This window comes from Gouania willdenowi, chromosome 6 (genome assembly GCF_900634775.1).
Source record: "Gouania willdenowi chromosome 6, fGouWil2.1, whole genome shotgun sequence".
In the NCBI taxonomy this organism is placed as follows: domain Eukaryota; kingdom Metazoa; phylum Chordata; class Actinopteri; order Blenniiformes; family Gobiesocidae; genus Gouania; species Gouania willdenowi.
Window position 1 is genome coordinate 54540801 of NC_041049.1, and position 144179 is coordinate 54684979.

Sequence of the window (144179 nt, forward strand, 5' to 3'; positions counted from 1 at the left end):
CCTTGGCTCTTGGCTCAATATATCACTCTAGCAACTGTGCTTCTGTGGTGGCTGGGTTTAATTGTGAAAATATGTGTTCAAGCATGCAAAAGGTCAACACTCAAACTTAGGTAAAAATGTATATTACATTAAATTAATATCATATGAAGCAGTCAATACACCTCAGTACAATCCATATCACTTTAACTACATGAGAATTTGCTTGTCAGATTTTCTTTGACCTGTAAAAACATGATTTTTTTTCTTTGTTGCGGCTCAGTGGGTTGGACAGGGAGCGACAGTGAGCGGATGCCAAGGTGGATCCACCAATTCCCTGAAGACGCCGCCATCACCATAACACACACACACACACACAGCCTCAGGGTCGTGACAGCATGATAAAATGAAGTATGACGGTACAACGGCGAGTCCTCTGTTGGTGTTATAACAGAAGAGAAAAGATAAATAGGTCTTTGTTTGCATCAGCTTTGGGCTCGCACTGAAATCAACATGTTTCATTAAATCTGTAGATTTTTAAAGTGCTAGGATTGCTGATAAGGCAAACTCTTTCCTTTTTGTTCCTAATGTGTCTTCACTTATAAACACACTTAACAACATTCCAAGTTAACTTCTGCAAACAGTGTGATGGTTTACTGACAGTATTAACAGAAATTAGTTTCTCTAACCGGCCAGGCTTTGTCTTTTTGAACAGATGTGTGAAATAAATTGCTTACATTTTTGTCAAACATAATGCTGTAGCTGTGGATTTGTCTTGAATGACGGCCTTCTATGTCATTAATAGTGAGTTAGTGACTGTGACATTTTGTGTTGAAGTTTTTATTCCATCAGATTTCCAGGTTTTACCAGAAGTATTTAAAGTCACAAACTCCTTGTATGATGAGTATTTTTTTTTTCTGAGTCTTGGTATAAAAACCCCTCAAAGAGTCAATGTTTACTTATATACATTTTTTCAGCAATTTTACCTGTCCTGAAAATGATGTGTTTTGATATATTGAAGGTAAACAGAATAAACGCATTTCTTAAAGAGAGATTATTGGTGTAGTAAGTTTACAGTGTTTTTTGTTTTGTTTGTATCACAGCAGATGTGAACAAAAAAAGTTTTGTCTAAATGTTAGTTTTAATTACCACTTGTCATGATGAAGTAAACTTAAGGTTCCCTTCAAGAATGTGTGAAAAAAGCTCATACACAGAAATAAAGTGTTGTTAATGCATGTTTCGCAGTCGTTCTTTGGTAATAGGGTAATGACACACACACACACACACACACGCATGCATGCATGCATACATGTACAGTATATGTGTAAGCCATGCTTGTCTGGTACTATCTTAGGTTTAAAGCCACAAGGCATGCTGCATGATTCCACCCAATGTGCAGCAATATCATTTAAAGGTAATTTAATGTTCCACATCTCCTGACTTGATATTCTTTCACTTTTAAATCAAAATATATGAAACATCAAAACTGTCACATTTTGGAATTTATTGCTGGACAAATAAAAACTGTTCACAGCCTTAAAGGTAGGGTTGGTAATTGTAAAGTTTTTGGTTGAAATGTTCTTGATGTCCTGACAGAAATTTGGATCTTATGTGCTTTTTTTTTAACCAATCACGTCTACCTGTCTCCCTGCTCGTTTTCGATCCCTCGCGTTGCACGAGCCCACACTCAAAGCTTTCTGAATAAAATGATACATTTTAAATCATTTTGCAATGTCATACATGTTTGAAAAGGTGCTATAGGCTATTTGCTCACCCAAAAAGTCAAAAATGTGAGATTTGTCCACAAACATAATATTGTACAGAGTAAAACCAAAATATTGCATGAAGTAGAACCTTGTGAATCCAAGTAAACCAAGGGTTGGGGTTTGGGTTAGTTCACATTTTAGTGGCGGGCAGTTGTCCTTTTTTCAAAGTTTGGGGTGAGCAAGTCTCTTATGAGCAAATGAAAGACCAAATCTACAAAAGGAATCTTTGAAGGCTACAGATTGTGTCTTCTCTCTAAGCACCTGGCCGTTCAACCAAACCGCTTCCCATTTACTCATAAGTTGAACAAAGCACAGAGGTGAACACTCTAATCACATTTGGAGAATCTCTTTTACCAATATAATGACTTTGAATGCTGTTTTCATTCATTAGGAAGTTACCCTGTGGCTGTTTTGACAAACCTTTGTTAATTTGTACATTTTTAAATATTAATATAAGTATTGTTCATGTCATTGTATAAACAGGTTTCTGAGTTCATTGCCATTTTCATTTTCAGTCATCATGAGCCTTTTTCTATTGTTTGTGAGAATGAATGATCATTTAAACACAACATGTATCATGAATCCAATGCAGGCTGTGCAAGTTGTCTATAATGTTAATAATGGGTGGATTAATGAGGAAAGAAGGGCTCACATATACTCTGTAGCCTTTTAAAACAAGGCAGTGGCTATCCGTATGGTTGCCGTATCAATATATCGACATTCTATCCATTCGCAGCGCCCCTCATTGGCCAGTTTAGGTCACGTGATAGGTCAGTTATTGGCCAGTTTAGGTCGCGACTAAGACTAAACCTAACTGTAACCCTTTACCTAACCCTAAAAATTGTAGGGTTATAACCTAACCATAAACCTAAGACGCTACACGTACCAATAGCACTGGGGGTTGTCCGTACGGCAACCATACAAATAGACACTTTCTTAAATCAATGCTCACATCAGTGCAGTGAGCTGATTATCGTGCTTAAAAAGCTTGTGAACAATATGTTATATGCTTGCTCAATATGCTGTTGCTCAAACAGAATAATGCGAGTTGAAACGGATGGATTTGTTCACTCTCAGCTAGCTGCGAGCAATGAAGATGTGTTGAGTAGAAGCTGTAAAGCTGCAGCTCATAAAATGAAAGCAATTAGAAGCGAGAGCTAGAAGGCAGTGAAATGCTCTGTGGAGCCACAGTAAACTACAGTGTCTGGTGAGTTTGTCAATACGAGACCCTCTTTACACATTTGAAAGTTTTTATGCTTTCCAAGTTTCAACATGGACCAACTTTGTAGCGCCTGCATGTGTTGCTAAGCATATTCAGGTCGTTTTTAGTCTTGCAAATCCATTCCTTCCAGCAGCTGCGCTTCAAACGGGTAACCACAAAAATATCATCACGATTACACCATGAGAAACCACCTTCCATAGCAGCGTAGGGTGCGTATTTCTTTATTCATTTTAATTCTTCTTCAGTATTTTGTTTTTTAGTTATTTAAAAAGAAGGGTAACACTTTACTTGAAGTGTTATACATAAGGCTGATATTACGCCAAGGTTATATTTTTTAGTTACAATTTCGTTTTCAGTTACCCATGTTCAATTACAATTCCGTTAGAAGTACAGTGACCAGAATTTTTCTCAATTGCAATTAAATGATGATTATTTTGTATCCCTCGAAAGTCAATGACAATTATGTTTTAAATGACTAAAGTTACAATAATCACAGTTACTGAGTCTGAAATAAATTAACCCATAAATTGTAACCTTCCTCTTGTGTTAGCTTTCTGTTAGCATCTCTTATGATAACGGGTCAGTTTTGAAACATGTCTGAAATCAAAAATACACTAAGAAATATTATCTTTCATCTAATTTGTTTCTCATCCCAAGTTTTGTGTTAAATTGAATTGCATTTGACAGATGTGATCAAATTTTCATGCCAGATTTTTTAAATTACAATTACAATTGCACCATAATGGTAATTAATGATCAATTACACAATTATAATTCTAATTGACCCCAACCCTGCATTATGCTGTCATTATTATGACATGACACCTGTCATTCGCGTGAAAAAGGTGTCTTGAAGGCTGTCATTATGTTGTTACGCTAACCTTAACCCTACCTAATCCCACTAGATCCTTCCGTCTAACCCCAAAAAATGCCAACACAGCTCCAAAGGTGTCATAATTTAGTGAACGACGCTTAATGACAGGCTTCATGACACCTTATTCATGCTAATGACAGCGTAATGTCAGCCTTATGTATACAACTTCAAGTAAACACCAAATCTTGACCTTAATTTCCTGCGTACCACATGTGCAGATGTTTTTTTCTGTCCATTTATTGGTAACAACCACTTTCCATTTATTTTCAGGCTGCACACATCCTTACAGAACACCAGTGATTGCTGTGCTTGTGCCCTAATAGCAGTCACCCCACCACCACCACCACCACCACCACCACCATCATCAACATCATAATCATCATTACAATCTTTTCCAACAGAAGACAATAAATCAAAGCAATTAAAGCTTTATTCTGATTTTACTTACTCCTAATATTAGCTTCAAGTGTTTTTCTGCACGTTTACAATAAAGGTTGTAAGGGTTACAAATATGGCTGCTGACTGTGGAATAAATGCAACCTTGTTTGGAGAAAATCACGTATGTGATTGAGTAACATGTTTTTTGCAGTCCATAAAATTGCCATTTTACAGCTTCTTCTATACACTCTTCTGTACAATCAAGATTCTGTAATATTTGTGAGTTACATTGTTGGTATCTTTGCCACGGATGACTCAGAAAATGTGTTTGTGCATTATAACAATGACCTTAAGCCTGCACATGATCAGATGCTTCATTTATAATTTATTGAGTTCAGTAACACAGGCTGCATAGACAAAGAAAAGGTCAAGCTGCACATTCAAAACAAAAAAAGAAGAAAAAAAACACATCTATAACACAATCTATTACAATACAGAAAATAATGTAATATGCACTGTAACATGCAGGGTTTTAGTTAAATATAGGGTCATTTTTACACAATTTTCTTTCACTTTTAGAAATTCAATTTCTTATTGTAAGATTTAACAAAACAAATACCACAAATAAACCCACAGTCATAAGAGTAAAAAAGGAAGTAAACAAAGACAGCCAAATTAAACCAGAAGGTTGTTTAAAAAAAATGAAGGAATGACACCTTTTCCACTTCTTTCATCCTTTACTTCATTTTACATCCTTAATGCACACATTATCATCTCACATGAACAAAGCACATCTTTACAAAATCCCACACCTTATTAGCTTGGTTGATGAGCAGGTGTTGTTGTTTGACATCATTTACACACAATAAACTTGTGCATGCAGTTTCGAGACCTTAGCCCTGCACCTTAGAGCTCCATTATGGAGGATTTATAATTACAGGTGTGATGCTAATGAAGTATGACGAGAAAAACGAGGAAAGGTTGAGCAGCTTTGGTCCTGATGTTGCAGTGTTTTGAATAATTAGTTCAACCATTTTTGGTTATGTTAAAAAAAAAAAAAAAACCTTTAGAAAAATGCCAAGAATTTGTTGCATTTAAAAACCATTCCCATCTCCTTTTTGTTTTATTTTATTTTTGCTTGTCTCACTAAGACGTTTTTTTTTCTTTTCTTTCCTCTGTTGCAGAACAGACTGAGTGTAACAACGATATCATATATTTTTGTGAGCTAAGAGTGTTTTTTGATGCCAGGTGTTTACAGAATCCTGTCATTTCTGCTCTATAACCACGTTACAAGGCTCCACTTGCATCTTGCTCTTTCATTTATCTCTCATTTTACATTTGAACAACTCGCTCACTTCAACCAGTGAGGGGCCTATTAAAAGCATTGAAATGTTGTTAGTGGGTGCATGAGATTCTCATAAAGAAAGGGGGTTTGGTAGCTTCAGCATTTGATTTCCTAAGAACCTCATCTGAACCTTCATTACATATAAAACATCAACTTGTGTTTTCAGCCTTTGAAATTGTTTCGCAAAATCACTAAAGTATGTTTAATATTGAAGAACGAGCAAAAGTGAAAGGTAATTCTCCTTTTGATGTGAAACTGTGAGGATGCCAGGGGCATTTGAACGAATGCTGTTTCCTGACAGGGAGCTCATTAGAGGACAGGGTAAATGATAGCTCATTTCTATCATCTCATCTAAGTGGAGAATGTACTCCCTTTGCGTCTCTGTGTTTGATCCATGCAGGGGAAAAAAAAACACAAAAACAAGGAGGAAAGAAATAGGAAGGGGGGTTGGTGAGATCATTCCACCAGTGAGAAGCACTTAGATAAAGGAGCAGCAAACAAGGTCACTTAGTCTGCAAACACATCACCACCAATAGGCACCACTGAGGCTTTCACAGTGATCGCTCAGCCATGTTAATGGAGCTTTTCTCATGCTTCTCTCTGTGAAGTGTCAGTTACTGATTTGTTTGATGATGTCAAATAATTAAAGAAATAGGCTCAAACATAACTTATCAAAACTGCTACTGTTAATGGATTAAAAAAAAGGGCTTTTAAGGAGTCATTAAACATTGAACTCTTCATTATCTGGAAAATAACTTAGACCTTATTAGTGTTGTACTGTATCTACATTCAAGACCAAGACGTTTGGTAGTCGAGGCCAAGACCATAAAAAAACTATTTTATAAACCATGACAAAGTTGAAGAGTTAGAGAGAATTATCTCTTTAATCTAAGTTTTTTTTTTTTAATACATCTGAAAAACAAAAACAAGGTGCAACTCTTTCAAAGCTCAATATGCAAAAATCTCAAAATTTGGCAACTAAATTCTTGCAAATATAAATCTTTGTATGTGTGGAGGCCACACTATGTGGCTCCATTTAAGTTAACTAGCCCCTGCACGGGCTAGTTGCTAGTAGGGGGCCCCGACAGACGGCAGATATCAGTGACACAACTTGAAACCCCCCCGGACACATTACAATGATACGTCAGGAACCTCCCTAATGGGGCCCCACTTCCCTGCATCAACGTGTTGTTGTTATCAAACACACACTGATAAAATGAAGCAGACATATCACACAGGGCTCATGAAAAGAAGAAAAAAACAAGAAGAGGATGAAAAGAAAAAAATGTGATAGTGGTAAGTGAGAATGTGTAAGATATGTGTGCTAAATTATAAAAAGTTTGTCCCATTAGTCCCAGGCACTTTTGTCCCAAACTCCCAGTCATCCACCAACACCAGAAAAGTTAACTGCACATTTAAGTCTGTGTAAAGTGAATTCAGCCATTTACTTCTAAGCACATTCATTAAGTGTGTTTATATGTATATATTAATTATTCAAATTTGACAGTGTGCTTAACAACAAACTTCTGTGGTATGACAAACTTAGAGCACATATTTATTCTTACTTTACATCAGTTTTAACCATTTTATGTTAAGAAGTAGTCCAGCTTTACTTACACATCATAAGTCTTGTTGCCAATGGCTGTGTACATACTGTACAGTCATAGCCACACAATAAGTTAGTCCTTTGCTGCCAATGATATTGTGACACTCTGCACAGTGAAAGGAAGCAGGCAGGTCGGCACTCAAAATGTCGGTTTATTTAACCAAACAACAATTGTCAATGTGGGCCGTCACAGCGCCAACAAAAAGAAGTCAAACTAGCGCGGCTCGTAAAATCCACACGCTGTCTCCTCTCACACTTTTTTACTTCCTCATCCCAGCATCCCACTCGTTCATAATCTCTCCCCTCAGGCCCGCTGCTATCCCGTTGCCCTGACAATAACATAAAAGATAGGAACCATGACAAAATAACAGTTTACTGCATGAACATTAAACACTTAAGTCATTACAATATTTTCTCACAGTTTGTTGTCAAAAAGTAAAACTGATACATCCATAAATGTTCTGCTATAGCCTAAATGTTACATTAAATAAAATGTCAACATGAAGCATTAAAGTTGTTACTGCAAATTAATGTTCAGTATTTATTCCATTCATATCTCAAATATTTAGTATTTGTGTAGCATGCACATTACTTTACTTTACTGTATGCAAGCCAGCCAAATACATTATGATTTTTTCTTTTTACTTCCTCAAGGTGCTTTATTGAAGTTTTTTGGACCACCACAACAACACCAACATCAGCAGCAGCATCAGCAACAGACCTCTCTACATGAAAGTAGGAACTTATTTAGTTTAACTTTTTAAAATGAATTTTAAAGTTTCAAATATATCATGGGATCTATCTGATTTAATATGACCACACAAATATTTGTCTTAAACAATTGCTTCTTATACTGTTTACTTTCTAGCAATATCAACCTCAGATCATGAGGGGGGTCTTGAAGAAGAAGAGCAGGACATAATGGCACCTTCACGCAGCAGCAGCAGCATGGCAGCACCACCTCCCCACCACCCCCATGACACCACATCACCAGAAGGTACTCAAATAATAGCAAAGCAAATAATATCAGATGATCCTGCGCTGTGGCCAAAAGCTATCGATGATAATGCTCGGTGTCAAATTGTGAGAAAAGAACCACTCCAAGTAACAGACACGGACTTCCCCAAAGTTCAGAAAACCCACCACAGGAGATTCAACAAAGAAAATTACAAAATGACAGTGAGAAATGGTTAGAAAATCAAATGTTTATGGTTAGTGTACTGTTACTTTTCACTTCAATTCCTTGTTTTTTGGTTGTTTTTTTGCTTGGTTGCATTTTTATCATACTTCAGATTTTGCGCATTTCAGTTGTGTTGGTTTTTCTGGCATTTACTGTATACGTACATATATTGTGTGTAAAATGTGCATTTAGTATAGATAGCTATGTTGTGTATTTTATATGTTAATTATTTAATAAAGTATTTCTTTACTGATCCGTCGTCCTGGACTTAATTCATCATCATTCTGGGGCCGGGAGGCCACATAGTCCTTCTTGCCTAGGGCCCCCAGGGGGTCTAGAAATGCCCCTGCTTATAGTTTTATTTAGATAAATTGCTCCCATTAGTTTAATTATAGGTTTTCCTAGTTGGTATGTATGTAATAAGAGGAGTTTGGCACCAGTGGTGGGGCAACGGATGAAATGGTATGCAGAGAAATATCAATTGAACATCTAGCTGAAATGCTTCAAGCCTTCATTGGATAGCAAAGAGTACAAGATGCCCAATGGAGCAAGGAGAGGGCTCTGCGAGATAATATAGATTCGGGTCGGCATCAATTTACTCTTATCCAGCAGGAAATACACACCCGAGGTGATATGGGGTGCCAAGTGTAAAAATTTAGTGTAAAAGTTGTAGCTAACACTTTCATTATTTATGTCACTTTTCTCATATTTAGCAAATTTTCCTACATTTAACACAACATTTAACCACATATGTAGAGGTAAAAAAAAAGCATTCAAAAAAGCTGAAACAGATTCTATTGATATTGAACATTTTCTCATATTTTTTCAACGTGTTGCAGTTGCTTGCATGTGGCCTAACCCCCAATTTCCACTGAATGCCGCTCCGCTGCATTACGTCACCGCAGAGCCTTTGGAGCTGATAGGTTTCCACTTTAGTCTATGTGTTAATTTCCACCAGTTCCGCTGCGGGGCGTGTCTGCCGTACCACGACGCATCAATCATCACAGAGCAAATGAAGCTAAACAGGAAATTAAGCACGTACTATGCAATAAATTATCTGGTTACTTTTCAAAATAAAACACCTCAAATTATATTTCAAGTAACTACATCACCAAAACATCATAATGTGTAAAAACAAAATCCCATTCACTTTATTGTTTCCTCTCATTCTGTAACTGCACTGTAAACTGCAGCATCTTTGATTTAGTTCATGTTTTACAGATTCAGTTTTATCTCTTCTCTGTTGGCTGTTGCTAAAAAATGACAAATCCAGAGAGTCCAACCTTCTTGTTCTCTTTCATTAGGAACGTAACTTTTACGTGAGCAAGCAATAAATGTAAAAAAAATATCCGTAAATTAGCGTTCTGTCAGTAATGTTTCTTTTAGTTGAAACTTACCATGTTTTGTCTGGTTTGCAGCTCTCCCCAGAAATATAAGGAAAGTGGCATCATCGAAGATGGCTGCTAAAGGAGGGTGGAGAGTTTACAGTTATATTTGAATGTTTGATTATGCTTATAGTTTTATTTAGATAAATTGCTCCCGTTAGTTTATAGGTTTCACCAGTTGGTATGTATGTAATGTAATTTTAAATATTTGAGAATGGGATTGTGAATACAACAGGCCGAAATGAGCTTCCTTCATAGGGTGGCTGGGCTATCTCTTAGAGACAGGGTGAATCATCAGTCATTTGGGAGGGGCTCAGACTTGAGCCGCTGCACCTCTACATTGAGAACAACCAAGTGAGGTGGCTCAAGCTCCTGATTAGGATGCCCCCCAGACACCTCCCTGGTGAGGTGTTCAGGGCACTTCCCATCAGGACAAGACCAAGTAATGCACTCGAGACTAACACCAGACCAAAATCTTTCTCAAGTACTACAACACTAGACTTTGTACCAGTTGAGTCTACCTCGGCTCTGGGATTGGCCCACAGTGGAATAGTGGTCAGAACAACCGCCTCACAGCAAGAATTTTCTGGGTTCCGATTGCATGTTCTCCCTGTGCTGCTTGGGTTTCTTTCGGTATACTCTGGCTTCCTCCCACAATCCAAACATGATTGTTTCAAGTCTCGAAATTGTCCGTGGGAGTGAATGTGATTGTAAGTGGTTGTCTGTTTGTTTGTTGTTGCCTTGCAATGAACTGGCACTTGTGTTTCTAAACCTGTGATGTGAGGACTTCTTATAAGACTGAAAAATCGTACTGGTAAAGGAATCAACATTAGTGTCAGTGGAGTTTTCCAAGTGGATACATCAGTTAATACAACAGACTGAGGCTTGATCTACTTACATTGTATATACATTTTAAATGTAGGGTCTTTGTAGTCACTGTCTGGGTTTGCAGTAAATCTGGATTTTCTGATTTACAAATAATCTTATTTCCCTCTAATACGAAAACAAAAGCCAACAGTAAATGTGTTGAAAGCCTTTGTTTATTAAGAGTTGGTGATGCATCTGTCTCTGGCTCTCTGCTGTTGTTTGAACTGAAACAGTAAAAACATCTCAAACTGAGGTATTTTTTTGTTGTTTTTTTTGGCTCATTGTGCCTCAGTGCCTGAGTAATAGTTTTTTCTTTTTTGTCTGCCTCCCTCAGATCACATTGAATGCCACTTGGGCATTTTTTTTTCCAGGCCAGTGTTTATCAGACTACATACACTGGGCTCATTCAATGACTATAAAAACTATTATGGAAGTCAGCTGATTATGGTTATCCTAACCATATACATCAAGATCAACTGTAATTGGCTTTTTTTAACTATTCGTTTATAGATGTTGGGGCCTGGCAGCCTCAGCGCCAGGCCCCAACGGTATACCTTACAAACTGTACAAGTACTGCCCAGGGGTCCAGAGGCATCTGTGGAACCTTTTGTGAGTGGCCTGGAAAAACCAAGTCATCCCTTCAGAGTGGCAAAGGGCTGTCACAGTTCTCATCCTGAAGGAGGCAAGCTCCACCACCATTGGCCAGTTCAGGAGTATCGCACTCCTGAATGTAGAAGGGAAGATCTTCTTCTCCATCCTGGCCCAGAGGTTGACCACCTATCTCATAACTAATGGGTATATTGACACCAGCTGCCAGAAGGCAAGCATTCCAGGTTTCCCAGGGTGCGTGGAACACTCTGCAGTCATATGGGAGCAGATCCAGAGAGCAAAAGGAGAGAGACGTGACCTACACGTGGTGTGGCTGGACCTTGCCAACGCATACGGGTCCGTCCCCCACCAACTCATCGAGTATATCGTGGACTTCTTCCACATTCCTGCCTGCATACGTGCCCTGGTAGCCAAGTACTTTGGAGACCTTAAGATGTGCTGCACCCATCAAGACTTCACTACAGGCTGGCAACAGCTGGAAGTAGGCATTGCCATGGGATGTTCGATCTCACGACTGTACCATCTTTGTCGCAGGCGGTGAAGAGATCTCAGTGCTGGCAAGTCAACCCGTCCATAGCCTGGGTCGCACCTACACAGCAGACCTCTCTGACAGACATATGGGGAAACAGTGAGGAAGCAGCTCGCAGATGGCCTGGCCAGGATCAATGAGAACCAGCTCCCCGGCAAGTACAAAGTATGGAGTTACCAATTCATACTGCACCCAAGGGTGATGTGGCCTCTGAAGATGAGTGAAGTCCCCTCCTCGGTGGTAGACAAGATGGATAGGCTGGCTAACTCATACATCAGGAAGTGGCTGGGACTGCCAAGATGCCAGTCAGACATAGTCCTTTTTGGCAGGAATACATTACAACTACCACTGCGATCCATTGGCCTGAGTTACAGGCAAGAGAAGGCTCGGATGGTGCTGGAGCTGAGGGAATCCAATGACCAACTGGTGAGAGCAGCTGGCTCCCAGATACAAACAGGGAGGAAGTGGAAAGCCCAGGAAGAGGTCAACATTGCAATCAGCAGGCTGAAACATTGCGAGGTAGTTGGCAGAGTCCAGGAAGGACGAGCAGGCCTTGGGAGGAGTGAGAACCCCCGCTTCTGGTCAAAGGCCTCCAAGGAAGAGCGGAGAGCCATGGTGGTGGCAGAAGTGACAAGGACCGAGCAGGAGCACCTTAATATCAAAGCGGTGTTGCAAAGCCGGCAGGGAGGCTGGATGTCATGGGAAGGCGTCACAGACAGGTCTTTGTCATGATCTGACCTGTGGAAGATCCCCCAAGCCAGGCTCAGCTTCCTAATCAGATGCACCTATGACACCCTATCTTGTCCCAGAAACCTCCACCAGTGGTTTGGTGCTGAAGAGACCTGTTCCCTTTGTAGTACCAGCAATGCAAGCCTCCAGCAAATCCTGTCAGGCTGCAAGATAGCGTTGTCCCAAGGTCGCTACAGGTGGCGACAGGATCTGGTGTTGAGGAAGTTGTCAGAGGTGGCAGAGTTATGCAGACAGGAGGCTATCGGCAGTCCTTGGGTTCCAGCGAGACAACCCATCCTGTTTGCAAGGGCTGGAGAGAATGTTGATCCCCCTCACCAGAGATGTACAGTATGTCAAAAGTCATCACACCTGGCAGCGAATGGACCATGAGGGTCGACCTGGGGAGGCAGCTCCAGTTCCCCAGGGAGGTAGTAGAAACATCGCTCCAGCCAGACTTGGTCATGTGGTCAGAGCCATGTAAGACCATTATGTTGGTGGAGTTAACTGTTCCTTGGGAGGACGGTATGGAGGCTGTCAACGAGCTGAAGCGGTCTAAGTACGCAGACCTGGTTGAAGACTGCAGGGAGGCTGGCTGGAAAGCCATCATGTGCCCTGTCGAAGTGGGATGCAGGGGCTTTGTCGGGTCCTAAATGGTTCGCCTGTTGCGCATTATGGGATGCACAGGAGCAGGGTGTCGGAAAGCCATTAAAGAACTGCCGGAGGAGGCGGAAAGGGGCAGCTTTTGGCTATGACTGTGGAGGAAACATAAGAGTTGGGGGGCAGATAACACCTAGGGCATCAGCAGGGGGTGGCAGGGAGAGATTCCTGCCATTGCTCTGCCACCAGGAGATGTACTGGTGTTAAAGTAGCGAAACATCTATGACTGGTGGTCCCCAGCTGATGACCCATTTACGCCCAGCAAGGTGTTCAGATTAACACACATGCACGGGAAGCACCGGTGGAGGTGCGTTAGGCAGCAATGTCCAGCAGGTAGGCCATCATCCTGTATCTTCTTAAACTTTAGCCTATTGTGTGGAACAGATAAACTTGTGCATAAACAGCATTTAGAGCATGGTATGAAATTACTTGGAATCGACTGACTTTATGCAGATGAGTTCATGCATATTTCACATCTGCTGGCAAATCAAAGCGTACTTTAGAGTTTGAGCTTCCAGTTGCTCTCAGCTGTCCACCACCAAAGCTGGCCACAGTAACAGGAAAAATCCAAGTGTCCATGGGGATAGACTGAGTGGTGAGGGAAGATTCCCTTGAATAAAACAAGGCCTATAAAAAGCCCTTGGACAGAGGCTGCAAGTTCAAGCTGCAATTTGATTGGATGTGATCAGGGTCTAAATTTTACTGTTTGTACTTTACTCCCACATGGGATTATAGTTTGGCTGGAATTATGCCAATAAACTTTAGCTATCTGAATAGTAGGCTGTTAATCATAGGCAGAGTTTGAGATTCTTGCCTGGGTGGGGGGACAAAAGAAAAAAATAGAATTAAATATATAGACTGTCTCGAGATTCACGCCAACCACAATGTGTGTAACATACACAATAATATAAAAATGATTAATAACATAAATGATAATGTTGACGATGCATCATTTAATGTTGTAAATTCATGACAAAATCAGGCCAGGGGCAGATTTGTACTTCAATTTTGTATAGAAGAATTGGGCAACAAAAGAAGAGCCCTATAAAATAACTTGTATTTTAACAAGAACAACAAATTAATTGATATAAATTTTGAACCGTCACTGTGTTTTATGGCACTCAAAATATTTGTATACTATGTACATTATATTGAGAATTGTATTTTTTTGAGTTGTGGTCTTTACTCTCTCTGCTATTTGAATGTAAGGATGAGCTATAAATAATAGTGTAGTGTCAGTATAATTTCATCCTGTGCATGGGTTGTCTTACCAATGTTTTTTTAGATTTCATATCAGAAAACTTCATCTATTCCATATGAGCAATTCAGTTAACAGCTCCAAGTTTGATAAATAAAAAAACGAGTACAACACTGTGACTGTATAATGAAACAGTCTGAAGCATTGTACTGTCTGTAAATATGTGTATATATCTTCTTGCTCCGGCCTGTAAATATGTATATAACTGTATCCTTTATTTTCACCTTTTAATATGTATATAACTGTATCTTTTAGTCTTGCCTGTTAATATGTATATATCTGCATCCTTTATTTTACCCTGTTAATATGTATATAACTGTATCCTTTATTTTACCCTGTTAATATGTATATAACTGCATCCTTTATTCCTTATAGATTTTTTTTCTATTTACATTTATATTCATGTATAGCTTATTGAGCTGACATGTCAGTAAATTTCCCCCACTGCGGGATGAATAAAGAATCTATCTATCTATCTATCTATCTATCTATCTATCTATCTATCTATCTATCTATCTATCTATCTATCAAACATAACTCTAATGCTCACCTCTCACCTCTCAGTGAATCAGTTGAACTGATGGTTTCCCAGCAGAGATATCTACATTGTACCAGTACATGTACAGAATGCAAATTAAGTATTTAATCAAGAAAAAACATTGAATAAATGGGACACTAATGACAGAATAAATAAATAGATAAAGTGAATAACTGTCATTCAACAGGCTGAGGGCATTAAAGTAAATACATCATGCATTTTGGTTTATGGACCAGACATTTTCTCCAGTGCTCACCCAGAGTCTGTTCACTGGACTCTAATCTTCTTGGAGCAAACTCTGACTATTCTTATTCTGACAATATTCACCCCAAAGTAAAGTTTTGCACTGCTCCTGGACAAATGTCCTCAGTGAACTTTTTAGACTTAGGTTTAAAGGAAAAGAACTGCACTCGTTATCATAGGAACTGACAAAAAGGGCTTTTTTTTTGACCCACTTTGAAGTTAAAAGCATGTGATATCGTTGTTCACACAGTATCAGCCAAAGCACCAACATCATTTAATATTGATCAATGGTGGATATAAAAGCTATTCTACTTCATCCAGTATCAGGCATTCATTATAGAGCACCATTTGTTCATAAAAGGTGTAATGTAATACTAAAGCAACTTAAAAAAAAAAGGCTGCTGTAGAGTTACTGTTTGAAAATGTCAGACTTTAAAAAGATCTGTATAATTGATCAAAAACGCAAAAACATTTTAACATTTCAGCTGCAATAATAGTGTCCTGTGATAATTATGTGCCTAATCAGAAGATTTTTTAAATTTAAAACCATAAACCAGGCAAACAAACATGGTTCTGGTGCTTTAACATATTTAATAATAATAATATATATTTTTAATATATATATATATATAAAATAAAATATAATTAAAATGTCAATTTTTCAATCTCTTGTTCCTTTACCTCCCTCTAGTGGAAATAAACTGTAAGTACAGTTGCAAAAAAGATGCATTTGTGTAATGAAAATGTTTTACAAAAAGACAGTATGAATATTATATCAAATTATATAATTTTAACAGATTACGGTGTCACGGAAATAGGTATGAGATGGATGAATTAGTTAAAATTTGTAACTATTATTATCATATAATAAACTTTAATACAGTGTGTCAAATGAAAACAAAGTTGATTTGAATAAAACACGCTCAGAAAACAACACAATTCACAGGTCAACTTTTTTTTATTGGAAAGGTGGATTTTTTTTTAATATTTTTTTATTACAAAATAGTCACAATAATACAGTGTTAAAGAAAAAAAACATTCAAGCTTGTCAAAAACAAAGAGTGTATACTGTCAACGCAAATTGGTGACAATTCAAACACACACAACAAAACAAAACAACTCTAAAGAAAAGAAAGGCCACACGTTTGACTATGTTAAAGAATCACAGGTTTATATAATCAAAGCACAGTAATTAAAACAATGATACAGTGTGTTGTGACCGAGGCTTCAGAAACAGGTCTTTGAATGCTTTTGTGCAGATTCACTGTGAAAACCCTCCGTCCCCTGATCCTGTGGGAGTCACGTGACATCTAAGGCTTCACCTGTTTCTGTTTTTCAGGACCTTTCCACATCACATACAGTCATTTAGCCATCTGCTTTGAAGATGCTCACTACAGCTGATAAGGCAGACAAGTCAGAGAAATGATTTTGGTCACGTGCTAAAGAAAAGTGTTGTGATAGGTTTAGAAACGAGTGTTGCTTTTTTAACGCCACATTAGCTGCGACGACAGGAAAACAGCGAGACGGAGTATAAAGAGAAACCTTTAACAGTATAAAAACATCTCCATTTAAATGTGTCGAATGATTGAGTAAATACTGTCTAGAGTTTAAATAGCATATCAACTTTTAACTTGGAGTAGAATCTCAAATCTAACACAACTGATCTGAATTTAAACCAAAAACTCTATCCAAAATATTATGATTTCTTTAGGTATTTATATTTATGGATGATGAGTTTGAATCATTTGAGTGTTTGGGAACATTTTGTTTTTTAGGTACAGAATTAAACATTTTGAATCTTGTTCTACTTTTATAATAAAATGCAACATTTACTCAGCACTTGAGCATTGGTGTGATTTATCTAATTAAAGACAGGCTATCTGCTATTCTTAAGTTTTAGGAAAGTTACTATTCCATCAAAAACTGTACCCAGCGAAACTACAGGACTTGTATAATTAGTGAAATGTTTTTCACAGGACACAAACACTAAGGGTGTGTTGGAAATGGCATATTAACCAACTACTCATACTAAGACTGACGTCAAAATGAGTATGTAGCGTGTTCCAGTTAGAAAGTATGGAAAGATTGAGAATGCGAGAAATATCCAGATGTATACTATATTGGGACATTTTTCAGGTAGAAAGTGTTATATCTGTACGGTTGCAGTAAGGACAACCCCGGGTGCTATTGGTTACCAGAGAACAAGTATGGAGCGTCTTAGGGTTAGGTTATAACTCAATATCGCAACAATTTTTAGGTTTAGTCTTAGTCATGGGACCTAAACTGGCCAATGACTGACCTATCACATTACCTAAACTGGCCAAATTGGGGCGCTGCGTATGGATAGAATGTTGGTATATTGATACGGCAACCGTACAGATAGCCACTGCCTTTCAAGTATGCACAGTGGGCACACTAATCATACTCAACTGCACTATGATGCAATGCGAGCAGAACTTAAAATCGTCCTGGGACCGGTTTGAAGCTAAAAGTAGCATTTCGTCTTGTCTTGTATTGTTTTTTAACATAGGGCACTTGTTTGGAAGTTAACCGCACAATGGCGGGTCTCCAAAAAGTCAGAATTAAATGTGTTTTTCGCAAGTTTTATGGATCAAATGACCATGTGTTGATCTAGCTTTCAAAGGTGGCGGATCAACGGAGATAATTATCCTCTGTGTGGTTCTGGTTTTTGTCGTTGTAGGTCCAAAATGCATCTTGGTAAACTCAGAAGTATACTTCAGTGGGAACGGTCATCGTCCTAATCCTCCTAACCATACTTATAGTAGACAGTATGTACTCATTGAGTGTGTAGAGTATAATATGATAATATGCAATTTCGAACACAGCCTAATTCTTTAAAAAAGAAACCAGCCCTGTTTTCTAAATGACCTACAATGGCTTTTCTAAGCACCTGTCATTCATATTTCTCATTTTCCAAATTCAGGTTTACAAAGTATGTATTCATCCGAGTGAAGCGTGACTACTCTTTAACCATCTCAAAAGAATGGATCTATTGTGGTGATCTTTAGCAGAGATGAACGTTGCAGGCACGTATTTCCTTGCGGTCCTTACAGCTGCCCGTGCTGCTGCTGCCCTTCGCTCTTTTCTTCACCATCATGAAGCGCTCCTGGATGCCCCCCCCACAGGGTTTAGTGCAGTCTGTCCAGCTGCTCCACGGCTGCATCCTGCACCCTGTAGGAACACATGTTGGACAGCAGAGGGAGCTCTAGTATCATTCAAACAACTCCATAAACAAACAATAGAGTAGAGTGTTATTTTATGGAAGTATGAAAGTGCAAGAAAAACCCCCGAAAACAATAGAAGGTAACACCCAAAAACACCAAAAGGTGATAAATTACGATAAATAATTGAGACTATATATACAAATATAAATATGAATATAAAATAAAATAAAAAGTATTATATATATATATCTATCTATCACTTCCTTCTCAAGAAGACTCTGAGTTTATAAAAGAAACACTTAAGGAAACTAGGTGGAAGGAAAATGTTGCTTTGTGGGTAAAACTTACAAGTGTAAGGCATTCAAGTATGCATGAAAATCCAATAAATCCATTCAAATGAATGTTCTGATGTTCCCAGTGTGGTGGATTTGTTTTAGTTTTCAGCCTTTCCAGACTTTAATTTATTTTTATTCTTATCAATGTAGCCAGATATAGTGGTTTCAAATTGATTCTGTGGTCGACGGTCGAGACCACTTTTGCACAAGATATGGTGTCTTATCTGAGTGAACACACTGTTGAATGTGGACATCACGTGATAACATAACTATGGACTTTTATTTATTGTTTTCTGTCATGATTTTATTGTAAATATAATGATTGTGTTTTAAAAGATTGTATTAAATGAGAAACAGTGTCTTAAATAATATAACAGACAAGTGTAAACTGTCCTGGAGGGTTGCAGTCCTGCAGGTTTGAGATATCTGACTGTGCAGATAAACCTATATAGTAATAGTTGATACATTTCTCCATTTTCGGTGTTGGAGCAGATAGAAAAGTATGGCTGCAGGGATGCCGACTGCATGTTAAGATTACAGATCAATCTTTAAAGTGTAAAGTAAGTGACAGGCAACTATTCCAAAGTGCACCACCAACCTGACGTTTCCTCTGTGGCTGCATCCTTTCCCTGTTTGCCTCTTCGCCTCCTCTTTCCTCCTCCTCCTCCTCCTCTGTCAGCCTTTGTTTTTGTCCTGCACTTCCTGATCTTGCATTTCTTTCTCTGGATCATCTCAGGACAAGCGCTGCCCCCAAACTGGGGCTCCAGTTTAACCATCCGAGTCCTGATGGTGTGTCCTTTGCCACAGGACTTGTTGCATTCTGACCACTCGGACCAATCTGACACCATGCAGTCAACAGCTGCGTAGGAAGGAGAACACAGACAGGAACATTATGGGGAAAAAGTAGAATTAGGTTAAGTTTATGTTTTATGTTTAAGAACATTTTTAGTGGAACTGTTTCAGATGAATTATAAAAATGGAACACTGAGTTGTTTGATGGCTTCCAGCTGTGAAATGCAGAGGTTCAATGTTTCTTTTTTAGCTTTGCAATGAGCTGTTTATCTTGCCTTTTAACTCTGGTTCACCCCTCAGTCTTTGTCTGGATTCAATGGGTTAAAAGAAGCTCCTTTTGGGATTTAAGGTTCAAACTCTAATGTTTAAGAATAGAGATGGGCGATATCATTGGCCAGCGATATTATAGACTGATATTAGGCATAAAATGTAATATTGGTCAACATCGGTATTGTTTTTTTTTTTCTTCCCACCAATAGTGAAAAAACAACAAATTAAAAACCAAAATGGCACTTCTTCAATTACTAAAGTTGAATAAGTATTCATATTTTGCACAGACAACGTTTAGTTGTGGAATACATCCAATGGAACAGTGGTTCCTAAACCTTTTCAGTTGAAGAATGAAACATTTTAAGGGTCCCATTTATGGCAATACAATTTCAAACAAAGTAAAATTGAACTTTTACTGAAAAAGGTAAAAAATGTGACTTTCATTCTATCAATCAAATGTGCAATCACCTGTTTTAGATTAGTAATAATAAAATTCATGTGTAATGAAAAAATGTTAAGTAGACAATGTTTTTCTTTTCTTCTATGAATATATATATCTATATATATATTGTGAGCTACAAATAGGCTGGGAGATCTATGTACAGTATATCGGTATTGGTTAATCCAGTGGTGTGATATTGGCGAAAAAAATCTCCCTAGTTCGTGTAAGCGTGTCCACAATATTAAAACATGTCTATTACAATAAGTCTGTCAGTCATTTGAGGTCAATAATGTCCTTCTTATCACAGTTTTAATAACATTGTAAATTCAGACAAATTTCCAAGATAAAAAAGGATAAAAATCCCTTTTTATCTTCCGCTCATTCATTTAACATTTAAGAACAAATAGCCAAGGCTTAAACAGACACAGGTGAATCCACAGTATTGATTTGAATGCGTAAGAAGAAAAACCAACAGGCTTTTTGAAACTCTCTACTTTAATTGTTAATGTTGCCCATCCGCACCTGTTCAGTCATGGACTGATTTATTACTCCTATTTTTAGGTGCACTCCAAGACAAGTGTTTACAATCTTCCACTCAGTGCCATTTCTTCGCTTTGCAAGAATGACAAACGACTCCACATTTTATAATGTCAGTGGGAACCATATCAGCTTGAATACTAAAGCTGTTAACGGTGCATCTTAACACTAAAAAAATCACAGAAAACTCAAGAAATCATCTCGAACCAAAAACCCCAGGTAACTTGTGACTTTTCTTTAAGTTGTATAAGAGCTGTATCAGATGCACTTGTAACTAAAGACGCATTCCTTGCTGTGTTGTTGTTGCTGTTGTGGGCTTTATGATAGAAAATGTATAGCAGTGTCTTACGGCATTCAGGCAGCATGCATTTCTCTGACTGCTCCAGCTCCTCTGTGCACTCTGCAGGATCCGACTTTAGCATCCTCTGACGGGTTCTTAAGCCCCGCCCACATGTCACGCTGCATTCACTCCAGTCAGACCATGGAGAGAGCATGCAGGGGATTGTATCTGTGGACACAGGATAGAACGTAGGGGTGTACATTGCCATTAATCTGACGATACGACCTGCATGTCACAATACGACATATCACAATACTCTACGATATAATCACGATATAAAAAATTACAAATTTCATATTTACAAGTACAAAATTGTATGAAATAGAATTTATTAAAAAAAATTAAACTTGCAAGAACAAGTAAATGGTAACTAACTGTAATTCAAGTACCAATATAAAAAACAAGTGGTATGTTTGTCAAACTGTCAAATTATTATTTTTTTTAGTTTAACTTTTGCTTCTACAACAGATTCGGATTCTAAGTTCTTAAATTCTTAAAATAATCATAACAATTTACATTTAATCATGGAGTGATGAAATATTACGATATATTGCTGAATCGATTCTTTCTTACACCCTTAACTCACTCAGTGCCATTGACGAGATAACTCGTCATTTGCGTTTTTTCACGGGGATTACTAGAAAACACCCTGGCAGAGGTCCCTCATAAATATCTAAGCTGTGGGCGGTTTTCTCAGCTTTTTGCTCTGAAACTGAAGATTTGTGTAAAACTTGCTCTATTCAACGGCTGATTACAAAAGAACAAAATAAGCCAGAAACAAATTCTTTTTTGTAATGAAAGTAGAGGCTTCAGTCTTTCAGAATCCGGTGTCAGATTTCAGATAGTCATAGTAGAAAATATTCTGTGGGTCTTTAAAATCAGCCAAAATGCTCAAAAACGGCTGGCACTGAGGGGGGTAGAAAATCTGAAAATGGCTGGCACTGAATGAGTTAATAGAATGTGTTACAGTTTTGGTAATATTAGTATTTTAAGTATTTGACACTAAATACATAGAACTTAAATTCAGCAAAGTGTGTAAATAATTGTTTTCCTTGTTTGCTCCACATCATTAAAAACAGACTCACGGCACTCGGGCATCATGCATTTCTCCACTTCAGCGACTTCAGTTTTACACATGGACCCATCGATCGGAGGCATCTTCACCATGCGCTCGCGTCTCCTTATGCCAACGCCACAGGTAACGCTGCAGGGATCCCACTCTGTCCATTCAGTCACTACACAGCTGCTGGGAGCTGGGGGACACAAAATACAAATTACACACTACATTCAAATGTACAAGTCAAAAACCTGTTGACTGATACGTAGATTCATTCAGTCGTCAGTTGGTTTTATTTGTTCTGGTTTTGGATTTGCAGCTCAGGGAACTTGGTGAACTCTCACTCACTCGACAAAACGTCAAAAAAGTAAAAAAAAAAGAAAAGTAAAAACTCACAGCATTCTTCATTGACAACACATTTCTCAGTCTCCTCAGTGTGGAGTTGACAGAGCGAGCCGTCCTCAGGATACTGTTTGACATATCTCTCTCTGGACCTCATCCCCATCCCACAGGACACGCTGCAGGCCGACCAGCTGATCCACTCCGACATCATGCATGTCGATGGCTCTGTTCAGCAGCACAAAGACAAAAACACACTGCTTTTTCATCAGGTATTTTATGTTATACTAACTGTAAAAATACCAACATCTGCATTCCAGACAGTTGTCACACAAATGCATTATTCCTTAAAACAGGGGTGTCAAACTCATTATAGTTCAGGGGCCAAATACAAACCAGTTTGAACTTAAGTGGGCCACAGATTTTAGATGGAAAAACTGCAAATTCAACATTATTATGCCCTAGTTTGCATTTCCATGTACAAATGATATATAAATGATAAAGTATGTGAGTATATCAGTCCCAGCAGGATCTTCACTTAAATCTCCCTGATTTAGGGGAATTTGGAGAAATTTTGTTAAATAATTTGAGGACAAACGCAAGATTTTTGAAAAAAGAGAGTTATAAATGAATGCCGTCATGTGATATAGGAACTGGAAAACTGAGCTCTGTAAACATTGTGGATTTTAATAGAATTTTTGTTTTTGGAGGTGCTGAGTTATCTACAATTCAATTAGTTTGTCATTTTTGTAATGTTTCATGTCTTTTTTAATCATTTTTACTTTCTGGAGCAGGCCACATTTGATGTTCTCGAGGGCCAAATTTGACCCCCCGGGCCTTGAGTTTGACACATGAGTCTTATAGGTGCAATATGTGAGATTTGCAAGCAATTTCTGCCACCACTAGGTGGCATATTACTGCGTAAAAACCAACACTTCTGCCATATCCAGTCCTGACCACTGAATGTACAGGTTCTCTGCTACACCTCGCAAATGTTTTCGGCGGTCCCATGGGGGCCGATGTATATCATCAGCTTTACATGTGTGATGCGTTCATGAGTGAAGATGTTTAAGCAATTGTTTGTTAGTTGTAAACCTCACAGGTAGCGCACCGTTTATCTTGATGGATGTTTGTTACCAGAGACGGCCTAGTTCAGGGACTGCTCTGTTGAAAATACGCTTATACTCACCCAACTGGTGGAAAACAGGTACTACAGGTTGGCCAGGCCGGCAATATTTACTAATGTATATATAACTATGTAGTCTAAAAAAAAAATCACATATGGCATGACATCTTAACACTCAAAATTTTATTTAAGGCATTTAAGACATATTTAAAAGTTGAAGATTCCACATATTGCACCTTTAAAGAGAAATAATATTAATGCAGACAACAAGGAACGCACTTTAAAAGCACTTCACAGTTGCAAAAAGTGTTCAGTTGAAGCTAAAAACCTTTACTTATAGATTAATAATAGATAAAACATTATCTTGTCACATCTGCCCCCTATGGGAGTGTAAAGGTATTGCAAAGAGGACACATACATGTCCAGTTACATCTGGATCGGTAATTTATCCTTTGATCTGGTACTTTCTTTTTTAAAGTATAAGGTTGCAGTTTATTGCATCATGAAGTCAGTGCTTACTCCTAGTATGTGGTAAGAATTGTGTTTAGTTTCCGTTGACAAAACTCATTAGCTTATAGTTGCCACATAGAATACAACTGATGATTTAGCAGAATTTTCAGGGATTATGTCTGACTTACCCATAATTCAGAAAATTTGTTTTCATTTGAGGTTTTTTTCGTTTTGTATTTGGGAACATTTTTATCTAATCTTAATTCAAAGAATTCTCATAATTAAAAAAACAACATCCTGACCAACCATTGAGTGTCGAAAGTCTTAAAAAAATATGCAGTGGTGACCCACAAGTAAGACTAAAGAGACATTCACCAAGGGACTGTACCTTTAAGGGAGATATGTTATGATTTGGAGCTTCTGGGTTTACGTGTGTGGTGCTTTTGACCTCTCTCGCTGCTCAGTTTGTATTTACATGATAAAGTGCAGAGCAAAGTGAATCGACGCATCTCCGTCTCTCGTCTCCAATGCATTACATGCTTTCAGATATTAGTCTCATAGACATTTTAAAGGTGACACTTTGATTATTTATTCCTAATAACAGTATGTATCAAGAGTCTGGAGTTTTAAAGTTCAAATTGAGTATTTTGGTGTCGTTGAACTAACAGATACAATAAATGTGGGAACCCTGCAATAGAGGCAGAAGAAAGAGACTGAAAGAAAAGTACATAAAAGTATGTGGGAGAACTAAACATGAATACAGAGAAGAGAGTGCATTACATTATTACATACATTACATGTATGTCATTTTACACTTCATGGCAAAAAAAAAAAAAAGAAAAAACATTGAAAGGGCATTTATTTGATTGGAAAAGTGTTCCTGTAGGAGCTTTTAGATCAGAGGTTTGATTAAGATTGAAAAATGATGGACCCCACGTTGGAAAATGGAGCCTTGTCCACTCAAACCACACGAGCTACCATTAGTACATGACACCCTGATAGCACACATACATCCTGCCGACGTCGGCACAACGTATTATGGAGAGTGTTTGCTCATTGGGCAGACGTCGCGGAGACATCGACGTTTGGCCGATGTTTGGACAATGGATTAAAGATGCTCAGTGCGACCTCTCTACAGCTTATATTAACCTTTGTGTAGCTCGGATCATTCAATTAGTATAAATATCTCCATATCCATAGTCGAGTATTTCCTTAAATCTGATAGAAATATGGCAATATCACAACAACAACAACAACAAAACCAATATACAGTACTACCACTATATAGCGTATTATGTGTGGACAAAATAAAGAGAGACACAGTTCATGATCATAAATGTATTTTCAGCAGCATAGCCAAAAGAGCCCCAGCACAAAAACAGCTTCATGGAAGTGACATTTTACAGTTCTACAATTTTATAAGTGCTATCACCAATTTGGGGGAAAAAACACACAAAATGATGCATTAGGAGTAGAATGCCGACGCACGATCTGAGGCCGACATCGGCGAGACGTATGCGTGCTATCTGGGTAGATATACAGTACAACAGTAAAGTATGTTAAGTTGCCCTTAGTTAGACCGTTGTCTTAATACAGTATCAATAAACTACGTTACATCTGCCTAGTAATGATGGCTGCAAACAAGAAGAAACATGCAAGGGACGCCTTAATGATATCGGTTTATCATAGAGCTAACACTTGTTATCATTGATTTCTCATCAGAATATCTAAAACATATTTTTTTATTAACTGTCAGTGTTGTCAAGTAAATAATCTTGTGAAATGTTCTTAAACTCCCTGGCAGTCGCTATGAAAACAATGCACTTCTTCCTTCTTATACAGTAGGTACATGTAGGACAAAGCAAATCTTCATACTTGGGAAGTTTACTTTTACCTATCTTATCTAGCATGTACGCATAAACGATGCCAACTGGATACATTTAAACTAGTAAATCAATTGTGTGTGGAAAAAAAATGGTGCTTTAGATCCAAAATCGTTCTCCCGACTGAATTATTTATGCTTACATTTATGCTGTGAATGTAAATTAGAAGAAGAAGTAAAACAACACATAAAAGGCCGTTCCATTCGTGCAGGATACTCTCACTTTCTGCAAACACTCGCAGAGACTTCAGAAAGTTTTCGTCATCTAAAACTTGAACCAGCTTTTTTCAAAAAGATCCTTTTTAAAAACTGTCCAAACTTTCTTTTTTTTTTTAATAAGGCAAACAGCCTGAGGAAGCGTCCTTTTTCATAGAACGCCAGTATCGACTGAACAGGAAACCACAGTCTGTCACGGTTAACAAGCCACAATCTGATGTGCGTTATCACGACGTGCAGATCTGCCTATTCTGCATTAACAGTGAGACATGACTGCTCGTACCTAAGTCAGACTTTGTCATTGTTATAAAGACGAGGCCCTGCTGGTGTGGAAATGATTCACTGCAAGTCGAAACTGGCTTTCTCATCACTTATGGCGTGATAGAGGTGGACGCATTGCATCATTAATTAAAGTCACAGGTACTTCAGGCACTAATGAGGCCTCCACAGGGCCCAAGTGTTTTCCAGTGACTAATTATCAACATTAGTGTTGGCCCCTGGACCGCCTCAGCACGATTCCTGCAATTATAAATCTTTGGCCACACACTGACAAGATGGTCAATGAAAACAGAAGATGTGAACTCACTAACATATATGAGAGAAGTAGTGAAGGGTGAAGGTCAGACAGACAGGGCTTGGATTTCATTTTATTGCTTTTTTTTTTACATTTTAGATGCTGGGGACGATAATTAATATATATGAAAAACAAAATATATTTTTCAAACTCATCAAAATACTGATTCTGATGTTTGAAAAAATCAAAAATTTCCCATCTCTTCATATTGCGGTTCGTAATTGACCAAACTTTATGAAATTTGACTTTGTCATGTTGGGTTGGTTGGTTAATTACACCACTGAATGTCATTTGGCTGCACTATTCATTGCGGTTTTTCAAAAAAAATGGGGGTGTCCATACAGTTGTACCTACTGTGTCGTTATTAATGGTGATGATATTTCTTTCAAGCCTTTAAATTGTGAATGATTAAGGCACCATGATCAGAATCATTGATCCAGATAACTGCCAATATCTGGCAAAGAGGAGATTTGGTGCTCTCTGAGGGCTCTTGTTTATTGTGTTTCTTTGCCAAACAAGGAAGACAGTGACTCACTTGATGCCATTTTTGTTCTGGTTTGTTAGGGCTGTTCTCTGTGATTTCACACCACTCTACTAAACATTACATTCCGTCCGTATTCAGGTGTTTCCGTGGAATGCCACAATAAAAACATCTGCCATTGTTTTGGCACAACTTTCCATTTGTGACAACACCAGAAATGTCACTTCAGCAGAGTTTTTGGACTCACACTAGCATCAGTAGTGGATGAAATACAAGTATGATTTTTTAAAATGTTAGCTAAAGTGTCAAACCCACCATCTTTAAATTACCATTAATAATGCTTGGATAAAAAAAACAAACTGTACACCTAATTCTAAATAAACATTATTCCCAGAATGCAAACATTTGCCACATTTTAAATTGTTGTCTTCACAATAAAAACACAGATGAACGGTGATTATACAGCCAGCTGCAGTTTGCTCAGCATTAGGAGCTAATCCACACCATATTTTGCTCCCCTGAAGTAATTAAAGTACCCAGTCACCAACACTAAATAAGGATTTACTTGAATGTGTAGCTTCAGACGTTTGACAACTTCCGAGCCAGTGTTTACTTTCACAGTGAATTGCTGTTTCTCTCTGATCACTAAAAAGGTGGAACCTGTTACAGTTTCACCAGTTTAATTCTTACACGCGCCAAGAAAATCCATCACAACACACTCCTCAACCATTGCCAATCGACTCCGCAAATCAAATTTCAGGGAAAATTAATCCAGCTTGGTTTGTGAAATAAAAAAAACTGTAACCTCACCACAAAATTGTTTTGCACAAAGAGACACCTGGATTTTAATCCACAAAGGTTCACTGATTGCTCCTTTTGTTGCTTAGATATGAACGCTCGATACCCGCTGACAGATATTTGACAGCATAACAGATGTTTTTTTTCACTTTTTCTGGGTGCTTTGTTGTTCGTGAAGCATTGCATTTGTATGCGAGATGAAAAGTGCATGGACAAAACTTGCATATATTAGTCATTTGCCCACTGCATGACTGAGCAGAAAGAAACTGTTTGATATTTTTGTCGCTGCTTGCATCTGTTTAGAAAATGTCTTAAAGCACGACCTGTTTTCTAAAGGTGAAGTCTTTCTATCAGTATTTCTACATCCAAATGGATATGTTTGTGGATTCTGCTGAAACAATGGCAATAAAATGTTTGTAAGACAAAGACCAAAAAACCTAAGATGTAGGAGACCATGTCTGTGACTGGTCACAGATACTACGGCACGCCTTTTTAACCACAGGAACAGTGAATTAAACATCCATTTGTCCTCCTCCTTTCTCTCTCTCACAAGCTGAGAACAAAAAGGCCGACAGGAATTTACGACTTAACTGCGTGTCTTCTCCCTACTTGCCAAGAACCAAGGCATAGACACTGTGCTTTTGCTCCAAGAATTAACAACAAAAACTTTTTTTTTTAAATTGGACACAGAATTGTGAAACAAATTTAAATGTATTTTTTTCCTTATGCTGTGTCATTAACTCTTTCATTCACGGGAAACCAGGAAATTACACACATTAAAGTTACAGTTTATGTGTTCCTAATGATTATTCCCTTGTAACCTTGCAGCAACAAATAACGTTTAGTGTCAAACTGACCAGAAAAATATGATCTCTGCTCTCATCTTGCTTTGAAGGTTATAATAGTACTGTGTTTTGGGTTATATTCATATTTATTTTTCCATCCACTCATAGAACACACCCACGAACAAACCACAACCCCACAAATCACCCAAAGCAATCTGATTGGCTGCCGTAAAAACGTGAACCAATGGTAATCGCTTAAACCCAGATACAGTATGTCATCACCATTACAAGACCAGGCGCAAAATTTAAATCTTTGGATTTGATAGGCGCTGGTCGCTGAGTCACCCCATCGCGATGCACTTTGATATTTTCTTGTAACGTCACAGTATTTTGTTTTATTAGACTTTAACTAAGCTCCAGTTCCCACTGCTGCTGAGCCGAGCTGTGAACCAATACAAAAAAAAACACATCGGCAGTGGTGGCCTAGTGGTTAAGGATGCAGTATATGCAATATAATTATATCAAACGCAGCAGAGTAAGAGTCCGCCCCCGTCTGTGGGTCACTCTGTGTGGTGAGATTAAAACATGACGCTTTCAACCTAGTTTTCCAGTAAATATCCAAATATCACACAAAGAGAATATTTAATTTCAATCTTTTTGGTTAAGTCAATAAAACAAAATAACCACACTGTTTATTTTCTATTATGATTTGGTTTTAAAACGGAATAACCATAGAACGAAGGGTACACGGATTCCCAGTCCTCAGTGAAATAACCTCTGTCGGTCAGTCAGCGCTTACCTTCCATGCTGCACCCAGGGCCCATGCAGGGCTGGAAGTCCTGAGTGTGTGGACACGGCACACTGAGATCCAGCTGAGCCTTTAGCATCCTTTGTCTCATTCTGCGACCTTTTTCACATGTGGCGCTACTGCACGCTGACCAGGGAGACCAGCCTGAGTAGATGCACGTCTCTGGTGTGTCGTCTAAAAGACAATCAAATTTGAAACATGTTAAGCTTTTTCAAAACCTTTTTGTTGTTGGCTAAACACAACAGCAGAGGGACTAAAAGAAATGGTATAAGACTATTTAAAGGTGATTATTCCAGGGAGAACACTTCGAGAGGCCATAAAGTGACACCGAGACACAACAGGAGAGAAGTTTGCTATTTGTGAATGTTTGGTCCAATTATCAACAGTGGTAGCACTACACTTGTACGGCTTGATTTAACAGCACTCTGTGGGGTTCAGAGAGGAGCAGTAAATTGGTAAGGGGTGAGAGAGAATAAACTGCATGACATCAAACCTCTTTTTCTTTACTTCTTTACTTGGATATTATGGCATGAGATTTAAAGGAGACATATCATGCTTTTAAATCCTTCCTTTTTAGATATAAATCATACAGCTGTGGTTTAAATAAAGCGGAACTGCAATGCTTGGGTCTGAATTCCTCATTATTATAGCTCCACAGGACACTTTTCTACCCCTTTTCTGATGTGCTTCTAAGAGCAACTCGTTTTGGTGTGGTCTCTTTAAATGCAAATGAGACACTTCAGACCCCGCCCCCTCTCCAGGTTGCAGAGGTGACACCTGGTTCAACTCCACCCCGTTCGGCCATTTTTGTAGTTTGATAGAAGAGATATGATTATGTAGCGGTGCAGAAAATGTTTATTCACACGTTATTTACAAAATGTCAACAACAGAAGACTTGTCCATCCAGCCTTACATGTTCCAGCCAGAGTCTGACCCGGCGGAGCGAGATGAAAATGAAGATGATGAACCTGCAGAACCCTAACAAGTGAGCTAACACAAGCACCGAGCTAACGCTAGCGCCAAGCTAACGTCACAAAATGCATTTTAATACAGTCTTTTTGGAGACAAAAACGGCAAAATGAAATGACTAATGACAACTTTAGACTTCCCCTTTAAGAAGAAACACAGATGCTAACACAAAAACGAGGGTTTAGTTCATGTGTAGCATAAAAAGCTAAGGCTCCAGGCGGACTTGGTGGGGATATACAGTATGTGATTGAATATTTGTATCTGGAGAATCATCCGACACAATAACAAGGGAGAAATAAGTACAGGCATATAACGGAAAACACAGTAAATACTGTTTCACAGCGTAACAAGAGTAAATGTTTACTTAGCATGAGAACATTAAAGGCACATCGCACTCATCGTGTTCTGCAGTTTGATAAAAAGGAAAAATTACATTTTCAATTTCAGATCACATTTTTTTACTTTCTAAACTCTAATGTAGGAGAAACCACTATAATTCAGTAACATGGAGGATTTTTCAACCGATCCATTAATTATTAAAAAAATAATAATAATTATAATTTTTCATTTCTAACAATGCATTAGCAGAAAAAAAGGAACATTTTCTCATTAACACATTACAAAGATAATGATAAGGAAAACAAGAACCTTTCAAAGGAGTGCCTCCCTTAAAACATTGTTATTTAAATAAAATTTAAGTTTCCTCCGTAGGCGTATCCTCCATTTTTACTTCCTGCCCTCCATCTGAAATCACGCCCCCTTCGTGCGTCATAACCACGTGACTGAAACCCAGCTAATGCAATTATCCTTCATACGTTATCAGACTGATAATTATCATACTTCTCTAGAGAGAGAAAAAAATCATCATTGTTCACAAAACAAAATCAAAAAACAAACCCAGACTTATTTTCTGTCCTGATGTAAAAATCTTCACAATTTCTTCTAATGAAACAGAAACACAGTCCTTCAGGTCTCACTGTGGTGATACAGTATGTCTATAGTACTAGGAGAAAAACTCTTCTCACAGCAGAAAGCATATAATAAAACCTCAAATGTGTCCCTTCACTTTTTGACCCGCCATAGGAATCTTATTAAAAACGGCTTTATCTGTAAAAAGCGATGTGAGTGTCCTTGAACTCCCCATGAAACCCTTTAAGACTCTGGGACTCACTGAGTCTGGGTTTTTTAAGTGCAGCGTTCTCAAGGTAAGACAAAGTTAGAAAAACACAAGGAAATGCAATAACAGTTAATGAAACTTTGCATTAGTAGTTTGTTGCATCTGTTTCCAAGTTGTGTGCGTGTGTGCATATTTGCATGTGTGTGTGTTACTTTACCTTCCTCTTTTTCCTCCTGTCCAATATCAGCAACTATATCATCTACGGTGTCTGGTACCACATTGCATTGTTCGCCCTGTCACAAAAAACATGTAGATGCCAGATACTATGAAACATCATATGGTCATGATGCTAAAGCCGATGAATATCAAATGAAAACATGTTTGGATAAACCTAATGCATCAAAAGTATCAGCAGAAAATAACTTTACATTGATTAAGGCAATAACAGCAAATGGAATTAAAAAAATAATAATTCCCCTACTGCGTAATGCTTACAATTATGCTTTGGATACTGGTAATGGGCCCAGACATGGTGGTCAGTAGTTATCACAGTTATTCATAAATAAGGAAAAGATCCCACACAGAGCTCCTCATACAGGCCTATATCACTTCTTAACACAGATTACAAACAAACTAATATCATCAATATTGGCCAAAAGATTAAAATATATTACTAAATATGTAGTTAACTTAAATCAGTGTGGTTTTATTCCATGTTGGTTGTTGGCAGATAACATAAGGTGAACTATAGATCTTATCGACTATGTTCAAAAACAAGATGCTGATCTGCTGCTATTAACTCTAGATGTGGAGAAAGCTTTTGATTTAGTGAGTAGCTTTTTATGTTTAAACTACTTGACTACTTCGAATGGTTGCCATGGTTGCAGGCAATCTATAGTGATCCATATGCAAAGGTTAGAAAAAATGATACACTGTCAATAAGATTTAATATACAAAGAGGGACTAGACAGGGAGACCCTCTTTCCCCTCTATTGTTCGCTATATATACTGAAGTGTTAGCAGAAGCAAAAAGACAGAAGGAAAATATCAAAGGATTACAGGTAGGAAATGAAATGCATAATCTTGCACTTTATGCAGATGACATAATTGTTTATCTTACTGCACCAGAAGAATATTTAAATGAATTAATGAAAACAAGTGATGAATATAGTACAGTCTCAGGGTATAAATTGAATAAACATAAGTGTGAATGATTAGTAATAGGAAAACAAATTAGTCAATATCTTAAAGATAAAGCTTAGGTGGGACAGAAAATAAAATATTTGGGCATTAACATTAGTAAGACCTTAGAAGAGCTGTATAATAATAATTACAAAAAATACAACAGGATTTAAATAGATGCAAGCTGATACCAGATGGAATACTGAGCAGAGTGGAAACACTAAAAATAATGGTACTACCAATGTTATCATTCCTTTTTCAGGCATTACCAACACCAACAGCAAAATCCAATATTGATAAATAGAATATTATGTCAAACTTTATATTGAATAATAGAAGGCAGAGAATAACATTTAAAACTTTACTATAGCAGAAAGAAGAAGGTTGATTAGGTATGCCTAATTTGCAAAACTACTTCTATGCTACACAGATTTTAATCAAGCAGTGAATGAAAGGGGAAACAGAGGTAAAATGGATTCAATTAAAACAAGAAGTGGCCAAATTATCAATAGGGACATTACCGTTTATAAGAAAAAAAGATTCGGAAAGACTCGGTGGACAGAAAGTATGTATTTTAAACACTACTACAACTGGAAGCAGGCGTGTAAAATACTTCAGATAAATAGTGAATGTGTACTCTTCAGGGAAATGGCACACAATCCTGACTTTATACCAAATTCTGACAAAATATTAGATTTGTGGGCCAGCAAAGGGCTAAAAACATACTCACAATTAATTACAAACAATACAATAGATTCATTTGAAACAATAGCTGCAGCTTAAGAACTAGACCAAAATCAAATTTTTAAGTTTTTACAGTTAAGAAGTTTCCTTACGCAACATGCAGAGGTGAATGTAACGATAAATGAAATATTAGAGTATTTGGTTCAAAATAGAAAGAACGTTAAAGGAAATCTCTTATCTAAAATATTACAAAAGCAATGTTTATTTGAAAATAAAATAAGAAAAAAATGGGGAAAAAAATTAAACATTAACATTGAGGTAGAGGAATGGAAAGAAAACTCCTGCATGGAAACATAAAGACTTTAACGACTGCTCATGGCACTAAATGTTGGAGAGGAAAAAAGCAAATGCTATACATACTGTATGCTTCTTACATGTCCTAGTCTGAGCAAATTCTGGAAAGAGGTTGAGAAGGCACTGCCAGATATCTTTTAACTAAATCAAAACCTGAAATTAAATTTTAAAAATACATGTATTATTAATAATAAACAAGGCGGATATTCCACTTTTTCATGTTTTGTGTAATGCAGCTATGAAGCAGGTGATAAGGACATAAAAACAACAAATCTCACCCAAAATAAATCTTTGGTTGTGAACAGTAGAGCAAACTAAAGCAAGACTTCACGATTACATAATTTCATGAAAAGATGTTTGACAAAAAGGCACTTACACTTTTTATTTATCCCCAGTTAAATTGTTTTTTTTAATTTTTTTTTTTTTTTTTATAATTTTTTATTTTTATTTTGTTTTGTTCTGTTTTTGTCTGTTTTGTGTTATATATACTAAAAAAAAAAAAATGCAGTGAACGTTTGGTGACAGCTGTCTGTGAAAATGACATTTTGTTTGTTAATTAATGCAATAAAGTATTAAAAAACATGGAAAACCTGCAAACAATTTTTGAAACCAAAAAAAAAATGATATACTGTATATATAAATATATTTTTGGTGGTTTGAGCAGGATTTGATAGAAGTATTGTAGTGAAGCTTATTAGCCAATAATCAGAATTAGTTTAATATAAAGGTAAATATCAAATGTAATCATGAAATCTAGGATGAAAACTTTTAGTTCATGGTGTATTATCTACCACTATCAATACCTCTAGTTCATCCTTGAAAATGACAATGTCAAAACCACAAATAACAGACAACGTTACCTTTCTGGCGATGCGTTCCACTAGCACCCGGGCCACGGGGGTGATAGCTCCACCCTCTGGGTCATAGAAGGGGCTCTGTGGGTGATCCAAACTGGTCAGGGGTCGGATCTTTTCCTGGGGCAAGGTAGGCTTGTTCGGTGACTAAAAGGACAGAAGATAATAGGATGTGTCAGCCAGAAATACTATCTTTATTTTATCTAAATCAATACATAATGTTTATATTTAAGTTACCATACAAACACTGTGCTGTTTTTTTTTTTTTTTTAAATGAACTTTTATGCAATTATGCTACATTCGTCTCCTTCTGCTATTTTTAATGTTGATTTGTTTTGTGTCATTTTCTATTACTATCATTGGCCAGCAGATGGATTAGAGATGGAAATTAGCTCTATATAAACTTTCATGTTTTGTTTATTAATGAGCTACTCTTCATTAATTATTATTTACATATTGACTTTACACAAAGCCCCAAATGAAAAACATTTCCACTCAGAATGGATCCAAAACAGTGAACTGAGGATAATCCCAGATCATTTTCTTGAAACTCATTCTTTTTAGGTTTGTGCTTTTCCATGTTCATAGTAGTTTTCATAGCTTTGAGTGGTCGAAAACACAAAAACCAGTCACCTGCGATCACTCGGGGTTCCCTTTAAAAACAAAAAATTGAGGACTACAAAGCCAAGTCACTATTGTTACTGTATCTCTTTATGAGACTCCAATGATCACTTAGCTCTGATGATTTTTCAATAGAAAAATGCAGGTGTCCAACAAACGAGACGCTGCAGGGGAAAATCAGAGGATAATCTGATGACAATTACTCCCACCAACCACACTGAATTAGCAGTGGAAATGGCCCACCCGGTCTAAAAAGGCCTGATGTCCTCGAGGAAAACATCTGCTCTCATATATTGTGCCTCAAACGCGCCTGAGGTAAAGCAAGTCTTGGACTTCCACTAAAAAATGGTTTGAGTAATCAAAGGTAAACAGCTAGAACTGAGGGCCAGGGAGTTACCTGTGCTGCAGGAAAAATAATCAATCATGTAGCAGAATGTATGACAGAATGTCAGGCTGAAAAAAAAATCAACACATTCTTAAAATCATTAAGCACAGCTAAGTTTTTTCTTTTCTTTTAAAAATATTCATTCATTGTTAAAAAGATATCAACCAAACATGCTTGTTTTTAGATAGTTACTAGGGCTGCTCAATTAATCGAAATTCGATTAATTAGACATCTCACAAAATATTATGAAATAAAACTTTAGGTTATGTATATAACCCCGGTTCCATGAGTAATATCACTCATATTACTCATAAAACCAAGGTTATATACATAACATAAAGCTTTCTTCCTGCTAAAAGAGTTATTATTTTCCCACTGTCGCTTAAAGGGGACATATCATGCTAAATCTACTTTTTTGGCCCTTAAATGCATTTTGTTGTAATTTTAGAGTGTTTAGAAGTACAGAAAAGGTCAAATTAATCTCTTCAGGTGCTCCGTAGATATCTTCATATTCTGTTTTGGTCATATTTTTCAATCTGTTTCAATTTTTCTATTCTCTATTACGTTTTTTTGAACAATAACGTCACAGTATTTGCAGCGGAACTGCCAAATTAGGACAACGACTCCAGGCCCAACACTTTGAGCAATCTGCCATTTTTATTTCTCGCTGCGATTTTGTAGTCCAAGTTACGAGAGGATGAGTCAAAATGTTTGGTTGTTGGATGTAGTAACCCACACGCTTCATTACAACGTCTCCCAGCATCAGAACCTTTTAAAAGTGCCTGGTTGAGTTTTATTTTTCACGGAAATGTGCCCACATGTGTGGGTAAGGTCATTTTTGTGTGCGCGAAGCACTTCAAGCATGACTGCTTCTGCAACCTCCACCAGTATAAAGAAGGATTTACAGAAAGACTTTGTCTGATTGAGGGTTCAATTCCTTCTATCTTTGGAGACGATGAACAGAGCACTTCGGTAAGCTGTAAATAATGCTAAAAAGTGTGATGATAAGACGTCCCTGTCATTGTTTTGTTAGCATTAGCAGTTTCACCATCTTCATATGTTAGCACTATGTGCTCGTTTCATTTTCATCTCGCTCCGCCGGGTCAGACTCTGGCTTGAACATGTAAGGCTGGATGGACAAGTCTTCTGTTGTTGACATTTTGTAAATAACGTGTGAATAAACAGTTTCTGTGCCGCTAGACAATCGTATCTCTTCTATCAAACTACAAAAATGGCCCAACAGGGTGGAGTTGAACCGAGTGTCACCTCTGCAACCTGGAGAGGGGGCGGGGTATGAAGTGTCTCATTTACATTTAAAGAGACCGCACCAAAACGAGTTGCTCTTAGAAGCACATCAGAGGTAGAAAAGGGGCCTGTGGAGCTATAATAATGAGGAATTCAGACACAAGTATTGCAGTTCCGTTTTATATAGACCACAACTGTATGATTTATATGTAAAAAGGAAGGATTTAAAGGCATGATATGTCTCCTTTAAAACTTGTTCATGTGGATCTTGTTGGGTTTTTTCCTTCTTATTATGAATTTTATATTTTGATAGCGCTTTGAGATGACTTTGTTGTAATTTGCGCTAAATAAATAAAGTTGAATTTCATTGAATTGAATAGACTAATGCTAGATTAGTGTTAATGTTAGGTTTGTGATAATGCTAGGTTAATGCTAATACTAGGTTTCTACTAATGCTAGGTTATTGTTAACACTAAACTATTGCTAACATGAGGTTAATTCTATGTTAATGATTATGCTAAGCTAATGCTAATGCTAGCTAATGTTAATATTAAGCTAATACAGTGCAACGTGGGCCAGCACCTGCATCCTCACTTGCATTTTCTTCAGGAAATGCAAATATTCTAGTTAGAGGAATGTTTCTCTGTGAAAGACTGTTATCCAGGTGTGCCCTGCTTTGTGCCTGATTTAAGAATTTAAGTTGGGATTTTATATTTAGTTTTTTGCAAATAGATTTTTTTTTTTATTTTTGGATTGAATAATTGTTGCCTTGTGAACATCTTTGGTTCTTCGGCTACAATAAACCCAGACAATCACAGCAGAACCAAATGACTATACAAGATAAAGGCATCATGTTTAGAGTAGCTAAGAATTTCTTTAGAAAGCAATCTGAATGTAAGATGAAATAGTTGGATTTTCCCTTGATTTTGCATATATTTACCATATCCATGCAGAGGGAAGAATTCTTTGTGTATTCATGAGCTTGTAAACTATAAATAAATCCCTCTTTTCTACAAACAGTGGTTGAATATCAATGAAAACATTTCATTCCAGGGCTTTAGAAAACTAAAAACCAAGTCTTTTCAAAGTAAAAGGAATGTTAAAGTCAGGATGTTTTTTTCATTTAAAACTGTCTGCCACTAAAACTAGCAAATGTTCTTACAGGTTTGAATGTCTTGCAGTGCAGAAGTCAAATGATCTGAGTAAACATTAAAATGCGTCAATCACCAAACACCAATATATTAGGAAGTCGTTTCTATTGAATGGGTTTGTTGCTATGTGCTTCTGTGCATGTATGAGGAGAAAGAAAAGCTACAATTTTTGAAAAACTGTATGAGATTAAAATTCAATTGCGGCTAATTTACAACTAATCCAAAAAAAAACAAACTGCACAAGCTTATTTGATTTTTTTTTTGCATTAGATTTATTTAGGTAAAGGCTGAAGAGGCTGTCAGCTCTATTTCAACTAATAAGAACCGTCTAAACCTGAACTTTCCCAGACAACACAACTCCTAAAGTAGAAAAAACATTTGTCAAAAGAACTTTACTTCATAAGTGACTCCACTATCCGTGCCAGCATCCCAGGGAATGAGTTCTGTCTCTAGCCTCTGGACCCAGCCACACTCCTTGGTACACAGGTCCTCTCCTGATAGGCCAACGTTCCAATCTGGACTCGGCCCAAGCATTGTTAGGAAGGACATCAGGTGGCGAGTCCGGTCCACTGAAAACTCAGCTGAGGGAGCTGCTCGCCTGTTGGGAAAAGGAATGAAAACACATCAGCAAATAAGCTACGGAATAAATGAGAGTACCATACTTCACATTCCAATTGTTGGACAGATCTGCTTTAATGCTGTTAATCCTTGACCCCAATGACGATGCTATGGACTGCAATATTCAAGCTCTGCAGTTTCCAAATGGAGTCAGAAAATAATTTATGTCCCAAACTTTTTGTATGCTTGAAATCTTGTGAGATATCCAAAAAAAAAAAGTCATTATGTTGTTTATAGCACAACAATGACATTTTCTTGCTTCTGGTTCTGCTGGAGGGTTTAATCTGTTTAAAGGAACTTTCTTATCTCTATCTGAGTAACTGAACCCCTGCTTTCTCCTGACCTGCCGCTAGGAGGGAAATTTAAAAAAAAATGTCTTGATTATAGGCGGGGCTCCTGGAGCAGTTAAAACACGCCCAGTCTATACTATAAAATCTCCGATGAACAATCTATGCTGTGTTAACTAGCAACTCATTACTCAATAAACCTGTCTATTCACTCTTCTCTCAATCCAACCTACTCACCACAGATTGCAGAGCCCATAATTGCTCATTTTTATAAAAGGGGCGGGGCTAACAGTGCTTGTTTGTGATGCAAGATGGTCCTAAAACGTCACATGATTTTATTCTCAACCAATAGCAAAAATCAATTCTAATAGCTGGGTTTCATCACATCTTTGCACTTGCAGTGTGAGCGGGTGTGTGTATGTGTGCGCCTATATGCGCGTGTGTACTAATTTCTATGCAAGTGCTACAATTAATGAAAACAATAGTAGCTCAATGCATAGCAAATGGTAAACGTTGTTAGAAGTGGTGATTTAACAGATGTTTGGAGAAAATAAAATGCATTTGTTTGTGGGAGCACATGTGTCTGTGTGTGTGTGTGTGTGTGTGTGTGTGTGTGTGTGTGTGTGTGTGTGTGTGTGTGTGTGTGTGTGTGTGTGTGTGTGTGTGTGTGTGTGTGTGTGTGAGTGTGTGTTGCTGCAAGCTAGAAATAGGATGACTTTCTAATTGTTCTTGAGATGATACTTGCAGAGTGCAGACAAGTCAATCTGGCTTTTAAGAGGCACAACAAGGAAGCCATCATTAAAACAATTATAGCATGTTCATCAATACGCTACAGAGCAATGCTATCTAATTCTCATTAGATTTCAGAATGTCAGGCATGTGTGTGATTTGTGAAAGCCAGCATCAAAGATTTCACGTGAACGTTTGTGCAAACCAAAAAGTCTGATATTGAAAATCAGATAAAAGTCATTACCACAAACACATTATTCATGAAACATCGTTTAAAACATGTTATAGTGGTACTAATGATCACAGAAAAAAATGTGTCTGTCTCTTCCACACTTTAAGCCTTGTAATCTCTTTAATAGCTCAGAAAAACACTCGGTAGATTTTGAAAAGCTTTAAAATGAAGGAAAAAAAAGATGATCGTTTAGCGTCAGCTTTAATATTCCAAATGTTTCAGGAGTTTATTATTGCATCTTAATTTCCTCACCTTGAACTAAAGATTGATACTATTTTTTATCAAGGAAAATACATAAAAGGTGCAACACTTCTATAAATGATGATGATGATGATGATGAATGACTGGTGTGTGGTTGTAAAGTATAATGCTACCATTGATCATAGAAACCCACATCATTATAGATTAATGCAGCAATAAGTTTTAAGGCTGCATTTTGACTCTTCCATGTCCTTCAGTTAGAAGTTAATGGTCTGTGGCTTCCACTGTTTTCAATGACTTACTTTCAAAGATATTGCCAAGTACCACAATTAATATTTCTAAAACACTGGATTGCCTTCAAGTGTCCGGCAGTGAACCAGCTTTCTTTTTTATTTTTGTGCATAAACCTGCAGAAAGATCATACAAACTCACATTTGAAAAGTTCAAGCATCAAATCAAACCAATGACCTTCAGAGTAAGACACAGCATCACTACCTCAGTGGCATTAGAGCAAGGCATTAGAGGCGTTGACATTATTAAACTTCATTATGCAACTGTACAGTTAATTATGGTGGCCAAGAAGGGCCACACAACACAACACACCAACAAAAGTCACAACACACCAACAAAAGCCACAACACACCAACAAAAGCCACAACACACCAACAAAAGCCACAACACACCAACAAAAGTCACAACACACCAACAAAAGTCACAACACACACCAACAAAAGTCACAACACACCAACAAAAGTCACAACACACCAACAAAAGCCACAACACACCAACAAAAGTCACAACACACCAACAAAAGTCACAACACACACCAACAAAAGTCACAACACACCAACAAAAGTCACAACACACCAACAAAAGTCACAACACACCAACAAAAGTCACAACACAACAACAAAAGCCACAACACACCAACAAAAGCCAGAACACACCAACAAAAGCCACAACACAACAACAAAAGCCACAACAGAAATGAGGGGAGATTATTTTCAAAATAAAATACTCTGTATCGACCTTCCGGGGCCTCCAGCGGGCCCATTTCATACTCTATCCAAAAACCAAGCCCATATTCAGACTCGAGGGAATAAAACCTTTCCGCTGATACCACATTTTACACAAAATGAACAATTTTTTTTGGATCTAGAGGTCGCAATTCGGACTCTACCCAAAAACCAAGCACATATTCGGACTCGGGAGAACCAGACGGTCTAACTTTTCTGTTGAAACCATGCATGGCCCGATCCGAGTACTTTTAAAATCAAGTTTAAAAGATTTTTTAAAAGGATAACCATTGAAATGTCCTTATTAGAAGATATATGCTGAACAAAATGCATTGATTTGCACCATATTTGTTTTATTAACTTTTAAAAATGGGACTACTTTGTGAAATGACGCCACTGATGATGTGATTAGCCCCTTTTAGTCCATTGAGTTCTATTGGAGTGAAGCATACAGGATCATTTAGCAGCTGGTCAACATGACCAGTTGTGCTGCTTCGGGTTGCTCTAAAAATCAGTAAAAGTTTAAAAAAATGATATAAACCTCTTGTTTACTGAGAGATGATAAATTAAATCAGTGACTTAAAAAAATATGTGGCCACAGGGGGCGACGGTTCCCACTCTGCTGTTTCGTAGACGCCATTAAGAAGAGAAAAAGAGCTCTGTGTGCATGTAAATAAAGGCAACCAGGATTCACTGATGCTCATTAGAGTAGCAGTGAATCCACAATACATCTCTAAAACTTATGGACAATAACTTATTTATCTACTATATTGTATTTTGCCATTACAAGGTAGATTCAAGAAAACGTTGAGTACTTTGAGTATGCCGAGCTTGGCCCAAGTGTCCTCTTTTTTGGAAATCAAATAATGGTCACTCTTCTTCAATAGTAAGTAAATACATAAAATGTAGCTAATTATTGTGAGATAAAATGGCCTCTACAGCATTAAATAATCCTGTTTCAATAAATTACAAGAAAATATAGTATTTTATTGAGTAGTAACAACAGCACTGTTAGTTTGTGGTTAATTTGTCCAAAAAATAGCCTAAAAAAGAACTAGGAACATTTTCCAGATTAATTTTTAAATGAATTTTTAAATTTTCTCGAGTACCTCCTGTAATGTGTTCCTGTACCCCCAGGGGTACACGCACTGGTATAAACGATACCTGCATCAATATTTAAACATTACTTTCACATTCATTAAATACAATCATAGTGAAGGCCTCATAGACCAATAAACCAAACATCATTTACTCAAAAATAAAGGAAAAATGTCGAAATTGCTATTAAAAAATGTGTTTCTATTGCCACCGTAAACCCTCTGTTTGTTGACATTTTTGCACATTGCACCATTTCTCTTCTTGTTTGTTAACAATATTCCTGGTGATATCAGAAGTAAAAACACTTCCATGCACTCGTCTCTGCGAGTCCACATCCCATGATGCAATGCGCAAACATTTCAACAAACTGAGTGTTTGCGGTGGAGAATAAATCAAAATTTCGAGTGGCAATTTCAACCTTTTTCTTTTCTTTTTGGAATACATGACGTTCAAATCATTAAAAGATTCACTATGATTTTTTCTAACAATAAATTATCGGGGTTAGCAGCTTTAAAACAATCGCGTTCTGACAATTTATTCACCACTGTATGTGATACATACTCCTCAAAAGGTTTTTAGGTTGCTATATAATATAAAATCTGTGTATATCAAAAAAAAAAATACAGAATAAAAACATTACTTTGGTGTAGAAAACATTGATCAACCTCAAAGTTACACAAGAAGTTTGCCTACTGAATAAAAAATGATCCTAAAATACATATCTGACATTACTTACAAGTTGAGCGGCTGCCATGCTGGCCACTGAGCCTTCGTTTTAATCACCGTCAGCACCTCATCACCCTGCAGAAAGGCAGACAGAAAACAGGTCACAACAAGTACCAGGACTAAATTGAAAGATGACTAGTAAGAAAAAAAAATCAAAAAGAGGTTTTGGCTGACGTGCGTCTAGGCTGTAAATACAAAAAAATGTGGGGCTTCTTCTATACTACAAAATCCTCAACTCTATGCTATGCTAACTATCTACTCAATACTCACTATACCTCTCTATTCACTATTCTCTCAATCCAACATCACCAGAGACTGCTGAATCGAGAGGTGCTAGTTATTATAGGAGGGGCGGAGCCAACAGTGGTGGTTTGTGACATGAGAAGCCTCCAAAACATCATTGTCCTCCATCTCAGCCAATAGCAAAAGTCAATTGTAATAGCCGGGTTTCAATCCATAAAGGGCAGTCACTCTTACATTTTTACAACAAAATACATCAAATAAAAATACTTTCACTAAAACTTCAACAGTTGGACAAGAATCAGTCAATAACACTACAACACAAGTCTAGTTACTCTTTAGGTGACTTTGATAAAACCAAAGTGAATTTTACAAAGCTCAAGCAAAAAAGACCCAAAAACTCTTGAATGTCTTCCAACTGACAACTCCACTACACTGACTACCACATCTATTATTACCATATTACCTATATACGGATGTAATCAGGGCTTTAAAATAACACCCGCCAACCCTCAAATGCAGGTAAAAATTAACTTTGGCAGGTAACATTGTAGCGTTACGAGCCGTTTTGACTGGTGAAGAATGAAACAAATACCACTGCGTCTATTTGAATCGGCAGGCTGCATTGTTGCCAGATTGGGCTGTTTTTTTTAGGGGTTTTGTGTGTGTGTCGACTATAAAATGTAATGTGTATCTGGCAACACTGCCGGTTGTACTAATCCTACATTTCCCATGAACACTATGCCGTGACGTGTCATTCAACAATTGGCTACGTGCTTACGTTCGCATGACTGTTATGTTCGTTATCGGAGGAATCAAACGGAATGATGATGTAAAATTAGTTAGGAACAAATAAACAAACGTGGAGATATTTATCGGGTGTTGAAAAACCTAAACTGCAAAAAAAGGAAGGCTGCTGCCGACACAGAGGAAATTAAATATAAAAGTGGATCTGAAAAGAAGTTAGCACTGATTACTTCTATTCTTTCTAACTTCAGTGTTCCAGGGATCCAATTTTCATCTGAGTTAAGATTGTTTATTAAGTTATGAGAATATAGTTATATACACTATAAAAGGTTCACTTCTGCGACACACCCAAAGTTCCATATTACACCTTTTAAGCATTGTTACAACATTGCTTGTAAATTAAATGTTTATATTTTTTACCATTTTAATGTATTTCTGCAATCAACTACATTAAAAACGACTAAAAAAAAAAAAAAAAAAAAAAAAAAAAAAAAAACACATGAAGGCTTAAATCTATTCTGTGGCACTCATAATGTAGTTTATTTTTACTGGAAAAAAAAAATGGCTGGTAGAAAATCTGGTTGCTGGTAACTTTAAGAATCTACGAGCCATGCTGGCTGGTGATCTATAAAGTTCATTTAAACCCCTGGATGTAATGTACTGACAGATTTTATCAACACTACGGTACTTAGCTATTTCCGGCAAACACATGATAGCATGCACATCTACTATATACAAATGTAGTCGAGTAGTTGACGAGTGAAATGTTTCATTCACATCTTTAGATTTTCTTCAAACTCATAGCTGTTCTCCTTTTAAGTACTTCAAGCTCCTTTGTGGCCCCAAACAGGGTTAAAGATCTGGAAGTTCCGCTTCAGTTAGCACTAAATCCAGAACTATCTCTCTCTAACTCCATCCATCTCTTGCATGCACACATGTAAGCTCAGTTTGGGATATGCCTCCATAAACCTTGTTTTCTGGTTCACTGAGGTTATCTACTACTCCTCTTTTTCCTTAGGGAGTTTACAGAAAGTTACTGAGTGTGAATTTATGTGTATACTTGTTGGCGGTTGTCTGCATGGGTCTATGTGTGTTTCTGCATGTTTTGGTATTTAAGTGTGTGGAAGTGAATTAAAAAACAAGTTCATCTTTTTGTCAGAGTCGCCTGAGGCTTGATGACTTCTTTGGCCTCAGACCTCATCTCGCTCTCTCACATTGCTCTGCAACCTGATAAAAACACACAAACACACTTATGCACAGGTGGAGGCCCTTTTAGACGATGGGTAGATTAATAGAGATAGTCAGTGGGACAGAAAGTCAGTGCCGTCTCTGCAAACTGGCATGGATTCAAGAAAAAAAGAAACATTTTAGACAAATATGCAGGCCAGAAAAAAGACAGGCAAAGAATCAACATTTTTGCATGCAGAAGAAGTAATTCTAGGGTAGCAATGGTCAGTTAAACATAAAAAACATAAACATCTTTTACTGAAGAAGTAGCCTGTGATCTATCAACCTGTTGCTTACATTTTTTCTGTTTCTTGCAGTGAATATTTTATAACCCAGAATTTTCTGTTTGAGTACGAAACAAGGAACCTAATAGTATCTTCTTAAATGTGAAGTCTGCAATATTGTTCAGAAACACATTTTGTTCTTCTAAGGGAAATGGTCTTTTCATCCTGAGAGTAGTTAATACATGATTTATTTTTAAAAAGGTTAAAAATAAGAGAATAAGAGTGGAAAGAACCAATCAGATGCCTTCATGTCTCGTCCTGCCCACGGGATTTGTTGTTTTTATATCTGATGCACGTTCAAGTTTGTGGGGGCGTGGCTTTAGACGGAGCCCCAACAGGAGCACATGGGGGGGGGGGGTGGGGGGGGAGCTTAAGGCTGGGATACACTGTGTGATTTTTTCAGTCGTTGTACTCAGCTCCAGCTGAAACTGTGCAACTCATGTGCAGAGCCTGAATGTGCGCAGCTCACAATACACTATACGGACCGACACTCTGACACGATCTGACTGCTCGCACTGCACGTTCATACACGACACGTCGGGGTCTTGTTTCCGGAAATGCAACGTACAAATTATAAGAAGAAGAACTCTAAAGTGTTGCCATTAAAACAGAAGATGAAGAAGAACCCGGAAGTGGAGAGAAATTTGCAAATCTTGGCAAAAATGCAATGTGATGGACCGGGAACATGGGAAGTACGGTCCTACAGTGTTCCCACAAGGAGCGACCAAAATTTCAAACATGTTTGATTTCCTTATGACCATACGATTGCTGATCGGGAGCTGGTGGTGAGGTGATAATCGCTTCTCGTGACCCCATGTGTACTACACAATACACAAGACTCATCCCAATCCCAAAAATAGATGCACAAGTCAAAAATCGGCTCAAAATGGGCCAAAAATCGCATAGTATTTGCCTGCTTTTAGGGGAAGTTTCATTGGCTCAAACCATGATAGCTTTCCAACATTGCAGACTGCACCTTTAAGTGGATTTTTCTTGGATATGTGATATAAATTAAGACTGCTTGATTTTAAATAGTGTAAATCTGCACCAACATATTCTATATATTTCAAAGTAGCATAAAGTTGAATATTTGGAATCACAGTTATTGACTTGTTTATTTATTAATTCAGTTTAGACTGTCAACGCGAGGCTTCTATTTCAACTAAAAGCAAAGCATTCAATTTCTGCCAAACTGCTTCCTACACTTTTAGCCTCAGACAGTATCTTGCAATGTGAAATACTTTTAAGAGGCTGCAAAGAGATGTTTATATTCCTCTGCTGGTCTTGTTTCCTAGTGGTAATTATCATAATGGCAGAAAATGACAGCAATTTACCAATGTTTATATACCCATCACTTTTTCATGAATGTTTTGAAGGAGAGATATTTCAACAGAATGAGAGAAAGGTTGTGTGTAATTAGGATGGCCAAAAAGGCAGAAAGCTGCAGTGAAAGATACGAAGAAATGAGCTTAAAGCAGTAGTAGAAAAATGGGAAATCTGATAAGATGTGAGGTTACAATATAGCAGAGAGGTTGGCATGTGATTAAAGATGAAGGGAACTCCAGGGAAGGGACGATGAGCTGGGTTAAGAGGAAAACATGGGGAGCACAAAGAAGACATTTCCTTCTGAAGGAGATAATAACAATCTGAGGTAAGGCTCGAAACGCTGCCCAAGACACTCTCCTTAGTATTGTGCTTGCACTTTTTTTTTTTAACTCCAACTTTCTTTTAACAAACTTTTTCCAACAACTCCAAAGAATGTATCAACTCATAAGACCGGAAACACAAACTTTTTAATTAACTTGCTGTTGTTAAATACCCCGGAGATGCTTTCTTTTAAGCTGCTTTTCGTCAATATAGAGCTCTCACAGACATTGGTAATAAATGACAAATATAGCCATAGTTAGTGCAGTACACACATTTAAATGCATTTTTATTAGATGTGCACCAAACCTTTTTCCCTCTATTTGCTTATTGATTTATGTTTGTTGATTTTTTTTTCTTTTCAATTTAACCTTTCATCATCAGTATTGATTAAATAAAGTAATTTGTCTGTCTAACCTCTGACTAGATTGTTTATCTGGGAAACCAAGCTGAAAAAAACAATTAAAATATAGGCAAATAATTCAATTTAACATTAACTTATCCTTATCCTAGTGTTGTATTCAAGACTACTTATCCAAGACCAGAATGCACCGAGATTGACACAACAACAAGAGCGTTCTCCCTTTAATTTCAGTTTTCTTTTAAATATATTTGACAGACAAAAACAGTGTCTACAACTCCTTCAAAGAATAACATGCAAAAATCTCAAATCTTGACAAATTTGTTTAACTAAATTCTCTCAAAAAACTAAATCCTTGCCTTGTGTCTGTAGAGTCCTGACAGTCTGAGACAAAACCAAGACCTTTAAAATGTCTCAAAACGACTACAACATCATTGAGTTTATAAAGTAACCAATCCTTTAAACAGGCCTCAAATCTCTGGATTAAATGAGCAAAGGATAAACTAAACTTAGTAGGGGCAAATAATAAAATGACCAGTTTCTACAACATGATGACATTAAAAGAAAGATTAAAAACTGGGTGCTGGTAAAATGGTGGAATAAAGACGACCACAATTGTGGCATTTTCCAGTTAAATTGAAAGCTTTTAATTGTCCGAACAACTTTGAAAAATGTTTGTATGTCAATTTGTTGAGAAAAATTATGGAACAGAATGAGTGTGGAGCTAAAACAATGTTCAAACATAATTCAGTTCAAAAACAGGTATAAATAATTATTTTCACAAGGTACAGTAATCAATCTGTACCTTGTTGTTTTTATGTTTTGATGATTAGCTATGGACTTTTTAGGGGTATGCTACGAAGCGAGATTACTTCTTATCGCGCTAACTTCCGGGATTTAATCAGTGTGTGCTGTCCTACGAAGCCCGCTAACGTCCTATGGAGCTAAATCGCCATGGTAACTTAGGCTGAGTGACTAACCTGGTCGGGAGCAGGTTTTGTTATGGCTAGGATCTTAGCAAGTGCTTAAGTCCCGCCTCTTGACCAATCAGTTCTCTTAGAAAGCAAGCTGTCCAATAAAAGATGATGTGTGAACACGTCACTGTGTGGATCTGATCTGACAGCTGACATGACAGAGAATAGTTAGACATCAATGCAATCCTTTCATTTACCAGTGACATCCTTTAGGAAACATCTAGATTTATATCTGATGGACTGATCTATATCAGCTGATGAAGCCTGTGTCTTCGTATGCTCGGACGGGTGAAGTCATTAATAAATTCATTCATTCATTCATACGCTAGTGTGGCTGACAGCATCAGCAGGAACACACTACAGTGAAACAATGTGCTCTCATCCCCGTGTGTGCGATAAATAGGTTTACTTGCATAGAAAAACATGTGTGCTGCAATAAAGGGAAACTGATCATAGCTCTGTCCGATTAATATCATGAATAATCTCAGGCTTTTACGGATTTACAGAGTCGGCGATTCACTGCCAGCATTCCCTCCTGGTGTGTGCTGCACTAACACTGTTGCTCTTCACTGTCATCATGGATTTAAATTCATTATATTTGTTTAAGATGATAAGCTGTTCTTTCATTGTAAAGACGGTCGCTCTGCCAGGTTCGCCAGTGATTGGTCGGACGCTGCAATCTCCACCCTTTTTTTGTGAGCGTGTAATTAAATTAATTAGCGTGTTGTAATCGACCTTCGTAGGACAACGTCTCTCTGACAGGGAATGTTTGGAGATTAATCCAGGATATAATTATCTAGCTTTGCAGCATACCCCCTTTGTGAATACAGTATGTAAATTGTTCATTTAATGATATTTGGGTAATTAATTGTATTATTAGTTATACTTAAAAAAACAAAATCGATAGTGATTAAAGGGGCAGGATTAAATACTCCTTTTTGCACATGTAAGTTGAGAAGTTTAAGTATTTGTGGATCATATCAATGGTCTATTTCTGATGTTGCAATTCATTGTTCTCATTTTTTGTTTTCTTTTTTGTTTTGTTTTTTTAGCTAACCCGCTCAGCGCGGCACCGCCCACCCCCCAGGCGAAAGCCACAGCCCCCCCGCCAGCATCCCGGGCCGACAGGAGCAAAGGGAAAAAGCGGGAGAGAGACATGGAGGCCCCCAGCCACAGGGACAACCTCATTTTTTGTTTTCTAAAGTGTTGTTCTTTCATCATTTTACATGTTCAAAATAAAGACATCAATCACACGGGTGGCAGATCAGACTTTCCAGGAAAAAAAAATCTTGTGCAGGCTGAGGAGTTGTCTGTAGTTGCCTTATATATATATATATATATGTCATTTTCATGTAGATATAAATTATTTTTACCATGTAGTCCAAATCTGCACCAATGTATGTGTACAATTTATGTTACGGTTGTATTGCATGAGCTGGTGTGAATTTTCAGAGCTATACGAGTCCAGCACTTTGTCGTCGCTTCATCAGATACTTGTGTTAGTTCACAAATTAGACTTGTAAAGAAATGACAAAGGTTAGTAAGTGACACCGCTGGTAAACACTTAACTCCTTAAAGGTCCCATGTCATGCTATTTTTCACCCATCTCTATTTGTTCTAAGAACCCCAAAAACATAATGTTTGAGGTTTATTTTCCCAAACTCGCCTGTTTTCCAGAGTTTTAGCCTCTGAAAAGTCACTTTCTGATCAACTCTACACAAACAGGCTGATTTGCGTCCTACTTATGCATATTCATGAGTGGGTGTGTCTATAGAGGGGACACTGACTTCCTCCTCACACGGTGACGTAGGGCCAGAGGACGGCCCCGCCCTCCTCCCACCCACTCCGTAGCCGAGCTCATGCTGCTTTATAAACACGTGACAGAGCGTGGGGGCGGGGCGTTCGCCGGTACATACATAGACTGTAAAAAATACATATATAGCACTGCGCGAAGGACGCTGAAATGCTCACCTTCGTGGGTGTGTCTGTTTACATGTCAATCACGACAGAGAGCTTCCTGGAGGCGTGGCTTCTCCAGCCCTGTGCCACGTCAAATTTGTCATCAAAGTGGGAACGCTTCATCAAATTGGAGCGAGGTGTTTGGGCTCACCCTGCAGTAAGAAAGGAGCAAATCACCCTCTAACTAACCATTGAGGGAATCAATGAAAAAACACTTTGGGCATGTGTATGAAGCCTAAATAACACTTTTATCATGTTTAAAGCACAGAAAAGTTGATTTAGCTTAACATGGGCCCTTTAACTGACGTGACTTACAGCTGTCTATGCAGCATCAGAGCTAAGACTTTGGAATCACGACAATCCAGCTGATGGATGGGAAAGTGGCGACAGAGTAATTTAGAGTGAAAGACAGCAAAGCATTGTGATGATGAGAAAATGGACTCAAATGAAAAGAGAAAGGAAAGCAGACTCAAACAAGCTTTTCAGGGGTGCAGAACACCAGGGTTTCCTTCAGTCACATGGCTTCACTTTTGATTCAAAAAATCATTTGAGTCACAACTGAGGCAGCACTAGATTAAACAAGAACACTTACCTCATAATAAATCAAAATCAATGATATTTGTTAAACTCAGTCACCGATATAATACGTTGTGCCTGCCTGACTTGGTTTCACAAACTTGTCACGGACCAATTCTCTTTGGGCTGCCAGCAAGTTCCCCAACTATTTAATGAATGTTGTAAGTCCAATTCATTTTAAATATTATAATCAAAGTCCATGTTTTTCTAAAAAAATACAGTAAGATGCCAAAAGTTTGAATAAAAAGCTCTACATTATGTGGACAATAAACAAACAAGCAATGTTGTTGCTGCGTTCCTTTTGTTTTATTAACCAAAAAAAAAAAAATACTCATTTATTCATGTTTTAGAGATAATTCTTGACGTGTTTTATTGGATTTTAAATTGCCTATTATACTAACACTGAACCTTAACTAGAAATGTTTACCAGAATACAACAGCATGTTACTTCAGAAGAATAAATCGCCATGTTATTCCTCACAGTGGACAAATTCTGAATTTTCAAGTGCCAAGAGGCTGACTGATGTAAAACTGTCACAAAGGGAATAAAAAGTAGGGGTGTCCCGATCCGATATTGGATATCAGTCATATATTAGCCTGAAAACTAATATCAAATTTCCGGATTCTTTGATTTTTTTTTTTCTTTTCCACCAATTAATTTTTTCTTTATTTTATTCAATTGGAGAATACTGTAGACATTAGGTTGAAGGTTAAAACGTATGTAACCAATTGGTTAATAATAAATGGGTCAGTTTTTCTCATACCTACTGTTGTTGACTATTGTTCTCTGTTTGAGTGACATCACTTGATCAAGTCTTTTCTAACATTCCACACTACAAAATAAGTAATTATTATATTTTCATTAAAAAAAAAAGTATGTATGATTCATGCTGATATCAGATCAATATCAGTATCGGCCGATACGCAAGGCTGCAATATTGGTATCATATCAGAAATGAAAAAGTTGTAAGTATGGGTAGATTCAATCTAGTCTAATGATATCACACAAATCTTCTTTTTCTTCTACAAACTTGTTAATACCAATTGATCCTAAGAGCAGTAATATAGGTTAGGTTATGGTTTATGTTTATTAAAGCTTTTCATTCTTCTATCAGTGCTGTATCCAGAATGAAATCAATTTTGCTTTTCCTTCTTTCAAAAATTTAATCTGAGAATACTGTATGTTTGTAATCAACACTTTCTTTACTGGATATATGGATACATTTTGATATTATTCTTCATCGCTATTGTGATAAACGCTCATTTAAACAGACACAATGACAGCCTACATAACGTTTTAAATTCTGAGTCCAGGCTTAATAACACCCCAGGCAGTGCAGAGTGAAGTTTTGTCAGCCAGGACATAGTGACATGAGACTCAATTGTCCTTCCAGTGTTGGACTAATAAAAGTAAATGAGTCTGGGGACTTGGGGAAATGCTGACTAATGAAAAAAAAAAAATAAAAAAATAAAAAAATCAACACTGCATTGATAAAGTTACAGTTGCAAAGAGGGTCATGAAAAGCTGGACATATTGGTCACCATCTTGTATCCAACCTTTTTACACATACCAATAGACACCTTGATGAAGTTTCATCAAAAACAGAATACACAATAAATTAAATCCCTGAAGAGCGTGAGAGAGAGAGAGAGAGACATTAAAGTACCATATGTCTTATAGGATACCATTATTATTGTGTTGTATATTTCACACCTTCAAATACACCATTTGATCTGAGTAGAATATTTATCAACCAACTGTGACAGGAATATAATGCCAGGAGGCGAGATGGATCATCTGTCCAATTATGTTGTAATTTACTTTTTCCTCCAGCGAGCTGCTGTAATTGTACCGTACAATATAACATCCTGTGATCCTCCTACAGCAAAACCATTTCAAGTAAACACACACCATTCATGTATTTTTCCAAAGGGCTCAATGATAGCAGATCAGTCATGTAAAACCTGTCGTTTTCATGGAGGACTGATCAAGTCCCATTCAAATGCTCTGAGTCAGAAAGAGGGGAAAAAAAACCTATTAATCTATCTATCTATCTCTATTGTATCTGTATGTCTGTCTATCTATCTATCTATCTATCAATTGTGTCTATTTGTATTGTGTCTATCTATCTATCTATCTATCTCTTGTGTCTATCTATTCTATCTATCTATCTATCTATCTATCTATCTATCTATCTATCTATCTATCTCTTGTGTCTATCTATGGTATCTATCTATGTATCAATCTATCTATCTATCTATTGTATCCATCTATCTATTGCATCTATCTATCTATTGTATTTATCTATTGTATCTATCTATCTATCTATCTATCTATTGTATCCATCTATCTATTGTATCTATCGATTGTGTCTATCTATCTATCTATCTATCTATCTATCTATCTATTGTATCTATCTATCTATTGTATCTACTGTATCTATCTACTCTATCTATCTATCTATTGTATCTATCTATTGTGTCTATCTATTGTGTCTATCTATCTATCTATCTATCTATCTATCTATCTATTGTATCCATCTATCTATTGTATCTATCGATTGCGTCTATCTATCTATCTATCTATCTATCTATTGTATCTATCTATTGTGTCTATCTATCTATCTATCTATCTATATTTACTGTTTGATGGCATTTTTTTTGTTTTTCTTATGAAGAACTTGTCACACTGGTTGGACTGGTCACTAGAAGAAAGATTTCATATTTGTGTCTATTGGTGCCCTGTTAGTTGTGTTCATTGGGTATTAATTCTATCAATTAGGTTTGTTTATAGCTGTAATTATGAATTGATATTCCTTTTTAATTCTAAATGTTGATGGTTTCCAACTGAGACAATATAATGATGGTAAAAGTGCTGGGATAATGTCTTACCATTATGATGCACATCCTGAGTTATTTAGTAGCGTGTTTCCTGCATGATGAACGAATATAAATGGGTTTATCTGCTAGTTGAAATTTCTGATCATCATCATGTTTTCTTGGAGAGTAAAAGAAGAAAAGCGCATTTGAAGGCCAGGATCTGCTCTGAAGCACTCGAGAACAATGACAGTAAATGTGTTGCCTTTAGAACAGGTTTGGGAATTAACAAAAGGTTTTAAAGACTGTTATCCAGCAGAAAATTAAGACACTCGTAAAAGACACCTTGAAGGCTTTTGAAATAGACTCTCAAGTTTCGATCTGAAGCATCATTATCAACATCTAATAGAGGTCAGCAAACGAAAGAGAGGAGAAAAAGTAGAGAATGTCTGATTACAGTGAATATTTGGTACCCTGCCTTGTGTAATCAGGTTTGTCTTCCACGGTGTGTCTTCTTCATCATCCTCTCACCTCATAATTCTTTCCACATCTTTGCTGTAGCGATGGGTGAATGACTTTTATTATATCTGTGCAACCACTCGTGGTATCAAGTATGCCTCACTCGCTTAGTCATTTTTGCCATATAAGGAGAAAGGAGGCTATGACATGTTTCAAGGTTATAAATGTAGTCCTAGTCAAAGCATGCTAGATAATTGATCAAAAGTTCACTTTGTTCCCTTGTTGTAATTTGGAAAGAAAAAAGAGGCAAAGGTCATTGAGCACACGGAACTGCTAGTCTGCCTTTGGGAGCAGTAGTAATGATTCTGAAAATGACCTTTGGCAAATTCATTTTAGTTCCATTTTGTTTGTCTGACCAAGAATTAGTTTGACTAAAAAAAACTGTTAAAAAAAACTCAAAGACATGGACCTTGTTCCAAGGAAACTTGTCAAAGAAATTTGAAAAGAAGAGAACATTTTCTATAACTTAGCTCAGTCACTGTACTTGATCATATCTGCCCATAATAGTTTAAATAATAATAGAGTGAAACTGATTGGCAAAAAATCTTTATCAGGCATGGAAAATACATTATCCAGACCAGGTTGGCATTCAAAAATAAACTTTACAGGAGCTCTGAAAAAAGTTATTAGAAGAAACATTATTCAGGACATTTGTTTTTTCAAGGGCGATTGAGTACATCTACAAAAAACATACGTCTTAGTCATATAGATTCCTACCTAAACTATTGCAATCATATATTGAAAATCTGTTTGCACAACAGCAACAACATGCAAACCATGTGTGCTGTTGTAGAGGAGGTTCCCAGAGAAATGGCTTAACTTTCCCTTCATTCGTGACCCGCTGTGTCACTTTGCCCTACAGATGTCATTTCTGCTAAATGTTAAAGCAATTGGTGAAGCCTAACAGCAGAAAGCAAAGGTCACTACACCCACCTGTATTGAGTTTATATTGTAGTGTGCACGATTGGATGATGTCTCAGAGATTGATATTATTCACTGGTATTATTAATAGACAGCATGAGGGCTGGTAAATCCTCACGTTGTCTCATAAAGACACGTAGAATGAACAATGCTGTTGCATTGTTTATTGTTTCTGTAGGCTCTATTCTATGTAATTCTCAATTAGTTACTTTTTATAAAATCTTGTATCTCTAATGGTGAGGATAAACTGAATTGGAATAAAGAAAAAAAACCTTAGTCTTTTTTTCTTGGTCTTTTGTTTCTTAATTACACTTTCTACAAGAGCAAGCACCAGATATCCTCTTTGCCAGATATTGGGTTAGGCTTGGACGATATGTATATCTCCATTAATAACCATACAGTAGGCCTGAATGTATTTTTTGTATTTTTTTTCACAATGAAATGTGCAATCCAGATCTGATCCGGCTGAAGCTTGTTGGCGTAATTGAGGAAACATAACTGAGTCAAATTTAATCAAACTTTCTGGATACAGCCTATATCCAGGATGTTCTGATCTCGGAGGCGTTTCCTGAACAAACCTTAACAACTTCATGCTGTTTATTCTTCTAGTACAAACTGGCTGACTTTTACTACATCCCTGTTGCCGCTGCTGCAGCTGCAACTGCAACGGGCACTCGCTCGCTCACTCTCTCTCTCTCTCTCTGACAACATTTCTCCGCGTTGTTGCTATGATGACACAATGTGCATCATGACAAAATGAGTGATCAGAATGATTCAGTGTGAGCAAGAACGATTTAATGTTAACATTTTCAATAATCCACCTGGTCTAATGTAACGAAGCTCAATTTTGTGGCGGCATGAACCGGGAAAAATCCACAATTTAGCTGTATCATTGTTTAAGCCGCAGGGTTCAAAGCGCGAGAAAAAAGTAGCGGCTTATAGAGGGTTTTCACGTAGCACAGCCAAAAACATGACAATAGTTCACCGTTTCCTCTCAAAATTCAGGATTTGCTCTTTTGTGTGCTGTTTGTAGACCGGCTGCTTAGCTCCAAAATGGAGACTTCCGGGTTGATGACGCGCCGTGAAAACCCTCTACAGTCCGGAAATTACGGTAATTAACTGAGGAGATATTCCTAGCCAGCACACTGTTATTGCTGCTTACATACAATCTCTACACAAATCCGATGTAAACTGCAAGAGAAATGGCAAAAAGAAAAGCAGAGACCTAAAGAAATAAAAAAGCTAGTCTGGGTGAGGAAGACTATATGGAGCAGTGGGAAAGGTGGAAGCTGGGTCAGAAGAAGAATAAAGGAAGGAGAAGTGGGAGGTCGGAGAAGAAGTGAAAGTGTAATTGCTTTAACCTTGAGCTAAGCTAGGGTGGAACTCAGTCAAAGCAAGTGATAAATTCCATACACTCAACCCTGTCGGAGGAATAAAACCACCACCCAGACGGATTTTTGTTTATGACCACTTGGAAGAAAAATCATGGAGGAATGACAGAATAGACTCAGTTAGGCTGTGGTGAGTTTCAGAGGTACCAGGAGATGCCGTTAAATAGATGAGAGAGACTCGAGGGGATGCTCAGAGGCTTGGCCTGGGAGATACATCTTGCTTGTCTTACCTGTCCGATGTTTATGAGCTGTGATGAAGTGAATACCAGAGTGGGAATCGAAGAAATGACTGGTAACATTGCCAGCATAAAATACATTAACAGTTATTTTCTTTCTCATTAAAGATTCATAAGGCATATTGCTGCCACAGAGGAATGCTCTGAAATGGCTGGTACTGTATAACCCAGGGGATGACGAAACATCAGGTTTTAGGAAAAATAAAGCTCCTATGTTGACAGTGTGAGCTCCTATCCAATGTTTTCTTTCTTCGTATTTGGTTTCAGCTGCAAAAATTGTGGTCTTAGAATTTTTATGTGTTTTTGCATTTGTATTGATTATTCATTTTTAATCCTTATTTAAGGATTAATTTTTTTGGGATTTTGTGTACTTGACTATCTCACAATGGAGAAATTAACTAACCATTCCTTGGGGAACAGTTGGCAGCCATTTTACGGTGCCTGGAGCTGTTCGGGGTTAAGGGACTTGCTCAAGTGATGGCCCAGGTGAGGCTCAAACCAGGAACTCTCTGATTACAAGGCCAGCGTCCTTAACCACTAGGGCATCACCATTTTCTAACCGGAAATGATAAAAATTAGAAATAAATCTATTAAGGAGCCAATAAATCAGTGTTTTTTTAACCTTGGGGTTGGGACCCCAAGGGTTGGTCACTTGGAGTTTTAATGGGGTCGCTTGAAATTTCAGAAAAATGTAAATAGTTTTTTTACATTTCTTTTTTGGTTCTGTTTTTTCATTAAAACAACACGCAATCTTAAACAACTGTATTTTCAATATTCTCACAGTGTGAATTACAAATGTAAAATGCAGTATAAGAAAATTTGAGCTCAAACATGATCTAGAAAAAAAATTCCACTTATTTACAAAATGAGATTCTTTCAAATGTGTGTTATCACTCGTTCATTCCATCATAATGTTCTATAGTTGTTTCTAAATAGTTTTCTAAGCAAAATGTTGTCGTCTGACAAAAGGGGGGTACTTGGATTCAGAAATAAGAGAAAGGGGGTACCAAGAAAGGTTGCGAGCCACTGATTTAAGCAGCATGACATTTTTTTCCTGAAGCTAAATCGTATACAATTCTTAAGCTTCACATCTCGAGACATCTCAGAACAAGAAACCTTATAGTCACTTTATTTCTGTTCGCTGACCTTTTCAAGAGTGAGTCTCGTTCCTAAAGTTTCAGAAGTACAAAGTGAGTTTTCGGCACTGAACACAAAACTAAAAATAATTAAAGGTGCGACTGCTGCTTTAGTATTCTCGTCCTCTCTACTGCATGTGTCCTCATTGCTGAATGGTAATTATCTTGTCACAGCTCGGTGTAGATGTAACACAACGGATTACAGTGAGGCTGATGGGTGGAATATAGACCTGGCAGCAGCATCCCTAATGAACAGGGATGTGAACTGATGTCAAGCAGCTGTCTCACAGCCCAGGCCAACCCATATGTTAGCACTCACACGGGCATGGAGGTTGGGCTGGTTAGAGATCATCCAATGTGTGGCTGATGACGGTTTAACAATGTAACAGCTGGGTTACAGGTCACATCCTTTTTTTCATTTAATTACTATTATTTTATGTACAGAGATGAACAGTGTGGGGTAGTAGTGGTATCTGTTAATTCATATGAACTTATGTTTCGTTAGGATAAGTGTTTCACAATGATTCATTATATCTTGAGGGTCTATCTTACAAAGTTAGTACAACAGGCCACATTTAAGTAAAAAGAAATTAAGCACTACGAGATTAAAGTCGTACTATTTCAAGAATAAAGTTGTAATTTTATTAGTCGTAATATTTCTAGATTAAAGTCGTAATATTTTAAGAATAGAGTCGTGATTTTATGAAAATAAAGCCATATCTTAAAAAACTCGTAATAGTACAGTGCTCAGAATTCCCTGTTAAAGTGAACGCAACTGATAACAGTGTGGTGATGATGGGCCATATCTGAAACCTAAATATAAGTACAGTATAATCTCAGTAATCTTGCAAACAAGATCCCGTTTGCATTTAATTTTATTCTCCTAAAATGACAACTTTAATCTCGAAATATTGCGACTTTAATCTCAAAATGTTATGACTTTAATCGGATAAAATTACGATTTTATTAAGATACGACTTCATTCTCATAAAATTACAACTTTATTCTGAAAATATTATGACTTTAATCTCATAGTGCCCAGATTTTTTAAATTTTAATATGGCCCTAATACGCTTTCATATTTTTTTAAACTAACCAATTATGCGAAATAGGGATTTTTCCATTTTTCAAACTAATCCAGAATCAGTGTATTGATCCAGATCCCCTTCAAAATTTAATGGAATCTTCCACGGCAGAAGGTCTATCTTTAGTTAAAAAAAAAAAAATCAGAATCTGTGAAGTGCTTCTGACGTAACAGTGCTAAGAAACAAATAAATGAGAAACACAAGTAAATGTCGACTCAGGACAGTCCAAGTTTAAAGGGCGACCTCGTGACTCCAACTAAGTTACAAACAAAGGGAACATGATGAACTAAAAGAGATATACTGTATCTACTCCGGTATGGAGGGAAAATTGTGTCTTTATTATTCGATTAAAAAAAACTACTTTTCAATTACAAAAAAAAAAACAAAAAAAAAAACACAAAGAACACAAAAAAAGTTTACTTAAATCTAAAATAAATATTTTTCAATCAAAAAAAAAGTGTTCAAATGCAAAAAAATATTTGTAGAGCCAAAAAGTTGCATTTGAACCCTTTTTTTTCTTTCATTTCAAATTTATTTTTTTTTATTTTTATTTTTGATTGAAAAGTTTTGTTTTTTGATTGAATAATAAAGACACAAATCTTCCTCCATACTCCGGGAGGACACTTTGAGTAACCACTGGGGCACCAAACAATGGTTGGATGAAACTGAAACAAACAGTTGTAACACTTAGACAAAGTAGACATTAAAATATATATTTGTAAGCACTTATTAGGAATATTTGCATTTGAAAAAAGAGATTACTTTTAGAAGAAAAAAAAAAAACAGAATTAGAACTGGATGTATGGGATGTGTAGGTGGTTAGAGTCACATGAAAGAATCGGCCTCATTAGACCACTCCCAACATATTTACCTGCTAAGCTTACAACATATAGACGCATCCCTCCATAATTGATGTCACTCAGCGTTTTTATGTGTGTTTCTAGTAATTCTTCGCTGGTTTGTGACCCAAACTCAACCCCCACCCCCCTCTTTTGATAAAAACTAATCTCTCCTCTCTACACTAATGAGATTGGAAGGAAAATAATATTTGGAATTAAATATCTTGATGGGAAGTTTGTAATTAGCTCCAAAAAAAATCAGTTCCAAATTTATCAAGTTGAATCTCACCCTGAGCGTCTCAGGAGGTAATTAGACATTCATGTTGTAGTTGTGATTACTGATGAGACAAAACATCAGTAGAGAGAGAGAGAGAGAAAGTGGCCACTGTTTGTCTCCACTAGGGCCACAGCTGACAAACAACAGGTGTGGACCAGCATCTCTGTGTTCTTTTATGGATTTTAATGAATACAAATGGCCAATTAGAAGAAGGAAAAAGCCCCCAAACACACACAGGCATAAAATGAGATACAACAGATGTAAAAAAAAAAATAAAATAAAAAATATTAAATGGGTTTCCTGAATGCTGAAAAACACTTTGACAAATGAAAATAATTGTGAACAAAAACGCAGTGAGTAGTAGCAAGCATTTACTTTACTATGGTTTCCATCTGAACACAAATACATGTGTAACTTATAGGGATGCAACGATTCACTCAACTCCCGATACGATTCGATTCACGATACTGGGTTCACGATACGATTCTCTCACGATTTTTTCATTTACAAAATGGGACTGTAGACAATTTTTTTTTTTGGGAAAAAAACTAGAAAATACTGTATTATTTTCCTTTTATTTTTCATTGTCAAAAGAATTCCTTGATAAACTATTCAAAACAATGCAATTTAACTAAAAATTAAATTCTGGTTCTATAATAAACAATGCAAAACTGCATAATAGTTCTTTTTCTTTTAAAAGTGCAACTGAAAATGTATTTAGTGCCTTAACAAAAAAACACAACAGTGGTCGGTTGGCATGCAGAAATTCTAGCAGTGAAGAAGAGAAGCTATGCTAGCAGACAGAGCTAATAGAAAAACGTGACTTTTACAGATATTCAAGTAATATTACAGATATTCTTTCGGTGCTTAAGGGGTAATGAATTATTTATTAACATATTTAAGAGTAGAAGGCGGCCAGAAAGAAAGTATTAGCAGACTCCGCCCGCCGCCAACACTTCGGATGGCGCCCTCTGCTGGTTAAAAAAAGTACTGCGATTCAATTGTCAGAAAATCGATATCAACCGTGATACCTATGAATCGATTTTTAACTGCCTTACGATTAATAGTTACATCCCTAGTAACTTATATGATAGATTACAACAGGGGTGTCAAACTCATTTTAGTTCAGGGGCCAAAAACAGAGCAGTTCGATCGCAGTGGGCAGTAGATTTTAGGCGGGAAAACAAACAATTTCAACATTAATGTGTACAAGTTGGCACTTCCAGTTATAAATTAGACAAAGTATGGAAGGCATCAACAATATCTAAGCATTAAGTAACAAATATTAAAATGTCCTTTGATTCATTTATTTTTTGACCAAATAGTTTTTAATTTGGGGAGACTTTGTGGAATATTTGAGAAAAATGATCCTTCAACAATAATTTACAAATTATTTAGTTGAACAATGATTCATGTTTTCTCGGTCATTTTCACTTTCTCCTGCGGGCCGAAACGGATGCTCTGAAGGGCCGGATTTGGCCCCCGGGCCTTGAGTTTGACACATTTGGATTACAACAAAATGACCAGAGTGGAAATATAATGATGCTGAAATGTTATTTGCTGTCAAAATTCATAGAAAAAATCTTAAAAATGTACATTAATCGTCTACAGCAGCGATTCTCAACTGGTGAGTCGGCACCCAAAAGTGGGTCGCGGACAGCTGGTCAAAAATAAATATCGTCATTTCCAGACTATAAGCCTCTACTTTTCCTCACGCTTTGAACTCTGCGCTTAAACAATGACGTGGCTAAATTATGGATTATTCCCGGTTTTAAAAGCTTCATGCCGTCACAAAATTGAGCATTAGACCAGGTGGATTAATTAAGATTAAGATTAAATCGGGCTTTCGCCTTTAATTGGCCATGTAATGTTAGTACATTATTGGAATTTGTCTTCTGCACTTAACCCATCCCTGAGGAGCAGTCGGCAGCCATTTTGCGGCGCCTGGGGAGCAGTTCGGGGTTAAGGGACTTGCTCAACATCCCACAGTGACGGCCCCGGTGAGGCTTGAACCGGCAACCCTCCGATTACAAGCCCAGCGTCCTTAACCACTAGGCCACCACTCCCCTAGATGAAATGAAATGAAAATGTTAACATGAAGTCGTTGTTGCTCGCACTGAATCATTCTGATCACTCATTTTGTCATGATGCACACTGCCTCATCATAGCAACCACGCAGAGAAAGAAAGTCAGAGAGAGAGAGAGAGAGAGAGAGAGAGAGAGAGAGCCCGCTGCTGCAGCAGCAGTATGGATGCAGTAAAATTCAGCCAGTTTGTAACAGAAGGAGAAACAGCATAAAGTTGTTAACTGTCGTTAGGTTTGTTCAGGATTGATCGGTGCTCTGGACTCTGAGGCTGATGGAGACGCTTCCATAAAGAGGACGGACAGATGGAGTGGAGATCAGAACAGCCTGGATCCAGGCTGTATTCAGGCTGTATCCAGGATCTTCTGATCTCTGCTCCGTCTACAGTAAAAGTCAGCCAGTTTGTAATAGTTGCATAACAGCATGAAGTTGCCAAATCACCACGTTGGATTTGTTCAGAAGCGATCGCGTCCATAATCTGACTCAGAGTCCGATTCGCTGTGATCGCTCCATGGTAGTTCACGGTAAGAAGAGCAAATGAAGCGGTGTATCAGTCTGGTTCCAGTAAAAAGTGACCATAAAAAGTTGTAAATGGACTGATATGTAGACGTGGAGCAGTGAGAAGGAGAGTTCATGTAGTAAAGGAAACTTTTCAGTTGAAACACGGATAATTCCATGAAACATAACTTGAGTACAGCAGCCCACCTACCTGCCCATTCTGATTGGCCAAGTTATCTAAAGGGCACCCTCATCAGCCAATAGAGTGTGGCCTAATTTAGGCTGCGGCATTTGTGTGGATTTTTCTTAGAGAATTGCTAAATTATTGTAATGTGGCCAATAAAACAGTGCGCTTTATAGCTCGGAAATTACGGTAAACACTTAATGTCTATCATGATAGACTTGTCTTTTATTTTGAAAGAGACTAGGGCTGGGCAATTTTGCCTGATTTTTTTTTTTTAATTCAAGGGCCGATTCGATTCGATTTTCAATTATTTTTTTTTCAATGCACTTAACAATGACTGCAGACATCATATATATTGTCACATATTGTCACTTTATAGCTGTGATTGTCCTAAAGAGTTAGAATGCATAGAACAATCCCAAAATAAAAAGTGAATGAGGTTCTGTCATTCAACAATTTCAAGTTTTAACCCAAGTTTAAGAAAAAGTGCAACAGCAACTTCACAGTAGCTTAAAATTTCTGCTTAAGAAATCAGATAACTACATATTTTACAACATATAACATTACAATTAAAAAATAATATACTCTTCCCTTAGCATCTCAGCATAGTGCAAATAAAACATTAAACATGCCTGTGGCACACATATAGCCTACTCAAAGGGTAAACATATGTACACAAAGAGGGGGCTGGCTCATATCACGCACTACTGTAACCCACATTCACTTTATGTGCGGATACAATCTTTTTACACAATTCTGTGAAGTCTGCAGATTTAGAGCACCCAGTTATTGCCAGGCAAAAAGGAACCCTACCATGCTGTGTAACACATTTATATTTTGCGACCATGTGCATTACCTGTTATTAATAATTATTAGTCTTGTGTCAGTAACATCTAGCATAATTTGGTCAAATGTATTGATCTGCCTGAAAATTTTAATTGTTAGGACTACTTTAATTTCTTTAGGATTATGTCATATTCTAGGTTAAATGCTACGCTTGCAAAAGTAACTAAAAACTGTATATTTACCAGCAGCTAAAACTGAATATTTGTGTTTTTACATTCAAACTTCAACTAAAGTAACCCAAACGTACCTAAACAATTTTAACATAAATCAGGAAAGACTTTATTTTAATTGGACAAAATGGCTCTAAGACCACCAAATGATAAAGTGACAGTCAATAGGCAATTTGGACAAAATGGATGAAGTCCAATCACCCTTTTTTTCCAAGGGTAAACAGCTGCTTAATATTTTAATACCTCCCGTCTCTAAGATTCAACTATCAACCCCTGACCAATGACCATTCACTCACTTCAAACATAAATGAAACACGTTCCACATTACAAATGAAGACACCCTCAGGCTTTCTAACATCCTTCCAAACGATATCAATCATTCACAAATGCTTAAAAAATACATTTGGGACAGTTATTTGATATCAGAATTTTAACAGCAGAACAATTTGGCTTAGAATTCTAGTTTAAAAGAAGGTAATCGAGATGTTAATGTACAGTTCCCTCCAAAAGTATTGCAATGGCAAGGTCAATTCCTTTGTTATTGTTATTGTTATTGAGACAAAGGTTCAGAATTCCAGCTTTTATTTCATGGTATTTACATCTAGATGTGTTGAACAACTCAGGAAAGAGCATCTTTTGTTTGAACCCACCCACTTTTCAAGTGAGCAAAAGTATTGCAACAGACATTATTAAAATGACTTAAAGTGAATAACATTTAATATTTGGTGGCATAACCCTTACTTGCATTAACTACATCAAGCCTGTGACTCATTGACATCACCAGACTGTTGCATTCTTTATGCTTTTCCAGGCATTTACTGCAGCTTCATGCAGTTCTTGTTTGTTTCTGAGGGTTTCTACCTTCAGTTTCCTCTTCAGGAGGTAAAATGCTCTATTGGGTTAAGGTCCGGTGATAGACTTGGCCAGTCTAAGACCTTCCACTTTTTCTCCCTGGTGAAGTCCTTTGTTGTGTTGACAGTGTGTTTTGGGTCATTGTCTTGTTGCTGATGAAGCTTCTCCAGATTAATTTGGATGCATTTTTCTGGAAATTTCCAGACAAAATGGTTTTGTAGACTTTAGAATTCATTCTGCTGCTACCATCATCAGTTACATCATCAATAAAGACTAGTGAGACTGTTCCAGAAGCAGCCATGCAAGCCCAAGCCATGACATTACCTCCACCATGCTTCACAGATGAGCTTGTGTGTTTTGGATCATAAGGAGATATTTTCTTTCTCCATTCTTTGGCCTTTCCATCACTTTGGTAGAGGTTCATCTTGGTCTCATCAGTCCATAAAACTTTGTTCCAAAACTTTTGTGGCTCATCTCTGTACATCTTTGCAGAATCCAATCAGGCCTTCCGATTGTTTTTGCTGATGAGTGGTTTGCATCTTGTGGTATGGCCTCTATATTTATTCTCTCTAAGTCTTCTTTGAACAGTAGATTGTGATACCTTCACTCCTGCCCTGTGGAGATTGGCAGTGATGTCACTGACTGTTGTCTTTGGGTGTTTCTTCACAACTCTCACAATGTCTCTGTCATCAGCTACTGTTGATACCCTTGGCCGACCTGTTCAATGTCTGTTGCTCAGTTCACCAGTAGTTAATTTCTTTTTCAGGACATTCCATATTGTTGTATTGGTTATGCCCAATGTTTGTGCAATAGCTCTGATCGAGTTCCCCTCTTCTCTCAGCTTCAAAATGGTTTGCTTTTCTCCCATAGACAGCTCTCTGGTCTTCATGTTTGCTTAACAGCAAATGCAGTTTTACAGGTGAAACCCAAAGCCAAAAACAAGAACTATTTAATGTTTAAGCAATCAATCTAAAAGGAAACACCTGAGCAACTAGAAACACCCATCAGTCATATGTTCCAATACTTTTGCTCACTTGAAAAGTGGGTGGGTGGGTTCAAACAAAAGGTGCTCTGTCCTGAGTTGTTTAACACATCTAGATGTAAATACCATGAAATAAAAGCTGGAATTCTGAACTTTTGTCTCATATTCATGTTTTGATCTGAAACCCAAATGTCTTCAGTCCACAACAATAACAAAGACATTGGCCTTGGCGTTCCAATACTTTTGGAGGAGACTGTATGTGAGAAAACAAGATCTTGGTGTGAATATGTCATGTTTTTAATCTGAGTCAGAGGCTTGGGGTGGGCTGGCCTTATTAACCATTTGTTAATCTCTCTATAAAAGCAAGGAATCTCTCTCTCTCTCTCTCTGTGTGTGTGTGTGTGTGTGTGTGTGTGTGTGTGTGTGTGTGTGTGTGTGTGTGTGTGTGCGTGTGTGTGTGTGTGTGTGTGTGTGTGTGTGCGCGTGCGTGCGTGCGTGCGTGCGTGTGTGTGTGTGTGTCAGCAGACAAATTCATCCACTCTCAACAAAACATAATTTTACTTTGCAAATATTAAACTGAATCCTGTATTTTTTTTTTTTTTTTTTTTTTGCAGTCCAATTTTATATTCACATACCTGTGCATGTTAACATGCCGGAAGCCAATCATACAAAAAAAGAACAAAAACGTCAGGCAATGCACAATGAACGAGATGCTGAGTCAGCTGAAGCACGAGATGCAATGCTGCACCCCAGTCAAGGCTCCACGCGGCTGAAACCGACGAAAACAACGAACCACTTTTCACAACAAACCTAAATGTCTCTGACGTCCCATCATCAAACACAACCTCATTTGACCATCCATGAAAAAGCTACGTAACCTCCCACTTTTCTAGAGCAATACCTACTTCCTGCGGGCACTGCACTAGTATTTTAAATTAGCTTATTTAGTTTATTGCCATTTTGTCCTTAAATTTCATAACTCACTTCACAGAAGTGGAAAATACCTTGAACAGTGTTCAGTTTGCAACTTAATGGCACTTTGATCATTATATACAGGAAAAGCATTGCATAAATAAAATAAAAGACAAGTAAGTTTTTTCACAACATTCTTAACTCTTAAAGGTAGGGTAGGTAATTTTCTCCAGATACACATTTAAAGTTTTTGGTTGAAAATTTCTTTATGTCCTGACAGAAATTAAGATCTTATGTGCTCTGAAAAAGGAACAAAGAAAATCTATCATCTGTAGCAGCTGTAAACCTGTAATAACTTCGACCAATGAAAAAAGACCAATCACGTCTCCCTGTCTCCCTGCTTGTTCTCGACCCCTCGTGTGCACGAGCCCACACTCAAAGTGTGTCACCAGTGACAGAGTTAAAACTGAGTTATAGGTCATGTTTTTCAACATATATAATGATAAAGTTTAGTGTTTACTTACCAATGAATGAGACATGCAATGAACTTAGGTCTGCTATTGGAGCACCGGCCCTCGTGCATGGTAGGTAGAGGGAGCACAGAAGGGAGATAAAGGCGGAGACCTCGGAGGATAATACATTCAAAAACATGCTAGCTTTTGAAAATTACCATCCCTGCCTTTAAGAATAATGATGATAATCATGACTAATAATGACTTTATTATCCTTATAAAACACTGTACCTACTTTAAATCCAGTATCTGCAGAGCAGCATTATAAACAATTAATGATTTTATTATAAAAGTTTTTATTAGCATTTTTAAGGCATTACTATCATTACCCAAATATTATTAATATTGATAAACATCTCATTAATGCTGATAGGCTATTAAATCCTTTAGTAAGTCCTTATTAATAGGCCTATATTTAACATTTAATCAGTGCTTGAATAACATTAATACATTCATTGAGCTTTTTAATAACCCTAATATGATCTTATGAATGTTAATACGCATTTAATAAGGCCTTATTAAGAAGCTCAAAAATCTATAACTACTGATTATTACAAGCAGCTTCAGTGTGTTAATAACATCAATAAATATATTGATAAATGTTTTCATTTCACTCATATAGCTTCATATAAGTTTAAAAAATTAACAAGAGCTTATAATAGGCTTATTAACATTTAATAACTGCTTATTAAGGCTTACCTCCTTATTTTGTACTATTTTGTACTATTACTTTGTCTTATGTATATTGTTGATTCTTCACACTGTTTTTGCACAGTTACTGGAGTTGTGTACAGTGACAATAAAGGAATTCTATTCTACAAGCACCTAATATACAAACTTGGTAATAGTGACACATTTTTGACACAAAGGAATGTCCAAAAAAAAAAGAAGGATTTTACAAAAAGTTTTCAAACATTGCTGATAACTGCATTTAAACAATGTAAGAATATTTAGGCCTAAAAACACGGTGTTTCTAGAACCAAAAAGAAAACTTCACAAAAAGTTTGTTTTGCTGGTTCTAGTTGTTTATCCTGCAAAATCCTCTTTATATTTAGTCCTACCTCCCAAGATTAGAATTGAAACCCTGCCAGGCAGATAAATAGATCAAACAAAAATGTAAAAAACAGAACAGATGCCAAAGTCTAGAAAGCCCCTGTGGTGCCAGCCAGCCTAACAAACTCTCACTACAGCCTCAATCTTCTCCATTGATTTGCTGACAGCGGACCCTTCGCCCTCAGTAAAAACCATCTATTGTGCTCTCCTCTTTCTGTCAGCAGCGCACATTTCCAAATACCTTATTAAATATTTATCACTGGCCAAGAGTTATTACAACTTCAAATCTATTAATCTTGTTTACCACATGTACTCCTGTCAGCTGTTACATTATAACCTTTGGCAGGTAAAGGAAATAATCATCAATGTCATTGGTTACAGGGAGGATATATGGTATAGATATTATATACTGTAGAAGTTAATGTGTTGGCCAAGGAAGGAAAAGTGGTTAACATGTTGCAGAGGGTGAGCTAAAAGAATTATATAATTTCCCTTTTTATTTTATTTAATCATGTAATAATAATAATAATAATAATAATAACACGCAACCACGCGCATGTCGGGAAGAGGTGTGTTGCATGTTGGGGTGTGGCAGATATTTTAAAGTGTTGAGACGTAGCTGACCATTTTCAAGGATTATATCACAAACTTTCCTCCAATGTTCTGTGAAAATATAATGTGTATGATTTCCTTTCACCAATAGGTGGCTAATCACTGCACTCCGTAGCCACGTGCGCACCAGAGCCAATCAATGGAGAGCCCACCTCCACGCCCCACCCATTATGGAACATACAGTGATGATGTCATCAGTCCTACCTCCGAAATGATGATGTCAGCCCTAGGTTCCAATGTTCTAATCCAATCACTGGGGAGCTCACCCCCATTTTGGAACACTGGAACATTGGATTATTAGATCATTAGAACATTGGTCCTACCTCTACACCGATGATGTCATTAGTCCTACCTCCAAAGTAGGACCAGCTGAATTTAAATCTGGCGGGAAGCAGAGCAAATTCTCAACGGGGTCAATATGGCGGTCACCCAAAAGCAGGTTTTTCTGTTACTAGCCAACCAAAAGTCACATATTTAAAATTAAAAACAAGGTTCTGGACCTCAGGGATTCTAAATATGATGCCTATACTGACAGTAACCTTGACTGGCATGGCCATATTGGAAAAACCCAATAAGACCACGTGTGAATATTTAAAATTGAACATTTCCGACCAAAAATATCTATGTTTTTACAACATAGACGCCTGACATCCCAGATCAAAGTATCCTTAATTCATCAACCAAATCAATATTTTTACTAATAAATGTGCCTGTGTGGCATTTTGCATCAGCAAATTTAAATTTAACCTTGAATTGTCTTCCTGGTCAGAAGATTTATATCGTATATCATCATTTTGGAAAAAAAACCCATTGAGATACAGTATGAGCTTTGGTTCATATCACTCAGCCCTAAGCCCTAACTAAAAACATCTCCATTAAGATTTTATAATAAGGCTCATTTGTGCAGATCCCTGAATAATAGGTTTAAGGAGTTCATTTCTGCTTTTAAACATCAACAAACACAATATTCTATCACACCATTTAGCAGGCTGTTAATGTAGAAAAATAATGATGCATTAAAGTGTGTAATAACCATTGAATCCAATGCACTTTGAGGCAGCAGACAGCATCAAACTAATGATACTATAAAACGACGACATCTGTGTCTCTAAACATTAAGCATGACTGAACTTCTACCACTGTGAATCATTAAAGGCAAATATGGGACGAAGCATTGATGGAATACATTTAATCAAATCCAATGACAGGATTTTTTGACCCCGTCTAGTAATACTAGGTAACACATTTAGATCTAACATTCTGTAAGCGAGTTGGACTTTGGATTTGAAACCAAGAGCTTTTGAAAACTTCCCACACTGCATGTGTATGAATCTCCATGTTGAAAAAGGCAGGTAATGATGTTTCGTATCCAAACATTCTGTCACGTTAATGTAATTGCACTTCAGTAAGCTCTGAATAAGCTGAAAAGCACTGCTTTGCATTGAAAAGATGTTTGAAGGAGCAAAATATCAACCGTGGAGTGCAGCTGTGTTTGGATCGCTGCCGATCAACACTTGCACTGGTGTAATTGCAACATTCTAAGTGGGAATCAGTCTATGTCAATGATCAGTCTATGTTAATGAAAATATTTGAGTATGAGTTTTCATTTTAGAAAACCTCATTTTAGTTGAGTAAAAAAAGCGTATTTACGACAAGTTCCAATGTACTTGGTCAATGGGAGAACAAGCAAACCAGTAGGAGTTCCTTTGATATTTAAAGATATACAAAAGACAAAAAATAGGATAATTCATCCATCAAGAATTAATTCATTCGACTGAAAGTATTGGTAGTTACTACCAGTGATGGGCAGTAATGCGTTGTTGTAATCTGATTACTTTTCCCAAATAAAGTAAGGGATTATAATTGAAAAAACAATAATTAGATTACAGTTATTTTCCCGCAAGCAAGCTGCGTTACTAAATGAAAGCATCTCGCTACTGTTTGTTGGATGTCTCGTGTTTTATAACGCATTATAAGTCTCAAGCCAATGACGTACGCGGCGCATCATCATTGGTAAACAACACACAAAAATTAAGCAGAAGAGAGAGCAGCTTTGAATTCTTGGAAGTATCGACATTACTTTGGGTTTGACTCCATAAAAGAAAACAAAAATATTAGTATCCGCTGTGCACTCTGCGTGGTAAGAAGTAGACTTGTATCTACATAGAAGAATTCCACCTCAAATCTGAGCAAGCACCCAGCAAGCGGCCACAGAAATGTAAAAGTCATTAAGAAAGGCCCAAATCTATGGAAGCATATCTGTGCCATAATTACATATAAAATGAATAATAAATAATCCAAACTGCATTTTCATTTCCTTCACCAAGGTTGCTCATTTTGTAAGTTAATTAAAATGATAAAGAAACTTACATTTAAGTTTCAATTTTCAAAAGATGGCTCAGCAAATAGGTACCAAAATTCAATTTGAAATGGAAAATTTGAAGAAATCAAAATGCATTAGCAGAAAGGTTAATGCATTGAAGGTTGTAGATGGCTTATAGGACTCATCTATCTATAAAGCAAGGAATCTCTGTCTGTCTGTCTGTGTGTTCCTCAAATATCTCTGTGGATAAGGCTCAGACTGCCAGAAGACTTTCAACATGGCTGCAGCTTGGTTCAAGGTCGGATTTGTTTGTACTGCAATAATACCATTCAGAAATTATTTCATAAATGTTGTTGTCCATGGTCCACCGGAGGCACCACAGTATAATTTAGCTATATATATATATATATATATATATATATATATATAAAATGCAATGACCTCTGTGCTTTCTTCAGTTGTGTCACAAAATGAGCAGTGTTGAAGAAGAAAAGAAAAATGCAATTTTGATTATTTATTATTAATTTGATTTATGAGTCCAATAAGGCATCTACAACCTTCATTGCATTAGCCTTTCTGCTAATGCATTTTTATTTTAATTTTTTTCATTTCAAATTGAATTTTGGTTCCTATTTGCTGGGCCATCTTTTGAAAATGAAAACTTAAACGTAATTTCCTTTTTCTTTTTAATTAAGTTACAAAATAAGCAACTTTGAAGAAAATTAAAATGCAGTTTGGATTATTTATTGTACTGAAAATGAAAAAGCATTTCTGTTAATCTGTTTTAAATGTAATTATGGTATACAGTACATATGCTTCCATACAAATTAACATCCACTTCCACCGAGCCAAACTCCGAGGGCCCATCTCCTGCTGAACAGGTGAAAATAGATTTAAGAGCGACAGGAGTTAGTGCTGCTGAACTGTCACAGCTCGTCACTGGCTAGATTATCGAAGACGTGTTGCCATTTTCCGCCATAAACTCTGAAGCATTACGATGCATCGTAGAAAAAATACCTGCCAAAAACGGCGTCAAGCTGCCACAGAGAAAGTCAGAAATACAAGTTGTTTTATTCTATTAAAACTTGGTGGAATGTGTAGTAAATAAGTTCAACAATTATCTTCAAGTCAGAAACTGTTGCGTTTAATTAAATTTTTCCCTGATGCAATGTGCATAGCGTTAAAAAGAAATGAATAAAACAAGTTTTTAAAAGAGACAGTTTAAATTGATTAAATTTGTAATGTGGAACATGCCAAAAGAATAGAATTAGGCTGAAAGATCTACTGTTTAATATTGTGTGCATCAATTTTCTAAAAGTAACTTAATTACTGTATATATCGTAAAGTAATTAAAATATCTAGATACTTTTGAAAATAAATAATCAGCAAAGTAACTGTTGTTTTCTTGGAGGCGTAATCACAGTGATTACCCATTGTACCATTGTACATTGTGCATTGTACACTGATACCATTTGCCAAGGTCTCTTCTCAGAAACTCTGTCATTGTTATGCTTAGCGCTATCAGCAGCCTACAAATACCTGAGCGCACAGAACAACTACAGATTCATTGGGACACACACACATGGAAACCAGCTCTGAATCTCAGACCAGTCTGCCTCAAAAACCCTTTGACCAAATAAACCCTATGACCACATCTGACCAGTAAACCTTATAACATGGACTTCGTCTCATTCCATTCAAAACCGCCACAACACTAGTCACTACTATTTAAGTCCTTTAACTATACTGTTGGTATGTCTGAACCACCAAATCTTTTTTCTTTTTAGATAAATAATGCATTATATTCAAAGTTTACAAAAAACTTTGTTTTCGGAATATTCTTCCCACAGACACTGACTGTATAGGCATATTAATAAGTCAGTTTGTAAGATTGACACTGTAAAAGAGGTGAATACTCTGAAGACAGCAGGGAAGTTTGAGTGACTGATTGTCATTTCTTTCAAAATCCATAAATTCAACATTACCGACTCTGACTATCGCTGATCAGTGCTTCACTGTTTCTCGTTTGCAACTCGAAGCCAATTAGAGTCTGTTGACAGCCGCTGTCAGTCAGTCTGTTGACAAAAGCTTTGCAAAGGTTCCCACAGGGGCCATTGTGCACGCATGCAACGTGTGTGTATGTTTGTGCCTATGTGTGTGTGTACGTTTGTGGCTATGTGTGTGTGTGTGTGCTCTATTATCATCAGCTGCTTCCTGACTCTACCCAATCTGTGACTTTCCCCGCCGACCCAAAAGAAAACGGAGTAATTGCACTTCCCTGTGGGTAAAAAATCACACGGGCCGACATGCACACATGGACACACAACAATAGTCAGCTCCGGGCTAAGCTGTCTCTCATTCTCCACCCACCTCTGGCTTGCAGAGACGAGTGAAGTTGAGTCCAAATATAGTTCAGCTGACAACACACTTCATACATCTACCTTGAACAAGCATGGCTGTATAATAAATATGTCTGCACTCCCTAAACAACCACGCAAGGCATTTATTTACAACAGAGCAGCAGCACTGTGGGTAAAGGCTAAAGTATTCCACTGAGTTCTTATCAGAGAACATGTGTATCCTATTTAAAATATGCCCGCAGGCACAGAGAAGTAGGAAGTGTCAGCTCTGTGCATGGCAGCAAACTGAATTCATCAAGACGCCTCCAACCAAGAGAAATGAGAATCAGTCCATGATGAATAACAATGTTTCCATGAAAATTAAATTACTCCTTCATGTTTCCATTATAAAATGCTCCTTGAAACGTATGTCAATATATTTGGTCTGACAACCTGCCTAAAACATCTTGTTTTTCAGTAGGAATAAAATAAATTATTCAATAAAAACAACATGAAGTTATGGGTTTTGGTTATGGTTGTCCGCTTCTAAATGACAGTATTGGTAGCTGTTAGCAAGTTGTTAATTAATAAAGAGCAAACCCCTGTTTTCTGCTGACAATTCAAAAAATGCCTTGATTATGGGCGTTACTGCTGTAGCAGTAATACACACCCACTCAGATAGCCCAGTCGCTGTGCGCAGAGACAGACTGTAATACACACAATGATGTGTCTGAACACACACATAGCGAGTTCAATAGCTGAGATTTATCACTACAACTACAAGCACACACAATCACGACGCCCAAAACGCATTTGGTGTGAACACAGCAATAGACTTCCTTAGTTACGCTGTCAATCAATGCTCAGTGATTGCTGTGATTGGAAGAAACCCTCTCCCCCCTCTCAATTTTTTTAGGAGAGGCGGGGCCAACAGTGAAAGTTGATGACGCAGGGGAATCTGAAAGAATCCGCTTCAGCCAATAGCAATAGTGGCCAGTATTCCCGACATTTTACAGCTAAATACGCGAAATGAAAATACTTTTACGAAAATGTGAAGAGTGAAACTAGGATCAATCAACAGCATACTTCATACCCAAAAACATATGTATTCAGCATAAAAAAGTTGGTTTTGGGTGTACTTACTCTTTAAGTGTAGCTATTGTTTTTTTTAATATTGACAGTACAGTACTAAATTTTTCTTATAATACAATAAAATATTCTTCTCTTTTTCTAACAAAAAATGATTCCATTAATACAATAACTAATACAGGGCTTTTGTCGTGAAAAAAAAAATAAGTACATGCACAATATTTTACTGTGTACAGTGATTTTAAGGATTTGTTTACACCCAAACTTACTTTTCTTTATCACTCTTTTTCCCCCACAGTAATTTTATTATCTATAATCAGGAAAAATCCACTGTAGGAATCAAGTTAACACAGCTAAAATAATGTCTTTCTGCTCTAAGAATAAAGAACCTAAGTACAGGCACAACTAAAACACTATTTTCATTAGTGAGAAATTAAGATGATTAAGAAGGATAGTTTTATACTAATAAATGTCTACAAAAAGCTATTGCATTTACCCCTCAAAGAAAAATGTAATTAAAAGTCAATATTAATGTTTTTCAATTGCCACATACCTTAATTGTTTAAGTTGGGAGACCATTGGGAAACAAAAATACTGTTTAATAAAAACACTGAACTAAGCAAGCGCAATGTAATCATGTGAATGAATTTGTTAATTCGACTCCATATAAAAAAAAAACATAATTTTCTGTTTGATTTTATTTTGACAAAATGGGTTGCCCTTCCCAAAATCTTCCTGAATAAAAGTACTATGAACCACAACACACAATAAACTTGTGTTACTGTTAAATATTACATTTTGTATATCCTCACCTTTTCATGATAGTCAATGTTATGTTTTGTTTTATCTGTGGAAAAGTAGATCCTGCATGCAATCTAAAAAAAATATATACTATTATGTCACATGGTGGAGGTAATAGGGCTGGACAATATGAACCAAACTCATATCTTAATATTTTTTTCTCTAAATGGCGATATACGATATAAATCAATATTTTCAACTCAATAATGTCTTACCAGAAAAACAATTCTAGGTTAAATCTGCTGATGCAAAATGCCACACAGGCTCATTTATTAACAAACAGCTGCACAAAATGTGAAATATGTGAGACTTTTGGCTTTTTCTCCTATAAGGGACAGCACGTGTGAGTGAGTTCTGTAGTGTGGCTTGTTTAGGGCTAGGTCTGGGTTAGGACGCACTCAGTGATCCATCTAACTGTGCTTTTCATGCTGTTCTGAGAAGTAACAAAAGCAGAAACTACTAAAATTAGTATTTTAATACAGAATAAGCTATAAATATTGATATAGGCGATATTGTAATTTTCTATATCGTCAAAATAGAAAACTCCTTACTCTCAGCACAAATTTCCAGCAAAAAAATTGTAGTATTTATGTGTAATAGTGTAAGTAAGTAGTATTATAGGCCTATTTACTTGCACTGAGTCTCCTCTCCTGTGTGTGAATGCTGTGACAACATGTGATTTGACAACATTTTTTGGAAAGCAGGAACAGTTTCAGTCCACGCACGCAGAGAAAGATACATGACGTTGCCGTGCTATAAAGGCTTTTGATCTGACAGGTGTCATCCAGGAGGAGAAAAAGTCTTGTGAGTGCACCTGTGATATTCACTATTCAGCTGTGCACACAACCATCACAATCAAGATGCAGTTAGATGGCTTTGTGTGTGTGCCTGTATGAGGCCTTTGATGCGTATGTTTTCAGGCACTGTCACACATCTGCAATTTCCTGGTAAGTTTTTTCGAGTGGAGCCATGAAAGTGAAGGATAGTCCTTAGTCTCACCTGCTGCCTTTCTCTGACACTCTGCCTGGAATAAGGCTGTTCAACATGAGAGGAGGGGGATGGAACTGATAGAAAGGTCTGAGAAAAGGGCGAGTAAAGTCGACGGTAAAAAAGGAAAATCAGACACACACAATTTAAAGAAAGTTAAAAATATAGATCAGTTTATATGAAACTAAATGTAAAAATAAGGTTGAAGTAGGCATGCCAAAGAAGTAAAATAACAAGTAAGATAAGATAACATGATAATGTTGGGTTGATTCAGCATCTGAAAAGGATGAGAACTACCTTGAACATTGTTGTTTCGTCTGTATAGTAAAATATTTTCGATCAGCTGATTTTCAATCAATTTTGTGTTTTTTGTCTCTTTTCTGTCTCTTAGCCCAGTGTTTCTCAAATGGGGGTACATGTACCCCTAGGGGAGAAAAAAAAAGAGAGAGAAAGAGAGAGAGAGAGAGAGAGAATTCAACAAATTCGGTGTCAGTTTTGGTCCGATCCCAGGTGTGAGCTAACCGGAAAAGATAAAAACTATAGAAACTAGAGCACTTAGAGGGCGCAGACCTCCACCAAGTAGCTCACTTCCACCCATATTGTGATTTAAAGAGTACAGCGTGCACTTTCCTACCACAACTACATTACCCATAAGCCACCACGCTTAAAGGCACACCGCTGACTTTTTGACCAAAAGAGTTGACCCATATGAGTTATTTTAAATGATTCCTCAGGCCAATATACAGCGCTTGATGGTATCAATGCTCCGAGCGGGGCTTCCCTCTTGAAATACTGACCATGTAAGTTTGGAGAGACAGGCCGTCTTTGGCCCAGTCATGTGACCTGGAGAATGCCTGGAGAACTTTTTAACTTTACGGCAGTCACGTGACCACAGTCTCGGATATACTCACCGGGCTAAAAGGCTTTTGCTACTATTTTTCCGCCTGTTCGACTCCTGGTCATGGCCGAGACAAGCAAAATGTTTAAAACTGCTTCTGAGGAGTCTAAAAAGACACCGCCAAAATCCCGGCCCCCTTCGCCTGGCACCGGACACCGGCCTGCACACGCCGAGTCGCCCGTCCGCCATCTGCCCCGACCACAACCAGAGAGTAGGCGGGGAGCGCCACCGACGGCTGCTTCTCCAGCCGCGTCGCGAGCCCAGCCCCGCTTCGCACCTTAGCCTGACCGACCCAGCACTTAGAGCCAATTCTTATCCCGAAGTTAAAGGTCAACTACTGTCTGCATACACAATCAAAAGACAAGGAAGGCTGGCCCGACTGAATACGTCATTTCAAATCCATACGCTCAGTGACATTGATGTAATATTACGTCAATTCCATTTTTTCAAGGAGATTACCAAAAGACACCCTGGTGGAGGTCCCTCATCAATATCTAAGCTGTAGTGTGATGTAGTGACCAACTGTGCCCTGAAGGTGTCAGCAGCGCACCTTTGGATGAGCGATTAGCCACTGATGCTACCATTAGCTAAGGAGGGAGAAGCAGGGACGAGTGAGCTTATGGCGCTACGGAATGATATTGTGAAGTCCCCAGCAGCTCACAGCATCACATACTAACACAGAACATGTGCGGACCTGAGTGGATTATTGATAATGTTGCGACTGTGAGATAAAACCATCAACTAACCGGGCCAAACGGATCATCTCTACGTGTCGGGAGGAAGAGGAAGTTACATCTGTGTGATTGACGGGGGGAGTAGATACTATATACAGTAAGCAAAACATTGAACTGTGAGCCAGATAGCAAAATAATAGGTGACATGTAGATGAGAGATCACCCGTGATGGGCAGATCTCAGAGGAAGAGGAAAGGAGTTTATGAGACCACAGCATGTGTGGAACTAAGTGGACTATTGAGAGTCTGGCAATGGTGAGAGAAAACGATCAAAAAGTCACTAATAGATTTCTCAGAAAAAGCTGTTTTTCTCAGCTTTTTGTCACAAACTGGCGATTTGTGTGAAACTTAACTCTATTCTGTGGATTACAGACAAACAAAACAAGCTGGAAATAAAAAAAAATTTTCTGATGAAATTAGAGACTTTAATCCTTCAGAATCTGGTGTCAGAATTCTGATTGTCATAGTACAAAATATTCTGTGGGTCTTTAAAAATCAGTCAAAATGCTAAAAAAACGGCTGGCACTGAGGGGGTAGAAATTCTGAAAATGGCTGACACTGAATGAGTTAAAGGAGCAGGCACATCCACCCATATTGTGATTTCCACGAGTAGCTTTTCTCATTTTTGGTAATCCAAAACATCACCAAAGTTTTGTCACCTGTTCCTTGTCTTATTATAAACATTTTCTGAAAATTCACCCAAATCCATTCATAACTTTTCAAGTTATCTTGTTAACAAACAGACAGACAGACAGACAGACAGACAGACAGACAGACAAACAGACAGACAGACAGACAGACAGACAGACAGACAGACAGACAGACAGACAGACAAATGCAGGGTAAAACATAACCTTCCACTCTACGCGAGGTCATAAATCTATTCAGGAGCCACTAGATCAGTGTTTTTCAACTTTGGGGTCGGTACCAGATGAAAAAATGAAATTGATTTTTTGATTTTTTTTAAAATGTATTATTATTCTTTTTTTTTTTTTTTTTTGTCTTTGGGGTCACCAGAAATTCTTGATATCAAAATGGGGTCACAATCCAAAAAAGGTTGAGAGCCACTGCACTAACTACTGTTTCTTTCAACTTATTTATTTATCACTCACTGTCCTAGCCAATAGTTTTTTTGGGGGGGGCATTTTGAGGCTCTACTTTCAACCCAATTGTGATACACTTGCAAAATTAAAGTACTTGTAAGGTTTTCCCTGGATAGTTTTAGATCCTGTTGAATCCTGTGTACTTTGTTAAAGCTGTTCAGGACGATAATTATTTTATCAGATAAAGTCAGTGTATGTGTATGCCTTATATAGTGTAGGCCTCATAGATCAATAAATCAATAATTTGAAAATCATTTGCTTGAAAAATATGTAAAAGGATGAAATTGCCGCTTGAAAGTTTGTTTTTAACTGCACTGAAATAACTATGTTTATTGACAGTGTCGGAAAAGTTTTGAACATTACATGTGGGATGTGGAGTCCCGTAGATGGATGGTAAAAATGGTAAATGAACTTGATTTTATATAGCACTTTATCACCACACTGAAACAGTTTCAAAGCGCTTTACATATCAGCTCATTCACCCAATCACTCTCACATTCACACACCAGTGGGACAGGACTGCCATGCAAGGCGCTAGTCGACCACTGGGAGCAACTTAGGGTTCAGTGTCTTGCCCAAGGACACTTCGACACATAGGCAGGTACTGGGATCGAACCCCCAACCTCACGATCAGAAGACGACCCACTACCACCTACCATCCGTGGCGGATGCATCAAACTTTTTTTTTTACTTCATTCTTACTGTGATTTCTTGTGTCTCCTTCTTCTGCTGTTTTCAAAGACTGAAAGATCGTGTTGTTTGTACGCTCACTTTTATTTTGAAAGGCTTCCAGTAGTAATGTAACGATTAATCGTAAGGCAGTTAAAAATCGATTCATAGGTATCAAGGTTCACATCGATGCTGTGAAAAATGAATCGCAGTACTTTTTTTAACCAGCAGAGGGCGAGTGTAGGCGGCGGGCGAAATCTGCTAATACTTTCTTTCTGGCCGCCTTCTACTCTTAAACATATTCATAAATGATTACTTACCCCTTTAGCACCGAAAGAATTTCTGTAATATTACACGAATATCTCTATAAAAGTCACGTTTTTCTATTAGCTCTGTCTGCTAGCATAGCATCTCTTCTTCACTGCAAGATATCGGCATGCCAACCGACCACTGGGTTACCAGCGCCCTCTGCTGGTTCAAACAAATATCTGCCCTAAATACAGTAAAATGACTTTTTTTTTTTTTTTTTTTGTAAGTCCAATTGTTAAGGCACAAAATACATTTTCAGTTGCACTTTTAAAAAGAAAAAAGAACTATTATGCAGTTTTGTATTGTTTACTATAGAACCAGAATTTTAAAAATAAGCTTCTTCATTTGTATTATTCCTTTATTTATTTCATTCAAGATTCACTTTTAGTTAAATTGCATTGTTTTGAATAGTTTATCAAGGGATTCTTTTGACAATGAAAAATTGTACAGTATTTTCCCAAAAAAAATAAAGGGATATTTTTCAGTCATTTATATACAGTCCCATTTTGTAAAATAAATCGTGAGAGAATCGTATCGTGAACCCAGTATCGTGAATCGAATCGTATCGGGAGTTGAGTGAATCGTTACATCCCTAGCTTCCAGTCATCGCAAAGCAAACACAGAAATCATAGTAACAATATACACATACGACAAATCCCCAACAAATAAAGTGTACTCCACGACCCTGAAAAACAGGAACAAGTGGGTCTGAAAATGGATGGATGGATGAAAAAAAAGTGTGTAGTCACATAGAAAGCAAAAGCTACGTACTGTCCGGTGCATTTGCTTTTATTTTGAAAGTCTCAATTGAGTTCTATAGCGGTCTGCAGACACATACTGTAAATCATACTAACAATATACACATACAATAAATCCCCAAGAAATGAAGTATATCCACATAAGAAACGAAAACTACATACTTTCCGGTGCAGTCGATTTTATTTTGAAAGCGGAGGATGGATCACAACAGTGGAGGGAACATCTCAGTGCAGGTCTGCAGCCAGACCCCTCTCAAAAGATGTGACAATGGAGGATATTTATTTTGGGGCTTACACAGAAAGATCCGAATTCAACCAAAAGTGAATTTCACACTGAGTGAGAGGATATTACGGGGAATACTGGGAACAAACTAGAAAAAAATATATCAAGTGAATCCTTGCATCTGTCTACGAGAATGTAATGTGCAAAAACGTTCCAACAATGTCAATAAACCGAGGGTCAACAGTCAAATACTCTTTGATTCACTGATCTATGAGGCAAATTATGTCTTTAGCTGATGAAAAAGAAAAGTCTCGAGCAGCTGTAAAATAGTCTTCAGTCCACTTTTGATGTCTACTTTACGGGAGGTGAAATAAAAAATATACTATTAAGCTATCAAAATAAAACCCATATCAAACTTTTTTATATTTTCTAACACCTGATACTTCATCTTGTTCATTTGCTGGTAATTGTCGCCCTCTCAGTAACCATTAACCATCAGTGGTCATAATGGCAAAGCACATAAGTGCATTTTAATGCAAACAAATGATAATTGCACAGATGTATACATGCAGATTGGGAGCAGAGAATGTGTTTTTTTTTTTTTTTTTATCGTTTTAAATTGCAGTTTGTGCCCTAATGTGTTATAAGTCTCCCTTTCTCAAATCACTTGAGATATTATTCTAAAAACCCAGACTGTGGCAACTCAATAAAGTTTGTAAAGCAGAAACTTTTATTATACAATCGCCAAAAGGCCACCAAGACCATTATTGCATTATCGTGAGGAGGTAGAAAATGTTGTTCAGTGGAGTAAGGAAAAAAGCTTGCTTTAGAACACTAAAAAACATGTGAACTTGTTATTGACTTTTGTCACAAAAGGAATCAGTTGCCTATTACTATCCATGATTCTGATGTGCAGATTGTTGAGAAATGTGAATGTGCTCTAAGCACGCAGGAACATGACGTATAGGGATGTGAATCTTTGGGTGTCTCACGATTCAATTCAAAATCGATTCTCGTTTGAAGCAATTCTCGATTCAAATGAGTCTTGATTCATAAATTGATATAATGCATAGTGCGTTAAGGCAAATTATGACATCAAAACATTACAGTTTGTGTAAGATCGTTTTAAATAAACTGATTCCAATGATGTAATCACACAAAGGCAAACTTAAGACAAAGGGCAACATTTGTTCAAGCTAAACAAAAACACACACACACACACTCACTCCTTGTGCTGTCTATGTATTGAAAGTTGGGGTCGCTGTTGTTTCCCGGTGTGTTATATAAATCACAGCCGATCGCAGTAAATGTTAGCATGAGCATATACACACTGCTTTGTGCCTCTCTGCACCTCCTACTGTGTCCCACGTAACCTAGCATTCAAGTTGAAAATAACATGTGATATGGAAGTGTATAATGCACCCCATAATCATGTTTAGCCAGCTGATAAATTTAAACTTTAGTGTCTTTAAATAGGTTTATATATATATATATATATATATATATATATATATATATATTTTTTTTTTTTTTCCAGGCTACCTGTGAGCAGCTGTAAACTGTGGGGTGTTGTGACCGTCAGAAGTGGGCCACCAGTTGACAATGATGAGAAATAATGCTTTGTTGAGTTAAAATATATTTAAATAAAACTCTTCTCACAACATCACTACATTTACGTGGATTTACAACAATTCTGTTGCAAGTCAATAAGGGCTCGTAGCGTCTGTTTAGCTGAATACATGAGTGTGCTGTGATTAAAACTGTGATGGGATTGCCGAATTTATAAGGTGTGGGACACTTGTGGGACACATAATAGGTCCATGAAAGTGCGCAGCATAAATCTCTATGTGTAGAACATGTCTTCTGCATGATGTTCAAGTGTGTTTACATCATTTCACTTGCTTAACTTGAACCACCGACACATTCAAGTCGATGTACAACAATGAAATCACATCTCATAATCATGTTTAGTCAGAGGTACGTGTTATTCACTCTACAGTGACACTACCTGTGGCCAGATGAAACCTGTGGCATGTTGTGACTGTCTTTTTTTTTTTCAACTGTCAGAAGTAGATCACCAGTTGAACCAAAACAAAGTCAGAGTTCTGGACTGTGAAGGCACCACACTGAAGTTTGGCTCCAGAGATTGTTTAAAAAAAGTTTTTAGATAATTTGTGAACAAAAAAATCATGGAGATAGCTTCTCCGTGTGAAAATTCAGATAAACGCGTTCACAAGTTAACATGGAAACACTGTGTTTCCCCTGCAACCTCCAGTATGTACACGAGTTAGAGGTAGGATTAGTGTGCTGACAGCTGATCAGTGGCTGAGTGGTTAATGCAGAGGACGTACAGTATATGGATTTAGTTTTTCTCATTAACTCAGGATCGATTCCTTGTGGAAGCGACTTTATTCATTTTTATGAGACAGATCATATAAGTGTTCATTATTTTGTTGTTTCATCACTTTATACAGGATGTAGATTTGGGTTGAAGAAGTGCGAGACACGTAACTTCCTGTTTACATCAGCACTTTGCATCGAGAAGTCCGGTGTTATAAATGTGACGCGTCCGCACACAGAGCTGCAAACACAATCACACAATAATACTTTAAACAGTTGTACAATGTAAACAAAAGCTACCCGGCATCGACGAGGGCAGCTTTGCACCCTGGTCCTTTTTGACCACAACTGCAGCAGCAACTTAAACTATAAACACCTGTACTTCCGCATTCAGAACGCCGCAAACAGAAATATCATTGCATCCTTATGCCAAACGTGGAAATGATGCATGCATATCGGCCATTCTTGGGCCTGACACTTTCTCGTGACTTGAATAGGAGCTCTAATACCAGTAAGCAAGACCACGCCTCTTCTTTTTATGGAAGTTTTGTGAATTTACTCAAAATGCTAAGATTCTTTTAAACTTCTACTTTTGCGTAATTGAGAGTCTTAACCAATTGTATTATTGTGTGGTTTGATAATCTCACTTTGAAAGAAAAAAAGACGTGGTTCGCTCAGCCAGCAGGAACATTGGCTGTACTGTGCCTCTACGAGAGGCCACACATAAAGCTAGAACTCCTAAATCTAGCTTTAGAATTTGTTAGTGACGCCTCAGGCCACACTGCCACGGCCATTTTTGAAATGCTTCCTTCAGGGAAAAGGTATCGCTCTATCAAATGTTCTACTGCTTGCCATTCCAACAGTTTCTTTAATGACTCTAAACAAGGCACTTTAATTTTGTATGGACTTTTTATTGTTAAGTGTTTTACCTTATTTTATGTGGCATTGTTTGTTTGTTTGTTTGTTTGTTTGTTTTTCTGTAGTGTAATGTCCTTTTAAAAATGTTGACAGTGCACTTTGAGCTGCTTGCACATTTTTTCCAATGTGGTTTTTATACTGCAAATGGCTAATAAACTGAACTGAACTAAAGACCAGGCTTATACTGTACACAAGCAAACTTTTTGTCAAGGTTTATTTAACAGAGGAGTCCCTTTCTCTGTGAAACTATAAGCCCCAGCTTTCCCAGCAGATATGCCTCTGGTACTGGGCACGAGGTCAAGTTACTGTATAACTGGAAAGGGAAAACAACTCTACGAAACGCTTCAAACTTTTCAAAGGTGAGGTTCAGGTTCACTCAGCTGTGCTACATGTTCAGAAAAAATTTGGAAATATCTTCAAATGCTGAAGAATTCCTCCCACACAGAAAAAATAGTTAGAGTTAAAGCAATGACAGAAGATGTCCTGGTGAACCTGCTGAGTGCTGCATAACAACTGGAACGCAGTCGAGTAAATCTTTTTAATCCTGATTGGAAAAACTATTACTTTAGGAACTTGATTAAAGTTTACTTTATAACATTTGTTGCCATGTAAAAGTAATCAATGTCGATTTACTTAACCTTCTCTACTATATTAAAGAGAGTTTTAACCAAACAAACTATATATTATACACCACAGGTACATAATGTATGGCAGCCCAAAAGTCATTCTGCTGAAAAACAACATTATGAAATAAAAAGGCCATTGTGGAAAAGGACATTATGAAATAAAAATTGACTTTGTAAAAAAAGTTCATTTTATTTTATGAAATCTTGGAAAATAAATAAAAAGTAATTATTTTAAAAAGTATGATATTGTTAAAATAACCATTATGGAATATTTAATTATAATTAAATAATAATTATTAGATATTAAAGAATAATAAAACTTATTACATAATAATATTACCTTATTTAACAATTTAATGGCCATATTATTTATTTGTCCGTAATGAAGGGGTAAAGATTCATTTAGGCTGACCACTTTCTTGATAAGGTATCACTTTTATTGGTTGGTTTATCGTACTAAAATGTAATTTTCTGAGGAGTTATGTGTAATTGGGAGATGAAACAGAACCCCACAGTTCTCACAAAGGAGAGAACTGTCTGTAAGTGTGTTTTGTTTTAATCGTGTTACTTGGTTTGAATGACAATAAAAGATTGTGAGCAGAACAGAGTGGTGCTGCAAAGAGAAAGTAACATACATAATACATAGAGAGCACAATGCAATCAAGTTTATTGCAATACATAATACATCCTTGGTTAAAATGTGTGCGGTCCACAAAGTCAAAACACAAAACTGACTCCAAAAATCCACAAAAGGACAACAAAATCCACAAAAATGAGAGAAAAATATACAAAACGACAACCAAAATATACATAACAACAAAAATCCACAAAATGACAAATAATACACAAAACAGCAACATAAATAAACAAAAATGTGATTTTAATACAAAATGACAACATTATTCCACAAAACAACATTCAAAAATAAAAAAAAATTACTCCAAATACACACAAAACAAGCACAAAAGTATACAGAATGACAGAAAAATACACAAAAGAATTTAAAAAAAACAAACAAAACTACAACAAAACAAATAAAGCTCTAGTTATTTCCTGTATTCATGCTGACTTTGGCCATTATTCTAAATGCTGACATGAGTCAACATGAGACATTATTATCAAAGCCATCAGTGTCTGAGAACATTAAGAAAAGTATGCCAAGAAATTTTTGTTCCAAATTGTGCATGTGTGATACTGTAACAGGGAGTCCGGACACATGAAAAGAGCATCTTGTTTTCTATGGTAGGGTCATGATATACTTTTCAGTTTGTGAGGTAGTTCTGTGTACCTGATCAGAATGAATGGATCAAGCCTTTTGGTTGATAGACCGACTGCCATATTTTAGAGCATTTGCTTGTTTCTAAACCTGCCTTTCAACACCTCTAGTATATGGTGATAGCATGTAGCCTGTACAGTGGTATGATTTGAAGTACTGTATGCCTGCAGCTTTTATTAGTATTTAATACATCTTTCTAACAAGCCCCTCACGTGGCACTTTGTGCATTTGGCCTATCTGCTAACACATTTAGCAAGAAGTATCTAATGAACACCGCCGTGTGGCTAAGGTAACTCAGGAGGTGACGGTTTATGTCATGACTTTGCAGGTAGCAGTAATTGAACAACTGAACAGCTGATCTTCAACTGAGCTTTATGCAAGATATAGCGGTTTCTTGTGTCAATGTCATTTCACAGTGCAAATATTAGCTAAGAGGAATGAATGACCCGTTTGAGTCATTTCTGTTAACAGATGCAGCCGCATGACTTACAGATATGATATATGACCTCATCTGACAATTCGCTCCAGCACCAGCAAGTTTAGAAATGCACCATTATCACTGTGATGATATGGCTTGCAGCCAAAATCTCAGGTTTTGTCCTTCTGTCAGTCGTTGAGGAGCATATATGATGCATATATTTTTTCTTTAAAATATCTTTAATTTTATATGAAAAGAAAAAACGCTGTTAAAATTTTGGTCAATGGTGTGAGAGGCAGAAGTTTACACTTTGTCCACAGCCTATTGCTTCTCTGAAACGTTGGGATTCGCAGCCAAGATAACAACTAATGAGCCTTGTCGGCTTCCCACCTCTATTTTATGTTCACTGTCAGAACTTTGGCTCTCCAAAGAATAAAAAACCATGTGTCTGTACTTTCGTTTTCACAAATACTAACTAAAGATTGACTGCGCAGACATTCAATAACTGCCGACGAGGGCAGTGCTATGTCACAGGTAGTGACAGGGAGCCTTATTGTTGTAAAGAGCATGAACTCATTGCACAAAGCTTGGTTGTATTACATCAGATATCAGACAAAACAACAACTGTGCATCACTACCGGCCCTCCGTGAAGAAATCAACATGTCGCTGCCCATGCCCTGCTGACAAAGCAGTTACTTAGCACCCTTGACCACTAGATAATGACTCATGAGAAACGTTACCCAACAAGTTTGTTTCATAAAGCTTGTGATTTAAGTTCAATTAAGGTTGCCCATCATCATTTAAAATCTCCACACAAAAGCCCAAGCTGGTATTTTTTTTCTGAAAATCACCAGAATAGGCCTTTCAGTGCACACTAAAGGGAAGTATATAGTACAGAAAGAGAAAATCAACGCCATTAATTTCAGTTACATGACGACTCATTCTTTTCAGACATCAGAAAAAGCATTTGACATGTAAATGCTAATTATTCCTGTCTTAAAGAGTAACTAAACCTCAAAACCTTTATTCTGCTGAATAAAAATGTATTTGAATATGAAGTAGTGCTGTTGACTGAACTTAGTCCAACTCTCAACCTTTTAGTCCATTATTTCAAATTGGCATGTTATTGTAAAATGTCAGAGTGACTGCCTTCTTTGGGTTGAAACCCAGCTATTACAATTGATTTGTGCTATTGGCTGAGAACAAGATCATGTGACGTTTTGAGATCATCTTGAGTCACAAACAAGCACTGTTAGCCCCTCCCCTTTTATAAAACATTAGCACCTGTGGGCTCTACTATCTGTGGTGAGTAGGTTTGATTGAGAGAATAGTGAATTGAGAGGTATATAGTTACCATAGCATAGATTGTTCATCGGAGATTTTCTGGTATCGACTGGGCGTGTCTTAAGTGCTCCAGGAGCCCCACCCATAATCAAGGGATTTTATTAAATTCTCCTCCGAGTGGCAGATCAGGAGAAAGCGCTGGAGCCATGACCTAGTGCATCTTACACCAGCTTACAACTAGAAAAAACATTTTCTGAAGAAAATGCACATGAGAACGCAACCATTGTTTCCTTTTAAATGCATTACACAGCATTTGAAGAACCATGGAGGTGGTGCTACTGCTTCAGATATTAAGTGACATACATTTCAGAGCTGCTCCAGGTGAAGCGAACCCTACCTTCTGTCGAATCTCTTCCTCCATTTTAATTGGAGAGCCCAGCTCTGCGACCTGACGAACTCCCTCGCTGGCATAGCCGCCATATTCCCACAGCACATAGCCTCTGGAGTGGGACCCGCCGATCAAAGCTGACCAGTGGTTGGCTCGTCCTGGAAATGAGGGAGACCTTGTTTTGTTTTGTTTATCCTATTACCAGCACCTGCAGCTTTGTGTCAACGTGTGTAATAGCATAGAAATCGCAACAAAGAAAAACTATTTCACTTCAGTTGCATTCCACTGTCTTTTTTATCAGGTTCTTTCTACTTTTCATATTTTGATGCTTACCACAAGCATGAATTTGGCTTGATTTGAAGTACAGGAAACACAAAATTACAAAATAAAATGTAAATCTAAAGCTTTCCAATGGGCCATCTTGTTTCGTACTAGGGGTGTTGAAAAAAATCGATTGAGCGATATATCGCGATATTACTTTGCACGATTCTCGGATCGATTCTAAATGCATCCATATCATTTTTTTTTTATATATATATCTATATATATATATATATATATATATATATATATATATATATATATATATATATATTTTTTTTTTTTTGTTCTTATTTATTTGATTTTTTTAACCTTTATTTAACCAGGAAAGTATTTTGCACTGCAGGAGACATTGTAACTGCACAAAGAAGTGCTGAAACCTGGACATGTTGACCAGCTTGTGTTTTTTCAAAAAGATCTAAAAAGAAAGAACTAACTTTCAGCATTTATTTTTTTGTTCTAGGCATATACCTCAGTTAAGCTGCACTAAAGTCAAAGTTGGTTTAAAAGCCACAGGCAGATTGTATGTTATTTTTTTATTTTAAGTTGTTGGCACATGGTATGCTAAAGCCAATGTTTTGAGTGTAAAATATGCCAATAAAATATATTTTATACATAATGTTCTCGTGAAGGTGTACACATTTACAGATTTGATGTTTCTTAAGTCATATATTTTTTTAAAAAATCGCAATAATCGCCTAATACTTTGATATCGGGATATATTGTATCATATCGTATCGTGACCTATCTATCGAGATACATATCGTATCGCCAGATGCCAGGCAATAAACACTCCTATTTCGTGCTAATGTAGCTTCCTATGCATTGCCTACTATGTACTGTACAATAAAAGAAGACTTTTAATATTTTCACTGAAAACTCACTTGGATAGTCTTTCGGATGCACTTTTTCGGACCAGTTTCCAAAAAAGGTGAGTCTGTACTTTGCTGTTCCACAGGCGCAGCACTGATCGGGAGGGGCTTCAGTGGCTTCACCAAACACACGCTCTACAAAGACACAAGATGTCACCACAACACACGGACGTGATCTTCAGCTTAAGTTTTCAATTTCAGAAGCGAGAGCACATCTCTGAAGCTCAGTCACATCTACATAAGTGACGGAATGATTAACTACAACTTCAATCACAGTTACACTCCAGGTTTGACACAGACTGGTTAATGTTCAATCTCAGCTTCGCCCAATGAGCAGCAAAGACAGTTCAAGGGGATCCCATGAATATTTATGAAATGCCAAATGGTTCTCGAGGAATCTCATTTAATGTCTACGTTAAAGCAAAATGAGTCACACATTCAAAGCACTTAACTTATGTCAGCAAATTGAAACATATGCAGATACTGGCGTAATAGTCTTGACAAATGGATTATGTTAAAGAGAGGACATTTTTGTGACAGTGGAAGTCCAGACAAGATTATTGACTGCTACATACCAGCTTCTTTCTTTCTTTGGCTTTAAAGGAGTCTTAATCAACTATTTACAATGTCATGAATGTCCAAACACCAGGTACCCACATCATTATTAGGGCCCGAGCACCAAAGTGGTGCAAGGGCACTAATGTTCCTGTCAGGATTTTTTATTATTATTCCGGTTACAGGCAGTTTACTTGGATTTAAGCTGTAGTTTGTTGATGCAATTTTGGGATTCGTTAGCGCCAACTAGAGTTAACTTTTCAGTGGTTTAAAATAGCTGGATGGTATTCGATAGGTATACTAGACTAGCAAAAATGTAATTTGGAACTATAACGTAAAAGTCTGCAATTATTATTTTTAGTTGTTTAAGATGGGAACAGTATCAGCCTTGCTCTCCTCAACTAATGCCACAGTTCATCACTCCTCATTTCCAGCCGACACAGTGCTTTCCTTCCAATTGGAAAATAGCATGGCTTTAATCGATTTAGGGGTTATCATATTTTAAAGTTAGTTCAGTGACCAAATATGGACAATTTAGCTCAAGTAGAATGCCGATTTAAGGCAGGTAAACAAGCACTTTCAACATTAGTGTACCCCTTTGCACTTTCACATATGTAAAGTATGAAAAGCCAAAAACAATATTCAAGCAATAAGTGACAGATATCAGTCCCTGCATGATCTATTGTACACTCAAATTTATATGATTTTGTGACCAATTTGTATCTAACTTAGAGGAAATCTGCAAGAATTTGCAAAATTGGGAGATTTTCAGCAATATGAGATTCAAACCAACCATTATGTGATATAAGCATAGGGAAACTGTGAGCCACTGCAAATATTTTAGAATTTTATTGAATTTGTCTATTTGGAGGAGCTGAAATATCTACAACTGAATTAGTAAGATATACAATTATTCATGTTTTTTTTGTTATTTTTCCTGCGAGCCAAATTAGACGCTCTCATGGCATGTTTCAATTGGCAGTATCGGCTCTACACGGCTCTGCACTCCTTGCTTTCGGGACCCGATGCTGTTGTTCAGGACCGTTTCCGTTGAGCACCAAGCTGACACGCGAAACTGCAAGACACCACGGATTGCAGTTTCATGCTGCTATCCACACAAGATTGCCAACAAAAGTCAATGGTGGCAAAATGCTTCCTCTCTGTGCGTGAGTTGATGACTCTACATTGTGACCCATACACTGTCTGCTTTGAGCCTACGTCACATTTTCAGACCAGGGCTGCATTTTTTGGAACTTCAACAAAGGAGGTACTAAAAAAGGCAGCACCAGGTACCACGGAGGAGGTACTTTTTCCCAGTGAAAACGGGAAAAAAAAGAGTAGAGCCGATACCGCCATTGGAAACGCACCATTAAGGGCCAGATTTGGCCCCCAGGCCTTGAGTAATATGTGAGGCTATAAGTACTAGCGCCAGGTCCACATAAAGGCACTAGACAGTGCTACACATATTGTGTATTGTATTATTAAAGTATTGTTTTAATGGCTCTCATTGAAAAGGCAGACGATAACGCATGCCATGTCCGCCTTGACATTAATGAAACCTACTGGATGTAATAAGCACACTTTAAAGCCACTTGCATTAGTTCATAAAAAGTGCTACTAGTGACTAAAAGATCAGTGAAGTGTCCAAATTGCCCAATGAAGTGAATAAGTGTGTGTTTCTAAAGTGATACACAACCAATCACATGGATGCACTATAGAAAAACATTAGAATGTAGGAAAAAAAAGTCAATAATTCTTTTCTCTGAGTAAATTTATGTTGTTTATCAAGAATGTATAAATGCAAGGGGGGAGCTGTCTTCAAGAAAAAAGAATACTTTAAGTGCTGGTCAGGAAACATTGTTAGAACACCATAGTGATGACCATTCATGAATGGAACGATGAGCAACAAAGACGGAATAGGACTGGCTACAGGCAGCTGTCATTACCTTTCTCACACAGTCGAAGTGTGAGAGAGCCTTCGTCCTGGAAATAGATGATTCTCTTCTGGACAATGCTGGCCCTGGAGACACAGAGAGAGTGGTTAGGGAGAAAGCCAGGGAGAAAAATTGAGACAAGAAAATGGAGAGAAGCTTGTATTGCGAAAGGACGGCATTAGATGGCTAATGCAAGGTTGTTGTTTTTTTTTTTTTTTCCTTCCATTCTCTGATCCAAGTAATCCTCCCCAGAGTAGAAGGTAATGGGTTCCCTCAGGTTTTATAATAAGCACACACCTTTTTACAAGCACAATATTCCCTTCTGCAAACCTCTCAACACAATCAGTCAGCTACAGTATGAAAAACATCAGAGAAATGCCAACGGACATGAAGAAAAGAGAGCAGGAATTACAGTTCACAAAGCAATAATGGGCTTTACAACAACTTTAGTGCATAATTTGGCTTTAAGACTTGAATTTGGCTGAAAACTAAACTAACCCTGTGAAAATAACAAAAAAAAAAAAAAACATTCCTATTCCAACTCAATACTACCAGTTCTTCACACTCCATAGTAGAGCTGTAAATCTTTGCCCGATCCTGACCCATTGAAGACGTGCCTCTGGCACAAGAATAAATTATAATAAAAAACGTAATGACTCGTACTCAAAACCACGCTAAACGAAACCAAGATTTGCTCGAGACCACAGTGCATCAAGACTTTCTGGAGTCGAGACTGAGTCAAGACCAGGGCCAAGACAAGCCGAGACCAAAACAAGACTAAGACCATAAAAAATCAGTTTTCAAAACCATGTCAAGGTTGAACAGTCAATCTTTAATTCTAGTGAACTCTTAAATACATTTGCACACAAAAACAAGGTGTCTCCAACTCTTTTAAAGCACAACATGCAAAAATCACAACTATTGACAAATTTCCATCCATCTATCCATTTTCTTGGCCCCTTATTCCTGTTTTCAGGGTCCAGCTCTCAATGGGCATTAGGCAGGGGTACATCCTGAATAGGCAGGGGTACATCCTGGACAGGGCGCCAGACCATCGCAGGGCAACACAGAGACACACAACCACTCACAATCACATTCACTCCTACGGGCAATTTTGAGACTCCAATCAACCTAACAGTCATGTTTTTGGATTGTGGGAGGAAGTCGGAATACCTGAAGGAAACACGCAGCACGGGGGGAACGTGCAAACTCCACATAGAAAGGACCAAAGTGTCCACCTCAGGACCACTGATAAGTCCAGTATTATTTTAAACGTCTGAAAATAAGATAATTTTTCAGGCGAAAGAGGCCTGAAGGTATTTCTGACTAGAAATAAGATGGACTGATGTCTGAGTGTTTCCAGGTGTCTGACACATAAGGTACTGGAACAGATTTCCAGGGAGACAGAACAATAAGTGAGCTAAAGCTAAACGTTTTAAGTCAATTTACAACATGAATTAATTAGGTACAGGTCCAAGTGTTTCACCTTATTGTCACAATAATGAAGTTGAGGAATAGCAGATCAGTGCTGGTCCCGACTGGTCTTGATGGAAAATCCCAAGTCCGGCCAGTCCGAGACCAAGACAATACCAAGTAAAAATGCTCCCAAAACCAAGACCGGTCTCAGCTATTATGACATTACTGTTTTGGAGCCTACAGAGAGGTCAAAATTAACCAAATTAGGCAAGCCCTCGTAATGCCTCATTGCAGTCCAACTATTTACTGTTTAACATTGTGGGAGAGTATCCATTAATCTGTTTGCATTGACAATTAAAGCCATATTTCTTAACTCAACTACACAACTACTGGTAAATAACCAACGTTAAAGGCTTTGAAAAGGCTTTGAAAAGCTGTACAAGAAAACCAAATTCTTTGTCAAAAAGCATATTTTCCTCACAGCAGCGTGCTCTTCAGAGTCTCCTCTTTATGATATACAGAGACATAAAACTGAATGAAAGTGAGCTGAACAACTCTGACACCAAAGACAAAGGAGAGACTGCGACATTAAGTAGGAGTTATTTGTTATATTGCTTCTATAAATTGTATGGACTGAATGGTGCATTACAGCCTGCAACATGGGTTGATTGCTTAGGCATAAAATGTAAAAACAAAAGTGAAATATACTGACAATTAATCGTTGGTTCAAACACATTTCAGTTTGTTCTTAAAGGTAAAACTGAAAAATCGAGGTGATAATAGGCATTGAAACTCAGAGAGTCGTGTATAGCAATGCATCCAACATTGGTGCTGGATTTAGCTTGGTTTGGGTCTATTATTTGTCCAATACAAGTTAAGATGGAAATGTTGAACTCTTCGAAAAAAAGTATTTATAAAGATGTAAAAAACAAAATGGTAGGTTTTTTACTTCTATCTGTGTTTTCTTTTTTTTTTTTGTAGTAGTAGAAACTTCATTTGTCTCCGGGGGGCAATTCAAATCTCTACATTTCATCCATCCCTGAGGAGCAGTGGGCAGCCATAGTGTAGCGCCCGGTGAACAGTTAGAGTGAAGGGACTTGCTCAACATCCCAGTGATGGCCCAGGTGAGATTCGACCTGGTGACCCTCCCATTACAAGCTTGCTTCCTTAATTGAGATTGATTGAGAAGTTCCAGACTAAACAATGACAGAAAAATTCCGTTTTAGGGGGGTTGAGAAGGCTCTGATTGGACAGGGGGCGAACATGACGTATCACGTCTATCGGGAGAAACACACAACAAACCTTTTATTGTCGGCTGTAACACAGAAGAACACACATGAGAACTGTTTTCGACTTTATTTTGATTTTAGTTTTGAATCAACAGCTCAACAATAACACACTTTGGTCCGTGGAGCGGAAGAGAGATATGAACTAATCACCAGTGAATAAATCCCAGTAAAACTCTGGAAAACAATAACCAGGAATAAATAGTTGGTCCCTGGTAAAGATAGTAGCTCTAACAATCGTTACAACGATAAACTTGGTGAGACGCATTTACTCCATCTCCGATGAAGCCAGCTCCGCTTGCTGATCTCAGTGTGTGTTTAATAAGTCCATGTGTCCGTGTTAATTTCCGCATGTTTATGCCTTGGTCCATCCACTATTTTCAATAGATCCATGTCTTTTAAGGCACTTATTATTATTATTATGTCGGCTCTAGTCCGGGCGGCCATGTTGAATTATGTCGTCACCAAACGCGTCATCCCCGCAAGTAGCGCACACGCAAAACGACCGGAATTAACATAAAGCGGCTTTAAGTGGTGTTAAGTGTTTACAAGAAAGATGAATTATTTAATTCTAAATTAAAAACGGAATAAACCAGCCACCCCATTTGGATTTAAGTTTAATTCGGAATGAAATTATCATTAGGAATTAGGTGTTTACAAGGTCAGGTTAAAGAGGAATTACCTTTTATCCTGCTTTAAAGAGGAAATAAAGCTCCCATGTAAAGGTGGCCAATTAAAATGGAATGATGAAGACTTGATTGTTAATGTCTTGTTTACTTAGGTTATAAACATTTTATTTAATATTGTATCAAAACATAAATTAGTACAAATAATTAGTATAATTAATTCATATAATATCATCAGGGTAGGTGGTTGAGGTGGATGGCACTGCTAGGTTTTTGTGTATTGGCTTGTTCAAAGATTGATTGATTGATTGATTGATTGATTGATTGATTGATTGATTGACTGATTGATTGACTGATTGATTGATTGATTATGTATCCTCACAAAAGCAGGTTTTGACACCATGGAATCGTAGAGCTCAGCAGGTATAGATTTAGATTTGCTTAAATGTATTGAAACTTTGTAAACTTCATATTAAATTATCAAATAACTGGAATTTCTGTTTTTCATTTTAAAACTAAAATGCTTCTACTGGTTTCTCTGTGTCAGCATCAGTTCTGATTGTGAGAAAAAGCAAATAGGTGGATGTGCAATGAGAAACAGCCAAAGTAACTGGGAGAGAGAAAAGTATGACCTGATCAAGATAAAACGGTATTACTTTATCTATTTCTGTTTTAAGTAGTAAATATTTTCTGCACTAAAAGTGAATGGTGGGCTAAGGCACTTATTGCCTGCAGGAAATATGAATCAAAAAGTATGAAAGCTTGTCCGACCATCGATAACACAACAGATTACTGATGTTTTGTGAGTAAAAAAAAAGATGTAGGATCTTCCAAAGATATAAAATATTAACCTTTAACATTTTCTGATTGCGTTCTTCTATCTCGATTAAAGGATAAAAGTATTTTTCTTTTTTTTCTTCTGAGCATGAATTTTTATTCTCACAATCAAAATATTTTTGTAATATATACATGTTTTGAATATGTATATTTTATGCAAAGTTAGCAGCATCTCTCAGGCAGAACTACAAACCGGATGCAGATGACAGAAGCAATTTCACAAAGATAAATACTCACAAAAACATGTTTGAGCTCCAGTTCCTACAGAGGCAGGTGTTTTTTGTAGACAATAAATGAAGATGAGTTTCTTTATTAGACTAATAAATTTAGATGGAAGATCCAGATTTGAAAGACAACAAAAGAGAGCACGCACAGTTGTTAGAAACTACTTGGAATGAGCTCAGAGGCGAGAAATCCTCCACTGACAGCTTTAAGCCTCCAACAGAGTACAGGGGGACTGGAGCAAAACAGATTGCAAGATAAAGAAAGAAGCAATTCTAGTGATAGAGCAATAAAGGATGTGATGGGTAATGTTCTAGTTTTGCTGTAAATGCTGGTGGTATGTTCCATTAGTTTGTTTGTCTTACATCACTGTTCTGTAAATAAATGACATTCATGTTATAGACAGTTACGCCTGTCATGGAAAATGATGTTTTCCTGCAAACATCTACTGGTGGGTTTGCCAGTGGTACAATTTAGCTTTTTCACAACAGGGTGCCAGCAACATTGTGGAAAATCAACAGAGCAGTTACAACACCATAGAGCACATTTTTATAGAAAAAAAAAAAAAGACAAAAAGAGACAAAAACACATCGATGTTGTAAACTGATTTCTATGTCACCGCTGACAAACAAAATAGACAATCATGCAAGGTGAATTTACTCAGCAGATGTTCCACAACGGAGGGCTGGATTTACTGAACTTGCCAACAATGACGAGGCTTGGTGCCATCTGTCATACAGAAGAAGTAAACGGTGGGAGGTAAGGGCAAAGTATAGTTTCTCGTTTAGTGGAGGAAGGGATGCATGTCAGGGAGGTTAGTCCATTTGGGAAATCATATGGAGAGAGAAACAAGATGAGATGAGAAAACAAAAACAGGAGAGAAGAGAAAGAACAATGGATGAGAGCATTTTTAGAGGAACTCACTTTGAATTGTTGCAATTTATTGTATGTATTGTTAATATTCAAAAACAAAACCAGCGGATGAAGAGATACAAACATTTATTTTTTTAATTTAAAGGGCCCATGTTAGGCTAAATCAAATTTTCTGTGCTTTAAACATCATAAAGTGCTATTAGGGCTTCATACACATGCCCAAAGTGTTTTTTTCATTGATTCCCTCAATGGTTAGTTAGAGGGTGATTTGCTCTTTTGTTACTGCAGGGTGAGCCCAAACACCTCGCTCCAATTTGATGACGCGTTCCCACTTTGATGACAAATTTCACGCGACACAAAGCTGGAAAAGCCGCGCCTCCAGGAAGCTCTCTGCCATGATTGACATGTAAACAGACACGCCCACAAAGGTGAGCATTTCAGGGTCCTTCGCGCAGTGCTATGTATGTATTTTCTATAGTCTATGGATGTACAGGTGAACGCCCCGCAAATTTGTGTGATGCAGACTGGATTTTGTTAAAGAAGCTGCAGAATGAGATAAGGTGTGTTTTTAAAAAATGCAAAGTGGATTTTTTTTTAAATATTACAAAATTGTTAAATTGTACAAATTTTAGGATTAGTAAAAGTTGTTGGTTAGTGGCTAGCTAATGGGAACATAAAGATTTCCTATGAAATGTAATGAAAATGGAACAATTGCACGAATTAAGAAAAAACAAGTGTTGCATGTTAAAACATTTCTTACCTTTTTTAAGTTACTGCTCGTTTTCATTATGATCTTACCCTGAAAATTCAGTATTTAAGTGTATATCAAACTGGTAGCCCTTATTCAGTACCTTTGAAGTAGCTCACAGTTTCAGAAAGGTTGGTGACCCCTGCAATAGATAATAGTCAGTTACATGGAAGTGCTGCCATGGTTGTTGTTGGCTGGTCTTTATCACGCACATATTGACATGTTTACATCTGATGGGTGACAGATTAAAGGCCCAAACATATTCGGGCAGAACGACTGCGGAGAAGACTCCTGTGTAGACTTTCCTCATTTTTCTGAGTTTTTATACTTGAGCGCTTAGTGCTTCTCTGTAGTCCTTCTCCTCTTTCTGGGGCATGTTTTAAACGTGTCAGCACTTTCGTAGCTCAAATAAATGTAATATACTCTATGTACTGTATCTACGTGCTCACGTAGCAGTTTTACATGAGCACATAAAACTTGTGTATTTAAAAAATATGTTACTTTAGGGGCTCTGTAGGTTCTCACCTGCATCGGGCCTAGGATTTTCCGAGGTACATGGAATTCATGGAATTCACCTCCAGAAATAGCTATTTAACAGATGGACATCACAAATCTCATGCAAAACCCATGTTGCTGCTAGTAGCGCGAGTTGTCATGGTATGAAACTTCAAAGCGCAGGAAGATTTCATAGTGCATGTTTTGAGAGTTAACTCAATTCATTTCAAATAAGTATTTCTGGTATGATATTGGAAAGTTTAGTATGCCTGTAACTGACATTCCAAACAGATATAAGTGGGAACATTTTGAGACAGAAAATATAAAATCATACATTCCCAAAGCAAAGTATTTGACTTTTCTGTGGTACCACTAAGTGCTGGTGAGAAATCTACACATATTTGCACACATTATTTGCAGGGCTCACATTCAATTCAACTGCAGCCTAAACTGTAATTTAAAAACAACATTAGCAATTGATTGCTTCATAGACCGAATAGCCTTGAGGTTTTGTAGTCCAGGGGCTAAACCCAATCACACGTCTTTGTTAAAATGTCATGTTCAACAAAAAAACAGCTCTGACAATCATTCTTAAATTAATTTTCTTATACAAAGAGTCAATATAATAAACAGCCTGTGTTGAGGCAAAAGAAACGTAATCATTAATGGACAAGTAACGCTAATTTATAAGAATAAAAGATGTAATCTTATCACAACACCTGAATTTAAAAGCATAACTAACACAAAAAACACTGCTTGCTTGGGAAACCAATTATAAATGACTACTTTATGAAAGTAATAATTATTACCTCAACATCTGAAGCCACCTAATTACTTTGTTATTATGTTGCAACCCTTTAGGTAACATAAATTTATTATCTCTTGATATCCCTTGTATTGAAGTCTTAGCCAATCTGCTTCACTGGTCACATTGAGTGAAGTCTTTAATGCATGACCAATTTAAAGGGGACATATTGTGAAAAAAACACTTTTGCAGTTTTTTTTAACACATATGAGGTAACTTGAGTTTCCACCAGCGCACAAAACGTGAAATAAATCCATCCAGTCCTTTGTTTGTGGTCTGTGTAAGTCTTACACGGAAAAAAGTTTCAAATTTTCTGAGTTTGTGACATCACAAGTTAAACTCCGCTGGTGACAGGGGAGAGAGAGGGCTGATCACTTCTCCGGCTGTACGTTTACAGCACTTATCATAGACGGTGCCGCTTTGACAGTTTAAATGATCAACTTACGGAGTTACTAAAGGATGAGTTCACCCAGAATCTTGGCTTACTCAAGAATTTAACCACTTTAAAGAATAACTGAGTAACTCCCCCTAAAGGTCCCTTTTGGTTATGTCACAGTCGTAAACACTCCGCACCCCCCGCTGCCTGCCCCACCCCACAGCTACATGCACACCTTTGCTCTCCCAAGATGGTAAAAAATGGATAACACGAATAAATATCCAAAGAGGTGGGTACTATCGATATGCCTTCCCCAAACACAAAGTGGATTCGTGTTTGAGACATCTGGCGATCCGATTTCCGTTTGTTTTTCCTCACCTCCTTGTGTAACCGGTCAAGACTCTGCGTTGTGTTTAGAGATGTTTCATTCTGACAGCTGACAGCAGCAGGAACACACACACAAATCCTCCAGTCAGTTTTCCCCATAAACATGCCCCTCTCCCACGGAGATCGTTAACAAAAGGGCGGTATATACCACGTGTACACTACTACAACAGGACCTAGCATACCTGACAGCAGCAGGAACACACACACAAATCCTCCAGTCAGTTTTCCCCATAAACATACCCCTATACAAAACAAATGACATAAACACGTGTTACAATACATCGGAAGCACTTTAGAACAGGTTTAATTCAGCCAACTAACTTAGAAACATAACTAATAAAGATATATTCATCCAGACAGCAAAGCCGCTACCTCTCACACGGCGATAGTTAACAAAAGGGAATAGGTAAGGGCGCGGGAAAACAAGACATCGGCGGAAGTGTCACATTTAAAACTGAACGTGGGGATACACACATAAATTAAGGTTCCACATACTGATTTGGAGGTCCAACTTGTCAGGTATGAACTAATAAAATAAAATAAACTTAAGATGACAGATTTTGTGTAATTATAATAATATTTTACATGCATACATAATTGATCCTGTTACACTTGGACAATTCGGTGCCTTTTTTTTGCTGGCTCCGCCATGATATAAGTTTGAGAAAAGTGAAATTGTAGACAACCGTGAACAGCCACGGGGCTGGTGCTACTCTAGCATTAGTGTGTATTGGGCTGTCGTAAAGCAGTACGGCTTGCCGCAAGAGCAATAACAAAGCTGCGAGACTGGTACCGGTTCAGAGGCAAGAAAAGTTGCAAGCGTGGTTTTTTTTTCCAGTGACAGCAGGGGGAGATGAAAGACCCCCAATCACCCCGTAAACATTGCATTACCCTCAGAGTGACTACGAGAAGGATTTATTAAGGGGAAAAAAGTTACTTAGTTCTGCTTTAATTTTTCCCCGGTAACTTGAGGAAGTGTACTCCAGGGACACACCCCCAAAACAAAGCGTTTCTCAAACAGCTGTTTTATACAGGGTATAAGACCTCTTCTGTTGCTTGATTCATGTTATGTTTTGACCAAACCCCAGCGCAGATATGTCATTTAGACCACAGGGAACTGTTTTAAAAGGTTAAGAATTGGTATAATATGTCCCCTTTAAACAGACTCTTTCTGGCTGTAAAATGTGCTTACGCTGAACATGTGCCTTTAGGTTCTAAAAAAAATAAGAATGAACTGACTTTACTATGTGGTGTAAGAAATGCAGTTCTCGTGATTTATGTATGCTTTTGGCATTCATGTCTACTATTTAACTAATTGCTATAGTTAACAAAGATAAAACACATATCTATGACAGCAAGACCATTAGCATGGCCAATGTAACTGTCAAATTGTGGTGAAGGATACCGTACTCATAATCTTGATGTTATTAATTTTCATTATGTGCTAAATTTCTTATCCTAACAATTTATCTTCTTTTATTAAAGGAAACACTCCAATCAGTGAGAAAAGCCAGCAGCGTTGTAGGTACAGTATGGTATGAACCCATTAAAATGATAAACGGAGACACAATAGTTAACAGTTTGGACTGAGTTAATGCGCAGCTGGATGAAATAATGCCAGCCTTCACTTCTAATGTATTGTAGTGCGTTTTCTCCCATAATAAATCTGCTCAGAGCCAACGATTTTTTTCAATACACACGTGTCTTGAAAAAACATGGAGGTCTGGAGTCACACCTGTTTCAAACCACAAATAGCCCCAAGTCATCATCATCTGTCTCTCTTTTGTAGTCGGTCCCTTAGCGTCAGCCACAGTGGGCATTGCCTTCCAGAGAAACACCTGCATTAGCTGGTGCTCATTGTGTTGCTGAGAACAATATTCTGTATCTGTGGAAAAAATGCAAGAAACCATTTATACCAACAAAAGCAATGTTAAATCGTCAATGCAATAATTGTACTGTTGTGTCCGGTAAGAACAGCCAGCCGTGGACGACTGTGTATCTTACACAATTTCAAGCAGCTCCGGAGTGCCACAGGGCACAGTTCTGGCTCCATTCATTTTTACACTCTTCACATCAGACTTTAGGTCCCACTCCACCACCTGCCACTTCCAAAAGTTTTCCAATGAGTCCTCTATGCATCAGCAATGATAAATAGAAGTACAGAGGGCTGGTGTTGCATGTAACAGTCGTAACAAACTAACGCTCAACATCAATAAGACTAAGGCTACATTCACACTGCAGGCAAACATGACCCAAATCTGATATTTTTACCCATATGCAACCTGTATCCGATCTGTGCAAGACAGTCTGAACGGCACAATTCCTATTTTTTAAAATCCAACCCAGATCACTTTCATACGTGGTCCTAAATCCGATGCGTACCAGATTTTTTGCAATGCAAGTGCAGTGTGTGGACAGCTGAGGGGCTTCCTATCCAACTCCTACATCATCACCATTCAAACAGTCCACTGTAAAGACATAGCAGCCATCTAAAAGCAAACGCCTAGAGCAAAAAACCTTCCTCTCTTCTTTTTCACTCTCTTTAAAGTTATGAAGTGCTGACTTCTGTTGGAAAAAACATTTCTCAGCCCAACACACAGTCCTACACTGGACGCCTCGATAGTTACTTACGTAAACATCGTACGTGCCTCTTCCGAGCATGCGGATCACTTCAAGGTCGCATTCGGTTCATGCTCCAAACTGATTGAAGATGCATTTAAAATGTAAAATGAACAATCACACAAAAAATCAGATTTTTGGGGGGAAAACCAATTGTGCATTAAGGCCTGCTGTGTGAACGTAGCCTAAGGAGTTGATGATGGACTACAGCAGGAACAGGAGACAGCCTGTTCCTGCTACCATCCATGGTGAGGAGATGGAAACTGTGGATGTTTAGGTTTTCTCCATGTTATGTAATTTTTCAAATGTGTTTCACCTATTTTTAACCTCAGAGGACTTGCATGAAATTAGAAAAAAACTAAACATATATTTTCAAAGGAAACTACTTAGAAATCTCATTTTGTCTCACAATAGGAATGTCGACTTGCAGCTTTGGTCACATATTTTATTTACTATTTTTAATATATTCATTTTGGGCTTGGATTTTGAACTCTTGTTACTTCGAAGTTGTGTAAAAGTTGTAAGTATGTGCGTTTCTGCTTTCTCCTGAAGTGCCTTCCTCTAATCCGGTGAACGTGCTATAGATGCCCATCTATTCACCAAAGTGCATAACCTGACTGAAGCAAAACTTACTTTAGGATGACACATCCACTTCCAGAGGGGGGTGCAGTCCATAACACCTGTATCCTTGTGCGTCTGCGAGGAGTGCTCTCCGTCACCGCTGGAGGACAGTTGGTCATGTACTGCGTGTCCTCCTCATCTATAATCTAGAAAAAATGAAGTAGGAATGAGTAATTCTCTGGAATTGGGTACCAGAATCATTCTAAAAGTTGGGACTTAAAACAATACTAAATAAGACAAAAATCCACTGCATCCTACTATGGCCCATCTGCATTCTATAAACTCTTTTACAATGAGCAGATGTTCTTTCCTGATAGCATTTGCTATTAGAGAACAAAGGACAGTCAACAGCTTTTGGATGACAACAATCGTAGCTTCTAGTTGATTGTGACAACTTCTACAATTCTGCATGAGTTAGATCCAGTGGGAACAACTTAGAGTTCAGTGTCTAGCCCAAAGACAATTTCAAACATAGACATGTATCAAACCACCAACCTCTTGATCAGAAGACAACTCCTCTACCCCCAAGCAGTACTAGTTTTTAATAGCAACATATTTTAAGGCTACTAACAACACAAAATTGGCTAGTAGAAAACAATTTTGCTTTACTAGTAAGGTCTGCTCGCACACTAGTGCACCAAAAACATTTACTAGTAGAACATTAGTACTCTGGAACACTCGGATGGACTAGTCTGGAACACTCGGATGGACTATTCCTCTATCCTATTCTATTTGCCCTTCTGATCACTAACCCTAACCAGTCGAAGCGGATGGCTTCCACCTCTGAACCTGGTTCTGCTGGAGATTTCGTCCTATAAAACAGAGGGAGTTTTTTCTTCCCATTGTCGCTAAATGCTTGTTCATGTGGATTTTGTTGGGTTCTTTCTTTCTTACTATGTACTTTATCTTTTGTTCAGCGCTTTGAGATGACATTGTTGTATTTTGAGCTATATAAATAAAGTTGAATTTAATTTAAATGATTGGTTGTAATATTTTTTAAAAACCTGCCCCCTTATTGGCATATAATGCTGACTTCTAGTACTAGTGACACTTTGCTTCACTAGTGAGGTCTACTCACACACTAGTAGACAAAAGCTCTACTGGGGCTGTCAGCCCCAGTAGAGCTTTACAGTGGTTGATAACACCAATATCGTTATGTATATATATATATATATATATATATATATATATATGCTCTAAAGGCTTTCCATCAACTTGCAGTTTTAAAAGTAGATGTTTTCTGCATTTTGCTTAACTCCCTACATATTTCCCAGCAGACTGAGATGGACCTCGATTGATGACCAATAAAGGTGAAAGGCTTTGTCGGCTGTTAATGAACTAATATATGTTTAATCCATGGTGATAGCATAATGATTATTTGTCAATGTAGTTTTAATGGGGCTTTTTTGTTTTTAAGAAATATATTTAGTCTAATTAATATAACGCTTAACCATTTACACAAAGAAAGAGAGACGCAAACACAACAACTTCTACATCTACTCAGACCGAAGTAGGTAAAACTCAATAATAATTTGTTTTCATTTTATTAAATGGCTGAGAAGCACATTCTGTATTTTTTGTGTTAATTCACATCTGGCTTTTGAATGACACTTCCAAGGTACTAGCCACCATTAAGTCTGACACAATACATTTCAAGAAAGGACACCACTCAGCAAGAGGGACTTCAGCCGCCATAAGAAAAAGAAAGGTCTCAGCAAGATGATCAAATAAACAGAGAGGAGGACTAATATACAACATGATGAATTGAAACCAACACTGTCTTATTATTTAAAAAAAAGAAGTGCTGTCTAGACAGAAGGGACATATTTCCTTTTTTTGTTAGAAAGCTGTCAGTTCAAATGAATGTGTTAAACACTCAATATCTATAAGGAAGGGTATGTTGGTGTCCTTGTGTTCGCTACTATTAATCTTCACAGGACATAAGATGTAAGACTTGATAAAGTAGAATAAGGTCTACATACAGGGAAGGTTTAAGTGGTTTTTAAAGCTGTTGGTCAGATGATTTCTTGTATTTCTTTGGCATACAAGGAGGACACCATTTTGTTCTCAGTGATATTACCTCACTCGACGAGAACTTTAATTTCGACTGGATTTGGATCTTTCCGTGTAAGCCACAAAATAAAAATCCGCCATCGAACACAAGAAATCACAGTAAGAATTAAAAAAAAAAATCTATGCATCAGTCTGTGAGACTCCACATCCCACAATGCAATACGCAAAACTTTTCCAACAATGTCAATACACGACATTGCGCGTGGCAATCTCAACATTTTTCATCTTTTTTGAGCACATGATCTTCAATTGAATGATCTATGAGACAAACACTATGTTTATCTGATTAAAAAAAATGTATCATCTCCATTAAAAACTCAAAAGATGAAACGACGAGGGTACAAGTACAATCGACTACATACTTATTTTTCCAACTTGATTTTTTGTCATGTTTTTTTTTCCTTTTTCAAAAATATCATACTGTATCGTTATCTTGAGCCCATCGTCATCTATTGCAGCGATTCTCAACTGGTGGGTCAGGACCCAAAAGTGGGTGGGTCGCCGACAGCTGGTCAAAAATAAATGAATACTTAATGTCTCTCATGTTGGACTTGTTTGTTATTTTGAAAGAAACCTTTGTTTGACAGGCATGTGCGTAAAAATGCATGTTGCACAGGAAAATGTATATATTTATGTTTAAAAAAACATTATATATGTGAGTTTTCAACAGCTATTTTACATTTGGTTGTTTGAATCTCGCGATTTAATGACCGTGACAAAATGTGGGTTCCAGGGTGAGACCAGTTGAGAACCCCTGATCTATTGTATCGTATCAGGAACTCAGTGAATCGTCCTACTCTAAATACTGGTACTAAATTCATTCATTCATTCATCTTCTGAACCATTTTTTTCTGTTTAGGATCACAGGGACTATCGGTAATTTGTGTAATTTGGGTGTCATATCCAGAGAGTCTTCATTTGCTTTCAATGAGCTTATAGAGTAAAGCAGTCATTTGATGGTTGTGTACAATATATGATGTAGAGATTAAACAATAGAGGGGCTCAATAGACAAGGTTTGGAACTCAACTACAAAAATACCTTATATAGTCAAATAAACAATCCAACACAACAATGCTTCAAGCCTCACCGTTAGTTCACAACAGTTCAAATAAAAGACAGAAAAAAAGGAAATAAAAGACAGATAAAATACTGGATGAGGAAAGGAGGATTGGGAAAGTCTGTCAAAGTCAAACCCACTCCCCCTCCCCCCTGTGTGTCTGCACAGGCTCCCAAGTCAGAGCGACTATAGTTTGTCTCTCTCAGTGACTCGCTCCCTCAATCTTTTTGCTTCGTGTCGAGACAGCAAACACAGATGCTTCAGAATGTCTGCACAAGCAAACGCAGAGCATTGTTTGAGAGCACTTGGACACACAGAGACACACACATCAAGTCAGGCAGGAGGGAAAAGACATGCAGGGCAAACCCGGGACCACTAGAGAAATTGGACAAAAAAAAGATGATGACAATGGCGTCTGTGAGAATGTGTGTCGGTGTCTTGGTTGGTGTGTAGCTGGAGGTTAATAATTACATGCAAAGCTGTTACAAAAGAGTGAATGCAGTTCAGTCCGCCGGGGCTTAGAAGCAAAGATATGATATTCTTTAGAGAAAAACCAGCCGACAGAAAGATGGATTGAAATGTCACGTCAACATTTGAAGATGAGCTCAATTTGGAAAGTAACAAAGTTCTCCTGTCTCAATGGAGATCTTTGACGCAGCAACATTTTGCCTGAAACTCACTATTGATCAAAGCAGAACTATTAGCTGAGATTTCCACTGAGATCTTGGAGTTATCAACAGTGCCTGATCAGATTAGATTATGCATCCGAGATACTTCATCGAAGAAAAGTGTCAAAAATATAAACAGTAATTCTGTCAAAACAAAGACGTTCGATTTTTAGCAAATGGGAAACAATATTTCACCTTTTTTTTAATTCATTTATACAAAATTCACAAAACACCCACTTTTATAACGATCTTAAACTTCAATAATATTTTGTTTTTCATTAGAGGAGAACTTTTTCATACCATTACTGAGGAAAGCAAAGGTATACCATGCATCAGTTTAATGTGTGTGCAGCCTGCTGAACTGGAAGAAACTGCTGATTACCATAGATGCAGCAATATTACCCAATGCCTTACACATTAGGGAGTAATAGATTTATTTTAAAAGATCATTTTTTTCATTTATCTTGAGCTACAGTTATTTGTGAAACCCTTAAAGTGTTCCACCGTAACTGTGAAATTTGGGGGATTAAACTAAATTAAAGTAATGTTGCTTGAATTTGAATTACTGTATAAGTACTATGAGAGTCATTGACAGACCTCATATTTTACATTTTGCAGATACTGCTCGTTATGATTCATGTCATTTCCCACGCCGGCAAACACGTCGATAATATTGAACAACTGCTGAAATTCCCTCTGTCAAGTAAACATGACAATAAAAGGGTCTGTATACATGAATGCAATTAGAATCGTCACGGCAGAAATCAAACCTCACAACATTTCACCCACATAAACGTTACTGTCATTTAGAAAACCTTTTGACACACCGATGAAAATAAAATCCAGGCCTTTGTTTTATTTTTTATTTTTTTTATTTTGCTTTGACCCATCATTAAATATTGTACTTGAAAAAACGTATTCAACGATTATCACTACTTAGTTCTTTTGTTTTCTTCATACGTTTGAACTATTTGTGTCAAATGATAGTGTCTGGATGTCGGATAATTCTCTGCAGAGAAGAAGAAAAAAAAAAAACAAGAGATCAGATACTAACCATTGAGTGCAAAGCCTGAAAACGATTGTTTGCCTAATTGCAATGCAAATCTATAATGTGACACTAAAAAGCTTCTACATTACAAAAATATATCATTTTTTCAGCTATTTTACATCAGTGTAAAAGTGCCCTGTCATTTAATTCTTATTTCTCAGACAGGGCGTGAGCCACAATCAAGTCCTTAGGGAATCATAAAGTGCTATAAGAAAGTGAAAGTGCTCGTGTTTCCATGATGCATTAGTTTATAATCAGTGCTGTGTACAGAATTATACAAGCCTCGACCATCTAAAGCAACCCAGCCTCTCAGGCATAATAAATACTTTTTGTGTAACCCTCAGCTCTCCTAGTAGACAGCATTTAATGAGAAAACAAAAAGGGCTGAGAGACTCTGCCTCTGTGGCCATTATAAGACACAATAATTACTTTAGATGTGAATAGGGCACATATTAGGTCAGGATCATTCCAACTTTGTACACATTGTTTATTAATAGCTAGCTAAAAGCTTCTTGACTTGCGTAATTGTCTCCATCGGATGCGTGTGACTTAGCGATGGCATTTTAAATTGATTGGGGTTTGTTTATCCCACGTCTAAAATCAGACCCCAGATTAATCTGTAAAGAACGATCATATCTCATCCCTTCCTCTATTAAAACAAGCTCAGATTGTCTCCCTGAGCAACAACACTTAGCTGGCCTAGATAAATATGACCCACGACTCAGTAACTCAAGGAGCGCTGGGAAAAGCACACACACAGACCCTGGTGCACCCACATGTCTATTCAGCAGGTCTGTATAAGCACAAAGACACACAGGACAGCAGACAATGAGTAGCGTTCTGGTGCTGCTTCTTTCTCAAACTGCCAAAAACTTCTCGACAGACACTGACCTGAAACACTGACAGAAATACTTGCTACGTGCTTGTAGCAATGGGGGATGAAGTAGAAGATTATTGCTAAAGGAACACAAAATGAACTACAATGCAGAGTTTTGGTGTTTTAATAAAAGCGGCAGGCGGGCACATTCCGGGACAGCTGCCAGAAACAACTGCGTAGCAGAGAGCAAGGAGAGAAAACAGCCACACAGGGAACCACAACAGTGTTTATTGGGCTCGTCTTCCACAGCACAATAACATTGATGACTGTGCAGACTGTCAACACAGGTAACCTAATCTTCTTCCTCCGTATGAGTCCAGATACAAACTGAACAATCTCTCGTATCACGTGCAGCAAAGACTTGAATTGGGATTGGGAGGATCCAGCTGGATATCCTCAGGTGGTTCTAGATCAGGGAACTGCTCGAAATATCCACAGACAGGCTGCATCAATGCATGTTGGCAAGAACATGACCAAGTCCTGGTTGGTTGATGTTAATTGTAACCTAATCTCTGTGGATGCATGTGTGGTGGTTTGGTGCATTGAGTTTATCGCCCAATGTTAAGAAGTTATGTTCATGCTAATCCAAATGTGTGTTGTTATTGTAGCATTTATAAGGTATCAGCATGGAACCCACTATGAAAAAAAAAGTGCTGAAACGTTTAAGCCTTTATTCATACAAGGATGTACAATATTGTAAATGTAAAAGAAAAAAATCGGACTAAAGACGTTTGAACAGTACATGACCAAATGTTTTTTATTCTGCCAGATTTGTAAAGAGTACTAATAAAGTACTGTTACTTGATTGAAATTGTACTCAAGAACAAGTAAGTCAAACATTAAATACTCAAGTACAAGAAATAGTACTCAAAGTAAAAGTTACTAGTTACTTTCAGTCAAAGAAATGACATATGTACAGTATGTTTGTTTTAGTGGTAAGCACAGATTTTATTAACAAACAACTATTAATGTCAACATCAGATCAGTGCACAGCTATAAAGCAAAAGTGAAACACAAACAGGGGAGCAGTGCACACAAGAGACCCATCAGATGTATTTACATAATTAATGTATCAAAGATAATCCATGTTATTGTGCAGTAAAAGGAACGTTTCAATGGTGTATTCCTCTAAAATTCTCCTCTGCTTCATTCTACATCCACCGCAGATCAGCTGTGGCTGCTGCAGGAAAGGAAGAACGCTGCAGTGCAAATGACACCATGTGATGAAACACAAACACAAATTCTAAATATCTGTCCAAATCCGACCCGTCCGGTGCCGTCGGGTCCAGTTAGGGTTCTCTAGAATCAGCTGTGCTCCGTGGTAAACGAACAGTTAATGCGTGCCCCTGTGGTGGCAGGGCTGAAGGCTGCAGCTACACTAACCACCGGTTAGTGTAGTACCACCTGGTGTCACTATGGAGTCTGATTTCTAAATCCTGCCCTATGCTCCTTTAAAGGGCCCATGTTAAGCTAAATCAACGTTTCTGTGCCTTAAACATCAAAAAAGTGTACTTTAGGCTTCATACACATGCTGAAAGTGCTTTTTTCATTGATTCCCTCAAATGTTAGTTGGAGGGTGATTTGCTCCTTTCTTACTGCAGGTTGAACCCAAACACCTCGCTCCAATTTGATGATGCATTCCCACTTTGATGAGGCACTGAGCTGGAGAAGCCGCTCGTCCACGAAGCTCTCTGCCGTGATTGACATGTAAACAGACACGCCCACAAATGTGAGCATTTCAGCGTCCTTCGCACAGTGTGTATGTATTTTCTACAGTCTATGTACTGTATGTACCAGCGAACGCCCCACCCCCACGGCTACGAAGTGGGTGGGAGGAGGGCGGGCCGTCCTCTGTCCCCTCAAATACTATGTTTTTGGGGTTCTTACAACAAATGGGGATGGGTGAAAAATAGCATGATATGGGACCTTTAACCCTATGAAGCATATTTGTCATAATTTTCAAGAAGTTGAATAACTAGTAATGACATCTACTGTAATTAAGGAAAGCAAATGGGGAGATTTTAAAACGAAAAATCAGAGGCTCTAGAGGGTAGGATCTGATCCACCTGCCTTGATTGTGGGCGTGGCTCTTGAACCATTTAAGACACACCCAGTCTACTAAAAAATCCTTCAACAACAATCCATGCTACGATAACTAGCTGCTTAATGCTCACTATACGTCTCGATTCACAATTCTCTCAATCTAACTTACTCGTCACAGATCGCAGAGTCAACAGGTTACTACCAGTAACTTTTATAGGAGGGGCGGAGCCAACACTGCTTGTGTGTGACCTAAGAGGCAATCGTAAAATTTGATTGTAATAGCTGGGTTTTAACCCATAAAGAGTAGCCACTCTTGCCACTGCTGGTCAAAACTAACACAGGGTGTCTGTAATTGCACTCTTTTAATTACGCAAAATCATGCAATTCTGCAACAAACAGGCTAATAATGTCAAACAATATGAAAGCTGCCAGCAGCCTTGTCATCATTAGTGACAAATTCTATTTTTGAACAAATCTGTTACCTCACGCTGCAGAAGGTTTTACAAATACATCAAACTCCTCAACAAGGAAATGCCTAAACAGATCTCAAATACAGTATACAATGGTATGTTTGTACTGTTGGTAAAACCCTGCTAAACTTGCTCTGTTTGGTGAAAGCCTGCTGGGGATCAGTAAGGTAAAACACAGCTACAGATGTGTTTGTGTTTATACTGAGGGGGAGGTAATTGAGGAAGTCTAGGACTCTCTCTTTAGGCTCTCTCTGGTGCTCAGTGGGATCAATGTTACAACACATAAAAACATTTCACATCTCCCACTCCATGCTGTCTCATACTCCTTCCTCTGTGACTTCATTTTTTTCATGTTTTCCTGTCTTTTTATTTTATTTTTATCTCTCACCTTCTCCTGCTCAGGAAAACTCAGCTATTAAGCAATGAGAAAAATCATGTCGGCCTTATCCTTGAGGATTGACCACACAAAAGCAACTCTAATCTTAATCTCTTTGTATTCTACCACAAGAGGAAATTTCTCTTTCTAGCTTCATCCAGCGTTGCAACTTGCAGCTGTCAGCAAGACCCTTTTTTTTTTTTTTGACCCTATATCACAAGACAGCCGAGAGCAGCTAAGTCAAATCCCATGTGCATTAAAGTGTGATAATGAGTTCAGCTTTTGGGAACTTTCCCAGATAGCACTGTAGACATCCTCCTTCACTCCCCCCACACCCTCCTACCTGGAAATGGCCAGTGTAGTCATCGTCCGTGGTGCCCTCTCTGCCCTCCTTTAGGGCGATGAGAGTGAAGCCCCTGAAATAAGCCGGGCTGGTTGCCAGGAGGACCACTGTGAAAGGGAAAGAGACACCATGTCTATTAATTCCACTGGGACACTAAAAAGCTTTTACTGATGTGTGAGGGTCTTACTGCATTACAGTGGATGGAGAATGGGAAAAACATATCAAAGCTGATTTTTTTCTGAGAAATGTATGATGTGAAAAAGAGGAGAAAGATGGCAATAAATAATGATAATTAATAAGTATAATAATAAAAATTTCATATTAAGAGGTGTTTGTATATATCTACAAGGATGTTAATGTGGATTTGTTGGGTTTTTTCTTAAGAATTGTATATTTTTATAGTGCTTTGAGATGACTATTGTTGTAATTTGCGCTATATACATAAAGTTGCATTGAATTGAATTGAATTGAATTGAACCTTTCCAACTATATCTATTAAAGGTGGGACGATATATCGTGCAACACAATATCACATTATTAAATTGTCAAAATATGTATTGTTGAGGGTACAAATGGTATTATGAAACAGGGGGTCAGATAAAAATTTAAAAAAAAACATACAGTACATTCAATACACACCAAATAGTTATAGTTTGTTATTGTTTTGTTTTCCTAGTGAGTAGTTCATAGTTAAAGTCAAATAAAAGCATGTTGTTTTCTAACAACAATTTTCTGTTTGTCTTTTTTTCCTTCTCGAAATTATAGTTTCGTTATCGCAAGCCCATTATCGTAAATCATATTGTGAACTCAATGTTTCGTCCCACCTCTACTATCTATCAATACATGTGCACACATTCACATTTAGACAAAGATATTGTTGAATTTAGCTTGAGGCATGAAACGTTCAATACCTTTATTTTCCTACTGTGACCAAAAAAAAAAAAAAGTGTTAAGAAAGTGTTTCAAATTACGTTTTAATATCTTTGGTGTTGTCCTTCACTGTATCCTGATAGCTGATATGGATTAAGTCAGACATCAAATTTACACCTTAACAGGCAAAAGGCTGCAAGACTTGGTGGATTACAGTATCTTGAGGATGGTCCTTAGGACAAGGTGACTTCCTCCATCTTTTCATCCATTAGGATGGGAACTTTTACAATTTATATTTAAAAAATATGTAATTAGAGTGGCTAAACTTGGGTTTTACATATAAACATGTTAGGTTTGAGCAAAACTACTTGGTATTACCTTTTGAAAAGCACCAAGCACATTTTAGAATGGAACAACTTCCTTTAAAAGAGAACAAACTTTTACAGTGACAGCCTGATTGAAGCCAGCTCTCAGTTAGGGTGTGTTAGGAAGGGGAGGGGAAGTGAATATAGGTCAGAAATGTTACACTAACTAAGTAGTCTTACTAAACTCTCAGTAAAAAAAAAAGGAAAATGTCTCAAATTTCAGATGAAAGTTTAGATTTTAGGTGAATTCCTCAAACAAAGCTTAAATCCAGATTTCACTTGAACTAACTGTGAGATTTTGGTTACTGATTTACGCACTTGAGTGTGGAAAGGGTCCGTCTGAGTAAACTCTACCTCTGTAGGTGTTCCCGGGCTTGTAGCTTTCGGGGTCTCCCTCCATTCTCAGCCTGAACTCATGGTGCCCATCTCTCCGGGTGCCCTGTGTCTGCGCCCGGAGAATACGCCCGCAGTACCCGTCGGACCTGCCGCCAGCGGGCTCCTCCACGAAGGCGACGGCGTTGCACAGGAAGCTGGACACCAAATAATACTGCAAAAGCAGCAGATGCAAACGTATTCCCATGTTGGATCTACGGTCCGAATACAGAGCGCGCAATGTCACCTCAATCCAGTGTGAGTGTGTGTGTGTGTGTGTGTGTGTGTGTGTGTGTGTGTGGGGTAAAGCCAGCAGAGTGAAGAAGAAGAAAAAACAACCAGGAGATCAGAGGAGCTGTGTCCCTCACAGCTCAGTCTGTCAGTGTCTGTGAGTGTGTCTGTGGGGACGGTGAAGGGAACGCATCCATCCCTCTCCAGCTCCAGAGCGCGTCAGGAGCGCAGCGCAGCGCGGTGAGAGAGCTGCTGCTGTTTGGATCACTAGAGGAGAGGTGAGCTCCACATACATCCAACACCTCTCCCCCATACACTCTCCTCCCCTTTCACCAAAAACCCAGGCGTTTCCAGACATGAATGCAACGTCTAAACTATGTCTGTGTGGCTGTGATACAGCTATACATGGTTACTCAAGTACAAGTACTGTTACTTGATTCAAATTATACTCATGTACAAGTACAAGTAAGTCATACATAAAATACTCAAATGCTTGCAAAAAGTAGCTCAATTAAATAGTACTGAAAGTAAAAGTAACGAGTTACTTTCACCCCTTATGTTTATTTTATGGTGATAAATCTTGCCATGGTTTCCTTACATACAGTAAACATCTCATGTATAAACTGAAAAAGGAAGAGGCCAAGTCTTGCACAATTGGAAGTTAATTTATTTTCCACAAAAGACATGTATAGAGTTAAAGGTTTGTCAAAAAGTACAATTATTTTTAAAATAAAATAACACCAATGAATTAAATTCAAAATAAAATAAACTGAGAAAATAACCTCCATTTAATGCCTTTTGGCTCCATATGCATTATGTTTAAACTAATTGGTCGCTATGGTGCATTTGATTGTTGTCTGGTTATTTAATTTTTGTAGTTTCACAATGTCTGTTGATCATTTTAAAACAAAAAAATAATAATTCACTCAGTAATGATTTGGCGTAGAAATGTAATAAATTACTTCTTTTAAAACTGATTTAGAAATAATATACAAAAAAAAGTACAAATACCCTCAAAAGCAACTCAATTACAGTAACGTGAGTACTTGTAATCCATTACTTTCACCTCTGCTTTAGAGTTGTAGCACGCTTTATTAGTATTGTAGTAGTTGAGATCGGTCTTGAGACCAAATTTTAAAGGCCTCGGTCGCGGACTCGGAAGCATTTTGACTCGGTCTTGTCTCGGACTCGGGCTGCCCAGACTCGGGATTTTCCCTCAAGACCGTTCGAGACCAGCACTAATTCAGGCTATTTTTAAACTTTTTTTATAATGTGATAACAAGGAGAAGAACGGGATAAAACAATCCTTTATTAATTCTCTAATCCACCCCGTATAATGACCGCAACCTTCCTTAATGTGACTGAGTGACTTGTGTGTGTGTGTGTGTGGCTACGATTTCAGTTTGGACCGCAGAGCGGAAGCTAGATAGAAACTAATCACCGGTAAGAATCTCAGTAAAACTCCAAAGAACAATCACCAGGAATAAATATTTGCTCCCTGGTAAATATAGTAGCTCTAATAACAGGTAAAATGATAAACTAGTGATATTACAGCCTCTGGGTCCTAGTGCCTGCCGTCCGGTGAAGCCTGTTCCGTTTACCGAGGTCCACGTGTTTAATAAATCCGTGTGTCCGTGTGAAAGTAATAATAATAATAATCCTTCTCAACAAGAACTGTTTATTGATTTGTCACATGACTGTTCCAGGGTTTGAGTTTGTTTTATTTAGTTTCACCATGTTATTTCTTGGCAGAAATGCTTTTAAGCACCTGCTGTACATTCAGCTGACATAAAAATCTTGTTTTCAAATATGTACAATAATTATGAATTTATCAGTAGCAGTAGTAGTTTTAATATTTTAGTTAATTTTTTGCAGGCACCTTTTTTCTCTGTCAAATGTATCTAAAAGAAACTAAAACTAAAGAAACTAAAACTAAATGTTATTTAACTGTTGAACCTTGTCATAATTGTATTTATTTATATATTCTTTTAAATTGAAAAAAAAATGTTTATGGTCTTGGTCTCGGTCTCGGCTCCCGGAAGTCTTGGTCTTGTCTTGGTCTCGGTGCATTCTGGTCTCGGGCAAGTCTTGGTCTCGGAAAGTGTGGTCTTGAACACAACACTACGCTTTATACTCTGCAAATCAGAATTAATCTACTTTTATTTTAAAGTAAAATTTGGTGGTTAGATCTAACTTCCACAATAATAAATGCAGGTGCATGAGATTTCTTTCTTTCTTTCTATGGCTCACTCCTCAGTGAATTTCAGCATGGTGCCCTGGCACTGACAGGATGTCACCTGTTTAACATGGAAGTGTCTGCACAGACATCAACTCAGTCGCTATAAGCAGAAAGCTGAGTCAACAGAAGCTGAAGAAGCATAGGGCGCAAAAAGTTGCCAACTTTCTGCATGAATCTAAGTTACAGACCCCCTGAATAGTGAATAGTATGGGTGTGCATTGTCATGTAACTGATGATACGATTCACGATTTGCATGTCATGATTCAATATATCCTGATACGAAACAATATGGTATACATTGTGATATACTGTGATATATCGTATGAAATTGTTCCATTTTTTTTTTTAAAAACTTACAAGAACAAGTAAATGGTAACTAGCTGTAATTCAAGTACCAATATAAAAAACAAGTGGTATGTTTATCAAACTGTCAAATTACATTTTTCCAAAAAGTCTAACTTTTGCTTCTACAACAGATTCTGATTGTGTTCTTATATTCTTTAAAATAAAGTAACCACATACATCTGTAAAAGTGCCCAGTATGTTTTATGAATATAAAGTGCAATCTATTTGCAAGCTAAAATACATTGAGGAGCTAGGTAGTTTAACAAGGTCTGATGTGGTTCACTGACACCTAGTGACCAGCATTTACGTGCTATGCATATGTTAGTGCAATGTTTTTTTGCTAAAACAAAAATGATTAAAAAAATCCATTTGGAAATTTTTTTGGATTGATGCAATAATCGTTCTGCAAGATATAACGCTAAATTGCCGAATCAATTTTTTCTTACACCCTTAATGCAGAGAGCCTGATTGAATGAGTATCCGTGGTGGAGCATCTGCATCCAAGTCATACATCTCCACTCTAATGTGCTGTAAATGGACTGTAGAGCATGTGGAAACGTGTTTTCTGGAGCTACGAATGAAGCATGTGGCAAGATAAATCGGTCTTGGTTTCACAGTTGCCATTAGAATAACACGTATTTTGCTGAGTGTAACATTTGGGAGTGAAGGGAATATTTTATGATATATAGGTGATGGTTTTCCTGCTTGGCATCTCTGCCTGCCATGCCTCCTCTTGCTGGGGACATCTCCCCGCCACCACCTGCAGCTGCCCTCATTGATGTGTTGCACCCCAACTCCAATCCTTCCTCCAAAGCCACAACCAATAACTCGCCTTCTCCGCCTCCTCCACCAGCTCCTTTATTGCTCTTTTCAGGCTTGTCCCTGACATTCCTGCGTGCCGGAGAAGCTGGATTGCTGACTTCCCCACAAAGCCCCTGGATCCAACTTCACTGGGTGGATGGTTGCAGCCCGACCACCCTCTTTGCACTCTGCTGCAAGTTTGGACTATTTAAGCCGCTTGCATTCATTGGCTGATGGTATTCCCTCCTCCCATGGTGAGTTCAGATGATGAGAACCCTTTTGACAGCTGCAGACCACATCACAATGTTGGGTCTTAATGAGGTCTGTGTGATCATGGTCGGAAAGACAAGCTGCGTGCCCAGGTCGACACATTTCTGCCCAGGATTAAGAAGTGATGTCGATCTAACTGTTGGCTGCTGATTTGTGTCCCGCCTCTCCTGGTCTAACAAACCTAATATCTGCATGTTGTGAGAATGGGGAGTTGTTTGCATCAACCCGACATCTCTCCAACTGCTCTGCCAGCTTCTTCAGCACCTGATTGTGCCGCCACCTAAGGGGGCCTTGGGTCAGCGCAATACTGCATCCCGTCAGTATGTGCTAAGGCCCTGCGCTGACTTTGCTGCACAGAGGGCATTTCTCCTCGTGTCCAAACCACTGGGACAAGGAAGCATGTCGTATGCTGCCCTGACAAGAAAGCCGAGCCGTGACTGTGGGGTCCACCAGATTTCTGCCCAGGTCAAGACCCTGTCGATTGTGTCTTCCCAGTGAGTCCACGCTCCTTGTTTCCCCTGGGATACCGCCTTGACGAGGTACTGGTCCTGCTCCACTGGCAAGACCTCTTCCACCACATTTGTCTTCTTCTGCTCTCTTGTGGCTTTGGACCAAAACTCCACTGGCTCCCTATAGCCCAGTCCTGCTCGGATTATGTTGTACTCTCTCCAGGACCCCTGTGTTCAAGTTTGTTGATGGATTTGTCCACCTTTTCCTGTGCCTTCCATTTTTGCCCAGTGCGGACCTGCACCTCTCACCACCTCGTTCATAGACTCCCTCAGCTCAAATACAAGTCAGGTCTTTTCCTGTATCCAAGGTTTATGGACTTCAGACTTAGCTGCAGGACGTTCGTGCCAAAAAGACCCGTATCTGAGAAGCATCGGAGAAGGCCCAACCACTTCCTGATGTAGGATTTGGCAATGCTATCCATTATGCTGGCTGAGGAAGAAGGTATCTCACTCACTTTCACTGGCCACATCACACGTTGAAAGAGAGTGAACTGATAGCACCACACTTTTAGTTTCTCAGGAAGTTGGCTGCTGTCAATCTTTGTAATCCCATCTCTCAGTTGCCTCTGGGCTACTCTTTCCCATCTGCCTATCAGAGAGGTCGGCTGTATACTCTGCCAATTCTTCGGATAGGTTGTTGTGTTAACAGCGGTATCTTCTCCCCTTCAAACGTGAAAACAGTCCTGTTATTCTTCAACCCTTTTCTAATTGACAAGCTTCTGGACATTGTAGACTTGATCTTCTTTCTTGCTCACATTATCAGCTCGTTGAGGAGCTTGAGTTGAGTTGAATTAAAGTGGCGGTAAAAAAATTAGTAGAAGAAAAATCCGTACAGAAACAATAGGGCCTTTGCACCACTTCTGGTGCTCGAGCCCCTAATAATAATAATAATAATAATAATAAGAAAAATAATTATGGGAACAATAGGGCCTTCGCACCACATTTGGTGCTCGGGCCCTAATTAAACAGATGGAAGCAGGAATAAATTAACTCAATATGTGTGCCATGTATGGCTTTTACTTTGTATGTTTTCTAAAACTTAGAGAGAATTAACAATTTGATGGCACATCTCAGAGGTGGAGAAGACTAAACCAAACAGAATTAGCTCTGATGTCTGTGAGTGATGGATACCATCTGAAGTGGCTGTGGTTATAAAGTGTCTGAGGGAAGGCTGATGTCTGGGACATAACCTTGACACGACGCAGAGTCGAGAACAACTCGTCTGCCTTGCCTTGAAAAATTACCACAACCAGTTTGTTGTCCAGCCAGTAACTTTACAGCTACATTTACATAGAGTAATGTTTCAAATAAGAATAGTAAATTATCAAGACGACGCCACTGCTTTTAATGATCATAAGGCATTGGCCGAAGGGATGTATTAAATGTGAAAATTGCAGATCTTACATTAAGGGTTGTTAAAAAGCCCACATAGAATTTCTAAGTTTGCGGTCGGGGGGGTGCAGGAAGAGACACGAAGGCGACTGATTGGTTATTTCCATATTTCCATTCTGACCGAATTGCTGGGATTGGTCAGAGTTTTTACAGGATTCTAGCTGCTACAGATGACTGATTCTACTTAATTATTTATTCATTTATTTATCAGGGACAATACAGATAAAGAAGAAAATGTGTTGTAAATGGGGCTTCTAGCTCAGGCTAATTTTCAACCGTTGTCCCTGGCCAGGCTTTTACTGTAACAGAAAACACTTTAAAACAAGAAGTATAATTTACACAAATCAAAGAATAAAGACATTTAAAAGTAAGAGAAAAAAAGAGAAACAAAAGGAGATAAAAACTGAACCCCATTTGCACCCTTTCAGGGTCTCAGGGGTCTGCTGGTGCCTAACTCCAGCTTTCTCCAGGTGCTTGGTGGGGGTTCAGTCCATCACAAGGCAAACACACAGAGACTGACAACCACTCACAATCGCAGTCACTCCTACAGGCAATCTAGAGACTTCAATCAACCTAACAGTCAAGTTTTTGGATTGAGGGAAGAAGTCGGAGTACCCAGAGGAATCCCACGCAAGCATAAGAGCAGTGGTTGCACAACAGTTAAGAAAGCTTGTAATCTTTGGGTCACTGGTTCAAATCCAACCAGGGTCATCACTGTGGGAAGTTGAGCTTTTATTTTTGGTACTACTGGTGAATTTGCATATTAGTTAAATATTTAGCTTCACCTGTGACATTTAGATTTAACATTGTCATTATATTTTTACACTAAAATAAATTTCACAAATACTACTGTAAATCTTGTCAAAAGTAACAAAAAAAAATGCTAAATGCTAAATGCTAAATGTTGCAAAAAGTTGCTGTTTATTTTGTGCAGCTTTGCAATCGGCGCCCCATTAGTGTGAATCCTCGGACTTGACATTTCCACATTAGTTTCCAAATCAACAATAAACAACAAGAAACAACCTGCAGTAAAACTAGATTTAGGAATTACTTCCAGGTTGATTAATTTAAATTAAGAATATTCTACAAGAAAAGTTCAGGGTTACAATGGGAACAAACTGGTAAAGATCAAAGGAAAATGTGTTCCCTTTTTTGTCAGAACTGGGAAGTATAGCAATGCATATAAGTAACTCAAATTCAAGGAAGTCTAAATGTATTGTACCAATTTTCTTTTTTCTTCTTAATGTCAAATAAAAGTTTCCCTAACAGATGTGAATGCTCCCAGCAAGATAGCAATCAGAGAATAATAAGATCTATATATAAAATTAGTCCATTTGATGTAATAAAATGTATCCAATACTGCGACCAAATTGGTCTAAGCTGAAGTGAGTCAGAGAAAAACCACATAAGCCACAGAAAAAGGTGCAGGTATATTGGCTTCACTTGTAAAGAGATAATGTCATTTGTTACCTTTTGGGCCTCAGAGCGGAGAAGAAAACTGTTATTTCTCATTTCATCAAATCTTTATTACGGTCAGTTCACTGGAGAGCAGAAAAATACAAACCCACACTCAATTATTTCAACACACCACACATACTGTATGTATCTACACATTAAAGGTCCCATATCATACATTTTTCACCCATCTCCATTTGTTCTAAAAACCCCCAAAACATAGTATTTGAGGTTTATTTTCCCAAACTTGCCCGTTTTCCAGAGTTTTAGCCCTCTACAAAGTGACTTTCTGACCAACAAGTCATGTTTGCTGCCTGCTTATGCATTATCATAAGTGGGCGTGTATATACACTAACTTGCCTGCATGACTTGCCCTGAGGCAGATCAGTGATGACTAAAGCAATTTTCTCTTGCCATCCACACACTGTTGTTCTTGTTTTTATCCAAAAAACAGCACATTACTGTAAAACACATGGATATTTAAGCGGCTATTGTGTGAGTCCGTCTCCGTGCTGTGTTCATCCAGCAGCAGCAGTAGCTTCAAACAATCACCGGAGTTTTAAGCTGCTAATTCACTTTTTTCTCCTCATCATCATCATTAAATACAGGAATAGTGCATTTAAAGTGATATTCATTAGTTTATCACCTCAACCGCTGCGTCGCATTGGGTCACAAACACGTCAGAACAAGTCATAGGCGATACAGGCGCGGCACCGGCAACAGGCACTTCCTGGAGGGGGCGGTTCATAATTCTAGTGATGTCACTAGAATTTGAACCGCTCGTTTTTCAGAAGAGGACAAAGAAGCAGCTAAGAGAGCAGGATTATTGAGAATTTTTCAGAGATACTGGAAGGAAGCCCAATAATACTTTGAGGGTGTTTTCGATAAGGAATTAACATTGTAACAAGGTTAAAAGCTCAAAAAAGTTGATTTGCATGATATACAGTAGGACCTTTAAAGGTAGGGTAGGTAATTTTCTCCAGATACACTTTTTAAGTTTTTGGTTGAAATTTTCTCAATGTCCTGACAGAAATTAAGATCTTATGTGCTCTGAAAAAGGAATGAAGAAAATCTGTCATCTGTAGCAGCTGCAAACCTGTAAAAACTGCGACCCATGAAAAAAGACAGGTTTTTTATTATTAACCAATCTCCCGGCTCGTTCTCGACCCCTCGCGTGCACAAGCCCACACTCAAAGCGCATCACCAGTGACAGAGTTAAAACTGAGTTTTTGGTGCTTGTGTTTTTGGTGCATGTGTATGTTAGTCAGGGACGCAAGCTTGAGAGGAAGCACAGATGGGGGGGGGGGGGGGGGGGGCAGTAAAGGCGGAGCCCTCGGAGGATACTACTACAAAATCATTGTAGCTTTCAAAAATTGTTGGTGTGATGATTTGCATCTCAAGAGCTCAAATGAAATAACAAAAACAAAACAAATCAGACAGCAAGTAATGAGGGTTTATTTATATCCAGGCCAGTAAAAAGGTGAGGGTCCCCAAGAGGAGGCAAAAATGTAGGACAAAAACTAGATCAAGGTTCCAGAAAATAAAGACCTTTAGATTATGAAAATAACCCTAACCAGCTTTCAGACTGACTCATCTTATGAAACATTGGGATGGATAAAAAAAAAAAAAAAAACAGGAATGGATAAAACACATTAGAGTGCAGCTTCATTCACATGGGTGCATTCAACACCAAATCACAGGAATGCTGCAGTGAGTTTAATATGGTCTGCAAAAAGAAGCTTGAAGTGTTATTCCACTTACCAAGAAACGTCAGGTCAGGTCAGGTCACACAGAAGGAAATGTAACTCTATATGCTTTAACTGAGACAAATTATACATTTTAGATTGATTTCATGTCATATTCTTTTCAATTTTATCATTCGGCAACTTTGTTTTACTTCATTAATCAATTGAACCCCTAGCAAAGGGCAAATTGTGCAAGAGGCTATAGATATCATTGCACATCACATGGCTTTTGCTTGTATGGGAGTTAAATGCTGTATTATATAGTACTGTACTCTTTACTGTACAATCCCTGTTTTCGAAATATTTAAAAATAGAGTTTTGGTCATTTCTAAAGAATAATTATAAGACATGTAGAGTATCTCGCGATGCTGACACATTCCATAAAATATGACAGTGTGTGATATGTCTGCACTCCCATCAGGCTTGTGTTGCCGAGGGGTAAAACACTTCTTTTTCACACCTGAAACTGGGTTATAGCCCAAGAGGTCTAAAAATGGCAAGAACAAGTAAAAAAACAGAAGCATAACCGTCGTTTTTTTAAATTAATTATCACAATTATTAACTCAAACTGAAATATCACTCCTGTTGTTGGATACACTAACAAAAACAGAAATAAAATAGGCACGCTGTACATAACAGTAAACTTGTTTGCTGTCCATCGCATACACAGGCAAGTATAGTTAGCATCATAGTTAGCTATGATTCCACAGCCCGAGATTCAGTCCCTACTGGAAAAATACAACAGTAGGGATGCTAAACTTCATCGCATAACCTGTCCTCCAACGCAGGCAAGAGGCACAATGGTTGCTATTTATACCTGATGCAGCGCTACTGATTAGCTTGTAAGCATCCAGCAGCCACTGATATGATTAAGGCCCGTGAGCAAGGCACCCAAGGCACACTATACATCCTCATAAACACCCCAATATCTTCATAAACACTGGATCTAAAATAATAATGCAGGTAAAAATCTGATGCAGCAACGTTGTACACAGGGCAATTTCTGTAACGTTGACTGAATACATGAATGCTCAAACACCCAAACTCTTGTAAGCCCTCAGAGTTCTTTGTATAAACATGTCCCTCAATAGAACACGATAAAGTCTTTACACAGTAAATTTCCGGATGTCGTGAATTTCCTGGTTGTGTATTCAACAGAGGTGCTACAAAGAGTACTGATATGTCCTACTCAAGTAGAAGTAATGTTACTCGATTGAAAATGTACTCAAGTACGACTGAGTCATACGTAATATACTTAAGTAGAAGTAAAAAGTAGCTCTATTAAAAAGTACTCAAAGTAAAAGTTACGAGTTACTTTCACCCCCCACATTTATTTTTGGTAATAAATCTTGCCACGGTTCCCTTGCATACAGTAAACATCTCTTGTATAAATTTAAAAAGGAAGAGACCAAATCTTACACAATTGGAACTTAATTTATTTTCCACAAAGGCATCTGCATAAAATAAATGTATATATTTTTAAATAACACCAATGAATTCAATGCAAAAAAAAAAATGATCAGGCTCTAAGTATAGCTTCAATGCTGCTTTGTAGTTTCACAATGTTGCTTTTAAAACCAAAAATAATAATTTACTTACTAACGGTTGGGTGTAGAAATGCAACAATTTACTTTACTTCTTTTAAAACGTACTTAAGTACAAGTAAAATTACTGATTTACAAATACACTCAAAATACTACAAGTACCCATAAAAGCAAATCAGTTACATAATGTGAGTACCTCTGGTATTCAAGGTTACTGGTTTACTGTGGTTTTACTGACCCAACCACCAAGCCAAACCTTTCTCCTCCGTGGCTATTGTTTCCCCCCACCGCTCCGCCACGGATGCAGAATTGTGCCGTCTATCACGTCGATGTTGTAAAGATCCGATAGATTGCAAAACATCCAATACATATTGGATTAAGAATTACATATGAAAGTGGCCTTGGCTGAATTTCAAATAAAAACTAAAAAATCTAATTTGTGCTGTTCAAACTGTCTTGGATTGGATACAGGTCACACAGGGGCAAAAAAAACAACAGATTTTGGCTGCATTGGCTTGCAGTCCGAACGTAGCCTAACTCATTGGTTGCCATTGACGTACATATACGTGATTTCAAATCCAACCGTTCACTGTCATTGACGTATATGTACGTCAATTGTGTTTTTCAACGGGGGTGGCTAGGAGACACTGTGGCGGAGCTATCCCCCCAAAAAAAATTACTGATGAAAGTAGAGTCCATTCTTTCAGGATCTGGTTCCAGATTTTTTATAGTCATAGAACAAAATATTCTGTGGGTGTTAAAATTTTCAGTCAAAATGTTCAAAGAATGGCTGGCAGCCAATGAGTTAAGATAAGCGCAAAAATCAAAGTTGATAACATGTTCCACTTTGTCTTGTGGGTTTCCCCTTCATATGAAGTCTCTGGTGTCATTGAACACAAAGAAAGATAATTGACGTAAATGATTGACACCCTTGTTGCAGGTTGTTTCCACTGCTGAGATGAATTGATTCTGTGTGTATCTGTATGAGCTGTACAAATAGAGGATCATGGCTCTGGCTGATTGGTTTCCTACATCGAACTGAACGAATATACATTGGAAGCGAAGTGTTGATGGAAGCCTGTCAGAAAGCAAATGAATTTGAATTCATGATATTCCTGTGGGATAGTGCAGGGTGATGATATTCAGGTCTGTTCCACCACAGATACTGTCACCTCATCCACGATAGCAGCCGTCTCAGTCCAGCAAAAATCACTACCTGAAAAGCGATACAACAGTGTTTCTGACAAGAAATGACTGCCTTTTTTACACAGTTCCAATTGGTCAAATCAGCCAAAATTAATAAAAGAGTAAGTAACAATTTGCAATAATACAGCCTTGAACTAAATGAATCATTCACAATAGTTTTGTGGATGCACAAGTACTTTAATGCAGTTTTCCAGACATGGACAACCCAGTTCTCAAAACACTCTGCACTGACACTCACTACAAATATATGGTACTGTCAATCAAATTTAACAAGCTGTTGATGGCGCCAGGCAATATTGAGTGAGCTGAGAGGATGGAGAGAGGATGGTATGAGGTTGGGCCGCCAGTGTTGACGGCTGCCCTCTGAACAAGACAAGAAAGAGTGGAAAAAAAGACGATTTTATTCAAAAGACTGGACCAAGATAAAGTAACTGCAAATCAAACAGTGTATAAGATTTGTTCATCTGCTGGTTATGGAGCCAAATGACTTCATATTGGTTCTAATTTTAACTTAAGTGGACCTATGTTATTTGATATAAATTACTTTAAACTTGTTAAACTTGTAATTTAAATTGATCAGAGCTGATAAAAACGTTGCTATGCTACAAAAAACAGCCCAAATTTCTGCTCCTGCCAGAAGTAGTAAATCCATGATTAAACCCACGAGTTCAATGTTTTGTTGTTAAAATGCTTCTTATTAAGGTCTTGAATGAATAATCTCACAATCAGAAAAAGCTTTATTTATCCCCGTGGAGTAAAGTTGGTTTAATAAGTAGGTAGTTTGAGTTTTTGGCATGAGAATAGATCTATGGGTTGTGAGTAAATCTAACCATAAATCTAAAATGCTCTAGGCATGAAAAAAGATAGACCAGCTGGATTCATGACAACTGAAGTGTATTGGTTTTTGGTTGTTTGTGGGTTTTGTGAAAAGCGAAAACCTGGTCTTTCCACAGCAGCTGTCATTTTCCTGGTATGGGTTTGACTCTTGTGTGGAATCTGGGTGTTCTCTCTGTACTAATGCGGTTTTCTTTAGGTATTAACTTCCTCCAACATTCAATTTATTGTATACAGTAGTCCCTTGTTTATCGCCGGGGTTACGTTCTAAAAATAACCCGCAATAGGCAAAATCCGTGAAGTAGTCAGCTTTATTTTTTACAATTATTATACATGTTTTAAGGCCGTAAAACCCCTCACCACACACTTTATACACTTTTCTCAGACATTAATTTACATTTCTCTCTTGCTTAAACACTCTCAAAGTTCAAACCTTCGTAGATTTTAAAACATAAACCTGTTTTCAAACATACAGCACATTGATGCAGAGAGTCTTTGTTGACGAAAACGTCGCATCAACACGAACACTGGTCTGTTCACCTACCTATTCAACCATAGAGTAGAAGCGGTGTGTGACCACCTGGAGCTGTATGATACGGCCTTTATAACCGGGACCGGACTAGGAAGGATTCAGCGTGGAAGAGAATCAGCGAGGAGGTGGTCGCAGATAGAAGTTATCTCTGTAGCACTGAGCTAGGATAGCATTAGCCGCTAATCATGCCGACTTTTTTCACTGATGGTTTATGTTTATGAGAGGAGAAAAAGGAGCGCTTCAGCAGGCAGGGAAACTCACCGAGTTGTATGTGTCGCTGGTGAGCGCAGCATAAGCCAATCAGGACGCAGAACACAATGCGAGTTCATACGCTGGAAGAAATGCATTCAAAATTGCACTGTAAAAAAAATCCGCGAAACACCGAGGCTGTGAAAGGTGAACCACGTTATAGCGAGGGACTCCTGTACTATTGTTATTATTATGACAACGATGATGATTATCGTTCATATGTTTGTGTGAATGTGCATATCTGTTCTTTTACAGCTTCTAACCTAATTGATAGTGTGGTGCTCTTGACCTGTCTTTGTCTTGAGACCACATTTTGAAGGTCTTGGTCTTGTCTTGAACTGGCCAGACTGGGATTTCCATCAAGACCAGTCGAGACCAACACTAATCTGCTATTCTTTAACTTTATTAATTTGATAATAAGGTGAAACACTTGTTCGTGATTAAATCATAATTTAGCATTAGCTCACTACCTCCTTGGAAATCTTTTGGATGATGCCCCAGCTTTTGCCAAAACTAGGACATCAGTCCATCTTATTTCTAGTCAGAAATACCTCTGAACACTTACTTTAGGCCTCATTAACCTGACAAAAAAAATCTTATTTTCAGGTATTTAAAATAATTCTCGACTTATCAGTTGGTTTTAAATACTTACAAGGTTTTAATTTTTGCAAGAATTTAGTTGTTGTTTTTTTTTCCAGATGTTGTGTTACCTTGTTTTTGTCTGTCAAATGTATTTTTAAAAAAAAACAGAAATTAAAGACAGAACGCTCTTTAAAAGAGATCATTATGGTCTTGTTTTTGACTCCATCTCAACTCCCAAAAATATTGGTCTTGTCTTGGTCTTGGTGCATTCTGCTCTTGGGCAAGTTTTGGTCTCAGATAGTGTGGTCTTGGGTACAACACTACTAATCAAAAAGCAACTCGAGGCCAAGATATGTAGTTGTACATAACACAAAGCAGGTTATTTAGGCAGCAGAAGTAAAACATTCAGGTTGATGTCAACCAGGTTTGGAAAAAAAATGGAGAGCATCATGCTTAGTTATAGTATTTCTGGCTGAGAGGGAGATGGCCCTGGGTGTTGCTTTTCAAGTTGGGAGCCTAATCAATGGAACAAAAGAATATCTATTTAAACCTCCAGCAAACAACATTTTCAATTTTTATTATGGTCAGCATACGAAACAAAAGACTTTGAAATTTCTGCATCTTAAAAAGAAAAATGATTGGGGAAAAAAAGCCAAAAGTTAAATTAAACTATTCAGCAAGAGAGATGTCCTCTAGTGTTAATTCTTTGTACTGTGGGTTTGTCTACACAGCTAAAAGTGGTGAGGAATTAACTCACAGGGAAGTGACAAGAATATATAAATTAAAACATAAGGCAGGATTCTATACATCTAAAAATGTGGTGCATATTTTCATTGAATTTATATTTACAATTAATAAATCTGGCCCAATACTTACAAGATCATAATCAATAATGTCTTGTAACTTCTGTATAAATGCTTGCATTTCGAGAATTATTGCGAGCATTATGACAAATATAAGCATAGAAGTTTCAAGGATGAATAGTACAGTCCCGTTACTTGCATTTTTGTCAGAGATTTATGTTGAAAATGGAGCTCAACACTGCAAAAACACCAAGCTAAGGAAAGATATCCAGCAAAGGCAACTTTTCACCCTCAAATAACACCAAACAAAACAAAATAATGGATGCTTTCATTTTTCTTTTAAGTCGATTTAATGCCATAGAAATCGTAAACCATGTTTCTAGGGATACAAAGCAAACTATTTGCTATTGCTAAAAGCAATAAATACATCTACAGTAGTTTATAAAAAGTTTTCTTTAGATCACTGACATATTTTACAAAGGCCGTTTTTCAACAGGAAAGAGGTGAAGACTGGCCTGTGTATCTTCCTCTTGTTGTTCTTGTTGTTGTGTACACTAGTTAAAATCACTACTCTTCTGTAATTCGTGAACAGATCGGACTGAAATTGTGTAGGTATAATCTATAGATGTGTACGCATCAATGCTCGGAGATAGAATTTCGATTTGGGGCCCCAAAAGAAAGAAAAACACGAAAGTTGATTTCTCATTTATTTGCAAGTCAAATACTATGATGGTTGGTGGTACCAAATCATTGGCACATACCAATATATAAATGGGCCCATTACCCCGTACTTGTCATGGAGGCGACAGGGGACACCCGGCGGCCCCAGTTTTCAAATGACTACTCCTCCGTTAGTTCTCGTTAGATCGGAATGCAGTTTGGTATGAATACTCTATGAATGAATATGATGAGACGATTGGAGCCCTTTTTTTGAAATGGGGCCCGGGTGCCCACCCCCCATTTCTGGTAATTTCTAAATTTATGGGAACATAGTCGTGTGATATATTGTTTCAAAGGTAATTCAACGTAGATTATGATTATGTCTCACACAATTCAATTAGGGGCCCGGAGGTCCAATATATTGCGACATAAATGAATGGGGCCCATTACTCTGTATGTGCCACAGGGGTGCCAGGGGGCCCAATTTTTCAAATGACTATTCCTCTGTTAATGCTCGTTGAATCGAGCTGTAATTTAACATGGATATTTTATGAGCAGATGTCAAGAACCTCTCTGAGACTTTTTTTACTTGGTGAAACCGAGTAATTTGACTGAATTCTCAGGAACGTGGTACATGCTTTTCGGTGTGGAGACCTTCTGCCGGCCCGGCAGTATTTCATCCGAACTTGTTTATATTGAAAGGCCATATTGCATTTAACATTGAAATAACAAATTATAGTAGCACGTTTGTCCATTTAGTAGTGACTTGTATTTGAATTATTACGTTCTGTGATAAAATATTTGAAATCTTTGCCAAAAATAAAAATAAATTAACCTAAGAATAACCAAAAGGAACAATTTTACATCTCTAGACAAAACTAATTCCCTGTTTAAAACTAAACACAATGATTGAATATCATGGGTACAGTATAGAACCTGGTGATCTTCTGTCCAAAATGTTGAAACTCTGCACGACGAAGCTACTGGAGATACATTTTTTAGATAAATCCATATGTCTCATAGATCAATAAATCAAAGATCACTCATTCAGGATTTTTCCTAAAAAAAAAAACTTTTCTGGTGTTTTCATAGACTGAAAGTTGCAAAGCGATGGCTGGTGTTTATTTTTCTGGTTTGCACAGAATGATTCAAATCTGGCTGAAATCTAATGTTTCGCTGAGTGAAACGACATCACAGGAACAACCTAGAACAAAAATTTGTCGAGCGAATCAATGTCCTTGTCTGGAAAGGAAATCACAAAATCAACCTTTTACATCTATTTTTGAGCAAATGGTCTTTGATTTATTGATCCATGAGGCATTAACTTGGGATTTATATTCTTCAAAAATTTTGTCTCTAGAAGCTTTAAATATTTTTCAGACACATATTCTGGATAATCTCCATCCATTCTCGCTTTGACACCAATATTAAGCCTGAGTGTTCAAATAAGATATAATCACAGAGACTTTTTGGGGCAGTTTTGCTGAAAGTCTGCACCCGTAAAATGGAGCGCAAATATCACTATGCTCACTGATAGACATTGCGGGGAATTTACCAACCCCACAAAATCAGTGTTGCATCTATCAAGTACGCAACATATAGTATTCATGCAGGCAAGAGATTTTGCTCCCTTAATTTGAGATCCAAGTACATCAGCCCTTATATGTCTTGACATGTCTTTAAGTTTTGCATTTTAAAGAATCTTTCTGGCTTTGAAAAACCTTGTAAAGACTTTAAAGAGCCCAAGAAAGAAAATGTCCTCTAAATCCCATTCCAGTTTTTATCTAAATCATTCATCAGCTTGCCATAAACGCAAAAACACCACACAAAATACTATAATTTATAAAAGGAATCTTTGGACCCCAAGGTGTCTTTTGCAATGCAGCGCCGTACCAGTCTGATACTAATGTTTTTTAAAGTTTTAGGAGAACATTAAAGCCCTTGAAGACCCCATTTAAAATCTCATACCTCCCTGTAGGTGTATGTGGGTTTAAATGGAGGAGCAATGGCACTTATTTGAGTACATGCCGGGTTTTAATACCTCAGTAAAGGACCTCAGGCTTATGGTTGCAGCACACGACAGCAGACCTAAATTGCCTGCTACCACCCCGAAGCTAACTCATACATTTGCTGCATGTATTATCATAATTTGAACACCCCCCGATACACTTTTGGGATTAATTGACCATTTACTGAGTAAATAAAACATCAAGGACGAGGAGGGACCCCTGCACTTAATTTCCATGAAAATTCTCATTCTAGTCTCAGAAGCAAATACACATAAGTTGATTTGCACAAACACAGACATACACACAGGGGCCTGCCGAAGCCATATAGAGTTTAAACCTCAAATCCCCTAAATTCCCCAGTGAGTAGACTTTCCTCATATGTATGTTAATGAATCACTGTCTCAGCAAAACACACCCTTGGTAGAGTAGGAGTTTAAAGAGCAGCAGCTCAGAATGAACCCATAGTTTCCTTGCTATGACATGTCTACTTTACTCCATCACCAACGTTTTATTTTGTAATTTCATCTCCAGCTTTTGTCAAAACAGTCTTTGTCCAAACTTGTACACCCAAGAAAGGTTATTTGGGATTTTTGCCACTGTTTGGCTGAATGATGATAGATAAACAAATGCCTGGGCGTGAGCTTTGTCTACACTCTGACTGACCTTGAATAGTGCTGGCTAAGTAAACAGTCATCTTATCATTCAGTGAAGACAAGCTTCAGGGAAACTTGCTGTTATCAGGAATAAAGTGCCAGCTCCACACATTTGAATGGATGAAGACGGTCAAGCCTAATGTGATACTTTTTAATAACATCATCCTGTAGCTATAAGGTGGAGCCTTTCCAACAAGAAAGTTTTGTTTTGTTTGTTTTTTTTTCACACTCGGCATTGACTTCAACAAAAGTTTTAATTATACAGCTGAAAATGTCCTCTCATGACTGCCTTTGCATTCAGAGCGTTAATAAAAATGGAATGAAGACTTTCTATGCTCCTCCTCATACCTAATTGTTGCGCTAGATAATGGAGGGCATTAACCATGTTTCAATTAATGGTTAGGGTTCAAAACCAAATAGGAATGTTATATCACAAGAGTCTAGTTGAGAAAAATGGTAACTAAGGAAACTATTTGAGGGGGCACATGCTCAAGGCTGATGGTATATGTATATACAGCACATTTACAAGGTGAATTCAGCTATGGTCAGAAGGGTAAAGTAATCACTGACAGCAAATTATTTTCTCTAAACATTCCAACAAACATTATTTGTGCATTAAAACTTGTACAATTAAAGTAACCATATTTTGATTTCCAAAAGAGCAGATGCTTGGCTCGCCTTAGATTTCAAAAATAATATTCAAGGTTTTCCCAAAGATGCTTTTCAAGTACAATTTATTCAAAGCATGTTTATAGAAAACAAACAGGGAATAAAACTCTTGCATCCAAAAATCAGTGTTTTTGGTGATTATTCAAATAGGTTTTCTCAAAAGATACATTGTTTTGACTAAAATGAAGTATCTTTAGTAAGAAATTAACAAAAAGTAATGGGAATAATGCAGTTTATGGCTTACAAAAGGAAATGGCTCATTTGCAAGTACGGAACAAATATGTACCTTATATAAAATCATAGCCTCGACCTAAGCATGGCAAAGTACAGATTCAGTGTGCTTTTGGACTTAAGGTCAAACACAACAAAATATTGGTGCAGTCTTTACAAAGTCCCCAAAAAAATCCAAAAAGAAATCCTTGACAAAACAGTCCAGCCCCTTCATCTGTCAGTAGCTGTTAATAACTGACAGCATCCATCCCCTAATCAGTTAATCATCCAGCTGATCATGTTCTATGCTTCCCATTGGTTAGAATTGGTCTCAGTGCTACATTTCAACCATGGCAACACGCCTTCTTCCACGCTCCTCCTCCTCTGTCTAATTAAACTTTGTCTTTTGTTGCCATCTAAACATCAGTGATTCTGTTCCAGGGGGTCCTGCTGACCGCTCTCTCTGCTTATGCCTCTTCATGTACCTCATGGAAAAGCAAATGGGAGCTCCTTTGCTTCAGGCTTTCCATGCAGCTGCTGGAAAGGGCAGAGAGGTCCAATAACAAAGCCTTACCGCCAAATCAAAATGAATGCTAAATAAAGCTATTTGATTTGTCCTATGTAACTTCTTTACCCTCTGGTCATCAGTATGCATTGTTGTGTCATTCTCGAGGAGATGCACGACATGAGTAAGACCACTAATACCACTAATCTTACCACTAAATGGGCTTGATTTGTAGTATGTGCTTATATCATCACTTGAATATCTCCCAAGCTCTTTCTCAGCCAAATTCATCCTTTCATAAATTCTTTAACAAAGAAAAATAAAGAAAAAGCGTTCCACAAGGCACTAATCCTAGGAGTAACTATAAGGGTTGAGTGTCTTAGACAAAGACATACAGAAAGTAATTGCGTAACAATCAAAACACGAACCTATCAATTGAAAGACAATCCTTCTACAATAGTAGCCATGGTTGATAATAATATATAATCCAAGAAGGTAGCAAAAATCAATTGTTTACATAAGGTAAAAAAAAACCAACTCATGTACATCCAGCTGAAAACAGGAAGTTACCTTAAAATAGGGAAGTCTACGCTATGAGTGGAATGGTCGAATGACTTTTAATCTTATTTAAACCAATTGGACTTATGTAAATAGGGCACTCCCTCAAGTATTCACTACGTCACAGTTTGCCGACCTCCATAAGTGTACATAAATTGTCTCTCATTCAGACTACTACATTTTCCATTTACCGGTAATGATTGTTCAGTTTTGTCTTTGTAATTTGGGTTGAGCATCCCTTTAAGACTCTTGCACATGATATAGCTGTTATTATGCTGTCTTAAATTGTCATAAAAATGGTTAAAGATGTCACAATAAAACAAATACTAATTCAGTCAGAGCCGTAGTTCTCAAACTTTTTTGGCTCAAGTACCCCATTTCTCCAACTTTTGAATCCAAGTACCCCCTTTTTTCGACTGAAACATTTTGCTCAGAATTCTATGAAAAAATCACTTTAGAGCATGTAATGATCAAATGAATGAGTGATAACAGATTACAGATTTCACTGAAATAAGTGAATGAAACAGTATATAGTGCCTCTTGAATAGATTTATTTCTATAATTTTCATAATTTACGGTCATTTCCCTCCTGATGTGGGACCAAGACTGACCCTTGTATTATCAGTTTATGTTCTAATCAAGATCATTTCTAGCATAATTTTGTGTATTTTGGTGTCATTTTGTTGTTGTTTGCCTTTTTTTATTATTTAGTATATTTTTCTCTTATTTTGTGTGTTTTTGTCGTAGTTTTTGTGTTTTTCGTCATTTTTATGTGTTCTTGGTAATATTTAGATGGTTCTCTCTCAGAGTGTGTTTTTGGTGTTGTTTGGTTGTTTCTTACGTCGTTTTGTATGTTTCTCTGATATTTGATCTTGCGTATTTTGTTGTTGTTTGTCTGTTCTTTATGATGATTATCATTTTAAACTAAAAGTAAACATTATAAAACCCAATAATTTTTATGCTTTCATTTGTTAATTTTGCTCTTTCTGTCTGAAGCACCCCCATTTGAGAATCACTGAGTGAAGGTGTTGCTTGGTTACAGTGCTTATTAGTAGGCAAACTTATTTAAGAATGTCTTATAAATCAATACTAATTTCTGTGAAATATACCAGATAAATACAGTGAAAATGACTTCTGCGTGTAAATGGTTACTCTGGCAACTGTATCACCATGATCACCATGAGTAACCTCTTTGGAGGGAAGGAGGAAAAGCAGTTTTCAGTTAAGAACTCACATTCATTCAAAGTAATTCAGTGAAGATTCTTCATCGTAGAATTTGTTTAGTTTTAAACAATACAGAGAAGTGGCAACTAGCAATTTCAATCATCAGGCAACTCTGCATAAATTATTTCTCTGTTAGCTGTATTATGCAGTTTGTTTTTACATGCTACATTCTCTTTAAGAAACAACAAGTAGCAAACGGGTTCCTCTGCCAATCAAGGGCTTTTATTTCACCTGTGGTTTGCCACACCTGCAGGTAGTCAAGGTAAAAGCAAAATGGACGATGTAGGTCCGACACTGACAGTTCAATTCACTTCTAATTATACTGCATCATACACAACAGTCAAAGTTAGCTATGCCATGAAATTTCAGAATTGTTATTTTATCCATGAAAATTCCAGCTTGATCACATGATCATGTATCACATTTTATTGGCCACGGTTACATTATGTTTTTTTTTTTTTTTTTTTTTTTAAGTCGGAATTATTTATTCTGTGTTCTGCTTTGTGTTTATTTGGAAATAGTAATTCCTAAATTGAGGTTTACATGGAAAACCAGTTTATTCGGCTTAAATCAATTCCACAGGAGGGTGTGGCCGTCCTCTGGCCCTACGTCACGTGTCGTGAGGAGGAAGTCAGTGTCCCGTCTATAGACACGCCCACTCATGAATATGCATAAGTAGGCCACAAATCAGCCTGTTTGTGTAGTTGCTCAGAAAGTTACTTTTCAGAGGCTAAAACTTTGGAAAAAAGGCGAGTTTGGGGAAACAAACCTCAAATACTATGTTTTTGAGGTTCTTAGAACAAATGGAGATGAGTGAAAAATAGCATGACATGTGACCTTTAAGTGTTTACAAGAAAGAGGAATTATCTAATTCTTAATTAAAATCGGATCAAACCATCCACCTAATTCGGATTTAGGTTTAATTTGGAATTTAATTAGCATTAGGAATTAAGTGTTTACCAGGTCAATTTAAAGAGGAATTACTTGTATTCTGCTTTAAAGAGGAATTAAAGCTCCTATGTAAACGTGGCCATTGTTTGTTGCTTTAAAGCATTGCAAAAATAAACAGTGAAAGTACATTGGTTAGCAAACAACAAGGAAAACCAATGGGTTGCTCATTTTATCTCTTCACACAAATGCAGGCTTTTAATACTGTAAATGTCAATTTTAGGATTAATTTAAACACAATTTACATCTATGCTTTAATTTTTATTTTAGTGTGAAAGCTGTTTTTATATCTGAAGCTGATATTAAATATTAGGCTGCCTGGGTATCACTCTGCTATTTTAAATAAACCCACAAATAAACTAATATTAACTGTTAAAATGATAGATATGTCTTTCTGAGCAGCAGCAAATTCTTGCAGCTGAACTATTTATGTATCATTTGAAGAAAAAAAAAAATGTTCAATGCCTTTCATACAGTGTTGCCTCATTATAGGCTTCATTAGCAGGTGTTCTTGCTTTGTCCAAGTTTTCAAACTGACTCAAACCTCATGCTTTATCTCTACAATAATGAGCCTCTCCTATCGCAAGTGCTGATTTATTAATACTGATGCTTAAAGCTGAGCTAGCACAATTCTCACGCATCTCTACTGTTTCTGCACAATAAAACAAGAATAACTTCACAATTACTCATCCGAACAGTGTTTTATTCATCATGGAAAATTAGTGAAAGAACGAAGGGAGGGAGGGTGAAAAAAAAGACAAAAGATGTGAGTGGGACAGGAGAGAAAGATAAATGGGGCTTCATTATCTATCATGAATGAATACCTGAGTGCTCTCCCTCCATTCAGGATGATTTTTATTATAGCATCAGAGAGTGCTGATGCAGTAAAAGTGCATTGTGTGTCTGGAATGATTAGACCCAGAGGCTGCAAGTGTGGTGATGAGACGTTTTCAGCCAAACAACGAGTGGAGACCACAGCACCTTAAAAAACACAAAACAAAAGAGCCGTTCAAGGATTTCATGCTCGTAATACATCATTTTAATATGCTGTCTCACAAAGACATGTGATCTCTGCTGGAGGAACTATACATACACTTTGAACGTTGTCGACCTGTATCGTTATGACTGAATAATAAGAATGTGTAAAAGAAAAATGTTTATGTCTATATAAGATACTATTAGATTAACATTTAATTTGTTTATTTTTGCAACCACAACAATACAGTGAAGGGAGGAGAGTGACTATAACAAAATACAAAACCGGAGCATCTATTCTAGACAAAGCAGATAGAAGCTTTACAATAAAGTGGAGAATGTATCCTGAGGGATCATTTCCAGTAATCTAAACCATATGAGAGTATTTGTGTATTAGCGTAAGAGGAAATCAAAGTAGCTATTAGACTAATACCAGTTAGAGACACAAGTGTCCAACATGCATTTACTTTTCCTTAAATAAATTCCAACCTGATTTGTTCACGTCTTGTTTTTCCTATATAGTTTGCTTGCATTCCACATTTTCAGCACGAGTTTAGCTTTCTACACAACCCCCGTTAATGAATCAGTCAGCACAATCAATACATTTTGTTATACCCTCTTTATTTAAGCCGAATAAAATCCATATTGGTGGAAAGTCTTGCAAGTCATTTCCATGAAACCTTTCCATCTTTTTGTGTTTTGCTTAATGATATCAGAAAATGATGCTCGTATTGTTTTTAAACAACTCTGAATTAGTTATTTTGTAATAAATAAATGAATAAAACTCAACCCAAAGGCAAACATCGATAAATGACTGCAAACTTCTGTGGTGTCAGGAAAAAACAGTCTGCATTTGTCTCAATGCAAAGATTTACTAAAGGTCAGCTATACAATAAATTATGTCAAATTTAAAAAAGAAAGAAAAGGATTAAATTCTGTAAGAAAAAACACAAAGACAAGCAAAAAGCATTAGTTTATTGTGAATGGGAGATGCCTCTGTAAGGTATTAGAACAACACATGAACAGCAATCAGTCCTTAACATGTGTTTGGCATAGTTGTATATAGATGTAACGTTAAATGCATGAAGGAGTGATTTTCTGAAACATATTTGTAATGCACTTAGTTGGATGAGGTCAAACCCTAATAGTAGTTTACATTTTAATACATTATCATTATGTTATTTCATCCAGGCTCTATTGAATACCCCCATTAGATCAATAGAGCTGTGAGTTACAAAATGCAACAATATTAAACATATATAAATGTATGCTGCACTGTGTGTTAAGGCTGCCCAGAGAACAATCCACGTGCTCCTACTATTAGGAGCCCTGGTTATATTTCAAGTGATGAAAATGAACATGATGGTTCCTGCCGCTCCTTGGTCAGGATCAACAGCAGAGCCTGTATCCATGTAGCAGAATGCATCTCCCCCAGGCATGGGTTTGCAAGGTAAACAGTGCTGTAAATTCACTTGTCCACATCCCATTCATGGTATAGGGCCAGAAATGTTACACGCACGCACGCACGCACACGCACGCACACACAGAGAGAGAGAGAGATGAGCATTCTAGCATACTTTGATGCTTTATTACCTGTATCCAAAGTTATGCTTTGGATAATGCAGTCAGTGCACAACACCAAATGCAGTGCATTATTGAAAAATACATCCACTGTCCATTAGTCATGCATTAGGATTTTGATTATTGACAAGATGTGAAAAATTGTTCAAACAAAAATCTTTATGAGCTAACATATAGCTCTCATTTGACATTGACATTTGTCATTTCTGTTCTAAAATATGTGGTTCCACATACAGTATTACTTTTTTTACTTTTTGAAAAATAATTTAAAAATTGTTCTTTCCACTTACCGTTTTGAATAAAGGTTACAATGTTACCAAATGAGTTGCATTGGGTGTGTGTGTGTGTGTGTGTGTGTGTGTGTGTGTGTGTGTGTGTGTGTGTGTGTGTGGATTTTGGGACCTAAAAGGTTTTCATTATTCAAATGGGGGTGGAACAGAAACTACTGGGTTACTGTAGGTCATGTTCTCCATCTCTAAATTGGATCAAAGTCACAGTAACAAGATCCTCATCAGGGTTGTGGTCTTCCAGTTAGAACATAGGTTTTCTGGCTTAGCTCTCTTTCCACCACAATGAACCAGTTAGGCATCCACAGAACTGCAGACTCCCATGCACCAGTAGATCTCCCACTCCTCCTACCTGCACTTGTGAAGAAGATTGTAAGATACTTGAACTTCTTCACTTGGAGCAAGACCTCTCTCCTGACCTGAAGTTAACAAACTGCCCTTTTCTGACTCAGAACCATGTCCTCAGACCTGGAGGAGCTGATCCTCTGCCCAGTCGCATCATACTTGGCTGAAAACCGTCCCAGCAAGAGTTGGAGGTCATTGTCCGATGGGGCTAATAGGCCCACATCATCTGCAAACAGCAGAGATGACCCCCCAAACTCAACACCCACCACCACCCAGCTGCTCCTAAATATTCTGTTCATAAACATAATGAACCGAAGTGGTGACAAAGGGCAGTCCTGGAAGAGTCCTCCCCTTACTGGGAAAATGTGGCAATGCTAACTAGACTTCTGCTCATTTGGTAAAGGGCCACCCCATAATCCTGGAGCCCCTGGTCTTAAGGGCACTCCTCCACCAAGTTGTGGTGATGATACAGAAGAGAAGATGATAAGAACTGGAATTTTAAAATCTTTGGTTTGGTAAAGACATTTCTGAGGGAAAAGACAAGTTCTCTTTATTGTATAAAACTAAGAAATGCAACAAGATTTGAAATTTCTCTTCCACAGCTGAAAGCAGGTGGTGAGTTGTGAACTATTGAATTTTTATTGTTTAGTCAGTAGTTTGCAATATGGAGGTGTACATAAAGATTATTACCTTTAAATTGATGGTGGAGATGAAAATAATTATTGCAGGTGTTCTTGTTTTCAAGGGATAACAGGTGTGAGCCGAGCTCAGACCCATAAATTTTAATGTTGGTTGACTGATGTGTTGGGTAGGTCTTTCATCAATATCTCATTAACTGATGCTATAAACGTTTGGGATTCAATTTAATCACCACAATGATATTTGTGCCTTTCTCAGATCATTTAGGAATGTTTATGTTTTTTTATTTGTTCTGTCAGAGGCTTCTGGCGCATGAAGTGATTATAAATGAGGAAAAAACAGGCACAATACCAAAGAGTGTGTTGTGCTCTTTCTGCTGTTACAATATAGTAGATTATAATTTGAGAAAAAATGTAATGCAAAAAAAACTAAACATGTTTCAGTTTATACTGTATGTATTATTTTTCAAATATTGAATGCAAAGAAAACCTGTTGTTTTGCACTTGTACCCAAAAGTAAAACAAAAAAGGTTTGACATTTGAAAATGTCTAGCACCTCATGAACTGTATAACAAACAAACAGCTTGACGACAGACCTCACCCTTGATGGATTACAAAAGGCCACACAGTCCTGATCCTGAGGGACTACTAAGAAGTGATGGTATTCATTGAATGCATTTAGTTTAATTGTCTAGTTCCCAGTGATTAACAGCTCTTTGTTTGTTACACTATCTTGTGGGTCTGTTGTTGTGATACTCTTGGGGATTGGTTTGTGTTGACCTATTACTGTTCTGTAATCCAACCAGTTGCACCATTGACTAGACAATAGGAAATAGCACAGTATGCATTTGAAGTTGCTGATAGCTACTTCCCTGTATGAAGAAAACACACAAATATATCAATGTGCAAAAATGAAAGGCAAGTTCTGTAAGTAAGACTCAAAAATGAATTCTAGCCTTCAATCTGCAGCCTTGGGATACTTAAACCAAATGAATAAAGACAACTCAACTCAGATCAGGCAATGACTCACCAGCCTGTCATTGCCTGATCTGGTTAAAACTCTGAAGCTAAGCAGGTCTGGGTCTAGTTAGTAGTTGGATGGGAGACCACTGATAATTACAGGTGCCACAGTGGAGCACAGTCACTCCAGTGATATCTGTCATTGTGTCCTTGGGCAAGGCACTTCACCCACATTGCCGTGTGTGAATGTAGTGTGTGAGTGAGTGTTAGTGGTGGTCGGAGGGACAGATGGCAGCCTCGCTTCCGTCAGTCTGCTCAAAGCAGCTGTGGCTACAATAGTAGCTTACCACCGCTAAGTGTGGAGTGAAAGAATAATGCCTTAATTCTGTACAGCGCTTTGAGTGTCTATGATGAAGCACTATATAAAATCAAATGCATTATTATTATTATTATTAGTCAACTTTACTATTCAACTCAATCTGGTTTGATGAGTCATCCGATCGTTCCGATGGTATCATAGACTTACAATTTTTAAGGAGTCTTCCTGGTTCTGCTGAAAAGCATGCATTGATCAGTAGTAAGATGTCTCATAGTTGCAATGTCAAAAACTGTCCACCTCAATGTTCTTGGTTTTCTTAGGAATTTGGGATAGAGTAACATTGGGAGCAAAAATATGAAGAGTTACCCTGACATGACAGGAACCTGATATGCAAATGCCAATGTTACATGCATTTGGGATATTACATGTATTTGAAGGCTAAATGTTGTTATAAATGATTTCCCACACAAATGAGTAACAATGTTTTGTGATTCAAGACCTATCATTTAAAGGGCATTCATGTGATGGGTTGCATATCGCTTTAAGAGTATTTTGTCACATAGTGCCTCAATAAATCCAACATCAGAACTTTGTTTTGGCCGAATGCTTACCAGCTGGCATGTAGTGGTTGGTGATTGTCTGAGACCAAAATTGCATTTACTTAATCTGTTCACAGCACCTGTCTCCTAAATGACTTTGGTTTTACCAGATGTTGTTTTGCAATATTTCATTTTTTTCACTTTTCTGATGAAGTGATTCCCAAGCAGACTGTTTGTGCATCAGGGCTGCAAAGTGACTCCAAGCTCCAATTCTCTGTTGATGAATGCATTTACCTGGAAATGCTTTTGCAATATCATGAACGTTTTGTGTTTGCATGTTCTTTTGTTCCCATTACTCACACTCCTAACTGCAGTATTAACTTCCACTTATTCTCAGCTTTGTCTATGGTTCACAGTCAAGTAATATGTAAATATTACGTCTCCAATATGACAAGATGGATGTCCAAATGTGGCCAAGGCAACCCCCAGGTCTACCCTACAAAAAGTTCCAAAGAAATACCTTTATATTGAAGGGATTTAACATAAAATAGATAAAAAATACTAAAAGGGAAAAAAAAACTGATGGAGATGCCATATGTTTCTCATGCTTGACAGACGTTAATTGCACCCAAAAGAGATTATATTGACATGTTCTGCAAGAACAGTCTAGAAAAATGTAGTAACAATGGCTGAGCATCGTTTCAGAGGGAATCATTAGACAAAATGTAAATTTTTTTTTTTTAATAATACAGGGCCAGGGTGTAATTCAGAATTTATTCAGATTAAGTTAAAATCAATTGTATAATTTAATTAAAGGAAAAAACAGCATACTTTTATTAAAACCTGTTTAAAACTGGAATATTCTGAAATTCTATTGATGCACTGGTTGTTTAACTAACACAAGTTCCTAATCTTAAACTGATGGTTTCTAAGAAACATTAAAGTTCCTTCTTTATACCAAAGATGTTTGTTGAAACAAAGGATGAATGGCATTACCACTAAAAACATCCCTAAGCCTTTAAAGGAAATCACATCCTCAGTGTTTAACCAAATCCTCTGACACACGTGCCTCCACTGGATATTGAAAGCACACACCCGCATACAATTTACACTCTGGTACACCGTGTTGAAATTGAATTTTTGAATCACTGCATCAGGAAGCAGCTTTGGGTGATTATCAATTCAGCAACAGCTCATGAATATCTGTACCTTCCTGTTATTATGGAATCTGAAATATAGCTTTTTAAGCCTGGCTATCATGTTTTTGACACTATTTTAAAATGTCTCAACCAAAGGGCCTAGTGCAGAGGTTCCCAACCGTTTTTGGGTCATGACACCATTTTGATATCACAAATGTCCAGCAAACACAGAGTAGCCACCTCAGATATTTTTATTTGAAACATATTTATAATTGAGAATGTTTAAGTATAGGATACAGTTATTTGAGATGTATTGTGTATTTGAAAAATAATAATTTGAAAATATTTAATAGATATATTTTTTTTTATTATTATTATTATTTTTTAAACACATTTCTAGATATTTCAGGCTACCCCATTTTAATGTATTATTTACAAATGTAAAGACGGCATAATATAATCCACATAATATTGTGGATTTATTGGGGTTTTTTTCTTAAGAATGTAATAAGAAGGAGAAAAAAAACCCAATAAAATCTAAGGGGTCATTATCTATATCTGGGCCCATTACCAGGCAGTTGGAAAGTTTCTAACTTGAAGTCCCTTACAGTGCCTAAGCTCAGTCCTGGACAGCCAAATTTTGCTCCAACATACCTGAATTTGATAAAGGTGTCATTACACAGCTCTGCAGAAAGCCTGGTTATAAGCCTTTCTGTGCAATCAGATGCCCTGCAGCTCAGAGAAATCCAGATGCAGCAAAATTGCAGCCCTCCAGAGCTGAGTTTCAAAACTTTAAGCCTATAAACTTTAGTTTTCACACTGAACTTGGACTTCCGTTCTAAAAACTTAATGAGAAAAAAGTTGGGGAAAACAAGCAGAGTAGTTTTTACTCATCAGCATGAAAAAAAAAAAGTTCTGAACTTTGGTTATATGGGAATAAACAGATGCAGTAGTCAGTTACAAGCATTGTTCTTTGTCTGATCATAAACCGTCTTTTCTTGATGGTCTATATTCTTTTTTACCCTGTCCTCTTTCCACACTTAATGCACCAAATATGCAAAACAATCTATGGCCTCAATAATTCCCCACGGAATAGCTCTTAATAGTTTCCTTAATGCAGCATGAAGGTCAGACATCATACAACGCCCTCTTAAAAGTATCATCAGTAGCAGAGTTTGCAGTCTTTTAGGTAGTGTGCT

General features: G+C 37.6%; 2 protein-coding genes across 2 annotated transcripts in view; one reads left to right on the forward strand and one right to left on the reverse strand.

Annotated features, from left to right (window-relative positions):
- syt9b (synaptotagmin IXb) overlaps nucleotides 1-1150 on the forward strand; it is a 34866-nt gene extending 33716 nt beyond the window's left edge. The window contains exon 9 of the mRNA XM_028451114.1: nucleotides 260-1150. Coding sequence (XP_028306915.1) covers nucleotides 260-337 — 78 coding nt within the window. The 3' untranslated portion in view covers nucleotides 338-1150. The remainder of the gene's footprint in view (nucleotides 1-259) is intronic.
- A 14951-nt stretch (nucleotides 1151-16101) lies between these two features.
- Nucleotides 16102-114561, reverse strand: spon1b (spondin 1b). The gene is made up of 16 exons (XM_028450051.1): nucleotides 114007-114561; nucleotides 112418-112524; nucleotides 103474-103607; nucleotides 92163-92236; nucleotides 89674-89796; nucleotides 88478-88626; nucleotides 43059-43123; nucleotides 38538-38739; nucleotides 34746-34886; nucleotides 31883-31958; nucleotides 29571-29753; nucleotides 22517-22687; nucleotides 22149-22316; nucleotides 21073-21231; nucleotides 19281-19541; nucleotides 16102-18354 (listed from the first exon to the last, which is right to left on the reverse strand). Exons 1-16 carry the CDS (start codon nucleotides 114230-114232, stop codon nucleotides 18188-18190), a joined length of 2406 nt encoding a protein of 801 aa, XP_028305852.1. The 5' UTR covers nucleotides 114233-114561; the 3' UTR covers nucleotides 16102-18187.
- Between the last annotated feature and the right edge of the window lie 29618 nt (nucleotides 114562-144179).

Bases quoted from the DNA above. Each gene is read 5' to 3' on its own strand.
- spon1b (XM_028450051.1), bottom strand. From the start codon at position 114,232: ATGGGAATACGTTTGCATCTGCTGCTTTTGCAGTATTATTTGGTGTCC. The intron at 103,608-112,417 runs GTAGGAGGGTGT...CATTTTTTCTAG, and splicing joins ACTACACTGGCCATTTCCAG to ATTATAGATGAGGAGGACAC. The intron at 43,124-88,477 runs GTAGGGTTCGCT...GCCTTTCTGCAG, and splicing joins AGGAAGAGATTCGACAGAAG to GGTGATGAGGTGCTGACGGT.